Genomic DNA, 144,179 nt, shown 5'->3' with positions numbered 1-144,179 from the left:
AACTGCAAGGAGTTGTCATAAGTTACGCAATATTATATTTTGTAATAATTAGAAGCCTTTCCTATTCACCACGTGGTATATCTCTAATATAATGATCTACTCTAACAAAATACTGATCCCTCGCCTTCAGGGAGCTACTGTTAATTTAAATTTTCCATTCAGTTGGCAAAAGCGTTCTATCCATAAATAAATCATAATTCCTTGTGATTAAATCAAAAAGTTTTTAAATATTAACGATATAGGATAATGACAATTATAATGATAATAATAATTATTTTTACAAGATAATTCTAAAACTGCATTACAATTTTACATTGATGTTTCCGTATGCAATTTTGTCAGACACTCTTGTGACTTTCCTTATTGTGTTTTTCCGGTTTTGAAATCTTCAAACTGTCCTCAGACCTTAAGAAATTAATTCGATGATATAAATTAATCAATTCACCATTGCTAACGTTGAAAAAAAAACTTCTTAACCTTTGCCTTTATTATGACCATATGCAGTCAACTGCAACCTTAATTTTCGCGTCCTGTTTATTTCCGATGTTATGAATGACTCTGTAGTACAACATTCCTTTTTTTTTTCCCGTTCGTCATCATCAGGGTAGTTCTACTACTATCTGTTAATTTGTACTGATTCCAGTATCACCTGGATAATATCACTATAAGTAAGTAGATTACATAGTAGATCACTATCCTGATGTCATAGCAACGAGCTTCCGTACTTCGGTTGCCCTTTGATTGGAAAGAGATTCCCACCCCCACCCCGGAAATTCGCGTTTTTCATCTCGCAACTGGCAATCCGTCCAGAAGAATATGCAATTTACAGACATAATACCCTATCCAGTAGTTTAGTTGCTTCTTTTGTAATTTAAAAAACTCAATCCATAGTAATACCAACATTGGAATGAAAGTCATATTTAACGTTAGAAGCAACAGAAGACGAGATTGACAAAACAGACGTGGAAGGTTATCGGAAGAAATTTTAAATTTTCTTCTTTTTTAATCATTATTTGGGTTGTCATTTTTTTTTCTTTTGCTTAAATTTTGCTCCCCCATACGTATAATATCTTCGCCATATCCCTATCTTTCTATTTCATTTTTTTTTTAATTCTCCAAGAAGTTTCTCTTTTTTTATGTGAATTCACCGTGAGGTTGTAATTCGGTAGTAAATTAGTATCGTGGATGGGTTAAAGGTTTAGCAATTATATCTGTAGACCAAATATCATACTTTCCAGGCTTCTAATAAGCAACGTGGTAGTCTCACACCGGGCAATGAAAATCATGGACAACTTATGCACGCACTAATTTTCATTTCCAGTTTTGTTACGCCATTTCGTTATTATCATTATTATCATTTATTTATGAAAGACAAAAAAGAAAACACTATCCAGGAAAACTTCTTAGTTTTAATTTCCATAATTTTAATAAAGAAAAATAAACGACCCATCCTACCTATAAAAATAGGTTTTTGTTGGGAAGAAGAAGTGAGAACATGGATTTGGCAAATTCATTTTTTATAATCGCTCATTCTGTTTATCAAGTTCAAAATACCGATGCATTTTCTTAATTGGGAGATTAAGACTTTGAAACACGGTGACATCGAATTAATAAGCATAATAATGTAAATGTTTGAAACTATCTTATTAATGTTTTCTTAGCTTTTCAGTCTCCTGTCTCTGCATAAAACTTCATTACGGTATAATTAGTCATACGATTTAAAAACAGGTCACAAATGTAGATACTAGAATGAATTCAGGAAACTCGTATTTATGTGCACAACAAAAAATGTATAACCATTCATTTTCTGTTCATGTTATATTACATTAAATCACTGTTTATGCTACTGAAATATCATTCAAAAAGTGAAATTACCTTATCCGATTGTAACACAAAGTAAGTTCGTCCCCTTCAAAAAGTAAGCTCAATCAGGTCTAAAACCACAAGCAACCGGCAGGAGGACATAAAAATATTTGATGACTGGTTGGCCTTGTAAAAACCACATGCCAACCAATTCGGTGACCTCTAATAGGATAATTCGCGTATCATATATGCCCCTGGAAACAAAAAACACCTGCATACAGAGGCAAGTTGTCCAAATACCACTAAAAATATTGGATGAGTGACCTTCAGAAATTTTCATCTGCATGACGTATTCATCTTGTGTATCTAAAAACAGCAGCGATTGGAAAGGGTATAGTGGAAAAGTATTACCCACGTATGAAGAAACTTTTAAAACATCTGCAACAGCAAGAATTACTGTGGTCTAGAAGATGAATAATAGCTACCGTCGAAGTTTTGCTGCGATAGAAGTTATCAGCAATTGTAGAGATTTGCAGTCCACTTCAACTAAAACAATACGTTAAAATCAAAATCAGATACGTCACTGTTTGGAAATCTCAGCTTTGCTGATAACAACAGAAAGTGGATGCACTTGGTTCAGGAGCACTTATCTTGATCTGGACAACTAACCGAATAGCAAAAGGATGCACAGTTCGTCTAATTAAAATGCTAATTCATAAAATGCATAATGATCAATAGCGCTAAAGCTGACCACGAGTTCAGATTCAGCATTATCTTGGTCACATTGATCTTTTGATGAAAAGAACAACGTCACCAAGTTATCCGAGAACCTCGCAAATCACTGCGTACTAGGTTATATCAGAATCCTACCTATTCGAACATCTATGATGGCAACGTATCATCCCTCGGGCGTTCCAGGATGATAACTACTGTTCATCGGACTAAACATTCGTTTAATTCGATGAACAGTAATACGCACACATACCGGCCACTGAATTAGAAACCTTTATGCAGATATACGCAAACGTCACTTACGCAGCGTATATGCAAAATACTTGGTCACGTACTTCACCACGTGTTCTAGGCGATTATGTAATGGTCACATTATATACTCAGTAATGGTCACATTGAGAAAACAAAGGATCTTTCGGTGTTCGATAAAGGACTTATTGTGGGTGTCTCCAGTCTGTCTGACTGGAGCCACGAATTTGAACATAGCAGAACTGACGTATTTTTTTCAAAAAGGTGAGATATCTCGGGTGTTTAATCAGTGAAAAAATAACCCACATTCTTGTCTAAGAGGCGTAACTGTGGTCGTAAGATAGTCTGTCAGGAACGAGATCACCGTCGTCTGAGGAGGCCTATACGAATAAACAGTACTTGATGTATGCAGCAATTGACCGAAGCTCTTAATGAAGGCTGTTCCCCACCCATATTTCATCGAACTATGAAATATTATTCCTATCATTCTGAACAATATTCAGAATGACAGGAAATTTTCGATTCATAGGCATTACGAAATTTGCAAGTGATGTCATTAAAATTGTGAGGAATAGTTGGTTGTACGTAACGAATTTTTGCTGGAATACAATAATGAAAGGAAGTAGAGAGAGAACTGAATTTAGTGTTACGAGCAAAAGGCACGCAAAGACGTTACACAAATCTGTTATACTGTGCTTGGTTGTAAAGAATACAAGTTTCCATTAAGTCGGTTGTTCCAGCAACTTTTCGATTATGTCAAAAACTATTAGCCACAATTCATCACTGATCGATCTCAAAAAGCTGCTGTTTCTCACATCGCGAAGTGACCATTTTTTTCCTTTATAATTAAAAAGCATATATAATTACTGTATGTTATAATATGTATATATATTGTTTATTTGTTCTGCTGTACTGTATTCTTAATTTAGTAAATATCGCCCACGATCTGACTCGAGCAAACTCCATTTGTCTTTCAATTAATGGTGAAGTCATTTTCGTGTTATGAATTTTTCGCTTACCCAACCATTTTTAGCAACGTCTTCGTTTAGCTAAACGAGAAATTCCTATTTAATCTGCAGAAGTCGTTCGTAAATCGTACATTTCACATGTTATTCATTTGTTTAACTACGCCCTCTGTGCATTACATAAACAGTCAATAAAAATTGACGACGTAGGCAAACGTCAAACTAAAGTAGGAAAAGATATAAAACTGTCATGTTTAAAAATATTTGATATGCTAAGGAATTTAAGTAATGCAAAGTTTCCCCTACATTATTTTGTTAATAACCTTAAGTCTTAATGCAATAGCATTTCAGAATAACAAACATTATCTTACCATTACATATGCACTGCGCAAACCATTGCCAAACGATCTTTAGGTCTAGCAGCATTGGATTTTTTTTTTCTTTTAAAACAAAGTCAGTAAATTATCATAAAACCATACACTGTAAATAACGGAACCTTTCTTTAAAAAAATTAAAACTCAGCTTATAATGTAAAACATAAATTTCACTGAGTTATAGATCTCCTAACATTGAAAAACTGAATTTACATGGTTCCGCTAGAGGGAGCATCAGTGACATATATCTGAAATTTAATTTTTATTAGTTCGTGTAATTATAAATTGTTTAATTAAATAATTTCGTTTTAATCAGATAATTTATATTTTTTTTATTTGCATTTTAATAAAAATTAAACGAAAATATATGTTATGATTTATAGAAATGCAACCAGACGAAGTAAATTTGAGTACTTATAAATTGTAAATTTAAAATTATTTAAAATCTTTTATAAATAAACACAGTTATCTTTCTTAGTATAGTAAAGTCGTGATATATATTGTGCAATTTCAGATTGCGACATTACTCAGTTTATCGGGAACTTGATCGATACTTTTTTTTTTTTTAATTTTCAAGTGGTGGTGGTGGTTGTAGTTGGCACGTGAAACTCATTAAGAAAACTCTACCACCTGAGGGGTAGTCATATCAGAATTAGTGACAGGAATAACTAGAAACGTCAAACAAGGTCACTGGCTGATACTCGTTTAGGACACGACTTTGGAGTTTCTCAGAATTCTTGAAGATATTTTGCTTTCACGTAACATTGAAAACGGCGCATGCAGGTCAGAGAGCATAAAAAAAAAAAAACATGAAAGTCAGTGAATGAATATATATTCGGAGAACAAAATGGGGAAATGTCTTTTTTTTTCTATAGATCTAATATACAACTCAAATTGCAACGTTGAATGTATGCAGAACGCACACATCGGTAGTATGCCTACCGATTCCCAAACTTTTGGAAATCGGTAGGCAGCCGGTCTCCATCCTAAGCCATCACAAATAACTGAGTCCATGACTGTTGATGATTTTAGAGTAATCAGGGAGAGGATAGGACTAGCTGCCACCATCTCGCTATCCTAAATCCTCACGTCGTATTATTTGAAATAGTATGAATTTCAAGATCGATTTTACTCAGATACAGAGTTTAAAAACTCAAGTGCTCGAAGAAAAAAAAACACTAATTGTCTGTGCCAAATCTGTAATCCATATTTCCAAGAAAAAGCACTTTAGCGGAAGTCTGTAAAATTAAGCAATGTTATTTCATAAGCTCTAAGATGACGAACGAGGTTGAAAGTTTATATGACAATATAATGTCGAATAATATTAACCAGTCTCGTAAGGATAACAGATAACTTCTTGGATCATAGTTCTCCTCTCGGAAGCCCTTGTTTTTTTTTAATGTTTTGCAGGAAAATGACACTCATTTAATAGATTTAGGCAAAGATCATCGCACTGAATTCTTCATCATAAGTACATTTTTAACCTCAAGCTTAGCACTTCCAGTGTCAAAATTTAGCTTGCTGTGATCTCTTTTCATGAATACATAAAAACAGATCATCTAACACCTTTTCATTCCACAAAGGAGTTAGCCATTCTTTTTACCCTTTGAAAATTTGTAGACTTCTTGATCACCTCTCTGAAGCTTGCGTTCACGTTCTGGAATACTCGACGTGACTGCGGCAGGCGCTTTGTTGTTAATCCTAATCCTAGTGTTATCTGTGTGAGTACATATTTCACGAAGAATTTTTTCGAGGTACGAGATTAAAAACTTCATTTTCTTTCGAGTGAAAATAGTCCTGTTCATTTTTTTTCACCAAAGATCGACTAATTCAAGAAGGCTACAAAAAACGTTTCGGTAGTAAATGGCTTAAAATCGAACTTAAGTCTTTTTTAGTTGTCAAGACAATAATGTGGTTAAGCAGATATCGGCATTTTGTGAAATTTTATGAATTTTGTGTTATAAATTTCAGATCAAATTTTTAATGTATGACACTGTTTATTATACGACAATTTTTATTTATCATTACATTATTAATTCATTTTATTTAGTGGATTTAATATGCACTTATCTTTTCCATAGAAATTTTAATGCGCTAATATAATCAATGTGCTTAACAAACTTGTTCTGCATAGTTCTGATAGATATTAGATTGATAAGAATAAGTCAAGGAGGAATTATCATACGAGGAATCCCACCACACAACTGGCTTGCGTTAGTGGTTTCCGGTAATTCCTAAAAACAGAAATATATGTATTGGTAATTAATATCCAAAAACTGCTTCATTAAATTTAATAATATTAATAATTTAATATTATTAAAATTTAATAAAATTTAAAATTTTAGTTAAAACTAAAACTTAACTGAAATTTAATTTAACTAAGACTTAAATCAAAATTTATTTACGAGATGAATTTCATCTCACAATAATCAAGTCCGACAGGGAATGCACATGCGCGAAGAAGCAGTTCAATTTGTTTCCATAACAACCATGTTTATTCTCTTATTACACATATTGCATGCATGCTGTTTCAAAATGAAATTTACTGTGACATTTATTTCTATTTGTTGAATTATCCGGGTAATTAAAATATGTACTTCTGTTTATTTTAACATGACGTGTAGGTTAATTTCTGAGTACTGAAACCATGGGAAAGACATTCATAATTGCCAAATCAAATTTATTACCATGGAAACTTCGTTCTCACCATGTGTCAAATTTCCGGTTGATACCTTTTGAATTATTATCACAGATTACAAAACCGCATCTAAGAGAACACAATCTCTTCTACCTGGAGCCAATAGTTCCTCTTTCACCGCAATTAACGCTTTCGTATAAATTACCTGCGCCTTAAAAGAAACACTGCTCGCGTGGCTTCTCCCAACAGATTTATAAATCCCTTTCGGCAAGACAGGTCTGCATTTCCTAACATCACCGAGAGCTGATCAAATAAATGTGTCACGGACAAGAGGTCGTTGAAAACCATTAAACTGATTTTAATAAATGTTATTAAAAGTTTTAGTGTTTAAATATATCATCGGTGTCCTTCCCTTTTCATTAATAACAGGGATCTGCAGCGTTTGAAAAAGCTTTAGTGTTTAAAAAAGAGCATGGCCGTTTATATTTTCGTTAATCACAGATGTGGCTCGTATTAATTGCCTTTGTCAATTAATCAGTTAATATTTCGTGTATACTCATGGCTTCGAATTATCTCAAGGAATGGTTTCCTCTTTTGTTTTAAAATAAATTATTTATACATGATTTTTTCCATGCATTCTTATCTGCAGGAATTCATATTCTCCACACATACACCGCATGGGCGAGAAATTACAAACCTAGCACATCAGAGCTTTGTTTGGGCAAAGGACCTGGTTAAGCCAATTCTAAAAACAGGAATTTTTTTTTTTTTTCAAAACAATAGATGATCATAAGGAAGATTCTTGGATATAAAAGACATTCACTTCAATTGATTAAAGATGATAGGAACTACCCAGGCCTTTGCAATGGAGGTTGTGTCAAATTGTGTGTCAGATACAGATGAAAGGTTTCCTCCTATCCTAAAAATTAGTTTGCTTCCTTAGAGCTCGGCCACTAGAAGAAAAACTAGTATTGATTCAATTCTAGTTGCCGGCAAGAGATTCCCAAGCTAGTCAATCTTTGGGAATAGATAGGTGTATTATTTCCAGAAACTCAGATTTTTAACTCTACATCTCAAAACTCGACCTTAAAGCAGTGCTACGCACAGTAATACAAGATGGCGGCTATCAAGTACCATACTCTTTCTCTCTCTCTCTCTCTCTCTTTGTCAAAATCTAGCATGCTGTGATCTATTTTCATGAATACATAAAATCAGAGCCTTTCTTTTTTATCTGTAACCCTTTGAAAAATATGCAGAAGTCTTGATCACCTCTCTGCAGCTTGCGTTCGCATTCTGGAATACTCTCTCTCTCTCTCTCTCTCTCTCTCTCTCTCTCTCCAAAAAGCCTTGGTTCATTGATATCTTTTGCTCACTAACAGTAAAGTCTTGAAGGATGAAAACTAACTTCCTATCTTCAAAAATTTAGTTAGAGCTAAAGGAGATCTGTCTATTACGAGACTGACATAAGAGGCGCTAGACAAGTTAGGAGATATGCTTTTAGGAAAACTGGTATGAGAACTAAAGCAGTATCCACACGAAATAGTGGACGCTGTAGCTTTAACTGTCTCATGTTAATACAATGAATCACAATTCTCCCAAAATTAAAAGTTAAATATCTATTTCAACATCTCAGATCCATCACAAAAATGCGAAAGTGAGAGCAATGCAGAAATATATTAAGGAAAGGACTTCTGAATGGCAAGGGTATAAGAACGGTTTAAGTAGATTTAAAAAAATGAAGCAATGTTCATATAGCAGTAAGGTATAATGGACAATTCTAATTACTATGTAAATCTTACGGCATCGTTGTGCTGCCAGTAGCAAATCTGTCATATCCGTAGTTTAAAAAAAAACAACTAAATTTGGAATATAGCATGTGTGACTTCGACATTCGCAGAAGTGCGACAACCTTTAGAAGATGTTTACATTGCTTCATGCAATTTCATTAACGTGTTAGCGAAATCATTTACAGTTTCTTGTCCCTGAAAGTAATCAATCTTTCACCACACCAACTTTATGAAGCTAATTATATCTACAACATTTCTTATGACACTTTTATCAGTCTCGTATTATGATTTCAGGATTCTAACTCGGGATGCTAGAGTTCCTTATATCATTATGACGATTATGTTGGCGTTGCCGAATTGAACCACATGTGTTTCAAATCGTGTTTCGATCTGGATCATGCTGTTGTTTTCCTTCTAGAGATAGATGTACTTGGAGTGGGTAAAGCGAATGTTTAAAACTGCAGCAAGCATTGCGAATTTTGTTAGATTTCATTTTTTTAATTAATGGGTATTGAAAAAGGCTTTTATTTTAGGAAAACACATATTACGAAGTGTGGTTATACAGTAATGACACTGATGTTGAAAAAATCGGGAAAGTGTTCACATCCCGTTGTTCTCATAAATAAGGATGGTCGTTCTGTGTAAATTTTTTATACTTCATAAAGAATGGACATTGGATTTTTTTGTGAACTTTGTTAACACTAGAAATTTTAAAACAAATCAATGATGATCAAGTAAATAGTTTCTACTGTACAAATAATAATTAAATAAAAATATATATATAAAGGCCTGTGTAACTTAGTGGAAGTGGACTTTGCATCCACAGCACTATCCGCTCTAAGAAAGACCTAAGTTCAATTCTATTCTCTGAGGAACTTTCTCCCACCGGTTCCTGAGTTCGTCGATCTTCAGCACGAGCAGGTGTTTTTTTTTCCTTCGGAAACTCGTTTTTTCGTCCCAACCGACCATCGAACTCACACTATTTCAGACAATAACATATTGTAGTAGGCTGTTGTATGTGGTCTATTCACTGGATGCTGCTTAAAGTTACTCAGTCTCCAAAAGTTAGATAGCGCTAATTTCCTTATAAGGGAATAAAAGGCGGTAACAGACTTTTTTTTTAGAAAGCTGAAAAGATATCAATGGCGATAAGCAGATCCAACACTGAGTACGACTGCTGAAAATGTTATTATATTCAGAAAGGTGTTGAACTATGAACTCAGCTAGAGAAATTTAATAAAATTATTTTGGAGAGAATCTGTAATGTGAAAACTATTTCTGCAAAAACAGCACAAATACTCATCCACTTATTCCGCAAAATATCACGCACTTATTCTTAAAACAATTCCAAATGACGTCTCGCAGTTTTTAAACTTGGAGGTGTTCAAATAACTTAAGTTTACAGCTTTGAAGATCATTAGTTTGAACAGCACTTTTAATTCACAACGTTCTTGACAAATGCAACTTGTACTGGTTTCTTAAATATGCAGTTTGTCTTCTTTAATTATATGTGAACAGCATTAAAATACTTCAATAGTACTAACTAGAAATACTTATTACGCGATATCTCCAATGTAGACTTATTGCGTGAGGGCTAGTGCTTCGCTGCTATTGCTAAAAAATTCCTTCTAGAATAATATTATCAAAAAACTTAACTTTTTCTTAACTTAACTTTTTCTCCTGCTTCAAATGCCATCTAGTGGATAACTTCGCGGACTTGAAGAAACAACCAATATCGTTCGAGAGAGACTGAAGAGCAAGATGCTCCAAAGAACTAGTAATACTATGCAAACTGTGTTGTAGTACATTCTATTAGTCAAAGTGCTATGACATCATTTCTCTCTACTTCTATTTGACTATTTTAATGTGAATATCGAAAATATCACTTCTTTTCCAATAACTACATAGCGATGTCCATTTTCTTCTTTCCCGCACTCCAATTCCTAAGTGGTGTCAATTTAGTTTATGACTTGAGACGTGTATGGAGAGTCATTCATACTCATTTATGGGTCACAACCGCTAATATAGGATAACGGGTTCGATATTTCATCGCTTGAGCTTTTAGAGACAGCTCCTGGAATCAATAGTAAGGCGCGTGTGAGTTGTTAATATATGTGTGCTCTGTGAAACGACTTTCTGACATTTTGGAGAGGTTTAAATCTCATTTAGTGTAGCTATGACCTACCGTTCTCTCAGGCGAACAAAATGTTAATTAATTTCTCGTAAGGAGTAAGTTTATTGCAATTTAATAGTTGGGAAAGATCGAAGTTTAATGTTCTCCAAAGTACTATAAAAATTCGATTATAGATCCCAAGTGGATTATAGATAACTAGAGGTTTGTAAAGGATTTTTTCCCAGAAAGTTTCCATTGGATGGTTGTTATGAATAATACTCTTGTTTTGAAAAGATCTGGATTAGAATTAACACCATTTACGACGCAAGAATCATATAAGGGTTTTCATCCGAAATTAGCTAACCGACTCCTGCGGAGGTGGGGGGTTTTTCATCTGGAAACTTGAAGGAAAAATTCAGGCGGTTCAGATGTACCCACTAGTTTCACAGTTTTAGTCGCTTTGGTGGTAATAGTTGGCGAGTGATCCGAATCAGTTTTGTCGTTCGTTTAATGGGTTTCATCTGTAAAATCTACTTTTGTGTTTTCGTTTAATGTACAGTGACGTTTTGTTCATTCTTCGATTTTTCTTGAGGATATTTCCAATGAATATCTTATAAACAACCTAAAGAAATGTAATTTTCTCTATCCTATTAAAAATGGACGATGCTTCTGAAGTTAAAATAAGCTTTCCGGTGTCCAGTTTCGTTTCTTAATTATCTGCACTAAGATTCCTAATTTATTTTTTATATAATAAATAAAATAAGATTTTCTCCGTGATTTTTTTCTTGCTGGCTGTTTTAAACGAACATTGACGTTTAAAGAAACGTGTGTAATCATAAAAGCAGTAATAACAATAGGAAAAGACTCGTTTACGTTTTGTAGAATACTAAACATTATAAATTATCCCTTTCAGCTAACATGTATGAATTTCCATTCTTCAAGAGAAAATAATGGTGCATTTATTGCTGTTGAGCTTGACATTATCACTCTGCCAACCAAAGTGTCCGATTGTATGACATATCAAACCTCACTTTTCTTGTGACATTCACGACGACTACACTGGTGGTTTATATGATGATACCATGACTTAGAACACTATCCCGACCACTACGTGGATTCATTAAATGTCATTAATGAATCCACGTAATGGATTCGTTAATTGTCATTTTAGTATAATCAATTCCAGGCGTCAACTTTTTGTCCTGAATTTGGCTTCAGTTTTCTATAAAGTATTTTTGCATTTATTTAAATACTTCGAATTTAGCACAGTAAAAACAAGAAATAGTTTTTGAAGCAATTTTTCAATTAAAAGAACAAACTCCTTGTGACAAATTTTATTTATCTGACAAAGGAAACAATCCATATTTAAATGTCTTTCTAAAATTAGCCTTGAAAGGCCCATAATTACACATAAAAGCTTCTTGGTTCCATTTCAAAGTTGCAAGATTTATAACCATGTTGTAATAATCGCCGTCTGGGAAGGATATAATTCTTAATTAAGAGTCACAAGCGATACTTTATGAACATTTGCTTTCTTGTTTTTAACGTTGGCTAATGAGATAGAGCTACACGACTCAGAGATCATAAATCGTATGGTATGCATTGGATTTTCTCTTAAACACAAACATTACTAACACTTCAAGAATTCGAATATTATTTATTCTCCGAGTTAAATATAAATTTTTGGGGTTTAGATTTAAATTAATTGCTGAATTGAACGTATAGCTTCAACGATGGATATATAACGCTGTGATATATGATTTTAAATTTTATTTAAACACATAGTATCATTTTGCTGCGTCTTCTCTGTTATTTGATGCTCAGTCCATGTAGGAATATTTTAAGAATAGTGATAATGCCAAACTTGACATGTCCTATTTCATTGATAAGGTTTGAATGTTTATGAGTCGACGTCTGCTGAAGTTACATATTATTCAGTTGTTTCGTGACTTCTCTCTTCCTTTTCAGTTACTCAAGTTTCTCTTTCTGTTTCTCCGTTACTCTACCTTGGAAACGTTCATAATTTTTGCAATGTATGCTTTTGCTTGTCAAATATTAAGACCTTTCTGGAAGTCAGTGATATTACTCGTTCTTTCTTGATGTTGTTGTTAGTTTGCAGTGGTGCTTGTACAGCCAAAGTAAAACTAAGGCTATGAGGCCAATGTATCATGTCTTCTCGCCAGTTTGCTTGTTTTGTGGAAAGAAAAATATTACCAAAATCTCATCACCTCATATGAGATCAACTAGTTCACCTTTGGCTGAAAAGCTCATGAATGTTCTTCACTTCTTAAACGGGATTTGAACCCTCATATATTTTGACTTTATCCTCAAGAAAAACATGTTGCAATCTCAGGCGAGCCCCTACTTTGCATATTTTGCATCTAGAATACGAGATTGAACTGATAGAAATTGATGAAAAAGGGGATTTTGAGGACGATAGCAGACACGGAGTCGATGTTTAGAGGACATATTATAAATGGCAAAATAACAGAGAGGAACTCTTGGATGTTGAATTGAAAAATATATTGACATGTAGGTAAAAGGAAGTCAAGATACCTTTTTATATGATACGACATTAATACTTCCGCATTTGAATTACTGTCTCATATTTGGTCGCTTTGTTGGAGATATGGAATGGTGAAGAAGCTGCAGAGTTGATCTAGACAGAGTCAGGCATATGGTATGCTTCGCATGAGGATAGACTGAACATTTGTGGGTTATAAAATCGATTGATAGATGGAAAATAGATACTATGATAAGGATAACTCCTTTTTTAATCCCCTGCCAACACATAATAGGGAGAATGAACAAGAGGTCCAAATAAGTTCAGATATCTTTTTCAAAAATAAGCTTTAATTAACATATGATCCATATTTATACATTACTTGCGTTGTTTGTTTTTCTCGTATTAAACTACATCGCATTCATCGCGCAATATTTGCGAATAGATAAGTCTTACTAAGTCTTTTATAAATGAGGATAAGGAGTACCGCAGCACGTAGTGAGAAGAAATCATATACCGCAAATCTCTATGGCGCTACGATATCCCTTATCTTTCCTTCACATTTTCATATAAAAATTTCACATCAGGTATGCAGAACACGATACCTGGTTCATTACTTTATAAGTGGACTTCACCCAAGAAGGACTCCTAAGATGATAAAGCAGTTTTCTTATATTTGTTTAGATGCGTGTTTATGTAATCCCATGATTACTTTTTCTTGTTACTTAGTCTTGGGAACTTGTGATTATTCAAATTTTTTGGGATTTATAGTTACCTTTAAACAAAAGAAAAATACACGGATAGGAAGAAAGAAAATAACCACAGAACGAATATTAATCCCCTGGATCAATATTGTTGTATGCTGTACACTTTTTCCTTTATATTTTTTGCAATATCTATGTACAGTAATAATGAATAAAACTAATCACTTTGAGTAGATATTTCTGGAAACATGTGTATGTCAGCGATCGAATATCACTAACTAACTAATACGCAAAATTATAGCTGACCATACCAAAAGTTGTTTGGGTTGGTAAAGGTCGCAGATTTTCATTTCGGTGATTAAAACTGTAAAGAGTTTTTAAAGGTATCTTTTATTTAAAAATCAATAAATTCTCTCATACCTTTTATTGCCCAAAGGAGCAAGTGGGAGAACTGGTCTCTACTCCTAGCCGTCACTAATAATTGGCCCAAAACTATCAATAATTCAAAGGCAGCACGGAAAAATGGGAGTATGCAGACAACTGCTGCCATCTCGTGGTCCTATCATTGCATATTATTCTCCGAAATAGTGTGAGTTCAACTGTCGATTTTCTTGAGGTATGGAGTTAAAACATCCCTTTACCGGAAGACATCCTACTTGTCGTGCCAAAGATTACCTAACTTGGGAATTGGTTTAAAAAAAAATAGAAAACATTCCTACACAGGCATCATCATTTATTTAATTATGTGTGAATGCATAAATTAAATAATTCAACCAATTTTCAGTACTATTTGAGACAGTACTTTTGAAAGCTGTTATTTCACTTACGGAGTACACTTTATAACCTTGATTCATGCGTTCGTAAAAATTTCCTTTAATATAGTTTTTCATATTAAACCACATCAGGTGCATTCCATGAACGAAATCCGAACTCTCGTACGTGAGCACTCAGTGGTTCTGCTGGCATACCATCTGCCTGGCTGTAATACTCGAAATGCTTTTACCTGCAGAACTGTTTAACTTCTCAAGACACTTACACAAACCTTTTCGAATCACAAAAGCTTTTGTTGTTTTAGAAAAATACTGTTTTTGCCTTTCGCCAAAACATGGAAATGAGTTTCGTCTTCGTTTGAAACTCGTGGTCTGCAAGGATTGAATCAGTCTCACAGTTGCTTGATGGATTAGAATTCTTTCTTGTTACTAAATTAAAAAAAGAAGATAAATAAATAAATAATAAATTCAACTGTTCTATTTATTAACTGTGAGATTTTAATATTGCCTTTAAGCAATATTATTCTTAGCTAGAATATTGTCAATGGGGACTTGTTTTTGTTCGCGTTAATTTTCCAGTTATTTTTGCTAACCGAATATTTAAAAGAACAATGAAAATAGATTGGAATATTCTCTTCTTGAGGCATAATTAAAATAATCACGATGAGTTTTAAATCACGTAGTATTTAGCATTATCATTGTCTACGTGTATGGCGAGTGAGCATAATATCCATCATCATCATTAGAAAATTCGAACAATTATTAACACTCTAACACGTTTGGTCAGATAGGTTGAAATTTTACATTTCTTATTGGCTGTAGAATTAGATTAATTTAATATATTATCAATATATATTGCATATCTTAATCATGATTTGTTTCTGTTGGATTAACGACAGTTATATGGAAGTCCTGATAGATTAACAGTCTAATTTGGAGGAAAACTGGTGACAAGAAATTAGTAATAATGTAAACTCGTCAAGTGCCACCTGACTATCGGGTACACTACAATCCCTCGGGGTATATATTGGAATTAGATGAAGATTATTAGTGGCTATTGACCTCTTGGAATATCTTCATTTATATTACACTCTAACTTTCAAAAGCCATAATTGAAAATGGAATAATGTTTGTTTGGACTCCACAAGGTGTTCGAGAATTGCTTCTTTAACCAAGAAGCAATTCTCGACAAATTTCGCTAGTTACTAGCTTATTATATTTGCAGTCTATTATCCCTGATTTCATTTGCATTGACTTCTTTCATTAATTAGCAACTTATCATTTTTCTTAGCTTTTAGAATGCTTTCATTCGTTTTTTCCTCTGACGTTATTTTATCTTACGATTTACACTATTATTCATATTTTTAACTAACTTTGCTACCTTAGAAGTTAGAATAATCCTCCTGATCGATAGCATTTCTTCTATTTTCTGTTTAAATCCATTATCACCAAAAGTAACATCGTATACGAATTTCAGGGTCTTCAAAATAACTCTCATATTGACTAAATATTCTGTTCAGAATTCAAAACTGCCTACGAGCAGTTAAGTTAACCTTAATAAACTACAAAGCTTATTCATGGAATTGATTTGGTTTGAATTATAGCCGAGGCAGCTATAGCTACGAGATCAATGTATTATTATGTATGATAATTGCATGTGTTTTTCTGGCTGATAACCTGTTTCGTGAATGAAAAAACCTGAGTTTCCTGAAGCAAAACTCTTCCACCGCCATACGTGACTGGCTAACTCAACTTCGTGGACAAGCCCATATAAAGATTCTTCCATTCTAGAAGGGATTTCAACCAAGGCTTTTTCCCAACGAAAGGTTGGGTTGTTTGAAATTAATGTTAGAGTAACTAATACTTTGAAGCCAGTGTGTCTGTTAATTTTCTTATGTGAATTTAACTCACGAAAGACTGGTAGCCTATAGTACCTTAGTATTAGTACTGTGGGCCAATTTGCCTGTTTTTTGGGGAAGAAAAAACTTTTCGCTTAAATGTGAGATCGGCTAACCCACCTTCAGCTGAAAAGTCCTTATAAAGGTTTGCGCATCCAAGAGGGAATTGAGCCTGTTTTTTAACCGTCATTAATGAGTGAATATTCATAAGAGCTTGCAGATGTATATCCACACTGACAAACGAGTTATTTGGCAACGACCACCCTGTTTAAAATCGGACTGAATCCGAGGCATCGCTGATGATGCAAAAATGAAATTTTAGCTCCTTTATATACAAAACTGATTATGACAACAATAATAACACGTTTCCTGTCTTAAAATATCCCAGTGGAATGCTTCTAATCTTAATGCTATGTTACTCTACAAGCACTTAGCAACATAGAGTGAAAGTATTCTGGAGAGGAGGGATTAACATTTCAATCGAGCTCCTCGTTAGGATATTACCGTTGTTGTTTATCCTCGTAGTTATTGCCTATTGACAAAGAACGACAAATATATATATATATATATATATATATATATATATATATATATATATCATTTCCTCTTATAGCGTCGAAGGGCCATTTTTAATGATCAAGCAAGTCTGTGTCCTTGAATTGTGTCTGTGTCATTTGGATGTGTAGCTCGTGCCACTGAAGTCATACATCATGCCGAAGCATGAAATGAAGGACAGCTCATGCGATGCATAGTAATAACTCGAGATGTTAGTTAAGTGTCACGACAGGGTCATGTTGGTCATAAAACCATCAACCCAAGTTTTATAGGTGCAAACAAAGTATCGTTATGAATCAGTAAAGATGTTTAGTAAAGATTCACAGCTTTTTTCACATACTTTTGTAAAACACGGACGTCGTCTATACTCGGTGCATTTTACGCGTTCTTTGTCAACGAATCTAATAGCACGAACTCTTTGTGTTTTTCTATGTTCAAAAGTTTTTTTTCTTACTCCAGAATGGTCAGTTGAATCTATAATTTTTCAAAGAATTATGATTATATACTGGCCTGGTTAGCCAAGTGGATCAGTTCCACTTCCTGATCAATAGGTCACGAGTTCGGATCTAATTAAGAACATGGCTATTTGTGAATGTCTTTTAGGTGGGAGATGAATCTCATTGCCCGATGTAAGACCACCTTCCTTTGTATTAAGTCCTGAAGAGTTTAAAAAGTTTAATGTTTGATCTCCAGAGTTTAAAGAGTTCAATAACCACGGTAGGGTGGTTATTTATAGTTACATCTATGTAACTAAGGCTATGAAGAAATGTAAATGACTTGTAATTTCAGATCCATTAATATGCTTTGTTGGATGAAAAACCTTTTGTTTTCGTAGGAGGTTCTTGAGTGATTTTCAGTTAAATGCCCTGATAAAGAGTTCTGGTACGACGGTGGGAATCATATCCATACCTTTCCAGCCCAAGGGAATGATTACTATTGACTACCCTACAAAGGTGCTCAGAGAAGGATAAACAAATCAGCTACAATATGAAGTTCTCACTCTCTGTGTTACTCTGATCTGAATCGTGTTAATTTTCATGCAAGTTCCTTCACATCGTAATATTAATCATAATATTGTAGCATATAATACTTTTCATCTTTGGATTTAATAATGCAATCTGATTTAATTTCGACTATCATTAGTGATGAAATACACCCAAATAGCAACAATAATACACAAAACGATTTATTTTTCCTCTCTCTCTCTCTCTCTCTATATATATACAGGGTGTTCGGGATAAATTTGACATATTTATAATTAATTATATTTTTCCGTAAGTTACATGTATTAACACACACTTCTCTTCATTTAAAAGTTTGGACCCTTCTTCATTCATATACAAGATGTCAGAAAGGATGGATAGCTGGAACCCACCTGAATCATGGAAGAGAATAACTTGTATCATGATGATTCGTGCCCGCCATCAAAATAAGGATATTACGACTGCTGCCCAATGCTCCCTGAATACAGTAAAAACAATCAGGCATGAACTAGAGACTTGCAATGGTGACTACGAGGATGTAGCAAGAAGAAAGATCCCTAGCAGACGATCTGATTGCGTTCGTACAGCAGAATTCCTCGCAAATCTGCAGGAACAGGTGTTGAAGAACCCTGGCATTGGAATTCGGGCTTTGTTCGTGGAGTTGCTAACTGTTGTTGCTAACCTGGCATTGGAATTCGGGCTTTGTTCGTGGAGTTGCTAACTGTAGTCAAGCCCTGGATAACAAGGGTAGCCAATGGTAGGCCGTATGTATGGCAGCAGGATTCGGCCCCTTGCCACACCTCTGGGAAAAGTCAAAAATGGTTGTCTGAAAATTTCTACGACTTCACCAGTCCAAATGTTTGGCCTCCAAACTCCCCAGACCTTAACCCCATGGATTATTTTGTATGGGGCGCAGTTGAAAAAGACACCAATCGCACTTCCAGTAATACAAAAGGGCAGTTAATGGATAAAATTAAAACAGTTTTTGCGGCCCTTCCCAGGGAGACTGTAGCATCAGCTTGTTCGAGGTTCCGAAGCAGAATTGAAGCTGTGATCGATGCTAATGGTGGTTATTTTGAGTAAATCTTGTTGATAGTATTGTAATTAACTCTGCCTGTAATTTTTTTTGTCAATTCATTAAATTTAATAGATACAAAGAAGATTTTCTTTTTCCTTACGAAACTGTCAAATTTATCCCGAACACCCTGTATATATATATATATATATATATATACGTAGAAAGAAGAAACAGATACGTGATGCAAATATTATTAACATCCTTTCTTTTAGAGTTATACGGTGATCAGCATTCATTTTAAAAATTTATGGAATTTACAACCGTGTTAAAAAACTTTTTTTATTATCCCGAGGTTTCGATCTTGATCATCATCTGGAGCATACATCAATATACAAGACAAGCTGAGTTACATTATTAACTGTAAGCTAAAGAAACAATGCTTTGATCGCATGTTATTCTACTGGCATGACCTCTAGTGAAAAAAAAATTACATCAAGCTAAATTCTATTTACAATAATAGGAATAAACATTCTTTCAGAAACGATGATGTCCTATTTTTAGTATTAGAATTCTTATTTTTGCTTTTAAGATTATATGTTGAATATAATCTTTTTTGTTTTTCATTTATTTTTATTTCCGCGAAGTTTTTCCTCTTTGATGTGTAATTCTAAGCGATTAAGAAAAGAATTACACTAATGAGGGGAAAAAATAATAATAACCATGCACGTAAGCAATTAAAGGCTTCAGCCACTGAGCTTGGCTTTATTTTATTTATTTATTTTTTACTTTTAGTGCCAAATCTGTTTGTTTTGGGTCATACGGTACAAGTCGACACACTACTGTCTAATAAGATGTGTTAGTGTCCTAAGAAAGTGCACAGGAAGCTGTTTACTTTAAATAACATTCACGAGAATATATCAATTCCCTAATTTCAAAAAAAAACAAAAAACTTTTCATTACAAAAATTGCTTTTAAATGTAAGTTTGCTAGCTGTAGATCGTCAAATGCTTAAACTATATCTTCCGTTTTTCGGCGTCTAGGGAAAGGGAAGAAATACTTGAAATAGTTAAGTAAAGTGATATATTATCGAGTCACGGACCAAAATAGATTTTAGCACCGTGTTTTTCTTACTTTCACACTCTCAGGGGAAAAAGTAGCTGTAGACACTTTTTATTTAACGTACCAACAGGTTATGCGAAAACCCAAAGACCTGAACACGTTTCCATAGTTACCAGTTGAATACTTCCTTGGTTACGCTTTTAAGGCAATTGTGTGCTGCCAAACAGAGTTATTTGTCTACCTGCTAACACAAAGTTCATAAATTTCTTCGTTAAGTACAAGGAGAATAGAAATGAGCTATTCTGATACATTTGGTAGAATTGTAACTTACTGTTATCTTCTGTTTTTAGCTGATGTGTCCTAACTGTCTAAAAGCTTTTATTTTATTTTTCTCTTTTAATTGGGTTTCTATTACTGTACCTCTCTTGTATTTTACATTTCAAGATATCGTCTAAGCTATTTTAGTGTGACATGCAGTGTAAAGTACTTTTGTTTTTCCGCAAAGCTTTTAGTCAACTAAGATCTTTTATTAAAACAGTTTTTTTTTTTTTTGAATGTTGCATATATTTGTTTTCTTTGGGCATAAACCATGATTTATAATTTAAATGTAATCCACTTTGCAATAGAAGGGAAAATTTATTGTTTTCCAGCAACAAAACAAGCCATAACATCGAAGATTACATAAAATAAAACAATAAATAAAACATACAAAGTGGTGGAGATAAAGAAGGAATTAGGAAATGGAGCGATGAGTAGTGAACTATTTACCCAAAATATTACAAGAGGGGGTTGTAACAGAGCAAATGTTGTATAAATGCGTTCTGAGAAAAATAAATCTTCCTTTCAATCAATCTTGATAAAACTATAATAGCATTCAGAATTTCTCAAACATTTGTCAAAGATTTTCACTGTTTCCTTCACCAATCCATCATACTTGGCACGTATGAGGATCGGTATTCGTTCTGATTCGTGTACACATTGTATAGAGAAAGAATTAACGAAGTTGTGAATGACATGAATTCTAGCAGACTGAACTTTACCCGGAAGTGACAAATTCTATTATTTTAACTCAAGAGACCTCGATGTCTATGGTTACTTGATTTTAAGATGTTGCAAACAAATGGAAGTAAGACGTAGATAACTTTAAACTGTCTGGATTCATAGACAAACGAATATTTTGAACATGGATAAAGAACGTATCTTTTTATGGCCTGCCTATGTGATTTACCTTTTAATAGATTTAAATTTAACTGCGTTTATTGTCGTGATATACAACAGACAAGTTTTGCTATGTAATGTCTAGTAGCTTCTTCAGTTATGGTAGATAATAAAACTAATACAAATGTAAAGAAATCTGATGTACATCGCGAAGGTATAGGAGATTCGAAGATTCAATTTTCGTGTTAAGAAGGTTACCCCTAATTTTTTTCTGTGATTATTTAAACAGCGGTTCGTAATCCTTTGACTCTGTGAACTCTCAATGAAATAGAGCTCGCGGAGACCTAAACCATTTGTATAATTTAAACCTGAAAACACTACACACAAACGATTATATAAACTAGAAACATATTATATTAAATTGGAGGATGTTATTGATCCATTCGTATTTTATAGCCAAATATAGAAAGAAACTAAAGTTTCGAAAATTTACCAGAGAGCTTAAAAGAACGTAACCTTCAGTGTCGGAGTTGCTTTGGCTTGCATTACTTAAAAGACACGGGCTCGCCCCAGGAGTAAGTATGTTCGCCTTTCATTAGTTCACTGATTAGGTTTCACTGGCCTGTCAGCTGTTTCAAAATGTTAATTCTCATTACAGTCCAGGAGAAGCCTTAAGAAAGCTAGAATCCTCTGTTCAATACTATGGCCGCTAATTTCTTTGGTTGATGGACTGAGTCCTGGACTGTTTAACCATTTGTATGTGTTGGTGGTAGTGAGTGAGAGGTGGGCAGTAGGCCCACTATGAGCTTGTAGTATTTGGTGGCGTTGAATTTTCAAGGATGAATTGACCGCTTGGTGGAGGTTAGTTGCAGTCGCTGGTAGTTCGAAAAATTTTTCGGCAGAGTTTTAAGAAGGCAATACCACAGCAAATGACTGTTCTCGGTAGGTGGATTTCAATCCAGTGAATTTTAATTCCTTTATCGCTTGGGGATATCTTGTAGGTGTAGGGTTAGTGAGTGTCTGACTGTCGCCCTGTGTAGACTGTGGAATTGAGCGTGGACCGTCGAGCAGAGCTGCTTTAGGACTTAATTGGTCGTGCTCACTGTAGTTTGATGCCTCTTGGGTGAGCTGATTGGGGTGGGTGGACGCCTTTGTAAAATATTTGTGAGCGGTCTCTCGTAGGACTGCGGGGGTGTCTGGCGTGTCAGCGTCGCAGTGGAGTTGCGCATTCCTTACGAACCACGGTGCGTCAAATATCATGCGGGGGGTTCTGTATTGCTTGTAGCCTCTTGATGTTAGTGGAAGCAGTGTGGCTTCATGCTGGTGAACCGTTTGTTAGGATGAGTGTGTGATAACTACATTGTAAACATATACAGTAGTTTGTTTTTGGTGCTGACTCGGCTGTGTTGTTGATCAGTGGGTACAATATAGTTATAGCTTTGCTGGCTTTGTAGCAGGCGTATGTGATGTGGGGATCGAAGCTGAGTCGTCTATCCAGGTATATGTCTAGGTATTTAGTGCTAATTTGCTATGGGATGGCGACGTTGAACATTGTTATTGCACCTTGGTGGGATGCTTTCCTTCTCATGATGAGGATTGCAGAGCTTTTATCGGCGTTAACGTCGATTCTCCATTTTCGGAACCATTTTTCAAGATTTGTTGCTGCAGTTTGTAGCCATAGAGTTACTAGAGCTACCATATCATCGGTGTAGAATGATGTGATGGTTGAGATTGTGAGTGGAATGTCGGCAATAGATGTTGAATAGTAGCAGCTACGCACAAACTCAACCATCACAGCATTCTACAGTCCTCGTAGTTTGACGTGTAGTTTTTTGTGTTTCAGGTGGAATCTGATGAGCTTGGTGAGATATGTCGGGAAGTTAGCAGCTAGAAGTTTGTAGATGAGGCCGTTCAGACTTTGTCAAAGGCCTTGGTGATGTCGAAGAAAACGGTGCCTGTATGTTGTCTCTAATTGAATCCAACGGTGATGTATTCGGTTATCCTGTGGATTGGGTTGTGCAGTGATCGATGCGGATTCGAAGTGCTAATGATGATGTTGGATTTGTTTGTTGCATCTTGCAATCTGCTGAGGATTATTTTTTTTCCGGCTATTTTCCCTAGGTAGGGAAGGAGGCTGATGGGCCAGTAGCTCTGATGGAAACTGTAGGGCTTCTCCGGTTTGGGGGATGAAGATAATAGCTGCTGTCTTCCATTGTGAAGGGAAGTAGCTGAGTCTCAGTATTGCCTTGGTGATGGCGACGAAGTGCATTATAGCTTTGTGAGGATGTGCCTTTATAACTTTGTTGGTAATTCCGTCGGGTCCTGGGACTCTTTTGTTGTTGATTTTTCTGATGATTCTGTAGACTTCTTTTGGTGAGAGGAGATTTCTACATTGTGGCTGGGTTGGCGTAGTGCGCGTCGGACGTGCCTGTGAATTTTTTCGATGAATGGAAGGTTCGCATGCGTGTAGTTCGGACTGCACTGTAGTTCCAAGGCATCGGCGAAGGCTTCAATTTTTTCGTCGTATCGGATGACGATGTCTCTTTCTCAATGCATTGGTTGGGTGTTGGAGCGGTCCGTAAGGAGAGCTTTGAAGAGCTTCCATAGGGATTGGTCTTCTGATTTTAGGGATCTCAGTCTCTTTTCCTATTGTTGATCTCTGTAGTCTTTGAGGGTGTAGCGAATTAGGTTAGTTGCTTTGTTGAGCTGTTGTAGATCTTGTGGTGGTGGGGGGGGGATAGGGTTTTGTGATAGCGGCGTCTGATTTTGTTATTGGAGCAGATTAAGTTTAAAATTTCGTCTGGTAGTTGGTTGGCTTTCGCTGGAGCTGCGACGGTGGCAGCAATCCTCCGTGTATTTGATTTTTTAAGTTTGTCATTGCAGCGTTGATTTCCTCGGGTGTGGTAATAGCGGGTACGGATAGGTAAGTGGGTAGGTCGATGAAGCCTATGGAGGTGCGGATCTGCTTGGGGATGATCTCGCTGTCCACTCCTAGGTTTAGTAGTACCGGGTTGTGGGCGGAGCTAAGTTCTTTGACCGCCTGTAGCTGGAATCAGTGTGAGGTGTTTCTGAATATAACCATATCCAGTACGTCGGGTCTGCCTTGTGATCCGTGGTACGCTGGGCCTGCGATAGCTATGTTTCTCGTGGTGGCGAAGTTGTTAAGGGTTCTTCCTTTTTTTGGTTGGTGATTTTGCTGTTCCATGTTGGGTGTTTCGCATTCAGATCTCTCGCTACGATCACTGCTTCGTTGGTATCAAGGAGTTAGGAGAGGTTCTAGATGCTTGCTGGTAGGGTTGTATACTGAGTAAACTTCAAGCTACCTGCGTTGTTGGTATGGATTTCTATTCCTGTAGTTTCTCTAAGTTTGTGGTTGTTGTCCTCTTCATTTTGTTGAGTCGGATATTTTTTTATGATATTTTGAGATAGCTGTGCTCCTCCTCTGGCATTTGATATGTCGTTTCTGAAGAGGGTGTAGTACTTGAGTTTGGGGTTTATCACAGGTGGGATAGGTGGGTTTCGTTGATTAGCAGAATGTCAATTCTGAACTGGTCGACGAATTTTGAAGCTCATAAGTGTTGTTGTTGAGGCCATTAGCATTCCAGTATGCTATCTGTAGGTAGTTGATTGAGGAGTCGGTGTTATTCATCATTGAGCACCGAGAATATGATTTTTGTGTTCTTCAAAAATCTGTTTGCGTCGTTCGGGCTGGGGTTGGTTTTGCTAAATGTTGTTAGCATTTCTGCCAGGGCAGCTGTTAATGTGGCGGCGGCGTTTTGGATGTTGTGGGTGGGTTCAGGTGTCTTAGCTTTTGTGGTGGCTGCCGGGGCGTAGGATCTGGGCGCTGTTGCCTGTATCAGGTTGTTTGCTTCTGGGCACGTTGTTCGCTTCGGAGCTGATGGTGTTCACCGCCTCTTTTGTCTTCTTTAGGTTCGGGTAGTGTATGCAGCCTTGAAAATCCGCAGGATGCAGGCCTCGGCAGTTGTCGCATTTTGCAGAAGTGGTTTGGAGCATGTGAAGGTTGACTGCTTGTCCTCGCACTTGATGCATCTGTATTCTGCTTTGCAGAGTTTTTGTGTGTAGCCGTATTTTGGGCAGCGGTAGCAATTGGCCTGATGATGCTTTCCTTCTTAGGGGTTCAATTTTGATTACCAGGTCGCAGACGGTCGCTGTTCCTTGTTGATTTCAACGAGGACTAGCGGCATGAGACGTTTATCGGCTCTGTACTTACGGGAGACTTTTATAGGTTCTAGGCCTTGGTTCTTTAGGTCTGTTGCTATTGATTCGATAATTCCTCTGAATTCCTACTTTTTGGTTTTTCTCGCTTTTTAGCTCGGAGGTGCGGCGTGGGATTTCAAAGGCGTCCAGGTGTTTGCGATAGTCTGATGTCTTTTCTAGCTGAATGCGGTCTCCTTCATTCGTGTTTTTGACGGAAGTGAATTTGATCTCTGGGCTTTTCATGTTACTGTTGTTTTGTTCCTTCGCTCGGAGAACGATGGGAGAAACTCGCTTCTTGTACGGAATTGTTTTGTCTATTGGTACTTCAGGTTTGGTGACGGAGGGGGGGGGGGTTCCTTTCGTTTATTTTTTCCACTGACTACTTCGCTTTGTGTGGTGCCGGAAAGGGAGCCGGGGTGGTTGATTTTTTCTATTAGTACTGCTGGTATCTCGTGGAGTCGAATTTTGCTGGGTCATTCACGTTTATCGTCGTCCGGCTTTTCTGAATACTGTGAGAAGCTCGTCGAAGTCCAGATCCTCGAAAGGAATTTCTCCCATTATGAGTCGGGAGGGAAGGCTGATTTGTACAAGCAGAAGGCTTTAAAAAAGAGCACAAATAATACACATTTATTCAATATTTATTCACGATTACAATCCATTACGTGATGATCCAGATTGTTCATTGAAAGCTCGTACTTCTTTCTTCCATTGATCGCCTGATTATCGTGAAAACGGAATATGCTCCTATTTAAATATAAAGAAAAAACAATAATCATTGACTTGAGCATATAAGATCAGAATGTAGTAACCATCGATTTATTTATTTATTCATATGGAGTTTCCTCCCTTTTCTCCCCCCTCCCTATTGGGGCGAGTTGAGTCCCCTCATGGGGGATTAAGTATTGATGGCTGTAGATCCGTGTGTTCATGGGGCCGGTTTGCCTGCTTGCGGGATGAAAAACCCCAGATAAACTAGGGGAAAAACCCTGCTTTTTACCCCCAAGACCGGCTAACTTGGCTATGGCTGAGAAAGATCCTTAAGCTCCTCACGTCGACGACAGGAATCGAGCCCAGGACACTCCTTCCCCAGACATATGGTTGCGAAGCACATAGCCACTAGGCTAACCGCGCGGACACCATCGATTAATAGAATCTAATGACTATATCAATATCAATACCGCAGCAATCCTGTGTCAAAAAGTTAAATTCACCATAAGCGAACTTCTGGTAGGTGCATAAACATATATTAATGTATAGAACTAAAAATTCTTTATTTTGGAATATTAAGTTATTTTAGTCGAGAATATTTTATAGATCCATCTATAGAACCATAGAAACCATCTATAGAAAATAACCATCTATAGAAAATTTATAGATCCATCTATATTTTATATCTAATTACTGAAAAGCTAAAATGTCTTTAGCCAAATATATAAAAATTCTTTCTACATTTAACTATAGGAATATATTATTTAATTCAGAAGATGAAATGACAAATTTTTGTTTTAATGGGGGAGGTCGATGCTATAGCTCAGCAAGAAGTTCAGTATTTGATTTTGATTTCTGTGAGTTTAATTCCTAGGTCAGATTCTGCATTTTGTAAGTGGTTTCGATATTTATTTTTAAGCGTATAAGAAGCGAGAACCCTTTTTCACATAAATAGGTGATGGAAAATTCTTTGGCAAAAAAAATTTTTAATTTCCTTAACAGTTCCGAACTGCTAAGAAGGAATTGCGACTTCCCTCCCCCCCGTTCCGGGAGTCTGGGAACCATAGGTTAAGCAACGTTAGCATAGAATATTGAGGTCTGAAGTATTACACGATCTGACAATCGACTTCCATATGCCATGAACAATCAAGCCTTTATCTCGTAAGGTCCGTGTGAGCGAATAACGTATTAAAATTCCTTAAAGCGTGAGATGAAACTGTCTCCAAAAGATGCCAGAGCGACTTGCTCCAATCCATGGTGCTTTGATAGAATCATATGCTGTTATAAACTTATTTTTCTTTTCTAAACAACACATTATGATGGTCACCTTCCTTAATCTTATAATTCACCCAGATTGATCAATATAAGACTTTACATAAGAACGTAAATTATGTACACACGGATATTTTTTTTTAAAAAAAGATTATCTTCTTTAGGGGACTGCGTCGTTGCAAGATAGTTTATAATCAACTCTAATGTTTAAATTTTTAAATAAAGAAACAATCGAGTGGAAATTGTAGAGATATACAAATATTCCACGGTATGATGGCTTTTTAAGTGTAAATAACAGTTTGTCAACCGTTTTCGTAAGACAGCCACTAAATACGAATTGATCATCTAGAGGTCTAGCTCTTCATTTCATTGCTATCTCTTACGCAAAAGACGCTAGTATTTCAGTATTGATTATGCCAATTGTTTGCGAGGTAGTGTAGCGATTTAAGTTTCTTCCTGTTGCTTTTAGAGGGGGGTTACGAAGAGTAATTTTAGTGAAGGATTATGTGAATTATCTCTGCAAATGGAAGAGCTACGAGTTGACATTTCCAAATTTGTTTAAATCCTTATCTACGCTAAGGATTTTAACAGATTTGGAAATGCCAGTTTCAATGAACACACGTAAAGACTCCCCATAAATATTCAGAGATGTTCGATAAAACGTGTGGTCTAGCACCTTAACAAACTCTGCCTTTATAGGACCAAACAGACATTTTGAGTTGCTGGCAAATGGTAGTTTGTTGTACGATCACAAAACAATAGTTTGGATCCAGAATTAATTCGGTAGTTCAAGTTGGCAATCGATCTATCATGATCGGATCAGCACAAACAAAAAAGCAGAGTCATTTTGTTAGCTAGTCATTATCAAGCATAGTTGGATGATTTTGACCTGAAGATGACAGAATCTGAACTCACTAAATGACTACAGAGTTTCTTTATGACACACACACACATACACAAGGAATTATTATAAATATCTTATCAATATGCTGAATAGCAAGAAAGACCTGGGTTCGAATCCCACTTAAGATGCATGCCGAGAACTTTAATAGTTTTTTTTTCAACTGAAGGTGGGTTTAACTATCTCAGAGGGACACGGAAGGTTCCTCTCTGGAAACTCGTGTTTTACGTTAGTAAAATTAAGATAGACCTAAAGTAACCTACGCATAATTGACGAACATCGTATACTTTTCCAATGGTCTTAGTTGCCTCCGCCGTACTTTCAACCAATTCCAATTACTTAGAGACAATAATAATATCACTAATGTTACTTACACTTGAACGTTGAAGTACAGTTTTATTCCAACGTAATGTTTTAGATAATTTTATTCTATTTAACTTTTCTTATTCGCTATTTGTATAATATACTACTTGTGTAAATTATCTGTTTTCACATTTGTTTTATTTTATTTCAGAAAGCTTCAAATTATGTTCGCTCAATAAAGACAATCGAGATGTGAATCTTCCGACTCAAGGACTGATTTGTTTAGAATGTTTCGACATTCCCTTGTTCCACACGCAGTACAGTGAAATTCTGCAAGCAACCTTTGAGGGATTTACCTGAAACAATTAAAATGATCGAACTTCAATTTGCCTATTGTCATGGTCAGAAGAATGATTTACGATTCAAGAAAATACAAAAGCGAGACGAGTTATCAATTTCGAAGATTTTTTGCTAAATGTTTTCCAAGGGTCGTAATATTTGACGCTCTCTTCAACAATTCGCTTGTATCTATAACAAATGCATAATGGGAACCATTAAAAAGATGAATAACACATGATGTCAATCATTCATCTAGGAAACTGATTACTTTTTTTTTGAGTATAACATAAAAAGTAACTAAAATTCTTTCCAATGTGTCATTTCATTATGAAGATTTCAGGACATTTTATTTATATATCATATGATAAATTGAACAGCAAATGGCCATAGATTTAACTAAGAAAAAGGATGGAAGTGAACTTTACAAGGTGACCTTTATCTTCGGTCATATGGTGCTTTGTGAAACAATCCAATCTTTCTTCAATTATTGACCAATGCATTAGATCCTTGAATAAAACTACGAGAAACATGGCAGTGCTTTGGTCAGCTGTGATTATACGTCGATGGATGATTGTGTGCTTAATTATCTTGTTTCGTCCTTTACTCCATTCGTCCCTCGAACATCCATTTATTCCTTCCAACGATGTAACAGCTGAAGAGAACCTTCAAAAATTTTCCACTTTCATTAACGGTGAAGTTGAAGTTGATTCTGACAAACCAAATATCACCATCGGAGTTCTGAGCACCTTCAACACGGGCATTGGTAAAATGATTGCTGGTGCATTTTCCCTGGCTGTGAATGAAGTGAACTACAGAGAAGACCTTTTACCTCACCATACTCTTCGATTTACACCGAACGATATAGGAGAACCGAATACTGCCATGGCTATTAAGAAGATGACACAGATGAAAGAAGACGGTGTGGTTGCTTTCATTGGTCTTGAATTTAGCTGTGCTTCCGAAGCGTTGGTTGCAGCTGCTTGGAATCTTCCTATGATAACTTACGTGAGTATTACCAAAAGACTGCAAAAATAAATGAAAAAATATTTTTCTTTTTTCAGGTTACCGATGCTTATATATTGAGAGACACTTGATTTTCTAATGATATATTAAAAATGAGTCCGAAGGTTAGCTTAGTGCTGTGCGCTTCGCAACCATATGCCTGGGGAAGGTTTGATTCCTGTCGGAGTCGTGAGGAGCTTAAGGATCTTCCTCAGCCATAGCCAAGTTAGCCGGTCTTGGGCGTGGGCAGTATGGTTTTCCTCCGGTTTGGCTAGGGTTTTTTCATCCCCTAAGCAGGCAAACCGGCCCCGTGAGCACACGCGGACTACAATCATGAATACCTCCAATAGGGATACAAACACACACATATCCAACATTTATTTAACAAAATGAAATCATTTGATAATGTGATTTTTTATGATTACATGTACTTCCTGCTTTCATGACAGAAGCGCGCAGTAAAAGTACGATGGATAAAACAATCTGTCATGTATGCTATAAATTATTATTATTATATTATACTGACACTTCAGTGGAGCCAACACTCATCCTGGGAGTCCACTTGACACATCAACATAAACACTATAGCTGCACTTTATCTAAAATCATAGGAACAACCTTGCAGAGATAATCCATCACTCCCGCCCACACACAATGACGATTATACGCCGCCTTAAGCTCATTCATCGATGCTGCACACTTGCCACTCTCTCTCGCAACATATTCCATTCTCTCACCATAACCCATCAGAAAAATCTGCTCCTCACTTACTCTGTTGACCAAATTCTTCTTTAACTTCGTGAATGGCATTTTGTTTTATCTCCTTCGTACGATTACTGAAAAAATTTCTCCTGTTTTATCTCTCCTATAAAACTTCATCAACTTATAGTTTCTTCATACCTTCCACTTACTCCTATCACATATGCTTTAACTTCCGATGCTTAATCTGTTCTCATAGTTAATCTCATACAGTCGTGAAATCATCTTGGCTATTCGCTTTTGAACCCTTTCTAATATTTCATCATCCCACTTAAAGCCTGAAGATTAAATCTAATCATACTAATGTCCTTTTTTTGTCATTCCAATAATCCTGTGTGCAGTCTTCATTACCTTTACTATGTATCTCTTGAACTACAATCCTCTATCCACAATCATCCCAAATCCCTTTGTTCCTTCATCTCTTGCAGTGCATTTTCTAAGCTGCGTTCCATCTATTTGTTCGAAATGCAAACCCTTGCACTTGTCGTCATTGACAAGATATCCTGACTCTTCTGTCTGAAGCGCTAGCCTATCCATATCCTCCAGAAGTAGTTTAACGTCTGCGTTATTTTTCATTACTATCCCCAATCTTCTTTTAAACCAGATGCTATATCACTAATATATAAATTAAATAGCAGTGGCCCCAGCACAGTTCTCTCAGACATCTCACTTGTCTCTCTGGGACACGCTACAAATACATAATGCTTTGATCAATTACTTATCCGGTCTCCAATCCATATCACCACACCACTATCAGTCCCATCCCCCCCCTCCCCCAATTTAAAAACTAATTTATCGTTCGGTTGCCTTCGCACAATCAAGAAATATTTCGTATAATCTTCGTTCCTCTTCGGTATTGTCGTCATTGTATTGAAATGTAATCAAATTACTAAACATTACCTTCCCTTAACAAATTCATATTGACTATCTGAGAGCTGCTTTCTATCATCAATCCAGATTTGCATTCTAATCTAGATCAACTTGTCCAAGATCAACCACCCAAGACCTTCACTATAACACTAGCTTTCTCTTTTTCCATCCTCCGGAACATTTTAACTACAGTTAAAAAGGTTCACTTAACTCCTTAACATATTTCCTTAAAATGCAGGGTGATATCTTATCCAGTTATCGTCCTTTATTGATTTCAAGTTTGCTCAATAGTAAACACTTCACATTCTTTTACTTTCGGGGTATTATTTCTTCTTTGCTATTATCTTCTTTCGTGCTATTATTTCACCATTGCACTCAACCCCAACATATTTTCAGTCATCTGAAGGCTGCATGGAAATTTCATTTACCATCATATCGGGCGATGTTTCGCTGCACTAATTCTAACACATGGAATTCTTGTGTTTCCTTGATCACCTGAACGAAAATGATTACTCATTTTCATTTCTTTACTATGTTTTTTACACAACCTCGGCATCATACCATTTCCAATAATCACTCTTCTCTTTGATTCATCACTGCTACATACCTTGGTGACACATTGATGATCATTACACTCTCGCTCTTTTTAATTTCATTACTCACAACAAATCTTTCATATCTTATCTCACAACAAATCTTTTGCTACCTAAATCATTCGTCCCCACTACTTCAACAGCCTTCTTCACTTGATTCTTCTTCAACATCACAACCTCAGTCATATATCCCTAACCTTTGTATCAGTAAAGTATGTTTTAATATCTCTTGCTATCTTTCACATTCCTAATTATTGAATACTATAAATACCCTAAAATAAAATATTTATTTGTCCGATAAACGAACTTTAAATAGTCTCCCTGTTTGATCAAAGAAGGACTGTACACTGAGATTAAATGCATCATTACGATCATTTCCTTTTGTGAACACTAGATGGAGCAATTAATAATGATATATTACGAGTATAGAGAGTGAACAGTACAATTATTACGCATTTGAAATTGCAGTTAAGATTAGAAGTATTATCCAGAGGTTCAATTTATCCCTGGGGATGAACTTAACGTCGGCAATAGTGAAATGTTACCTTTCTTGACGCAATCATATTTGTATCCACTTTATATCCTAAAACATTTGGTATCATTTGTTGATTATTACATAACTGCTTACTAACATGTTGCTATCGCTATAAATTCGAAATGCAACTTTAAAATACTGTTCTCGTGCTTCGGATTGTGCACCAAAATTCTCATAAGGCCTGATGCTATTCAGAAGAGAGCAATTCTCTTTTATGGACTCACTCCAATCACTTTCTCGTAGACCTGATGTTTCTTCTGCAGATAGTTTAATGGCATTTCCGCTGAAATGGCCGTCATTATTCTTTCATTTTTTGTAGTACTGTAAGAAAACTAGCAGTGCTGCTCAACATCCATTTACTGTTCTACCTCAAACCTATCAAAGCAACTTCTTCCTTTCCTCCTCCTCTTTCATTCCATATATCCCTGATTTTTGAACAGCATTTCTCGCGTTGTTACTCCTCCATCTCGACCATTTCTAGTTAGTCGATAAGCATATCACTTTCTTCTTAACCTCTTTTCCACACACAAATCACTGATAATCTCTTGTGCGCGACTTTCATTTTTATGGTCTCTAACTTGCAAGTGAATTACTCTACACTATAGTGTAATTAATAACGGCAGTCTTTATGTTGATTTAAATATAAATTCTTCAGAAATTTATGCCATTTGAACGTATAAATTTCTCCAACCGACCTGGCTGGCGAGCGAATAACGTATCCCTCTCCAACCAACAGTCTGTGAGTTCAAATCTCACCATGGACATGGATGTTTGTATTGTCTTACTAATTCTGTATGGAATACGAAGCGCGACTCTGCCATTTCTCCTAGAAAATTTCACTCCCCAAACCCCATGAATTGTGGAAGTGACCATATGGTGTCTAAGAGGAAGTAATGTGTCAAAAAAAATTCTCCTAAGAGAAATGCTGTATCGCTGCTTTTCATCTCCGTTTGCTCTATGGATAAAGGTAAATGTTAGTTTTATTCTTTTTTATGATATTTACTTCAATGGACTCAGCAGTCTGAAGTATTGTGTGGTTGAAAATATAATAAATATAAAATATATTTGAATATTTTTAAAGATATTTTAAAGTAGAATGAAATCAAGAATATAATGTCTTGACATCTTGACGAAAATCAAGTGAGAAAAAAGATATTTTTGAAAATTGTCAGATTTGAAAACAACTTCTTAGGGGGACGGGACAACAATATATATATATATATATATATAAAACTATTAATCTTAATTATATTTTATGTGTTTATACTCTGCAGTACTTAAGTACTCATTCTTATAATAATAATCATTTGAACAAAATTTGATCTTTTTTTCCTTTTTTCTCTCATTCCCGATCATAAAAGATCATAATCTATAGTAAATTAGTACCGCAGGAGAGGACATGAGCCCTTTTCAAGCCATTTCATTAAATCTTCCAATAATGGTGGTACTTATTTCACACCGGGAGATAAAATTCATTTCCCGCCTTAAAACAATCACAAATATCCATGCTCCTGAAAGGGGATTCGAACTCCTTTCATGGAAGTAATGAATGAAGGCGGGTGTCTTCGTAATAAGCATCTACAGTTATAGCTACAACTATATCAAATTTTTACATGATTCCATTGTTTCTTACGTTGCTTAAAGTCTCTCGACAATTTCGTCACAGCTGGATCAAAATGGATAAAGAAGAAGAAGGATGCAGACACTACTACAGTTCGCTTCGTTTAACCCGATTTCGATCAACTGTTTATCTATTGTTTTTCTTTCTTCCGTCTAAATAACAAGTCATATTCCATAAAACATGTGTATAAAAGTGAGTCGAGCATGGAAGAATCAGGAGAGTGACTGGAATTTAGCAGCTACCTGATTGTATGTTTGTAAAATTTCAAAGAATGTAAATTCCTTCTCAGTACTTGGCTTACAGATCAGATAACTTAGACGATTACTAATACAGAATCTTAACAAAGTTACAGCTCTCTCTCTCTCTCAATTACATCTCAGTTTTTTGTAGACCGTCTTCCATTGAGGAGGATGGACAATGAGAAGAACTATTTCTTTGTTAAAGTTTTTATAATGAGAACTTTTTCATTATAACGGAATTTGTAAGATATTCTCATTTTGTTCTCGTTCAGAGACCTCTCTTTATTCTTGCGAACTTTTTAGCTGCATTCCACAGTAACTAGTTTCACAGCTCGTATAGTAAGCCCAAAATAATGACACTGTTTTTTTTTTGTCTTTATTGACGCCTGTCCGGAAATCAGAACACGTTATCCCTAAAAAAAGTCTATAGCTTTGTTATCTTACAGCAGGCCAGATAGTCTCATCATGTGTGTGTGTGTGGCAAAGCTGTAAGTTTTCTCCAAGTAATGGTGTTTTTCTTGGAGAGATAACGAGTTCTTTCTGGAATGCCATTAACGATATTGGACCAAATTTCTGACACTTATGTAAAAGTTTATCTTAATTTCTGTATGAGTGGAGACGGGGAAAATAAAAATAAACGGATACTTAAAGAAAAATTTAAAGGGATCAAACCATTTATCAGAAAGAATTTAAGATATAAAATTAAATACATTTTGGGCTTATCAAACACCTACTGCACTTTAGGAGTTCCACTTTACTTTTTTTGCCCCCCTTAATACGCGATACAAACTAAGTTTCTTTCTTCTCAAACTCACAAAAGTATTTTCAAGTTAAATCTCTTTTATTATTAGCCAAAGTAATTTACGCCATTTCTCTATATTTCTTTACTTTTATTCCAGTAAAAACCCTGCTTGATATCCATCTTTAGCAAGAAATAAGAACAATCAATAAACCACATCACACTTGCACCGAAATGTTTGAAAGAAAAATTACAACTCATTTTCTGCGCCGTTTGCGAGTTATTTGTTTGAAAATAAACTATTGGAACAGATCTCTCAAATGGAAGCAATGTCATTAATGTCATCTGATCTCGCAGAAGAAATAAAACCAACGTCTTCGCAATTTACTAAGGCTGAGATTGCAAATCGTTATATCGAAGACGGTAAAGCAGTTGTTGATAAAACATTCGCTGAAGTAAATAACGGCAAAATTTAGAATTCTGGAATTCATATTTATTAAAATAAAAACAAAACTGAAAAAAATTGTTTTGCATGAATTGCTCACTAGGCGTCACGCATAAAGCAGACGACAAACGGTACTATTGAATACGCAACATTCGTAGTAACGACAAAAATGTAGCTGCGTATTTAATTTGTAGAGTATTTATATTTAGTGCTGTACAGAACAGAGGCAGTGGCTTTTAAAGGTGAGTTATATTATTTCTTTTAAATTCATCATTAAATTTTTCAACTTTTTTGAAACTGTTATTCACATATATTTATTTTGCAATATTTTTTCGCGTTGCCTTCTAGTATGCTAAATCTCACAGGAAACCTATAAGATTTAATAGAAACGCATCTTGCGATAAAGGAAGCGCCACATGAGAGCTCGGAGCTGGTTGTGGATGGGGTGAATAATAGTAGGACCAATACTAACGTATCTTTTAGTGCTCAAAGATGTTTAAAGAAGCACCGAGGCAGATAAGTTGATATCGATCGTTTATGAGGACAAGGGTATCAAGCACGCGCATGTTTTTCACATGGAAAGTCCCAAGTGTTTTGCATATAAATGTCCAGCTGATCCTCACGCAAACTTTTTTTTTTGCCTTATGTCGTACTCACAAATACAACACTTCCGAGAAAACTTCAGCTAAAATGATGTCTTGAACCAGACAGTTACATAGAAATGCGTAGTTTATTCTACCAAGGATGATTTCCATGCAAGACGCTTATATATTAGTTTAGTCTCTCTCTCTCTCTCTCTCTCTCTTTAAGTTCTTTTAACTTGGCTGATGAAAAAAAAAACATGAAGGTAAGCGTTTTATTTATCCATAGCGTCCCGGAATCAGTAAGCTGCAGCATATAAGGGACGGGGGGAAATCTTCCCGTTTATCGTTTAGTACATTCAAAGTGCGTATATAGCATACTTAAATGAGTGAGCACCAGTAGTGCCCACTTCATATAATTTCTAGATCAAGTTAAAAGAAAGAGTTAAACTCATAACAATTTCGTTATGAGTTTAACATTGCGTCTTTGTTGGTTAATTGAAATTGCAATTATTCGATACTGTTTCTTGTTATCGAAGGAATATAAATAACAATTCTTGATTTCTTGATTTCGCCGAAATATGTTGCCACTGGAGAAATTATATTCTCTTTCTCCACCCCTTATTTTCTATTCAGGCTCCACTTTCTTTTTTCTCGCTTTCTCTCTTGCTTATTCTATTTTCTTTGTTCTTACTCTTTCTGACTGAATAGTAGGGTAGCCACTTCTGACAAGATCAAGATCAAGATAAGATGGGGAATCGTGAGGTGCTTGGTTGTTGAGATGACGTCATTGTGTGTGTGATGAGTTTGGAATGTTAGGAATTTTTCTGGGACCATCTGCGTGTGTGACGTCACGTTGTTTGTTTTGTTCGCATATGGAATTATGGGTGATGATTAGAGATAAGATTCGTGTCGTGATTGGTGGGACACTTTGAACAAGATCAAGATAAGATAAGGGTTCGTGTCGTGAATGTTTGTTATTATCAGATGTAGATAAGTGACGTCATTTGTTTGTTGTAAATAAGTGACGTTATTGTTTTGAATGGAAAAGGGAGATAAATTAGTGGATAAGGATTCGTATCGTGATTGGTGGGACACTTCTGACAAGATCAAGATAAGATAAGGAATCGTGTCATGTATGTGTGTTGGTTTCAGATGAAGATAAGTGACATAATTTGTTAGTTGTAAATAAGTGACGTTATTGTTTTGAATGGAAAAGGAAGATATTATTAATGGATAAGGATTCATGTCATGATTGGTAGGATACAATGAACAAAATAGGGATAGGGTGAATGGGGGAAGCAACGTCAGTGTCTTGGATGTGTATTGTTATGAGTTGTAGATAAGTAAATGGTTTGCGTATGGCATTATGGGTGATGGATAATGATAAGATAAATTTTGGAGTGCTTGGAATTTCGCTCCCCCCATTATTTCAGGGACATCACGTGGTGTGCTGTGTTGGGTTCATGTTTAACATTGTGGGTGATATTTAGAGATAAGAATCGTGATGTTATGTGTGTGGAAATTTCTGGGGAACATATGTCTCTCTGTGATATCACATGGTGTTGTGGATTGCCTATGGAATTGTGGGCGATGTTTTTGACATAAGATATCTTGGAATTTTCCCAGGGTGACACACATCTGTCATTGTCGTCATGTTTTGTCTTTGGTTGTCTATAGATGGCTGTACTAATTTTCCAATACATTTTCTGAATAATTTAATTATATGCTGGTATCCCTCAAACACACACCTTTTTTTTGCATAGCTCAGACATATTTTATTCTATATTCATACTTTATTCATAATTCATCCAAATATTTTGATTTGTCTAAAATTAAGATCTTAAAGTTCAATAAATAAATAAATAATTGATGTCACCTCCAAATGATACTGATAACTGCAGAGCAAAAAGGAGGAGAATTCCAAGATATCTTATCTCAAAAACATTTCCCACAATTCCATAGGCAAACCAAAACACCATGTGATATCACAGAGAGACATATGTTCCCCAGAAATTTCAAACACATAACGCCACGATTCTTATCTCTAAATAATACCCACAATGTTATATGTGAACCCAACACACCATTTGATGTCCCTGACAGAAGGGGGAACCCCTCAGCGAAATTCCAAACATTCAAAAATTTATCTTATCATTATCCATCACCCATAATGCCATACGCAAACCATTCACTTATCTACAACTCATAACAATACACATCCAAGACACTGATGTCGCTTCCCCTATTCACCCTACCCCTATTTTGTTCATAGTATCCCACCAATTACGACAAGAATCCTTACCCACTAATATCTCCCTTTTCCATTCAAAACAATAATGTCACTTATTTACAACTAACAAATTACGTCTTTTATCTTCATCTGAAAACAACACACATACACGACACGATTCCTTATCTTATCTTGATCTTGTCAGAAGTGTCCCACCAATCACGACACGAATCCTTATCCACTAATATATCTCCCTTTTCCATTCAAAACAATAACGTCACTTATTTACAACTAACAAATGACGTCACCTATCTACATCTGATAATAACAAACATTCACGACGCGATCCCTTATCTTATCTTGATCTTGTTCAGTGTCCCACCAATCACGACACGAATCTTATCTCTAATCATCACCCATAATTCCATACGCGAACAAAACAAACAATGTGACGTCACACACAGATGGTCCAAGAAAAATTCCTAACATTCCAAACTCATGACATCACATACACAATGACGTCATCATCTCAACAACCAGTCACGTCACGATTCCTTATCTTATCTTGATCTTGTCAGAAGTGGCTACCCTACTACTACTTGACTGCCCGCAGAGATGGTAGACGAATGGACTGTGTGTAGTTTTCTCTCTCTCTCTCTCTCTCTCTCTCTGTAATTCCCACTGAAGAGACCTCAATAAAGGTCGAAACCGTTCTGGGTAGTGGACCTTCCCATTATGCATTGCCATTATACACGCCTGAAAGGGGGTGTGCTTTGCATTATGGGATACATACTAAGGCAAGTGATATGAAGTCATCAGCCTCTATATACAAGTAGCTCAGACGTGAATATATTTCATGCACAAAACTTTGTTTTGCTTACTTGGGAAAAGGATTAAAATTAAGTATAAAATTTCTTGGTATCTTTAACGTATTTTACACCCAAGGTAAAAAAAATTCTATATATATATACATATACACACGCACACACACCAATTTTATTTTTTGGAAGGAAAACCTCTGCCAGTTGCTTGTGAGCCAGACTAAATCACTTTCAGTTGAAAAACCCCTTTAAAGGTTCTTCGCATCATAGAATTTGAACCCACATCTTTTCAACCAAAGAGCATCATCGATACTGACTTAACTGCGGAGGCCCTCTTTGGTTCGATAATTGATTTGACCTGCCCTTTTACGCGGAATGAAATTTAAATGTAATAGTTCTTATATTTAAAAATGTATCAACCTTTGGCAGACGCAAGTACAGTTTCTCCGAAAACTCGAGTTGCAACCCATCAACTCAAGAATCGTGGACTTCAGAATTCACACTGTTTCAGTTGTTTGCTCTCTCTCTCTCTCTCTCTCTCTCTCTCTCTCTCTCTCTCAGATTCCTTCAAAATCATCGGTAGACAGGATCTTAGCTGTCGGCGATTAGTGTCGAGGTAAGAGTGGATACCAGCTGTCCATCAAATTCTAAAAGTTAGGACTACAAGAGTTCAGCCTTCTCCTTTTGATAAAATAAAAGGAATTAGGCATTCAAAGATATGTTTCATCTTCAAATAGGGGATATAATACTTATTTTAGTTTCAACATTGTATTTTGACTTAGGATTAAAGACGTCCATAAAGTAGTATGCTAAATATAAATATAATACACACGGCCACTGAATTAAAAACGTCGGAGAAATCAGTGGTTTCTTTCCATGTAGGCATGCGACTGCCATTACGGATCTCTTCAATTCCCTGCGCATAGGTCAGTGAGATTGGCTCGGGAACAGTCTTTGTGAAATGTTTCGGTCAATTGCTGCACTCAGGAAGTTCTGTTTGTCCGTACAGGTCTTCTCAGACGACGACGATCTTGTTCCTGACAGACTGCCTTTGGTCCTAAGACTAGCAATGTGGGTTATTTTTCCACCGATTAATTTTAAATACCCGGGATATCTCACCTTTAGAGAAACCAGTCAGCTCTGCTATTTTCAAAATCGTGATGGCACCCAGAATAAGCCCTTTATCGAACTCCGAAAGATACTTTGATTTTCCTATTGTGATCAAGACGTTTGCTGACCAGCAGCATTCTTAAATAGTTGCCTATAACACGTTGTAACGCACGTGACCAAGTCTTTTTTATATACGCTGCGTAAGTGAGTTTTATGTATATCTGCATAAAGGGTTCTAATTCAGTGGCCAGTATCTGTAGCAAGAAAGTACTCCGATAGCAATAAAGACCATTCTTTGATGATAGCAAATATTCCATTTATTGTGTGCACGTTGTTATCTTTTATTCTCTCGTTCTCTAATTTCAAGTCTCTCTCTCTCTCTGTCACACACCCACACACACACACACACACACACACACACACACACACACACACACACACACACACACACACACACACACACACACACACACACACACACACACTTCTTCAGTTAATTTTTCTTTTGTGTAAAATAATTACTTAATTCAACCAATGGACAAAAAGCGATTTTCAAAGTCTTCGAAGCTTTAGTGATTACCGTATGAAGCGTCAAAGGGTAACATCTCAATACCTTGCATAGCTCTGGCAGTAGTTTAGTGATTCATTCTTTGTTTGTTTACATGTAGCCTCTTGGAGTGAAGTCGTCTTTCTTTCGAGTGCCTACTAAACCCTAACTGGACGATCTGCGTGTATTCGAAGCACGAATACTTATTCTCCCAGCTTTATCAATAGCAGTGTTCCCAAAAGTTAGAGAAGAAGATCATTGCCAACCAGGAAGTAGAGTTATCCTCGTGAACAGATGCGAGATGTCCATTAAAACCAACCTGCCACAAAGAATGATCTCATTTCTCACTCATCGCTAACCCTGGGAGAATAAAGGCGTTTTCACACACATTCCCGAAATAGCTATCGCCCTCGTAGACCGATAATTGCCGCTGGGAATGAATCGAGATTAACTGTATCAAGCTCGACTCATTCTTAGGTCTATTTTTTTTCCCTTGATAAGCCTCTTCACAGGCAGCTCCTTACAGTCACGTCGTTATTAGTTTCGTTTTTCTTCACCAGGAAACTGAGCCGATTATTATTTGATAATCGGCTCAGTGATAATCGAAAACTACGACTATTCAAAGTCCCTTAATGACTACTTGATACGTCACAGTTTGGAAAATGGCTAAGTTTATTTCATCCTAAGCCTAATTTAGTATCCATCCTTGAGTTTAACGGTAGCTAATAAGTATTTAATCATATAACAAACTCCTTTGTCTCAAACTTATTTTATAAGGCCATCGGAACCTAATTATTACTTTATTTGGAATCTGCTCATCCGTTTGTCATCGTTTCCTATATTTATTACTATTTTCGGTCAGAACAATAGAAATTAAAGTTCCATTTACAGTTAATTCCACGTGTTGCACGCACGGTAGCAAATGCCAAAGCCCTGATATTACCTAAATACTTACCCCCGTGTTTTGAGTGACGTAAGGGAAATTATAATAGTTTCAGAAGAGATAAGTATGGAGATAAGTAGGCGGATGTAGTACTTATTGATGCGCAGTGAATACGGTATAAATATTTATTTTATCACATAGTTTCTGAGACGTCATTGGAAGTAATAAAGCTTTGATGCTAGGAGAGTTTTAATAGAGGAAATGCCACTGGAGAATAAAAATGCCTGTTAGTGAATCAAATTATAATTCTTAGTCACTGTCAAAGTGCTTTTAAAAGGTTACTGATTTGATGCTTTTAATCACTCGTGTAAAACTTTAAATTGCTGATATTAAGAATAGCAGTCTAAAAATAAATTATACTTTACTTTTAGACAAAATACTCTAATTGCATTGTTATCTTAATAATATATTTGTTTACCCAATAGTGGACAAAGTCTGGATTCGATTTCTTCTCTTCGAGCAAGTTCCAGGATGCGTCCTAGGCATCCAGATAATTATAGATTATTCTCTCAACAAGTAATCAAAGACATTCCCTAGTATTTCGCAAGCATCCTCATACTGCATGCATACAAAAATAGTGTGTCATCCGTATAATATTCCTCTCATGAGGACGAGAAAAGACCATAGGCCTTTTCCAATCAAAAAGTGCGTGTCTCAGTTTTTCCAACTGTGCTACAGCAGCGCCACCATTATTATTCTAATTAACGATCACTACGCCAAAAATGCTTACGTTTAAACGTGAACATTTTGACTGTTTCACTCTGTGCCACAATAACTGAAACCATCACTGAGAAAAATGTTATAAATAAAGCTTTCTTCCCTGCAAAATAAGATAATACTTTAAAATGACAAATATAATCAAAACAAAGCATGAGTCACAAAAATGATTACGTGTTAATAAAACGATTAGTTAGTATATAAAAGTAATGCTATAATTATTTTCGCCTGGTTCTCACAGAATGTTACAAATTACAAGAAGTGCTTCCAATTTATGGAAATTATAGATTTAATTATAGATCTGAGAGTCCAGTTTGAAATCATATGAAGTTTGTATTGTCTGTGAATGAACCTCATACGGCGCCTGTGTTTAGCCCAATATCGTTTGCTTCCTGCGTTACCTTCCTGTGCAACGGAGTCACAATACATCGATCTGCAGAATGCAAACTGATACGGAAACACTTTCCGCTCACTAGAGGGCGTAACAAGGATCAATGACTTCACCGGTTTCCTTGAAATCGTAAAATCGCTAGAAATATCTAATATTAATTCACTAGTGAGAATTTGCTACCTTTGAGGAAATTTCTCTCCCTGAACTTCTCGTTTATCATAATAACGTGAAATCATATTAACGAAACGCATGCGCCGTTGTTGAAAATTCGTAATTACGAATGTCGCAAACTATTCCCTGCTTAATCTGCATGCAAGAAGAGAAGAAATCTTTCAGCTCACGTCGAGCTATCTGAAAGCAGCGTTGTTATTAAAGCAATTCCCATTCTAATCTTGTTCGTTCATGAGTTTTCTCACATAGCTTAAAGCACAAATTTGTTTTTCTGCTTTACCTATGTTTGCCGTTTTTTTCTGATTTTGTAATTTTCTCAATGATTTTTCTCCTTTTAAGCTAAGAAACTTACGGTTATTCTCCAGTAATTTTAATGCATCATCGGTAAATTTCTTTTAGTGGTCCATATTATTAAAACGTAGTCAGCAAATTCTTCAGTGGAACAGATGTGTTACTTCAGCCATATACACTGTTTAAAGCAATTGACGTGGTTGTCTTAAAGTGACTACACACTTTAAGACAACCACCCAACTCTCCTGGAAATATTTTGCATCTTAATATATATTATTTAGAATGGTTTATTTACTATAGGAAATAACCTTGTTCTGTGTTTGCTTTCTCTTTGTTTTATGATTTTAACATAGCGCAACGTATGTAACATTGTTTAAAAAAAAGGAAGATTTAATAAATTAAAGACTTAATTCTGTATGTTAGTCAAGTAAATAATTGTTTAATATCCGACATGTTTCACTGACTAATATCTGTCAGCATTTTCAGGGATACACTGGTAAGCAATAGAAAGTAACAAAAACTAGGAAACTAACCGACAATTCTAAAAATTAAATAAAGTTATCACTGTGCGTGATACAATACGCGTGTCGCAAGTACAACGTTTTATTTGTTGAGATATTTATTGTAATTTTCATGAAAGTTTATTTCTTTTTGGTTAAATGATCTGATTAGAGTTTTCCATATATATGGTAAGATTAGGCCTTGATTCTTATTTCAGTTACCTGTTGAAGGGGCAACTGTAGCAGCTTCTTTGAAAGTTCTGGAATGGTAGTTCTGTTCTATGTAGGGCATATGACTCATATCCCATTTAATATTATGGTTGGTAGAGGAGAAGTGGGAAGAAAGACCTAATCTACCTTGTCTGTTATTCCTTACATGGCCTATGTGTTCTTTCATTCTTGTTTCAAAACTTCTAGATGTCTGTCCAATGTAATTGATACCGCATGAACAGGGTATGCTGTAAACTCCAGAGTATTTGTAGAAAGGATGGCTATCTTGTTCAAACATTGCTTTAATTCGAATTATTTTACATGGCAAAAACCTACTACAAACAACTCACTGGATTAGCCATGGGTAGCCCTCTCTCTCTCTCTCCTTGTGCCGACCTATTCTTAGAAAATTTGGAAACTCAAATTTTATCCCAAATTACCCCTAAACCAACCACGATATTTTTTACGATATTTTCATCATTTGGAATCACAAAAAAGAAGAACTAATAGATTATTTAAACAAAATTAATTGCTTCCACAACACTATCAAGTTCACATTGAAGCTAGAAAAAGATAATAAGGACGTCTACGAATGGAAGTTTATTAAGAAACAAACTGAAAATAGCATCAACCTGTCGGTATATAGAAAACCTACTAACACTGGACGCTACCTCCATTTCAAATCGTCTCACCACATATCCCAGAAACTCAGCATTATCCACATGCTCAAAAAAGAGCTATACAGTGTACCACAGACCCTGGCGACTTACAAGAAGAATTAATGAAAATATCCAGAGATCTATCCCTAAATGGCTACCCTACAAGAATCATCAACAAGATTCTCTTTAATGACATACCGCAAAGGCAACGAGATGAAACCCAATACATCAGCTCTATAACAATTCCATTTGTTAGTGTCATATCCAGAAAATTAGCTCTTCTTCTACAACCATATAATATCAGAGTAACCTTTAAACCTATTGAGACCATTCAAAAGTTTATAAGATCCCCGAAAGATAGCCATCCTTTCTACAAATACTCTGGAGTTTACAGCGTACCCTGTTCATGCAGTATCAATTACATTGGACAGACATCTAGAAGTTTTGAAACAAGAATGAAACAGCACATAGGCCATGTAAGGAATAGCTGACAGGATATATCAGGCCTTTCTTCCCACTTCGCCTCTACCAACCATAACATTGAATGGGATATGAGTCATATGCCCTACATAGAAGAGAACTACCATTCCAGAACTTTCAAAGATGCTGCTACAGTCGCCCGTTCAACCGATAACTTAAATAAGAATCAAGGCCTAATCTTACCAGATATATGGAAAACTCTAATCAGATCATTTAACCAAAAAGAAATGAACTTTCATGGAAATTACAATAAATATCTCAACAAATAAAACGTTGTACTTGCGACACGCGTATTGTATCACGCACAGTGATAACTTTATTTAATTTTTAGAATTGTCGGTTAGTTTCCTAGTTTTTGTTACTTTCCATTGCTTACCAGTGTATCCTTGAAAATGCTGACAAATATTAGTCAGTGAAACGTCGGATATTAAACTATTATTTACTTGACTAACATACAGAATTAAGTCTTTAATTTATTAATACACTAGTATTAATAAATTCAAGAAAAAGGTCATAATAATAAAAGGAAGATTTATTTTTATTTGTGTAATATAACCACTGTTTTGAAAAATTTATTTATTTTTCATTGGACCCGCCAGTTTTCAACTACTGTATTAAGAGTAATATGATTTTACCGTTTGATTTATTAATGAATGGTATTTTAATTGTCATAATCAATTCTGTTGATTAATATAGCAATATGTATCAGAAAAGTAGAACAACTTTCTTTTTATCGTTCAAAACTAACATGTCTAATGACTTTTTAATTTTGAGAAGTCAGTTTTACCCATTTGTGTTCATTAATTTCCACAGAAAAATGTACAGCTGACAAAAGAAACGCGGTGGAGATAAAATTGACAAATTTTCTAGTTCAGTAATTAACATTATGAAAATTTTTGATGCACTTTTTGTTTAAGGTTTAGTGATGATTAACGAGACCAGTTTGAAAAGTTTATTCAACCGAATATCGCTATTTCCGTAATTAGTAACGGAACACAACAAAGATTTTCAGTTGTGTTGTGTTGAAATATAGCTAAAGTAACTAAAGTTTTGAAACGGTATACAGTCATTCCTCGACTTACGTCCGGGTTCCGTTCTGTCCGGCAGGACGTAAGTCGATACATTAAATCAACAGAGTAATAGGGATTAGGGACTTACCCGTAATAGGTATACTGTCATTTTTCTTTTTAAATATTATAAAACTGTACTGTTCATTACTGCCACTATAAAACAGTAGTAGCATTCAATATTTCTGTCCATGTCATCAGCCATTTTAAGAAATCGCTAACTTCAGAGAACATTTCTGCAAGATCCTTCACTGTGAATTGTTTAACTAACTCTTCTTGTTTCTCTTTTCCCTCTTCCTTTTCTCGTTCTTCCTCTTCTGCAACACATTATTCTTCCAGTTTGACCAGTTCTTCATTGATCAACTCTTTTCGGGCACTTTCTATGAGTTGAATTATGTTGCCATCATTCACTTCGAGATTCAGATTTTTTGCTAAGCCCACTATTTCTTCACTCAATTTACAAAGGTCTTCATTTTTTTTTCAAAACTTCCAAAATCGTGCACAAACCTTCTTATTGTGTTTTTTCCCATATGCCACTCATACATTGAGAGGTTACTTCCTCCCAAGTCACAGCAATATTTTAATAGCATGATAAATATTGAATGCGTTCCAGAATTGCATGAGAGTCTGATCTTGTGAAAAAGTTCTCCGTAGACAATAAGCCTTAAACACTGAAAGAACTCTCTGATCCATCGGTGGGATCGACGAAGTAGTGTTTGGAGGGACCTTGATCTTGGGGTGAAGACCACCGATGTAAGGTGGATGACCAGGAGCATTATCTAGAATTAATAAAATTTTAAATTCTACATTTCCTTTCACACAATAGCTTTTTATTTCACTCGCATTACAGTTGATTAAAGCATCCTCGAACAATTTTTGAGTCATTCAAAACTTCTTATTGCTCCGGTAATGAACTGGAAGAGTATTCTTCCTAATGATTTTGAAGGCTTGTTGATTCTCACTGTGCCATATCACAAATGGTTTCAGTTTATATCCAGTCATATTACCCCCTAACAGAATCGTAACACGGTCTTTAAGAGCTTTGAAACCAGGCATAGATTTTAGGTTTTGGCGGATGAATATTCGTTTGCAAATTTTTTTCCGAATCAGAGAGGTCTCATCCATATTAAATATTTGCTGTGGCAAATAATTTTCCCCTCCTAATAATTTTATCCGGGGTATGCGCTTTTGGTTCAAGTCCTCTGTCCATGAAGCAAGTGACTTTCCCATATCATCGATAGCACCTTGTCATTGCTTCGTTACTATCTCGATTTAATGGAAACAGATCCTTTCCCAGCGTCTACGATTTTATTTTTATTTTTCAAAATGGTCTTCACTGTAGAATGAGACCATCCGAAGTCGTGTGCGATCACACTGACGGGCTTACCAGCTTCCTGTCGCTTTATAACTTGTAGCTTCGTTTTCAAGATCAATTCCTCGCCTCTTTTTCTGTGATTCTTCACAAGTTTTTTTGAGTGGGCGTGTAGGGGGCCCATGTTGCACAAAATATTGCGAAATATTTAAAATAACCTATATAACTTATTTAAATATTTGTGTTATTTTAAATATAAAAATATTTAAAATAACACAAATATCCTATTGCTCAAACACAAAATCAAAACAGTAACTGCTGAAGACATGTGCCGATTGCCGACTGAAGTTGCCACTGAATGCCCTGTTGTCACCGTGCATGATACATTGTTGCTAAATAGAAACTTTTTAACGTTACGCTCGCTTGCGTATTGTTTGAAAGTATAGTCGAAAATGTTATTTATTCCATTATGGAATCGCAGACCTATCTTCGAACGGACGTAAGTCGAGGGATGACTATATTTTGTTATTTGCGCATTGAGGATAAAATCCTGCCATCTCCATGTGAGACGGGCTAACTCACTTTCACTTGAGAAACCCTAGAAAAGTTTTTTGCCATCTAGGTAGAATTTGAATCCCGGGTTTTTCCAACCAAAGGACATCATAATTGATTCCAAATGATATACGAAACTCCCAAATATTTAGTCTACAATGCATCTTACTAATAGTAAGTGAATTTTAGCAAGGCTGACGTGAAATACATTTTAACCATGCAATCATTGAAATAAGTTAATAATGCTCAAAGATGGAGCCGATATTTAAAGAATGCCTTCGAAAGCTTGGCGTATGCTTTGCCCTGTTATTACTCCTGTTTGACAAGGATATTGGATTTCATTACATTGTTTAACAGATTTTCGAAAAAATAAAAGATACGATACTCTGTTTCTCGGTTTCTCAAAACAGCGATATCAAGAAAAGATCAAGAAAACTTATTGTTGCTTAATAATCAAGCTAGAATAATCTTATTCAATAATGTCAGCAGCTGGTATAATTATATTATATGCTCAATAATAATAATAATCATAATAATAATACTCGGGCATTTCTACAAACTATATAGTTAAATTGGCAAGTAAAAGGAAGAATTTTGGAAGGATAGCTTTAGTGGGGCTGATAGTATCGAGGTGACTGAGTCAGATTTAATAGAAGAGTTACTGAGTGACCACTTTTCAAACGTCTATCACCCGAGTGAGAATATTTCTGTGACTTATGTAGCAATAACTGATATGAGAATTGAGGTTAATGAATCAGAAGTACTAAGGATATTGCAGAATTTAAATGCAAATAATGGTGTAGGTTTGGATGGGATATCAGCTCGGGTATTACGTGAAGGTGCAAAGGAATTGTCAATGCCTCTTACTTGGCTTTTTAACTTAAGTTTGATTTCTGGTATGATCCCTAGAAATTTGAAGGAAGGCAAAATAGTTCCTTTGCATAAAGGAGGCTCTAAGACTGTGGTAGAAAATTGCAGACTAATCACCATCTCGGGAGAGGTGGAAAAAGTATTGGAAAAGTTGGTTAAAGACAAAATTCAGGAAGAATAGGTGGATAAGAATATGATATTCTAGGCCAACATGGTTTTGTTAAAGGTCGGTTTTGCTTTAGTAATTTATTAAATTTTTAAAATAATAGAGTGACAGAATGGATATGAAGTGATATTGCTGGATTTTGCTAAGGCATTTGACAAGATACCCCATGGAACACTGTTACGCAAATTAGAACACATAGGGATGAATATTAAACTGGTGATGTGGATAAGAGAATGGCTGATGGACAGATACCAAAAAGTAGTGTATGTGTATGGAGGAACAGAATCCATGACGAAGCAGGTGACCAGTGGTGTGCCAGAAGGCTCTGTGCTTGAGCCATTATTGTTTAATTTGTACATAAATGATATAGGAAATGACTTGAAGAGAGACATTCAGGTGTTTGCTGATGATGCAAAGTTGGGTAGCACAATAATTAATCAAACTGATGTAGAGAGTTTGCAGGATGATTTAAATAAGCTGGCAATATGAACAAAAGACAATGAATGTCAGTTCAATGTGGAAAAGAGTCAAGTTATACATTTTGGGATTAAAATATTACCAGCTGTACTTGGGGGGGGGTGTTACTGGATAGGGAGTTGAAGTTTAGAGGGCACATTGCTAAGATATCCAAGATAGCTCATAGGATTACTTAGTTATTGAAGAACACACTAACATGCAGAGATAAAGAAGTTATATAAGGCGTTGATACGTCCACATCTGCATTACTGTGCTCAGGTCTGGTCGCCTGAATTCCTTGGCGATGAGGAAGTGGTAGAAAAGATTCAGAAATTAGTGACCAAGTTGGTGAGTGGTGTAAGGAATGCTCCCTACATTGATAGATTGAGCATTTGTGGATTACAGAGGTTGGATGATAGGCAGAGAAGAGAAGAATCAATATTATTATTATTATTAAGAGAGACTTCCAGGGAGTCAGAGACTCATCAAGGGAGGCCACATATACACACACACCAGCTATCATACTTATTCTTGAATTCATTCACACTGTTTGCACTCACAACATCCAATGGTAATGCATTCGCCACCCCTCTGAGAGAAAAATCTAGCCTCACCCTTTTGGCGGCCTTCATTCTCAGCTTCCAAGGATACCCTCTCATCCTTTCCCCACTTTCCATAAATTGAAAAATTCCATCAATTGAAATCCTATATGACCCTTTCAGAAGTTTGTAAGTCTCAATAATATCACCCTTCTTTCTCCTGTTTGCTAGTGTCTGCAGTCTACAAATTCTCAATCTGTCTTCATAATCCGAATTCCATAATCCTGATATCATTTTAACACTCTTCTTTGTGCTCTCTCTCTCTCTCTCTCTCCACTGTATCAGAATCATAACGGAAACCAAAAGACCAGACCTGCGCACAATAGTCCAAGTGAGGTCTTATCAAGGCCTTGTAAAGAGGCAAAATAACATCCTTATTTTTACATGTGAACGTTCGTTTCAGCATTGCAATTATCTTTTGAGTTGTATTTGCAATCTTTACGATTACAAATGGCCCCTGAACTTCAACTCCCTATCTATTAACACTCTAAGATCCCTAGCCTCATCAGTTTCTTCTAGTCTAATCATGCCGAAGTGAATGACTTTACATTTACTGATACCCATTTTCCCATGCCCACAGTTCAAGCCTATTCAAATCATTCTGCAAAGACTGCATATAAGCAGCATTCCTCATTACCCTACCTATCTTTGCATCATCAGCAAATAGCTCTATGTCATACAGCTATTTGTCATCAATATAATAGAAACATTTAAGTTACGAAAAGGTTTTTATAAGATTAATGCAGTAGAAATATTTTAGCAGTGGGATATTTGGTGGAAGAACAGGAGGTCATCCCTGGAAATTAAATAAGATTGTGTTTAACAAGGGCGTGAGGAATAGAGTTTTCACTTGGAGAGTGTCGAAGGAAGCGGAGTGAGTTGCTAGAGTCAGTCGTGAGTTTCGTCTGCCAATGGTTCAAGAAGAGGTATGATAGATATTGTGTGGAGAGTTTGGGTCTCTTGCGATGAATCCTCTTCCTCCAGGAAGATGTCCATATAATAATAATAATAATGAAATCGATTAGTTGGGTAGACTCTATGGTCAGCTTCCTCTTTTGCAAAGGTTTTTTTAAAGACCTGTACCGAAGCTTAGGGATAGAACAACGGTAATCAATCTTCATATTAATGATATCAAATACTATTATACCAAACAGGAAAGTTTGGTATATTAGTATGAGCGCCGTAGATGCTAATACTAATCTACCAAACCTTACGTGGGTGGGATTCATATTTATACAATATTCTATACACCTATGGAGAAATATTACTTATTTTGGTTTGTTGTTATATAAGTAATATTTCTCCATGGTTGTATAGAAGTGTAACCTATATTTATGTATTTTCCTTTGCTGTACATCTATAACATGTTCACCCGTTCGGACTTTCCCAACTTGCCTGTCTGACTACGTAACAAATTCTGCAAGTACAGTATATCTTGAAAACTCATCACCCCTTTGTCAGATAGATGAGGTGGCTTCGTTGATTGTAGTGCAGTGGAAACTTTGTTTATAGAGATTATGTAAACTTTCTTGTTATGATGTTTCAAGATCAGGATTATTTTGTCAATTCTGTCTACCTTACATAAATGAAAGGTTCTACCTTACATTTATGTAAGGTAGAACTTTTCCACATATGAGTTCTTGACTACTGGATGACTGTCTTAGGTTCAGTTCAGTATTATTGAAATTAATTTTAATTCCCTATGAATAGGGGATGTTAAAGATCCAACCTTATTTCAAAGAAGAATATATGAAAAAAAATTGCAAATTCCGAAATTTTGACCAGGGAGCTTATGAGAATACAACTCTCGGCATCGGAGTTGCCTTAGCTTGAACTACTTAAAAGACATGAGTGCTGCCTAGGCATCCGTGTATATTCGCCTTTTATTAGTGCATTTGATAAAGGCTTCCTGGCCTGATAGCTCTTTGGTTCTCTTCAGGAGACCAGACAGAAACCTTAAGAGAGCAAAAGCTCTTATTCAGTATCAAACGGTCCTATGTCAGGGAGTTGTATTTTTCATTTTTTTACTGTTAAATAATTTGGGGAGAAAATAGGAGGCATCACTTTCGTACTGCTCCTCGTAATCCGTAATAAAGATAGCCTATGCGTCGCAAACGGTTACATAGATATTGGCTACCATAAACTTCGGTTGCGCAGTGCAAACTCATGAAGGTCTCATCCTCATTTAAAATACAAAGATTTATTCGATCTTCACTAAATATACCGATACAATACTGATTTCGAATTGATTTTTTCTATTATTTTATTTTGATAAAAATACATATTTACAGAGCAAATGTATGCTATTATTGTACGCCCACAGATGCGAGACTCTTCGACACTTCTACGCATGTCAGAAGAAGGAGAATCCATTCCGATATTAGGTTAATCCAGTGTTTCTCAACATTTTTGGATCATGCCCCCACATCAACGTCTCAAAGATTTTGATGCTCCCCGTCTTGCATTAATAGTCAGCCAAATTCTGAAAAAGTATAATATAAATATGCACATGTACATTTTCTAATTGTCCCCCAAAATATTCCAATGGCCCCACATTGAGAAACGCTGGATTAATCAATGCATTTCGTGGGAGGAGTGTTTATTATTATACGTCGGAAAATTAGCTTTACTTTTATGAAAATTCTAGTTCTTAAAGTGATAACTATTTTGCTTGTACAACAGTTGGAAAATTTACGTATAAAGCACGTGATTTCGCGTGTTGGTGACCAATTAGTACATCCTTTATTTCTTTCTCCCCTTCAGCATGAATTGGCTATTCTTGGCACATTGCCAGACCCGGTTCTATGAAGTGTGGGTGTACAATATAGTTAATAATAAAACTGTAAAAGTTCAAAAATGGTCGGAGATAATCATAAAAGTGCATTTTGTAATATCATACTTGTATTGATACCATTCATTTTCACAACTGAGCCTAGAGAATTTTTGTCTTATAATTGATTTGTTTGCCGATATTAGCCACATGCAAACAATAAACACTTTTATTAATTCTTAACTCTACCAGGAGTCAAGTAACTTGTAGTACATTTTCTTCAGGAGAAGAATTAATGATGTTAAAAAACAGAAGTAAATACAACATTCAAACAACGGTACAAAAGTAACTTGATCATTTCAATGATTATATCAGGAGTGGTCAGTTATTATATTAAACTCTCAGTAATTATATTAAGTGTGGTAAAATCATACTAGTGAGGTCCGCGTGATTGATAAGAGAGGGTCAGGTTTGATCGAAGGCAATTAGACTAGTGTATTAGATCTGTTAATTATGTGCATCCTTCTGGTCGGTTTGCTTGTCCTGTGGGATTAAAAAAAACTTCGAGGATCTGGGAAGTAAAACTCGAACTGCAATTCAGTCATTGTACATTAATATATAAACTTGCACTTGAGCGAATATATTAAAGTGACTTTTATATTAATGGATATGTTCACTGTCATATTACAATATCCGCTGCGTGCAGTTTTATTATGGCTTTAAGATAATAAACGACAGCGTTTTTATCGCTGTGTATGTACAGAGAAGTCAAGTTGAAATTGACTGATACATTTCAGCAAGTTTTGAGTATTTTAATGAGAATTTTCATTCTAAAATTTTCCTACAATCTATCAACTGTCTTCAACATAAGAAACCAGACCTGTTCATAACATATAACACAAATGCAGAACTGAAAAAGATGGAAGAAAAGAAAATATGGAACACTAGATACGTTCTCCGTAAAACAGAGTTGTGATGTCGAAGGTCCTATGTAATCGCATGTAATACGATCTCGATTGTTTCACGTCTCTTAAGCAATCCTTTCCTCACAGATGACATCATTTAATGTCTGTCTGTCCGCTGCCACAGTATCTCTGGCCATTCATCATAAATCTTTATACCGAGTCAAGTTAACACGTTAGTCGGTGTACCCACCCACCCATTTCATTGACGATCTTTCTATTTCGGAGGCCATAAATTAGCTCTGCCAGATAGGAAGCTGTTAAGCTGAAGCTGTGTCGTGTTTGCGCTGCGCAGTGGAATGACATAACTTTTGGGAATATCGTTATGGAATCACTGGCTGGATGAATAATGAATAACCTGAGCATCACCGACGTTCACGACTCGTTGTGTTGGCCAAGTTTTATAACTGGTTCGATCGAAATTATGCCATAAAAGTTTGCTATTTTATTTTAACCAAGATACTTTGATTTTAGGTATCTTGGAAAAGTGATGGTTTTGTCTCTTTCTGTCATTTCGATTTTTTTCTAGCTATTTCTATCTTCCTTCTCCTCTGTTTTCTGTCTTTTTGTTTCTCCTTTTACACTTCTATCGGTTCTCTCTCTCTCTCTCTCTCTCTCTCTCTCTCTCTCTCTCTCTCTCTGTGTGTGTTTCATATTTTACTTTCTTTTTGTGTCTTTCCGCTTTCTCCTCTCTTCCTTTATAGGTTTCTCTTCTAACTCTCTCTCTCGTTTTCTGTTTCCTTTCTTGATGGAGCATATCTATTAATCTTTACATTTATACGTGAACTTTATGAAAAACATTTAATAGGCTGATTTATTATTGATATATTTTTTTCTACATTTTTTCATTACAGGCAAAGAGTTTTTAAACAAATTTTTGAGAACATTTTCTTTGCACTATAATTATTGTGATCGAACTGTGATCAGACATAATTTAAAGGAACCGAATAAAATTCTGTCACTGAATATTTGTTCCATTCACCTGAATTGTTTTCTTTATCAACAATTTGATATTTCCTAATGAAATACCGTGCTTTAACTTGATGTGGTGCCAAAATTCACTCGATACTCAGTGAGTTAAAATGCCAATTTGTTTTTGTCTAAACGAAAGTGGTTTCATTTCTGTTATTCTGATTGTGTTCTTATGTTTTGTTTATTCTAACCACATTAAAATAACGTAATCACTCTAACTACTACCAGAATGATCTATTTATGCCATACAAACGTTTTGTTCCCTTATTAACATAATTTTTCTCAAAGTTCCACCAAAAATTAGTATTCGGGTGTGTGACGTATCTGTCGCTTTTTTATAAGTTTTTACTGCGTTAACTTTTTTTATGATGATGATGAGCTGTGATTACAGCTTCCTTCTACATACCTATGCACTGTAAAGTTTGTGCGTACGTTAGTTCCTTGAAGATAATTAAAGTAGGAGAAGAAACTGCAAAATCACACCTGCATGTTGAATGTTCGATGTGAGTGAAAGCGAGTTGCACAAGACTGGAGAAAGCTAAACCAATTTTTTGTTGTAAAGCAGTGGGAGCCAGAGAACTTTCCCAGTTAATTTAGCTGTGATTAAGGAGGAACACCAAGTTCTGATTTAAGTTTTGCGATTATGTATTTTTATACTCAGCATGTATGCTCTCATCCTTCAATAAAATCAAACTTCGTTTGTTACATTTTTTTTTCTGCCTTCAAACTTGAAGCGTCCTAAAAGTACCACGATCAGTAGTCGATGCTTGAAAATGTGGGATTCAACAATATGCTTTCAACTTTTGTTAGGCATATATGGTATGTTGAACTGATGTTCCTTGTACTTAACAGTAAAACATTTGATTTTTTTCAGCTTTACAATTTATGATTGGCATACCGGTGTTTTTGAGTTTGGTATTGTCAAACTGCAGAAGAGGTGGTACGGCTCCATTATGTTATAATGAAGTGAGAGATATTGCATCATTGCAGTTGTTTTGTCCAAACCCTCTGTACCGCGTATCGCCTCGAAAATGGCAGAACATCATATAGTCCTTTTTATCCAATAGAGAGATCCCATATGTTTGTCATTTTCTTCTGAAACATAGATTAGTGGTGTGTAAAGTGTAGAGTTGAAATTTTATCAGGACACGAACTCTTAAAGCAACAGGTTGCTTCATGTTAATGTTTTACGGGTTTTAACTCAACTCCATCTTAAGATAAAATAATTTCATTTTTTAAAGAATAAAAGCCTTTATTTTTTAAAGAAGAAGAAAGAACACCGTGACCTCTCTCCTTTGTGAAGTTCCTTTGCTTTTTGCTTTCTGACCCTTTTGTAAAGCCACTTCCTCCAAATTAGTTATTTGAATTGAAAAAAAAAAATCTAGCTGTGGATCCACAACTAAGAATAGACATATCTTGGATAGCATTTGAATGAGACATCCTTACTGGTATATCTCGGCTCAATCCTTCGATCTGAATGATATTAAACTGGTGAGTCGTTGGGGACGACATTACAAATTGTATACATACACGATGTTAAAGGTTTATGCTCTCCAGCACTAGATGACACATCTGTTGCCTATGTGTTATCTCTAATAAATGGTTCTCCAGACAGTGTCGCGTGCAGATTATTAATTCCCTTTATTTTTATGTGATAAGATCATAACACTTGTGTTTTTTACTTTTTCAGCATTAACAGTCTCAGGTGGTATTCTGTATTGCACTTAAAGCAATTTCGTGGTAACTCACCTAACAAACTCGCGCAAGAAAATATCAGTAGTAAGTTTCTGTGTGATTATCGCGATCGATATTTCTCCAGTAATGGATCACCATTATGATGTGACCTTGCAAGTCGTGGTCAGAGTTCGCTAGTTATAAGGTCTTTCTAGTGCCTAACGAATGAAAAATACAAAGAAAGAGGTATAAATCCCATAAGAAGCTTCAAGAATGCGGAGAGATCAACAGAATGAAAAGGAATGAGTCAAAGAAAATCCCTCTTATTTCGAAACCCAAATCAACTACAAATAAACAAGTTTATTGGCAGATTCCTCGTATGATTTCGCTTCGTTTCAGATTATAGTTTTAGCCTTGACGGAGACGGACATGCAGTAAAAATGCAGCCTGCGCATATTATTCGCAGATTTATTTCTCCTGTCAGAGATAGGAAATAGAGACGCGAACGCTGCAAAAACTAATGAGCAAAGCAATCACTGGGCAATAAGCGAGAACTGGCTTCATTTGTCGAAGGTAACGATATTCACTTTTTCCTTAAGTTAATAACATAACCGTCAAACAGTATTCTCCATTTTACTATCCCGTATTCTCTCGCAAAACTCAAGCTCACTATAAATATACATATTCGCAAACGTCTTAATATCATTGTAAAATATTAATTATTAAGCCTTTTTAACTTAATTTTGGCTTCATGTTGACCTCAAATCTCTCTACTTTGTCGTTGCGTGAATTATCCTGCTAATTGAAATAATAATAGCTCATGATTAAATCATTAAGATCCACAAAAGCCTTGCAAGTACTAATGTCAGTTATTCATACTTTGCACCAGGGGCGAATGCTGGGCTTGAAATTCACGCTTGCTCTTGTTATCATTCAGGGAGCGAGAGGTGTGATTGAAGTCTGATTAGCGGAATAATGAACTACTGACCATTTAAAACTATGTACAGGTAACCCTCGTATAATGCGGATGTTAGGTTCCGCAGAAATGCCGCGTTATATAAATCGCGTTATTCGAGTCTCAGATCACATAGAAAAAGTAGGGTTATGTTCCGAAATCGTTTTTCTTTTTAATTATATAAACAACAATGACATATCCAACAAAAAATATATTTTATTTAATTCAGGTAATTCATGTAAGTTAAGAAAACATAAACTGTGAAACAAATACATAGTATAAAAATTACAAATTGTAATTAAGCTTCATTGCACGTAATGCATAAATGTTTTAGGCAAAATAAAATAAAGTGCATATTTTAATCTTTCATAGCACGAGGATTTGAAGATCGGTTAATAAACAAACACTGGTTTTGTCATGTAATCACCTGATGCATTACTACAAAACAGTAGAGTAATTCTATCTTTGGAAACTTTGAATCCAGGAGCTGATCTTTCATTTTTCGAAATATAGGTGCGTTTTTGCACTTTTTTCCAATATAACCCGGATTCATCCGCATTGAACACCTGGTCTGTACTATAAATGTTTATAAACTTTGAGAGTTTTTTGTTTAATAAGATTTCCATCCATAGGAATTTTCTTTTGAGGTGCAATCTTCTATCGAAATCATTAGAGATGTCTCCATTTTTCCATTAGAATATCGCGTACACGAGCAACGCGCTTTGCACTTATCGTTGACCCAGCAGCAAACACTTTCTCGGATTTTATGTTCATTTTGTTTGATTGTTCGAATTGTTGATTCATTTAAATTCAAGGTCCCTGCAGAAACTCCTGGTTTTTCTCCATTTTTCAACCGATCCAAGATTTTGAATATTTTTCTTCGAGAGAAATTAATTTTGTGTTCAATGTTGTTGTTTTTTTTCCCCTTTCGTTGCAGTTTGTGGCCATTACTATAGAAATAATTTTTTTACACCAAAAAGCAAGCATTACATATTGTATGTAACTCACCAGAAAATAAAGTGCTCAGCTTGAGATGAACACACTTATGATTTTTAATGCACTTTCCTGGCAGAAACGAGGACAATTTTCAACAATAAACGTTTTATACGGTAAACAACTGAGGTACATGCGTGCTAAAGGGTATTTCCCCTAATATAAATTCGCTACCTATAATTAGATGCGGGATACAGGCAGACACAAATTTAACGAAGATAAAATTTGATTTTTAAGTCGCGCGGTGAAAAACATATGAAAAGATAAAGGGTTACTACAATTTGTAGATTTTATCGGAACCGTGTTGTATAAGTACCGCGTTATACGAGGGTTACCTGTATTTAGAAATTTATGTACATTTAATCATACAAATACAACATTTATTTTAAAAATTATATTCTGTCTTTTTCAATTTAGCTACTTGAATACAAATTCTACCCTACAGTTCTTCTTTATGAACTGGTCAATAACATCGTCATAAAAAGTTGGTTGTAACTTAATTTTCCCAAGCAACACGCACTTGTAAAGGCTGCCTGAAGCTCACTAGCTAGAGCTACGTTGACTGCATATGGCCCGTTTAAGCAACAGGGTGAGATGACGTGGAGGGAGCGGAAATGGCTATGCGCGCGCATGAAATCACAGTGCTGAAGCGAGACCTGAATGCTCCCATAACCGAGCAAGCCAAGGTAGCTTGACTAGCGTTGGCCTTCGATACACAACGCAAAGCTTAATTATTGCCGCGCAAGCCTTAAAACGTCTCCTGTCTACAAAAATAAAAGCCTAAATGGAATGCTTATAAATGCATGCATTTATTAACAAATAAATATTACTTCTTTCTCAATGAATGAGCTTGTGCAGCAAGCATAGAGAATTCGCCACTGCTTTGCACATTCTAGGTATTAGCATTAATTATCAAAACTAAACAGATTTCAGTAAGATGATCGCAAATGACAAATATTTACATTACTGTAACAAAATGTGATGACTAGTTGCGCCATCTAGTAGTCATCTAACCAATTCTCCATATACCTGGAAGAAGCCTATCATTTAATGAGTTTTAAAACATTTAAATTCAAGATGTCAGGGAACTCATTATCTCTTTTACTAATGTGATATCTACTGAACTTTTCCGCGTATTTCTTATCTTAAACTGCTCATGTTAATACAAACTTCTCTAAGTTGAAATAAAAACTTAGACGACATTAAAAAAAAAATTAATTAAATCAATCCAAGGAAGTGAAATGCTAGTAAAAAACTCGCCTAAGTTTAATGTTAAGTAAAAAATAATATTTAATTCGCTATCTCATTTAAAACCATAAGAAGCTATGGTGACTTCCTGAAACGAAAAAAAAAAAAATGTTATCGGCTTTAGCTTGAAGGAATGTCAAAGAAAAGCAAATATTTACATATCTATAGAAAATTTTACAGAAAAAAAAATCGTTAAGTACAGAAAATTCTCAAGCTAATAAACCCATTTCCATGTAGTGGTATTAATTCAATTTTGGCATTCTTTCATTTCATTCTTTCCTCAGAAGCGACTGAAAAATCCACGTGAATGGCTTTTCATAGCTTTTCCCAAAGATATTCGCGGAGATTTTATTTGTTTCTTGAGGCGTAAATTAGATAAAACTGACATATTATAAGTAAATTTTTTTCTATTTTTCGATTTATTTCTTATATAATGGTATCCGAGATGGAAATAGAACTCCGTGTGGTATTATATCAGTCAAACTTTCTCATTATATCTACGTGTGTCATTCAACTCGACCACAGTATAAATCCTTATCTTTGCGGAGTAAGAAACGACTCGAAGTAAATGGTTTTTACAGCATCCTTTATCTTCTTCTGGATGTGACATTCGTGTTTATATCATACGTTCTTTTTTCCTGATTTAGACAAGCAAAGTGGAAAGACAAAATCTTTCGAATAACTTAACATTTGTTGGTAAATCCTTCACTATTTTCTACTTTCTAACAACACGTTATTTAGAAATGCAGTGAATATATTTAGTAATGATACATGCTCATATCAGCAGTATTATCAGCTGTTCTTTATCAAATTACTTCTGATTAATGAAATTATTTTTAGCGCAACAGCAAGCGACATTATAGGCAAAGAAGTTATGGTTACATGATTAAATATTTATAGGAAAACAAGAACTTCTTTTTTTCAATATTTATACTGAACTCAATTGACTAGACTAGAAAAAATTGAAAAGACTAGACCTCAATTTACCCAAATAGTCAACAGAGGCATTTCAATTGCTATTATTTCTCCTGCTAGCGTTTCCATGGTATTTAAATTCCAGTGTAATCGCAATGTCTACAGCGAGCTGCTCAGACGACAAGATAAGTAGCTTATTCCGGATCTGCTTGTAGGTGTTTTGAATGCAGATTGTTTGGAAAGAGTTTCTCGGTCTGTAAATCTTACATGTTTGTGGCCTACCTACTTTATCATGGGTATTTGGTCATTTTATCTCGAGAAACAGATACTCCTGTTATTAATGTTTGATTTCTTTTTTTTTTTTTTTTTTTCAATATTTTCAGTCCTCGACTACAGATTTCGCCTCACTGCAGTTTCCGCATTTAAACTTTATCTTCATTCATTTTTCATTTTTATGTGGATTTTCAAAAATGAAATGTCGCATACGAAAAGCCATTTTTATATGAATTTTCATTTTATGGAAGCGTAAGCGAAGTGAAGTTTATAACAGTCACAAATCGTGCGCTGCAGGTCAGGTCATGCGGAAGTGTAACGTTATTAAATCCCTTCCATTGTATATCATCGCAGTTTTATCGACTTCACAAAAACTTTCTTTGTTTCAGAAAAATAGGTAAAACGTGATGATAAAACTTGGATTAGATGGTAAAATAAGTAAAAGCATTTTTTAAATTTTTTTTGAAAAAAAAAATAGCAAATATGAATTTCTAGAGGTCTGCCAGCACACAGTTAGCTAGAATGGAGAATTTGGCTCTGAGGGTGGGGAGCCTCCGCAGTTCAGTCGGTATTAGTTAGCTGGTCTCATACGGTGGAATGGTTTCCCCTATCCTGGAAACCATTCCACATTTCCCCTTATTTTGACGTTCATTGGACAATGTTCGTGGTAGTAATGAAACATCTGGCTAATCTGTCGTAAAGTGCTGACAAACAAATAGAAATAAAAACTAAAACAATAAACTATGTTCACAACCGATTCTAGTTATTTTTCTTCTAATGTTATGAACGTTAACATAACAATCTGATGTAAAACGATGGCAAAAATACTGTGAATGAATCGGGAGTGGGGGGGGTGCTGTTAAATTTTTGTGAATCAAAAACTTTTTTCGACTTTATGCTAAATATAGCCATGTGTCATTTGGAATCACTTTCAATTATTTGCATCTGATAATGAATTTTTTTCATTAAAACTTTTCCCCCCCAACTTAAGAGCGATGAATTTATTTATTAATGCATATAGCCAAAATTCATAATTTAGTCGTCCATAACTGAAGTCAACTGATTCCGAAAGATTGTTATTGAATTTAACTCATTATTATTTTTTTTAAATCAAATCCTATAATGCCATTTATTCCAAAGGGTAGTCAGAGCTCCTTTGGCTCCAAGTAACTTTTTTTGAAGATCTTTAGGCAGCGTCTCCTTTGGCTGACACTGATAGCGAGCTCGAGGCAATCAACGAATCAAGACTTTCAGGGAAGAAATTACTATATACAAGTGCCTCTATCTCATATTCTTAAAATTTAATAGGTATGTACAGAATTCAGAACGTCACAAACACACACAAACACAGAATTCAGACAGAATGCGAGTTCTACGTTTAATTTTTGGGCTGCTGGGTTTAAAATCCAAGTTTATTAGAAGGGAAACTACTTTTTTGCTAAAGACTGACTAGTCGCCTAGAAAACTTTCTTTCAGTTAGCGATTAGAATCGAACCTTCCACATAATCTGTGGAAGCAACTACCATTTACACAGGAAACCTACCAAGTTCATTTTAGTACTAATATTCGATGTTAATGGAATTCAGCGTTTCGTCCAAGGCATGCCTGTCTAGTCAGCCAATAGTTAGCATACCACTCTGCATCACCGTTGGAAACGATGTTTAGGTAGACTGATGAATTCAACAGTCGATTCTCCACCAATATCAGAACCACGCGATATTTTAACTTCCTAGGTTCAAATCCGGTCTAGGACGCGAGGAATCTTTAAAAAGGCTTTTTTTTTCTGAAGACGACTTATCTTATCGAGTACAGAGGTAGAAGAATTTTTTATCTCTAAGAAACTCGAGGATTTCTTCCTTAGACAAAGGCTGGAGAATGCACAACCATACATAGTATACTCTTCTGAAGCCTGATTGTTTCGACTCTGCGTTAATGTATCCATTATACCAATAGTTACTTGTTAGTAATTAACAGCAGTCACAAGATCACTGTCACAAGATCCAGCTCGGATGAACTTCTTTTCAGACCATTGTATTGCGCTGCGCAATATACAATGGTCTGAAAAGGATAATCTGTGACTCCTTTATTAGATGGTACGATTCTTGTAATCCTTCGTGGGCCACACACATAAACAGACTCTCCGACCATAAAACTTCTATTGTTTTCTGATTGTTGGTCTGTTGTCTAGACCAGTGCTTCCCAAACGTTTGGATGTCAGGGCCCCTTTGAAAAAATTAAAATATTTCACGCCCCCCCCTCGAAAAAAATCGTAATATAGGCATATATTATTATAATATTTATTGTATTTATATTCAATACAAAACATACACAGCGAATATTGCAAAAATCAAATGCAAATATTATATTTTTAGCATCTTACATACACATTTGACCCGGCAGAATATCTCATATTTTTATATAGATAGATATATTGTTATTGTACATTTGCAGTACAAGCACATGAAACGTAAAACGATTAGTAATAAAGAAAGAATTAAAAACATAAAAGAATTTAATTACAATTCAATGTGATGAACGTGTTTCAATACTGCTGCACAAAAAGTCAGTATCAGGTGAAATATTTGAAACTGCAAATCTTAGATTTCTGCTTTGAAATGAAACTTATATGAATAAGCAGATATTTACTAATATTCATTAAACGCCATTCTGACCTCATAGTCTTAATGTGCTTCAGTTGTAATTTCAAACAATTACACAACGTTTTTACGCGGAGCTATATAATATTTAAAATATTATTTTAATAATATTTTAAATATAAGATTTAAAATATTATAGTATTTAAAAGTAAGCATGCTTAATCTTTATCTTAATTTAAGTAAGACAGCTGTCGTTCGTCTATCGCACTAGATGTCAATTTGAACGGATCAAACTCAAATTTACTCAACCTTCAGGGGAGATCATTAAGGAAATTAGTAGAGTCATGTGCTGAAAAACACTCTAAGAGAAACAAAATAATCGCACCATCAAATATTTTAGCGTAATCTCGAGTCCCAAATAAATAACGGTTTTGTTTCATACGTTTTTTTTATTTTTAATTCCTTTGTGAAAAATTTATCCAAGAAAGCAGAAACAGAAAATGGTAATCGAAGAAAATGTGTCAAACGTGTCCTTGATAAAAAAAAAAAAAAAAACGCTATCAGTTACAGTGTGAATCTGATAATCCGAAATTAATGAACTTAGAGAACTGGTTCGAGAAAAATGTGAAGTCGTAAATAAAAGTAATTATTACTTAAACGTTGTCGCCGATAAGTTGGGGGTGTGATTTTTAAAACCGTGAACATCATGGTATGATGTATTGTTCATGCAAAATATTTTAGCATAACTAGCGTTGGTTTGATAGCATGGCTTACGTTTAGTTCGATGGAACAATCGTGAGATATTAAGATCTATATGGAAACTCCAAGTTAAATCAATGGCACCACAAAAGTATAATTGTGGTATATACAGGGAAATAGAACTTTGTACTAATTGGTAGTTTTTTCTGTATCGTCACACCTTCAGTGTAACACCTTCAAATAAATCCTACATACCAAATCATAAACACGTCTTTATAAGATTGAATATGAAGCTTATTTCGGAAAACAATTCTCTGTTTCTCTAAGTTTTTTGATTCTCTTCAAACAAATAAACAAAAAAAGAACTTCATTTGCATATACTTCTTTTTTCCAAATGATTTGCCATTTGAAGAAATGTTTATATATTGATCCGATCGAAACCTCGAATCAAGTAAACCTCGAATTGAAATTTGTGGAGGGTAAAACAGAAGAAGGAGAAAGTGCAGAAAACTGACACCTCAAAAACATCTCCATGAAAAAAATTACAGTTAAGTGTATGAAATTAAAGCATTTCAATATTTGTCGATAGGAAATTAAGTTGCGGCTTGGTTGGCCGAGTGAATAGCCTATCCACTCTTTTACTAACAGGCTATCACTTCGAATATCACGGGCAGATGTTTGTGACTGTCTTTAAGTAGGAGATGGATTTCATCGAACTGTATCAAAACTACAGGAAGAAGAAAAATTATGCATTAGCCAGTCAAAGGTCGTGAAATTATTACTAATTATTCTTTCTAGTTTTTAATTAATTAATGCAAGACCTTTGCTCGTGATAAGTCCGACGACTCACGAAACTAGTCGGGTTTATTATTATTTTAATAAAACTAGTTCCTGTTACTTAACATGTGGTCTCTGTACTGAAATCCAATGAACGTTTTAATTTATATTTGGAAGAGACTTCAATTCATTGTTACTCTGATAATTCCAGGCTGTAGGAAAGCGACGAAGCTAGTGATATGGGGGGTGAAAGTGGTCATGGATTTGAAGTGTAAATGACATATTGCAAAACGTAGACAAATAACTCCAAGGATGGTGGATTCAAGAAACACAATGACAAGCAAGGATAAGGAAGTTATCATCCTCTTTATAAGGCTTTGATACGGCTACAACAGATTTTGTTACCGGTTTCTTGGATAGGATCCAGAGGCAGCAGATCAAAATAGTAAGTGTTCTGTGAAGAGTTTCCATGAGGACATTTTGAAGACTTGCCTTACAACATTTGGCTGATAGGAAAAACGAGGGGCTATGAGAGAAAAACATGCAGATTACTAATAAGGTTTTATTAAGTGGATGAAGAATATTCCATAAGGATGTGAAGGGTCAGGTTTTTTTCTTGGAGAGTGGCGAGTATAGAAATGTCAGTGAATTAGTTTTAAGGAAAGAAATGATGGGCCTTCCGCGATGAGTTGCTGGACCCCATGGAATCCAACGTCTTCGGATACTGTGTAATAATAACTATTATTACAAACGCATTTTATAATTCACATGTAAATAATATTCGTTGCATTTTTAATAGAAAGGGGAATGGTATATCCCTTTATGTTTTTACAGCCGGGTACGAAACTCCGATCGAAATCCATAGGGTTTCATGCCGATAAAAACTATCGGCAAGCCCAAGTGTAAATGATCGCTTGGATAGTACAACACCAGGGCAACTCCATGCAAAGGTGGAGCAAGCTCCGTCACTAACTTTAATATTCTCTCATAATGTAAATATGAGAGAATATTAAAGTTAGTGACGGAGCTTGCTCCACCTTTGCATGGAGTTGCCCTGGTGTTGTACTATCCAAGCGATCATTTACACTTGGGCTTGCCGATAGTTTTTATCGGCATGAAACTCCGCGGATTTCGATCGGAGTTTCGTACCCGGCTGTAAAAACATAAAGGGATTTACCATCCCCCTTTCTATTAACATATTCGCCGGTATAATAATTTTATACTAAATAATTAGACTTAGATTATATACTAAAAAAAGTGTTCAATCTTCAAGAGATCTTATTTCAAAATGGGATTGTTTACTAATATGCTTAACTTTAAGCTCAGCAAGGGACAGTTTGTAAAATTTAATTTAAAAGAAATCTTAATGAAACATAATAGCTTTTTGATATACAAAGTATAAAGGAGCCAATACATTTCCTGTTAACTTATTTGCTTTCTTTCATGGAATGCAAAGATGTTAACATACACATGCTACATTTGTACACTTGGTCACAAGTGTACAAACTCGCCAAATCCCCGTCCGCTTACCTTTTGGGCCCTTTGGCTACCTCACAATTTGTGCCGTGAGATTTACTGCCAAATTCACATCAGCACTTAAATTTTAGTTTGTGACTTGGTGTTCTTTTTATGGGTGTGTTTTTTTTAATTTTTTTAAATATGCGCAGATCTCAAGCGTACATGAAGACCTGGTTGAGATCTGGAAAGACAACGAAAAACTTTCTGCATCAATAAACTACAATAACATAATTTATTCATTTCATTTAATTATTCTTATTGTTGAAGATGAAAAAAAATTGATTCCACTTTTTTTCAGAGATGTTCTGATCAAAAAGTGTCCAATAAAGAAATCTATTCTACCTTTGCCAGAACATTACCTCCAAGCTCCAAAGTATGCAAATCTATTATTGCATTACTCAAACACTTCAGCTGGGATAAAATAATTTTGGTGGTATCGGAAAGTCCTGATGATAAGCAAGCGGAAGAAGCATTGAAAGAACTAGGAGAAGAACACTACATAGAGATTATAGACACGTACTATGTGGTTGGAGATTACCTCTCCAAGGATAACGACTCACTGAAGACATTGATTGAGGACACATACACAAGGACCAGGGGTAAGTGTCAGTTTCAGTTAATTATTTATCATTAAAAATATTTTTTGCAGAAGTGAATAGTAAGCATTGTATATTCAAGATACATTCATAAATTTTATATAAGGTGTTTTTCGGGTCTGATGATGCTTATTATTTCTAGCGAATGGCAAATAAAGGAGCGAAAAATTATAATTTAATACCGTATTGAATTTTATAGTTAGTTTGGTTATTTTGGATATATATATCTTTTATCTAAATGATAAGCTTTGAGTTCCCTCACTTATAAGATAAGAAATGATGGCTTATTACAGACATTTTTCGTCCTACATTTCGTGTACGTGTTATGTTTGTTGCTGAGTGCACTAGGATTCTCGGTAGTGTGTTTTATTTTTTAACACTTCACAATAACTGTTTACTACATTTTCGCTGTTTTGTTCAAGAATCCTAACCGATGCACGAAATAATTTCCTGCGCAGTTGCTACACTTTGTTACTATAACAACCTCACGTTCAACTTCAGTAGCCATTGCTGCCAATACATGGGCATTTGCAGCAATGGCAATTTGCAGGGTTTTCGTCATTGGGAACAATAAAAAAACACCTATGTTGGATAAGATATACTAGGTTTTTCCGACACACAAAAGGTAAGGTAATCATCGATTTGGGAAACTTAAGAAAATAAATAAACAAACAAACACACACAGCATGTTCTACACTATATGTCGGTAATATTTGCTACTTTAATTTAGTTGAAACCTGTAGAATATTTATCTAAATTAAACTTAAATTCTTATTCTTGTTTAATCATTTTTCCAAGTGTAAGCAAACGAAGTTAGGTATGAAGCATCTTCATGACTAGGCTGCTTGTATAGAGTTGATGAGCATTCATATTTATCTGTAGACCAACCAAAGATTATGTAAAACTAGAACTCTCTGCTAAGAATGAACATTCTCTCAAGTCACTTCAGATCCCAATAGATAGGATAATGGTATCACATCGGCTTCGAATTATCTACCTTCTAACGACAACCATCGATGCATTACTAAGATTCGGATGCATAGCAGAGGTTATAGTCACTCCGGCAATAAGCCATTATTGCATGCGCGTGAGAAACAGTCAACTTGAAAGTGTGCACCTTTTCTACTTTTTAATGCGAATCCCATTCATGAAAGGGTAAATTCACTAACGCAAAGCATCTACTGTGCGTTAGTGATGGATGAGCTAAATGTTAAATACTCCAGAAATACTCTAGAACCAAATATGGATGTTTTTTCATGCCACTTCAGGCCTCTTATAAGCAGGGTAGGTAGCACAACCGGAGATGAAATTTATTCCACTTAAAGACATTTACAGACGACAGGCTTTTGTCTCGGTCCACCACGTGATTCTTGTATTCCCACCACACATGGTGGAACGAACACATCTGCTACTTTATCATATATCTCGGTCCTTCTACCAGCATAATACAACTGAAATCTGATTTTTTTTTCTTATGAGACGATTCACCCCCCACCCCCGAATTCAAGCTCTTTCCCTTTGTCTTCTGTTTTGCTGGACTGTGATGTATTAGGCTGCTTTTACAGTGCACACGAATAAGAATAGAAAAACAGTGCTGATTCGTTACATTGTTTTCGATTTTCTCAACTGAATTCTCAATTTGGACTACTGCAGTGTCAGTTCAGTGGCATAATTTTCTCATTTTCCTTTGGCATTATTCACCAAGTAATGTTTTTCTGTCTAATTCATTTCACTGGCTATTTGTTTCGTTAATGCATTAGCATACAACCAAGACAGTCGTTGTATAAACTGTCAATTACTGTTCTGAAGCACATTCAATCACACCCAAGTAATGATTTTTAAGAGTTATTCTTTGGGAAATAACCTTTGATTGACGCTTGTGCTGTAGCCATTTTACATTTTCAGGTGATTCTCATATTCATAACGGCTGTGGATGTTCACAGTACCGTGAACATAGAGTGTTTCCATGTTAAATTTATCTCCCACGCAGCAATTTTTTCCATAGAGATGGAAAACAACAATGATTAAAATCATAAAGCATGTCAAGTTGAACTAATATTTAATTAAACTTGATACATGTTAAACTGCAAAATATCACTCATGGTCTCTCCATACACGTAATACTGAATTATTCGATAACATCACTTCATTAAAAATGTCAATAAAATAATTTATCAAATATCACGTGTATTTATAAATAATTTAGATCAATTTACTTAACAGCTTTTGGTTAATTCATCTATCCAAGTACTCTCCAAATGATATTATAATACATGGCATTAAGGAAATTTGCAAACGTACCTAAAATTGAGAATGACTGTATCGCATAACATGGTAAAATACACTGGACAGCCAGTTTATTGCACAGTGTTTTCGATAGCGCCAGAAACATGATACTCAAATATCCTTCTTGGAACAACACACAATGCACGGTTCTTTTTTTCTAGTCAAAATGCTATGGACAGACGGCGTCGCATGACTCAGAATGTTTGATGGATTTAGACACTGTCAATTCCTAATAATGTAGAAAACTTACAATTGTTGAACACAGTGCTGGATGATCGCGTATTTATATGAAAAGAGCTTTTATGAGTAGTCATTTGGACAAACAGTTGCATTCACAGCCAGGTTCATTAGCATCGTGGGCTAATGAACCTGGGCTAATAGGTAGGTAATAATAATGTTTTGGCTGATGAATGGACATAAACATCGTGCTTCAAAAACGTGTGCAGAAAAATAAATAAGAAAAAAATTGTAAGGAAATCATTGCCAATATAAGTGGCAAACACCTACAGTAGGTCCATACCACCCCTCCTTGGAATTTCAGAAATAACGTATGAAGCATTGCTGCATAAATTTAATTTCTATGGAAAATGAACTACACAATACTATATTTTCTATGAGTAATACAGTCACAAAATAATAAAATTAAAATACTCCAGTTTTATTAGGTAAGATGCTTAGTTTCTCGACTGTTTAACTACATTATTATTTTATTATCTTTTGAAAATAGATGTAAATAAATATACTTCCATTGTAAAAATGTATTAACGCTAGAAGAGCTCTCATTATTTCATCCTTTTGTAGAACAACTATCTCTGTTGTGCGCTAACAAAACAACTGCATTTTGTTCGCCAGAATGAAAGGAAGAGTGCTATCCCCACTGAGATCGTCCAAAGGAGAGCGAATCGGCTCATAGTTGGTCCCTTTCTTACAGATTCACTTCAACCTCTATCTCACAGACGGAGCATTTCAGCACTGTGTCTATTCTACAGGTACCTCAATGGTCATTGTTGTACTGAACTGGTAACCATCATTCCTCCACTTTCTATTTCACCTGTTAGTACAAGAGCATCCCTTTACTGTTGAACTGAAAACACACCGAACCCTTTTCTCCTCTTCGTATTTTATTCCGTCCATCTCTGTCTTCTGGAACAGCATTAAGTATTCCGAAATAACTATTAAAACATCAATACATTTCTACCTCAGTTCTCAACTGCATCCCATGCAGCATTGATGTGCTTATGGGTCCTTCAATCGCTCGTGTATGGGATCAATATAAAAACAAAATTAAGACTGCTTCAATTCCAAAGACAACCCTTAGCAATCCTAAAGCTTAACCAGTCCTTTAAATGGGAATAAAGTTCATGGAACGAGACAGCTCTCAACCGAATTTGATGGTCCCTAGTTATACACGATAGTTATTTTTAATGAAAGTTTAGATGAAACTGGATCCGGGTTATAATAAATTTAAGTGGACTTGATAAAACAAGACAGAAAACAGTGGTTCGCACTAATTTCGGTAATTTTCAGTTTTATGGCACTATTACTATGTCCTGGGAATATTAAGTGACCTTAAATAACGTATAACCTTCACGACTGGGATTAGTTATTGTACCACAGGAATTTTGAATTCGCTAGTAAACGCAACGTGCTTTAGGTTTCCGACTTCGATGTAAAGGTCGCTTTCCTTCTTTTGCTGAGCTTAATAACTCTGCTTCACCAGACTCGTTTGCGTTTGGAAAGATTGTTATCTCAAAAGAAATGTGACCGTCAACAATCTAATTAGCGTGATTATCTCACTACCTCTTCAGGTAATTTAATTTGTTGCAATGTGGCAAATTCATGCTTTAAGTAATCTACTAACTACCGCCATAATTCAGTTTCTTAACTCTTTCTAAAAGCAGTTTGCCGCGAGCATTTGCAATTCGCTACCGAACAACATCGACCAGTTGTACGGAGACAGTTCAACATGAGCGCACAGTATTCATGTGACACTCGGCCACTTAATTGGTTACAATACGGCAATGCGAATTTTAACCTTTCCCAAAGATATTTATCTTTTAAATAATACCATTAGGTAACACACCACAAACCTCCATTTATTTGCATTCTCTCCCATCTTATCTTTTATTAATGCGTTTATAGAGTTATTTTGCAACTTAGTGAAATTCCAAAAAGAAAAAGAAAAAAAAAGTACACTGTAAATGGAATAGGTGAGTTTTTTTTTTTTTTGGACGTTTTGATTCTTATGCTAGAGCAAATGGATTCAGAATTTTCAAAAATCTCTTTATAAAAGCTTAAATGGTACGTAAACAATCTTGCCATTCTGGTGGACCGAGTAGACGTCACGTCTCTGCTCTGGATAATTGTGCTAATGTTTTTAAGCGGGAAGTAGATTTTGTATCATCTGGTGTGAGACCACTCTCCTGCTTAATGTATAAGAAGTGGCTTGAAAAAGTTCCATGTTTGGTATCTGGCAACCAGATGCACAGGTGCCGGAAACAATTCTATACCAGGATACCACCACCGGGCCGACGGTAGTGGTATTTTCTGGATTATGCAACCATTGACCAACCTACAGTGTAATCTAAATATACTGTAGATTTACAACATTTCGTTGGCAACATTCTTATAATAGTCAAGTTCATTCATTCATTATAATAATAAATGTGTTAAGAAGAATTTTAAAAATATTTCAGCGCAATACAGGAGTTCCATATATGCTCCGTTTGTGTATGCAGACAACAAAGATAACTTTCTTCGCTAATTTTAGAATGAACAGCGTTTCGTTCTCTTCTTTAAATTTTCCATTGCTGTTGGCAATAACAGAACATATAGTTTCAAAAACAGAAGAAACTGAAGGAGGGGGATCAGGAAACCACGACAGCCAGGGAAGAATCCAATCCCTTAAGCTAATCCAGCGATCGGACAACTGCTTATATAAAAAAAATCCAGTTTCTCTTCTGATCCCCCTCCTTCAGTTTCTTCTGTTTTTGAAATTATATGTTCTGTTATTGCCAACAGCAATGGAAAATTTAAAGAAGAGAACGAAACGCTGTTCATTCTAAAATGGAAAGTATTGGTCAATTCTCCATCGAAATATAATTCCATTACTTATTATATAATTTTGCCTATGAAATATGAAAGGATCGGAAACTATCGTAGATTATAGTATAAGATATGATCGATTTGAGCTAGTTTTAGGTTATTTCCGCAATTCCTGGCGATTTTATCTTTCCCGTACTCAACCATTATGCCTGCTCGCTATCCTGCTGGGATGAGTTGTTTTTCACTAAGATGTATTGTGGACATATAGACTTTATAGTGTACCAAGACGGTTCCTTGTGCCATAGAATGAGGTCTCATAACAGTTTAACTTTATAGGAATGGAGGATAAGACGTTTTCTCAGAAAATTCCGTGCCATTGACTGTACAGATGCAACTAAGTGCTAACTCCACAAATTGATTTCCGAAGAACCGCGTAGTAAGGATCGATGGCAACGGTTTCGGTATGACTGCTCAGTCAGTGAGGGTGAGTTAGAGAGTCTCTTACGGGATTGGCACGGATTTTTATTCAGCAAAACAGACCGACCAGAAGAATACACGCATTAACAGAAATAATACACAGGCAACCTTAGTTGCGTTTCTTCCGGAATTCAAAACCAACAGAAAGGCTACCCAGCGCCAGCCTGAATTGGTCCTGTTGCCATTTAGCTGAGATCTTTTAAGCTCTCTGGAATTGAATTCACGCTTGGAGGATTTATTTTGAATACACGCTTTCTTGTGTGAGTCGCCAATTTACCATATCAACAGATGTGCCTCGTAGTGGCTATCTTTCAAGTTAAGCTTTTCTTCATACTATAAAAACTTGGAAGTTCTCTTAACGATGGGATAAATTTTGTTTCTGTTCGCTTTAGTTTCTCGTGTCATCACTGGATTCGAATTCAGGTCTACTCCGACTGCGCTGTAGAGGCGCTCTGCAAAGAACTGTAAAAACATTTTTAAGTTGAATAAAACACATGTGGCAGTACTGCATTCTTTTTTTTTTTTTTTTTTGGTAATTGCACTCCCCAAGCTTGACACATAAAAACGTCGTACAATTGGGAGATTATGGGAGAACATAATCGTCCAAACTGAATACAGCCATTATGAGATTCTTTGTCTATGAAAAGCATCGCGTGATTAATTTCAGTTAAAGAAAGTCTCTGTTCTCCGTGATGCTAATCACTGTGGAGAAGATCGAGATTCGTCTAGTGATAACATCACTAAATATGACCTGTGAATGTAACTACAATAAATCTCCGAGACAATAACTAAGTACAGTGAAACAGACGGAACTTTTTTAATTTTTTTAATAATAGAGAATGATTGGTATAATGGAACTATATAGAAAATATTCTATTATGCACAAAAAAAATGAATTCGCCCACGACCACCCCTATTATCAGATTTCATCGAAATCCCTTGAGTGGTTCAGAGAGATATTCAAACAAAAATGAAAATGCATACATGGCTTGCCATAAAATATTAAAACCTGCGAAATATCGCTCTGTCACCTGTTTATCTTAGTAATTTATCGTTTAAAACAGTAATTTATTGGTTAACCTCTACCTCTGAAGCAATATAGCTATGGATGTTACAAGAAAACAAATTTATCGTTTTGAAGGAAATGCTCACAACATCAGTGTCGCTAATGATATAACTTTTAATGCATCCTCATTCTTCTGAGTGTATATATGTGTGTGTGTATTATCATTGGCACAAATAACAGCTTAGCAGTCGTTTATTAGGGTCTTCTAGTTTTGTAGGATATGAATTTTGGTATAACGAAGTAAAGAAAAATAGATCGGAGCGACACAGCAGTTTGGGTGGTCCTGAAATCTGGAATATGTTTGACAGAAGGAATTAAAAATAGAGCGCTTCCTATGGTATGGTTATTTTTTTCACTTAGTCACTATAAAAACGGAGGTCAAATTGAGATATCTCATCTTTTATATTTCCGTAATAGTGTATATTAGTTAACCCTGGTGAGTCTTTTCCAGTTCAGATAATGGATAATTATCAATCTTGCTGTTTGGCTTATCTTAGTGTACTATACTTAAAGGGTGAAATAAAAAAATGCGACTGAAATGGTGATCTAAGTATTTACAAATAGTGAAGACATTTTTTGTAATAACGTTCTTTATATAAGGATACTGTGAATAATACGTGGGTAAAATGTGGATTTAATACATGCTAGAAATTGTAATTTTCTCAAAACGTTTGCAAGGACATGTATTGTAACTCATTACCATCCTCTCCGAAATTTTACTGAACTTTTTTTTTGGGGGGGGGGGGTTTAACAAGTAATATTTTCATCGTGGAAATCTTCATCATCCATGGACTAGTTTTAAACGTATCATCCGTTGGATACGAATTGCAAGTAACTTTTCTTGCTAGATTACATTACTATCAAGAGTCTGAGCACATTGCCCATTCTACTACTCCCCACCCTAAAAATACTTGAGGACAGTAAACTGCGGAGGCAGCACATCTATTTAGTCATTCTGAATATTAGAAATTTTGATTTTTCATCGGCAGTTTAAAATTTGTATTCCTTATACCAGAAGAAGGATATTTCTTATTAATTCGAAAGATAAGAGTGGGTTTCCGAATTTCTGTAGAATTTATATTCTTTGTCTTTCCATTAGAATTATTCTTCCTATTACAGGTTTTTACCTGTTTTGCAGCTTATGAACACCTCAGAGAGTCTACACGGAGAGTGATAAGGTCACATACCTGTTAGAGGTGACAGGATTCCTCTGTGGAATGAAAGTGGAATGTTTAATATCTCCAGATAAATCATCCTGAGATTACATTCACTAAACAGGCCATGATATGTTCCCGCTTCGATCTTCAGCATTATCCTAAACGACAACAGTTTTTACAGATACTCATGAGTTCAGCATGTCAAACGTCTTTGAAAGCCACTAATATCCCTTGCTCTTTGCATTCCTTTAGTAATACATCGACAGAATACATTGTTTCTATATTGGCAATCCATCAGTAGATGCACTCTTTATTTATAAATCTTTAGATCGATGCGCTGTGTGATATTCAAATTATCTAGTACATTGTGAGTGAATTGATGGATATGCATTCTCTGCTTATTATTATTTAAGGGTGACTGTACTTTAATGCAGATTTCGGATATCTTCATTTTGTGGAATGCAAGACAGAATCGCTGGGATGAATTGCGGTGAACTAAAGCGAAACTCTCAGCTGTAGTTGGCGCTACTTATCTGAGATAATCGAACTGAAAGTTGCAGAAACTATGTGACAGTTCCTATTCTTCGGAATTTAATACTTGAAGTGAGCTGCAAAATTAGATGTACGACACTCTTCAAGGGACTGATGAAAGATAACTTTTGGACTAGAATTCTGACAGCGAAAATTGTAGCCAATACAGCAGCATTTAATGATGTTGTATGATTATAATTTGGAATTCATTTGGACACTGGAACTAATGTGAAACACTGTTCCATTTACGTATTATTAAAACATAAAGGCTTTTGAATAAATAAAAAACACAGAATAACTAGGAGCAACGAATCAATAGATAGCATGTGGTCATATTTTCAATAAATGTTACCGTTCTCTTGATTCCATCTCTGTTAAGTTTTGTCCACTGCATTTTTATTATATATACTTACCTACACAAATGTTGCTGCAAATCTGATAAATAGATCAATAGGCTTCAGTTCAGTTCAAAAGAGTCGAATATTTGTTGAGAGCATCATAATAAATACCATTTACAATTTAAGTATTTTCCCATCATCCAAATTACCTTACATTTTGTAAATTCGTGTAATATGAAGACATTATACGTCGTTTTTTTTTTTTTTTTGAACAAACTGGATTAATTCTGGGGACGGACTCTAACTCAAAAGCTGGGAAAATGCTAATGACGTCACAAAGACATCATGCCGACTTAATCCTTTCCGATAGAAAACTTCCCAATATTTCATTAGCATTAAAATACCGTGTGTTGCCATCATACAACATTAGGATGCAGGAAAATTAAAGCTGCTTGCACTCTACACTGTCCCATTTCCTGGTAAATGATTTAGCTGGAAAAAAACTACTGTTTAAGAGAGTCATTTTAAACACCTGTAGCTCTTGCGGTGGTCTGTTTTAGCAAGAGATGGAAACGGCCGCAAACAAAGGAGGTCAAAGCTCCCTCTACTGCTGTCACGTGTCTTGTATCTATCCATTGTATCTTAATGGATTCTCTTATTTACAACAACGGTCCATCCCAGAAATAGCCAGCTGGATAATAAATTGCTTCCTTAGAGGCTGCCACTTTCGCATAGCAGAGTGCATGCTCCAAAAGACAAAGTGGCATGTTTCCTATGTGAATTAAACGGTGCATTTCTTTTCCGTGTTAGACCGAAAGGACAGTTGCCGTTGACACGTGTAGATAAATAATAAGCCAGTGTGCAGTAACGGCTAAAAAAATTAGACTTCTAGTCCGCTCGTAACGAATGATGACAATTTGTCTCATTACCAAAGTTTCTAGATATATTCATCAGCACTTTGACAAAAAGTTTGATTAATAGAAACAATACGGAAATAAATGCATGACCAGTGATATAATAGTTTGATCTGTTACAGGCGTCGCAGTAATTTCATTAGAAACAAGTCGCGTAAGAACCAAAATTTAGACGAAAATATGATATTGTTTAACTGCTAAAATTTAAGTGGTCAGAATACCCTGAAACAATTTTAGGGATCACTTTTTATGACTTTTTGAATTGTACCATCGCAGTCACCTTGACCTCTTCCTTGGATGGAAATCGCCATCTTTCTTTGTGAAATTTTATTTCCAAGAAAGGGTTTTGAAATCAAAGGATTAAATATATGGCGAATATGCACGTTAAAGCATTATCACAATTGATAGAGTCCTATGACTATTTCAGCCGGTCTTTATCTGATGGAATGTCAAAGACGTGCCCAGAATTTTTTGCTGCGGCCAGTCCACCACTGCTGTTCCTTCTTGCATTCGTGATACATATCCTATTAATCAAAAATAGAAGGCAAATGGATAACGCTAGTGTTTTCCTGATCAGTATTATGAGAGTTACGCATTTGCTTTCTTTCTAAAAAAAAAATAAAGAAACTTAGATATCATTAATACGAGGGTGTGCTGAAAAGTTGTGATAATCACCATGAAGGAATTGAGATAGAACCTCATTTGAGGGGTTTATCAGAACTTTTGGTAATATCAAATAATAATATCAATTCAGTGGCGTAAGAGCCATGTCAAGAAATCCCAAATGAGGATCCCATAAGAGTTTAATATGCCATAAAAGTGCTAAGGTGATCCAACAACAATAACAAAAACAGAAACTGTATAAAACGTTCTCAAGCTTGCAGAAAGCTGGTTACAATAAACTAATTCTTTCGCTGATCAAAATTGTCCATGAGCTGCGAACTGAGAAAATCTGAAAATTTCGGGAGTAACTTTAAAAATGGCTACAATGGTCGAAAATAATGGAATGAAGATAATAAAGTGTTTTTATTATCTAATGCCTCGAACCCAGAGCTAAAGACTGAATGGAACATTTCTACCTGGCAGTTATTTCTTTCAATACTCTGCAAGTTCATTAATCCTTTTTGAGCTTCCTTTATTAAAGACAATTATTGATATTTCTCTTAATATCCACTATGTATATTCATCAACGTATTCATCTTCTGGACTGCCTGATGTGTCAGTCAATACGAATCAAGATAGTATTTTGCTTAACTATAAGAATTCCTGTTTGTTACTGGATATCATAAATAACCATTTCATACAAAAATTTATTTTCCTCCAGGATCTGCTAACATGACTACAAATCCTCATATCTGCGCAAAGGAACAAGTTTTTTTTTACAACAATCTCTCCAAATTGAGAAACTCAAGGACTCACCATTGGAATGCAAGAAATAATGTAATATGGCTTTTGAGATTATTATTTCATAACTTCCATGTATAGCAATTACTCTAATATCAATATTCTGTGGTGTGCAGAACCTTCGATCATGATGATGATGATACATTACAATATATAAGGTATAACATTATTGATGTAAAACGGGGTAGTGCAATAATTAACAAAGATGATTACCAGTTGTGTGTCACATTGATGGAACTGGACTACAGAAAAATCATAAGACTAGAGTGCTGGTAGACTCTAAGTTAAAGTTCACAGGTCATATTGCAAAGTGGCTACAACAATTATAGGATTAACTGCTTATTTAAGAACACATTGATAAGCATATAACCCCTAAGTTTTGAAAGGCTTTGATACCATCTGGAGTATTTTGAACAAACCTGGTCAGCTTTGTTTCTTGGAATGAGAAAGAAATAGAGAGGATCCGAAGGCGGTAACAAAGATGCTCACCATCATAAAATTTCAATCTATCTTTAAAAGAGCATTCTTATAAAGATAGATTAAAAAAATTATTCCACTGCATAAGGGGGCTCCAAGACTGAGGTAGCAAATTATAGACCAATCAGTATATCAGGAGTGGTGATTAAGGTTTTGGAGAAATTGATAAAAATTAGAACTCAGGACTGGTGGACAGCAACATGATACTTTATAAGGGACAACATGGTTTTGTGAAGGGTTGATATTGCCTTAGTAATTTGCTCACTTTCTATAATGAAGTATGGAGTTGGATATAGGAAATCCTTATTTAGTGATCCTGCTGGAATTTGCAAAGGCATTTGGCAAGATTCCGCATAGGAGTCTGTTGCATAAATTGGAGCAAATGGTATGGATCCGAGGCTAGTGTTTGGATTAGAGGGTGGCTAGTGGATATATATCAAAGAGTGGTATATGGTGGAGCAGAGTCCAGTAGAAGGCATGTGACTAGTGGTGTGCTTCAGTGCTCAGTGCTTGGTCCTCTATTTTTAATTTGTACATCAATGATATTGGGAATATTATGAAAGGAAATATCCACTTGTTTTATGATGATGCAAAACTGGGAAGAGCGATAGTGCTTTGTTTCTTGTACATGGTTTTGTGAAGGTATCACAATCTGTGAAGTGTGTGTGAAGGAATCACATCCTTCAAGGTATCCATTCCATTCAAATGATATCTTGCAGGATGGCTTAAATAGGCTGACGGTTTGGGCTAAACTAAATGGCTGCCAGTTTAATGTGGCTAAGTGTAAGGCGATGCACTTCGGAAGGATGCGATCACATGCTGTTTACTATATTAATGGAATTGAACTGCAAGAAGTTGGTGGGAGTTATTGTGGACAGAGAACTTAATTTTCGAGGGCATATTGCAAGGTGGAAAAACTTCACATCACATCACATTACATGGTTGTTGAAGAACACACTGACCAGCAGGGATAAGGAAGGGATTGTTCCCACTTTATAAGGCATTAACACGCCCTCATTTGGACTATTGTGCACAGATCTGGTCACCTGGATTTCTTGGTGATGTGGAAATGGTGGAGAGGATTCAGAGGTGGGTTACGAAAATTGTCGCAGGCCTGTGGGATGTCTCCTACGAGGATAGATTGGTCTGGGGACTTCAAAAACTAGTTGACAGACGTAGGAGATGAGATATGATAGAGTTATAAATTATTAAAAGGGTTATAAATTATTAAAAGGGTTTTATAATATTGATACTGATAACCTTTTCAAGACCAGTGCAGGAAGGGAGAGAAAGAGGGGGTCATTGCTGGAGATTTTGTAAGAGTGTGATTAACAAGAGTGTTAGGACTAGAGTTTTTACTTAGAGGGTTGTGAATGGGTGGAATGCGTTGCCAGAGTTGTGTTATTCACACAATATGACAGGTATATTGTGTGAATAACGGTTAGTATGTCAATGTTGGGTCTCCCGTGATGAGTGTCTTTTGACTCCATGGAGACACCTTATATAATAATGATAATAGTAATAATAACAATAATAATAATAAAATATTTCTAGGTTGCAAAAGTTTTCTGATAGGCAGAAAAGGGGAGGGATATGATTTAGATATATACGAGGATTGATGTAGAGAAAAAAATTCAGTATGTAAGACTAGTTTGGAGAACAAGGGGTCATCCCTGAAATTGAGTAAGAGTGTAGTGTTTAGAAAGGCCGGCGTCATAACTGGGTGCGAGAGTTTTTCCTTGGACAGTGTGTAATCGACTGTAATAGAGTGTAATCGACTGCCAGAGCCAGTTATGAGTGTTTTGCCAGTGAATGAGCTCAAGGAGATGTATGGTGTGAATGATGGTTAGTACTTGGTGAAATGCAGTGGATCTCTCGCGATGAGTCTAAGGACTTCCCCGCGTGTAATAATAATAATAACTTTGAAATTTTTTGAAGTATTGTTTTGAAGTACTTTAATGATTACTCGAAATATGATTCTAAATTTATGAATTTTCAAGAATATTAAAGTACTTTTGCTTTCCTGTAGACAGTATACTGAAATTTTAGTGCAAGCATTCGAAATGAAACTTGAAATGAGGAAGAATTCAAATATATTTAAAAAACGAAGAATTAATTTAAAACTTTAGTTTTCTCTTTACATACGTCGGGTATTAAACTATTTTTAAAAAAATCTGAATCTGCTCACGTTCTGTATTTTATTTGTTTATTTAATTGAAACTCATAAAATAAACACTGCGACCTGATGGTATCATTCTTCATTCGCTTCCTGCTTTAATACCAGAGCATCATGCTTAATGTTTACGCCTCCTTATATTTAACTTCTGTTACGCTGACATAGCAAAGTTACTGCTTCAGTGTTGTCAAAACTCAGACTAGGTGCAGACAGTTTCTGATGGAACACCTGACATTGCCTTACGTGAGAACAAATAGATTGCCTAATGTCGAAGTCTTCTACTTACTACTTGCTTTGCTCTTCAACGGGACTTGATACTTGTGTTTATTGATTTCCCCCGATAATAGCTCTCTCTCTCGAAACTAATGAATCATATTACGTCACCCGTGATGCTGTAAAACAAAGAAATATTTTTCTTTCTTTTGTAAAAGCCTATCACAGATCTGCCATCATAGAGGCTTGAAAAGTTTCTGTATAGTGATTAGTTTAACGAACGACAATAAGAAGACAGTACTACATAACCTCTACCTCCACCTAATCATAGGCGTCAACAATAATTTTTTCAATTACCTGAATGGGAATGTGTAAGTCAGTTCATCTGGCTTTCATGCTGTTGCTTTTTTGGATGATATCTTCTTTTCTTATTATAGAGCGATTTGTTATTTCACCTTCAGAAGGTGAGTTTAACAAAACAGGTCATGTTTAAAAAGTATTAGGATGGATGTGAATTCCACTCGTGAAAGGCTGTACTATATAGTGCATTAGTTAAAGAGTGCACTGAAATGATTGATTGCATAAAGAATAAGAATTTAAAGAATTCAGAGTTTATCCACTTTCAAGAGAGAGAATAAGACCTTTGCAGTTTATCATCATATTCTCACTGACATAAGGGTAGTTTAAGAGAAATTCCAGAGAAATTACAGAGCGATTACAGGAGCAATATTGGATCCAATTTTATAACATCTCCATGAACAGTAAGTGTGCAACTCGTTGAATTTATCGGGTAGTGAATGCATTACTAAACCATTACTTAGTCTGACAGTCAAATAACTCACGAACTACTTTGTATTCTTTGGCATCCAATTTAAAATGCCATTATTTGTCCTTTCATGGCAGAAAGCTGATCTTTATAGCAAATATTCGAACATCTCCAAATCTAACGAAACTTTCCTGGTGCGATTTGTGCAACTACAAACCATGCGTTGTCATGGAGAAGTGTCATAAGGGACTATCCCTGTGGTACTGATCTGCTGACCTGAAAATAATTTCCTAACCATAATAGTAGCAAGTGAAGAATTAAGAATATCACTATCTATGAAGTGGAGCATGAAGTAGAAATATCCAAAACTTTCACCTGAACACGAATTCAATATCTAAATATCGTGTACGATATTTAGATATTGAATTCATCCGATTAGATATTCATCCGATGAGTTAAACACTGATTTTTCTTTCTCTACGAAAATTGGCTTTATGGAAAAACTGTTCGTTTGGAAACTCTTAAGAGGCAGATCAACATCAGATTTTTTTAAAAATATTATTACACCTTTTCGCCCTTCGCAACGAATTGTCTGAGAATATAAAAGTTTATATTTCTACTGTGGAATCACTAAGTGAATGCTAACAAATGATTAAGATCAGATTAGAAGATTAGAGTAGCAATGCTACTTTAGTAGGAAATAATAATAGAACAAGGTGGTTTCCTGTTGTATAATAAATAATTGTTGCCTGTAGATACTGTATGTGCATTCAGGAAAACAGTTTGCATGTTGGTGGGATGAGAAACTCGCGTTTCCAAGCGAAAAAATCCCTCCCATGTCCGTACGAGACAAGCGAACTCACTTTCAGTTATAAAGCTTGATAAAGGTCATCCTAGACGGGATTCGAACCCATGTCTTTAAGGGCCGTCTATATTGACAGAGCTACGGACGCTTTAACAAATGATAAAATTCAATATCTTAAGTATTTAAATAGTTGAAGGTAAAATCCGAATTATGACTTTCGTCTGCGCAAGATGTTCAACTGGTGTGTTTTTACTTTCTTTTTTTTAAAGGCCAAGAAAGAAATCCTGAATTGGAAAAATGTGAGTGTTGAATAGAAGTGTTTCAAACGTGGCTTTGTCAATGTAAACGAAAACTATTTTATATTGCAAAAATAAAATCTACGAAGTTTTTATAGATCTTTGTCGATCGTCATAATTCTTTTACACCACCTTTCCTTAGGACCTTCGCTCTCCCTGTATTTTATGTTAGTATGTCGCCTACAAAATCATTATCTCACACCTTCCATATTTAATACCTTTTTCGAATACCACAATACTGCGACACCTAGTGACAGACTAGCCCACCATCATCATCTTGTTGACTGGGAGAGTTATTTATAAGTCCTACTATTTGGCATTTCCGGTGAAATAAACATAATTTTAAAACGTTTTCCCCTTTTCTAAAGTTATATTAATATGAATCTCAGCTATCTTTTAACGTTAATTTTTTGTAACTTTAAGCCTTTACAATTTATGATTTTACTCAAATAACTACGCACTCACAGTAATCGAATATGGTGCAGAAATAACCGACGTGTGGGAAAATTTTTGAAGGCTCATAAATCAAAACTATAAAAAGATCACGTGGCTTTCTGAAATCTTTCATTGCTTCTAAAGACGTTTTTACTGACGTCACTTTGGTGTGGGGGGGGGGGGGGGGGTGCGGATTTGTCAACCTAGCCTATGACTGATTATCTCGAAGCAGTTAGACTGAGTTCATTTCAGTTCACTTTGCAGAGCTTTTCCATTCGCTCACAACCACTAAAGAGAGAGTAACTCTGGCCAAGAAATCTTTCATATTCTGAACGTAGGTGTCACTGCTGACAGCTCTGATGAACACGTCCGGTAGCTCTTTCACAGCTTATCCTGTGTTGCTGGGTTTAGCAAACTTTTCTTGGAATTTGCAAATTTAGCTAGCGAAAACAGAAACTATTGTATATACGATCTAACCAAAAGTAAAGAGATGACTTTTCTGTCTCTGCTGAAACCACAATTGTTCGCAGAAAAGTGTCCGGCTGACCTTGAATACAATAAACCATTTGCTTATAATCAGTTTTTTAACCTCCGGCCTATGACGTTAACTTAAGTTCCAGAACTGTTTAAGACTTTCTTTAAAATATTCTCATTAAAATTCGCTGACAGCGACTTGAATTCTACATCTTCATGAGGTCAGCGAAGACGTTTTTTCTTTTGTTTTTTATACGACCATTGGCTCCCTTGGAAAGTGGTCATTGAATTTTAATAATTTCAGACAACTTTCAGATAATCTTCACAATGTAACTTAGTAGCTAAGTGATGCTCCCAGTGAAAGTAGTTACTCTCGAATAATGAGATTTAATCGTGTCAGAGAACGTAATCTAGTATCCGTTTTATTGTCTTTTATTTGATGTTTAAATTGTTGACAGTTTAAATTAATATACTTTTAAAATTATATCTCATTACTACAGAAAAATCTTCAAATAATTTTAAATGCGCAATATAAAGTTAAATAAAATAAAGAGACAAACGGGCTTCATTCAAATCAAAAGCAAACAATAAATGACATCTAAGATTGTTTGTCTCGCAGAGAATTGTTTTTTTTTTTTTCCTTCTCTCTTTATTACTATCATAATGATAGTGGTAACATACTAGTAATTTTGTAATCGTCATAAAAGTAACGCGGTATTTACCAATTTTGAATTTTAAATATAATAACTGTTGAATGAACTCGGACTCCATGGAAGCACCTGATTAATAATATTTATGTTGTTTCAGTGTACGTGTGGTTGGCTGAACTCACTTCATTGGTGGATTTCGTAAGGTATATGCACGAACGTGGGCTTTTGGAATCTGGAGAATATGTGATCATCTGTGTGGAAAAAGAAGAGTACGATCCAAATAGGCCTGGTCAATATGTTATGAAAGGTGAGTGTACTGTTCAGTATATGTCTACAGCATACGTTTAATAACCATTAAAGCGTTGATTTGTTCTTTTAGCTCGAAATCTGTATAAAGCTGTTGAATATGATTTTTTTTTCAAAAGTTAAAAAGTTAAACCTCGAAGACGACATTTGATTTGATGGGTCTTCTGAAGAAATATTTTTAAAATATTGACCTGTGAGAAACTAAACTAGCTGCTGGCAGTTAGTTTTCTTACATGTGTTAATGTTGGTTTAAACTGCATAAAGTGTTAATTAAAATAAATACATTTAATTAACTTTCTTACAGATTATAAGTCCCAGTATGGGCTACATAATTCACATACTTGGCTTGTATTGCCCATCACAAGCTATTGCTCCAAGTCGTACAATCCAAATCTGTGCACTACTGATACAAATCTCTTAAGATCGTATTGTACAGAGCATTATTTTGTCATTAATAGCAAACATCTGTCTAGTCTACATATTAATAATAAATGACTGTGAAAGAAGTTTTCACATAACACAATGTCGAAATGAGTATTGGGGGATTCATTTTTTTACAATGACCAATAATATAAGTATATTCCTGTGGTCACACGTAGCCTATGTTGCTATGGTATAAGACAAACAGTCCACGTGTTGACTAGGATACTCCTAATGGCACTTCAAAAAGAGGACCTGCGGATTCCGATAGAAAGGTGTTGCCATATCTTGATACTCGTGAAGGAATGTATTACGCAAGATGAAGTGCGGATAATATTATGAGTTGATGAAAATGTGATGATACCATCTCAGGCAAGAAACGTCCAGGATGACACAGGAAGCTAACAAAGAGATCCAACTACCATTCCTGAAATATCGGTGGTCCATATGAAAACAATCACCGAGGCGTTAAAAGTCTACGGTGGTTTGGTTTAGTAGTAAGATATTATGTAAAACTCTGCCAGTATCGGGTTTTCCCTAAGGAATAGCAGCTACTCATAAGCCAAACATCAATGTTGATTGAACACGTTAGTCAATAGCGCAGGCCACACTAGGTAAAGAACATCATGAGCGCTCTGAAAAATATTGAAGTGCGATCAGAGACAATCACTATACGCTCTCTTTCAATCGGATGGATTAGTGTGATCATAACAAATGCTTGGAAACACCTTACGTCTGAGTACATCATCATTCGATCATGATTACCTGAACTGTGAACCTTCTAGGTGGAAAGAAATATAATGATATGAAGCCTTTTTTTCCTGGTTTGGAATCGGACTTTTATTTGTAGTGTTTGAAAGGATGAATGCCAGTGAGTATATTCCAGATATGTAGCACTTCTGGATAATGCAATGCTTTTTGCATTGTAGCTGTTTTTAGAAACAATTCCATGTTTCTTTCAACTCAACAGTACAACAATGAACCATATTATGTTGCAGGTTCTATTGCAGTATGGTGTGAGGAACATGTGGAAAACCAGACCTGCATAAAATCCCAATATCTACCCAATACGATAATGTTAAAGGAAGAGTGGCTCAAAACATTAAAAGGGTACAAAGTGTGACTAGAAAAAGCCTCTCGATGCTGACAGGTGTATGCATTTTAGAAATCTTTAAGTCCAAATACTTATTTTACATAGGATATATCGGCCTTGTGGGTTAAATGAGTAATAAATGCTGAAAAACGTGGTAAAAATGTGTATTCAAATATGTTTGTACTCCATTTACGAAGAACAAACAGCACTGTTATTCGGCATTCTCTTGTGCTTACTTTTCTGGACAAGCAAAATAAAACATTGATGTGTGTGTGTGTGTGTGTGTGTGTGTGTGTGTGTGTGTGTGTGTGTGTGTGTGTGTGTGTGTGTGTGTGTGTGTGTGTGTGTGTGTGTGTGTGTGTGTGTGTGTGTGTGTGTGTGTGTGTGTGTGTGTGTGTGTGTGTGTGTGTGTGTGTGTGTGTGTGTGTGTAAGAAAATGGAAAAGTCTCTTAAGTATTCAAATAACCTTCTCAATTTGTATTTCAGAATACGTAAGTGAAATTCAAGACAATTCTCTTCTGTTCTGATCGATATTTCGGTAACGCAGTGCATGCTAATATGACTGCAGATGTCCTGTTTATTTAGTTTGTGTGCACAGAGAACTGTGTGGGTGTTTATTAATATTGGTGGCCGAAGACATTATAGTGAAAAACACGAAATAAGAATGGAATCCAGGGCATCGTTTTCGATATACAGATGAGGGGTAGTTTCTGTAATAAGATGACTCTAAACTTTACTTAGGAATATAACGCATACATATTTCAGGTCTGAGTCGTAAAGAACAAATATTGCAATTCTCATCGTTTTCAAAGCATTCATAAAGAAGTTTAAGCTATCCGACAGTCTTAAGATTATAATAAATATCGATCCAGCTGGTTAATTATTTATCGTTAATTTCTTCTTTCATTTAACATCAGACTTGATAAGCATTGACCTTAAAATCATTCTAAATTTCTTCTGTATGTTGGAATAGCATCTCGTTATAGAATATTGGGATTCGCGTTTATCAAAGTGAAAATAGTTTTCCTTGTCAGTTCATATACTCGCGTGCTCCTTGAATTTTCTCGTAATATATATTAAGATAAGTAATTATAGATCCGAAGTGAGAAGCTGTAGGAAAAAAAATCAATTTCAACATACACTCGTTAAATGAATTTTAACTGTCGTTATTCACGAAAATAACGCAGCAGAAAGGGTTAAATAAAGTAAAAAGCCAATGTACGAATACTGCCTATAACGAGAAGTACAATTTTATTATTATTACTATTTTCGTTTAACTCAGTTAACGTAATGCTAAACAAAGAAATATTTTTAGTTGTAACAGTTTATCATTCGAATTTCGTGTGAATTACGATGTTAGATGGTATTATTGTATCGTTTGGGAACCCTTAATGAATTGCAACGCGTATTAATTAATTTCCGATGTTCATTCAAATTTAATTTTTGCATTTTTTCGTCTCGGACTACCGAATCAATCGTCGATAGTCTTGCTTGGAGATGGATCAGTTATTTCCTTTCTCTACTTCTAGGAAAGGTAAAATTTCCCAATGAGTATTTGTCAATAATCAACTATTGAAATCTAGTTATAATGGACTTCTCATGTAGATAAATGTCTTGAAATTTTAGGACCAATGTAGATATATACAAGACATGAAAAAGTTGGAGGCATTTGAACTTTGGTGCTGGAGAAAGATGATGAAAATTAGTTGGACAGAAAGGAAAAGTAATGAAGAAGTTCTGAATATAGTTCATGAAGAGCGGTCATTAATGAAACACATCAATAAGAGAAGAAAAAGCCTAATTTGACACCATTTGAGGCATGGGGGACTGATTACAGAAATAATGGAGGGGACTGTAGAAGGAAAGAGGCCACGAGATAGACCAAAAATTTCATATATAAATAACATAATGATGCTAACTGGCACTAAGAGTTATGAGGAGATAAAAAGAAGGTCACAAAGGATGTCGTGATGTGCTGCTATATTTACCAATCTTCGGATTGATGCACCAAAGAAGAAGAAGAGATATACATGCATTGAATCGAAAAATGAAAATGCTAGAGCACATTATACTTAAATGATTCACGCGAGAAATATACAATTTATTTTTCCCCAATGGATGTTTCTTGCCCTCCATACCAATCTGCTTACACCAATAACTTTATTGATATTACCGTACTATTTCCATTTTTCTGTTTACATATTGCATTGGTTCTATTTATCTAATAGGTAATTTCTTTATTATACTTTTTGAAGTTTAATAATGGCTATTACCTACGACCGGCATGCATCAAATCGAATCATTATTAAAAGGAGGATAAAAAAACAAGGAGAAGAGCGTGCGATTGGGTGTTCATGGTGCTGGTTGACGAAAGGAGGGGTTGCATAAGAGGTGGACTGTACATTATTTTGCATAACCCAGTTCCTTCTTTCTTTTTATCTCCTCTCTTCTTTAATAATGGTTTAATTTTGTGACTGGACTTCGCAATCTAAGATGATTATCACAAATAATGTATTCTAGTACTTGCATACATAAGTGACTCAAATCCGACATTTATCATACTTTATTCTTATACGAATATCTGTTTCCAGAATCTGAAGTTCATCGGGAAGAATATCATGATCCGACTCCATTCCATTCTGTGCTCATACTGGCTCCTAGTCCCATTCCCAATCCTGAGTATGCTGCATTCCAAGAAATCGTCACCAACTATTCAAGCAAAGATCCGTTTAATGTTCCTTTCCATTACATCATCAAAGTTCATGTAAGTGTGCATTTGTATGTTATCAACCTAGTCCGATTCATTTGATTAATATAAATTAAAAAATCCTCTTTAAGCATTTGTATGTATCTAATTTGTTCTGTGGTGTACTAAGAAAACAAAACGTGCGATATTAATAATTCTCGGAATTCACAACAAAAGACCTTTTCATAATTGCATTGAAGAGTTTTCACTTAGAGGTGGCTTATGAAATCAACTAATATTCCGACTGTGATCAGAAATTAATGTCCCAGATGAGACTTCGAGGTCTTCCCTAAGCATCAAATCATAAATCGTTGTGCTAGTATAAAAACTGTGTTTATTATGCGCATGTCTTTATCAGGCTTCCATTCGCATGCAAACATTAGTCGTTTCCTATGAAACTGTTCTTCCCTGTGACCACAAACAAAGCGCAGATGCCGTCTAAACATTTAGCAGGTATTCAGTTGTGGCATGTTTGTTTTTGCCACGAGAAGTGTACCTGGAACATTAATGATAATGTTCCAGGTACACTTGTACATTTATATGCTAAGAAAAGGAAGGGTATATGGTTTGTATTTTTAAGCAGATATGACTGAAATTATGATTTCAGTCATATCTGAAATAATATTCAAAAAGAAGTAAAATTTTTAAATTTTACTTCTTTTTATATAATATCAGTCCTAATAATATTTCAACTATTACATTCTAGTATTAATATTGTGTTTTAACTTGTTCTCAATTAAAACCAACAGCGAAGTGTTTAAATTAGACTAAACTCTAATCCATCAACAAGTAGAATGGTTTTAATTAGGGATCGCAACTAGTGATGCTAGTCTATCCTTATCCAATTCAGTATTAATTGGATAAATTAATTTTACCCAATGCATCTAACTCAAAATTATTTTTCAAAAGAACAGACTTTTTACTTTACTACTTTTGAATGCAGTCTTCCTCTTAACACGGTGCATATCTTGTTGAAAGAGATATGGTCAGTTCCGTAGAAACGCCACGAAGTAGGAAGCATTAATTTGTCCAGAATGTTCAGATAATTCTCGGAGTTCGATGTTCATGCCACTGCAAACAGAGATCCGAGGCAGTATCAGAAAAAACAGGACCATATCAGCACACAGTCACCTCCGAATTTCATACTTGGAGTTTGGTAACAGACATTCACCGAGCATCCGCCACACACACACACACACACACACACACACACACACGTCCATCTGCTGGGTATAGACAGGCCTTGGAACCAGAAAAACAGCATCCTATCACAATGCCTCTTTTAAACTCCGTCAGTTTGAAAGAGGCAGCCAACGTTTGTTTACATTTCTCTCGACTGTGAATGGCGCCATGTCTGTAAGTGTGTTTGTGTGCGTAAGTTTTGATACATTTTAACTTTTTACAATGGATTTATGCATATTTTATGGTAGTATGTGATAAAATAGACTAGTATCTGCATATATTTTCCCGTGGATTTCGGTATCGTCATAGCGTTTTTAAGATCTTCTTTGCGTTTCACTTTACTATGTGTCTAGAGATGGTTATCATATATATATATATATATATATATATATATATATATATATATATATATATATATATATATATATATATATATATATATATATATATATATATATATATATATATATTGTTGAAATTAGGATTTACTCGGGATGTATACATTTATAAAAATAAATTTAACTGACTACTAGAACCCGAGAAAGTATAACAAAAACCTTTAATACATCACAACTAGTTTCATCGGTGCTCCGACTTCTTCAGGTGAGAAATAAAAACATAAGATATAAAATAACACGGTAAAAAATGAACTTTACAGCTTAATAAAAAGCAAAATAATAACAGTCATATTTGAATAGGTGACCGCGTGCTACCGTTGGCATGAGTAGAATGTGTGCGACAGCTAATTTTTGAGCGCCAGTACTGGATTACTGCGCTATGGGAATCAGGTAGATTGTAGCTAAGATTATTGTTTAAATGTGAAGGGTCCAGAACTATTTCTTTTGATTCGATGATTCTTCTTTCTAATTCATCCTTGCAAATATATAAATTAGTAGTGCGTTCCCAATCAACTTGATGTGGCTGTTCTTCAAGGTTAGAGTTTGCCGAGAAAAGGACATGACTGGAAAGGGCGCTCGCTCGTGCTCTACTGTAGGAGATGTCAGGTCTATGTTCCTCAAGACGAAGTGAAACAGATTTGTCTGTCTGGCCAAAATAAGGTCGACCACAGTTGCACAAAACTTTATAAACACCAGGAAAATGCAGATGGTTGTGTTTTGGTTTTGGTCGACTCAGAAAAGAACGAAGTTTTGGCAGCGTAGTATAGTCGGTCTTTATGTTGAATTTTTTCAGAATCTTAGCTAGTTTTGGGGTAAGAGTGCTGATAAAAGGTAACTGTATATGAGTGATAGGGTTGGAGTCATCTTCTTGTCGAGGATGTTGGCGTGGTCTCAAACGTTTAGTGATGTTACGAGACGAATATCCATTATTTAAGAAGGTGTTTTTCAGGAAGTTAAGCTCTGTTTGAAGGTCTTCTTCTGTGGAAATGAGACATCTATATATATATATATAGATGTCTCATTTCCATTTCCATTTTCATATATATATATATATATATATATATATGATCTTGATGAAAACTTTGTAGGCCATGAGATATGTATAGGAGCTTTACATGACTAATTAAGTCAAGTGTAGTTACTCTACAGTCAAGCTTAATTGTATGGTAAACTATGCATGCTTGCTTCTCTAAAAATACTTTATTTTTGTACTTTTCGTCGTAATTATTCATATAAAACGAACGTGGGCGCGCATGGCCACACTCGCCTTTCTTCGTTTTTACATTGGTTCAGTATGATGGTTCATTTTGATAACTTTTCTTCCTTCACAAACAGTAACTAGTGGTTCCATTAAGAGAAAGTTTATGAATATATATATATATATATATATATATATATATATATATATATATATATATATATATATATATATATATATATATATATATACATCCACAATAGATCATCTTTCCACGTACAATGTCCTGTTTGCGCTATCTACCTATTCCAGAGAGAGAGAGATTCATTGGCAAAAACGTCAGCCACAGACTGGTGTCAAGGGAGCGGAGGCAATGTGCAAAAGTGTCTCAGTTCTGTTTGTTTGGAAATCATTTGTCAAGTTCCGTCGCAGCTTCAGGCATTTGTCACACATCACACGGTGGGTGATGTATGACACCCACTGTAAGTAAGTGATTGTCACTTACTCACTGTAAGTAAGTGGGTAAGTGATTATGAAGAAAGAATATGTTGACCGTTACTCATCTGTCATCGGCGAATACTGTCAAGGACGTTGAAGAACGTTTATAAGGGATTTCAGCTGAAGGTGAGCTAGAAGGTCCCATATGGAGGTAGAAGGTTTCCCTCCCGAAACTCGATTTTTTTATAACAAATTGGTTTCATAATCTTAGTCACTCCGGCTGTAATTCAGAACAATCCAATGCAATGGTCGCAGAACCATGAATATTGTCTCCTTCAGTGCAATGAAAGTATGCGCCACTTTCTCAGTAGCACCTTTTAAGGTTTCTGAATGTGTTTCAGACCGCTGAATAGCCACTCTGTCTTCCTTTATTGTATCTGTGGCAGTCTCTGGGGAATAATGCTGATGAAGAACTTCCCTCTGTCGTCATCAACACGACTCATTGCACCGTCACAGATTGTTATTTGCTCAACCCTCGTATATTTAAATATTTTAATTTCAAAAACTTTGTGTCGTAGTTTAAATATTTGTGATTGAGCTTTTTGGAGCCATTTTAAGTGCGACATTAAAATTGTCACTTAATAAACTGATTGATGAAATAAATTGCAATAAACTGCACATAAATCAGAATATTTAATTTTAGAAACAGTTATACAGAAGAGTGAGAGAACGAGGCTAGATACAATTTTATTATATATATAAAATAACCATTTATTTCGAAGCACTGATATCATTTTATATATTTGTTTTTCAGATTCCGTTATACGCAGGATTCGCTTACGATGCCGTTATGATATATGCTCGGGCCTTGACAGAGGTGTTGGCCGAAAATGGTTCTGCTATTGATGGAATAGCGATCTTCAACCACATCAGGTCAAGAACGTACGAGAGTAAATGTCAACCCTGAATTTCTTTAGCGCATTTCTTATATTTCTATTTATATCTTTATAAATATATTTCAACTGGAATGCATTTCATCATGAACGGATAGCAAGTCAAAAAAAGAAACGTAATACATTACAAAATAATAAAATAGTAATATTGCAAAAGTTGGTAAAATAACACAACGAATTGTTCCAATGTTGAAAAAACGCACTAAAAAGCTAAGATGAGGAAGTTATTATCCCTCCTTATAAGGCTGATTCGGCAACATCTTGACAACTGTGCACGCATTTGGTCACCTGGGTTTCTTGGGGACCAGGAGGTGGACGAAAGGATTCAGAGACGAGTGACCAAGATGGTGACATGTCTGTGTAATATTCCTACGAGGATAGGTTGAAGGTTTGCGGGTTACAAAGTTTAGTTGAGAGGCAGAAAAGAGGGAATGACAAGATTTTTTTGCGTGGAGAGTGAGTGGAATGGAATGAATTGCCAGAATTGGTTGTGAGTTCCCTGACGGGGAATGGATTCAAGGAAAGGTAGAATGGGATTTGTGTGTGTAATGGTTAGTTTAGGTGTCCCGCGATGAGTCTCTCTTCGGACTCCACGGAGATACCGTAAATAATAATAATAATAACAACAAAATTGGATTTGAACAACGGATTTAGTTCGGAATGAAGACGAAGAAGAATTAGTTCAAAGTGTTTGGAGTTAGTGTGTGAAGCTTGGTTTGTCATAAGATCTAACGAGATCATATCTTATTTTGCCATATCTTATCTTACGAGATATGTAACAAAAAGTACCAACAGTAAATCAGTAGAAGCCCAAATGTTGTACTTGGTCTCATGTTATTCTTACCAAAATATTATTTTCTTCCTACCTTTCCAATGCCATATTTTGTATTACTGAAATACTTCCTGTTCACTTTTTTTTGTGTTAGTGTTCTCGTATCTTTTGCTTTTCAATATGCTTGAACTTAAAAGCAAAAACATGAAACCAAATGTAATTCGGTATATTCTGTTGCATTGATGATGCTCCCATTCTTCGGGCGCTTCAGAGTTTCCAAATAGAAATATGATTGAGTTTCCTTCTGGAATATACTCATAATACTCAACGCTTTCGGAAAGAATAAAGAATTCGTTTAAAGAATTCGCATGTGGATGTTTGTGATTGTCTTTAAGTGGGAGGTGAATTTCATCGCACGGTGTGAGACCACTGTTCTGCTTATTGAAGATGTGAAGCAGCTCGAAAAAGTTCCATATTTGGTCTGTAGAACAGGGCTTTTTAGGACTTTATAAAAATCAATAAAAATACACAAACTATGAAATATATAAAACTATTTAGCCCACCCTCAGTACGAATGTGCTATAGACTTACAGCCTTTCACAATCATTAACAGTTTATACATCTGCTGCATGATTGAAATCACCAAATGCTGTTTGCATCAATTCCAATTCGACTGAACTTTATTGGTTTGTATGAAAAATATAATTCATATCTTAATTTGTTTTCTTCTTGAAAGTAACTTATCGAGAAATCTATTTGCACATCGTGCTAGACCTGTAAATTAAATTTAGGTGGCTGGCGGTAGAGTTCATTTTAAGTTTTTGTGTGGAATATTTGCCAACTTAGGAGAATCGTAATTTACTCTCATCAGCAAAATTCTTTCTATATATAGAAAGAAAATAATACACCAGTCAAACCACATCAAGGAATGATAAATAGTGGAAAGGATTCAAGAGTTTAGAACATTAGAAGAATTGCTCCATTATTGTCACGAATATTTTTGAATTTAGAATTAGTTCAAGTTGAATTCCTGCCGCCATTTTGAAAAATTAAATGATCCCCCAAAACGGGTTTTCAGAAATAACTTTTTCTAGTACCTTCTATGGTAAAAAGAAAATATTAATTTTTTTGTGTCGTTGAAGTGGTACTATAGCCAGAAAACTGAAGTGAGGCCACTTCCTGGTACTTGCTGTCTCTAATCTATTTTTATATTAAAATCATCCTGCACTAAGATCTATTTTAATCTAAATCTTAATCTCAACCTAGATCTGAATCTAACCTTCCCATCCCCCAGAAAATCTAAAAAGATTGCGGAACTTCTTAATCAACTGCTTCGCCTCAGTTTTTTTTTTTACTTTGGTAATTTGATGATTATTCATTAAATTTTTATCGTCTGTGTAGTTGAACGCCATCCGAGTGGTCTACATTCGTTGATAGTTTTTTTTTAGCAATGGACAACATGTTAGCGAAGAGAGAACCAATGACTACTGTTTTTTAACTGATTTGCTGAAGTCAGCGATATATAATAATGGTTGCGTTTCAGATTCATCTGTGCCTTCTAAAATGCGATATTTGGCTTAAAAATGATTTTGTTTTCATCTATAACTGTCATCTCTTTAATAGCTAAGGAAAAGAGTTCCCAAAAAGCATTCTGAAAAAACTGCAGAATGTCTTCCCCATCTCATAAAAAATAGCTGTAAAAACTCTGGCGAACAAATCAGTACAAAATATTATTAGTCAAATAAAATCATTGAATTCTGAGAATAAAGGTCGCGAGTTTAGGATGCCGACAAAAATTTTAAGATATCCGTATTGTTCAATATTTGCGATTAAGAGTTATTCATACTACTATCGCAATTTCTGCTCCTCGTGAATCTGTCAACGCTGCTACACAGGAATCGACCTACCAGTTCTAATGACAGCTTTAACTCCGTCTCATATTGATATATTCTTCTGAAAACCAAATAAGAAGGCACATAAAGAGAAATATACTTTTTTTATTCATGTATAGTCTGGCGATGTTATCAGCAGAAAGAATTTATTTACTGCATGTAAGCAATAAATATTTTGCTGAACGAAATACGACTTCTTTTATTGAAAAATGTAAACTTCAATATTCCTGGTAAAAGATCTGACTTCCATGAAACTGTTAAAGATGCCAAGTTATTTTAAACCTGGTTTTACTCCATTTCCCAAGAAAGCAAGCAGACAAATAAGTCAAGTTTGCGCTTGCACGTAGTGCAAGTCAATTTGACCCGTAAAGTACTACAAGTCTAGGCAACTCGTGGTAAAGGTGGAATAAGATCTGATCACTATTCTTAATATTTACCCTTAATGCAAAGCCCATCTCCTTTAGGAGATGTATGATGCTATGCATTAAAGGCAAGGGGGCCACTACCCAGACCGGTTTTGACCTTTATTGAGGTCTCATCAGTGGGAGCCAAGCTTAGAAATACTAAGGTTAAGTAATATAGAGCTTATAAGCTTATAAGACTTTTTTGTCTGTTTGCTTACTTGGGAAATGGAGTAAAACCAGGTTTAAAATAGCTTGGCATCCTTAACATAATATATACCCAAGGTAAAAAACTTCCTACGTCCATAAAACTCTCTACATATTTTATAATCTGAACTCCTCAAGAGAACGATTTTTATTTATATCTGAGTAAGAAATTTCCTTGAATGAATATTGATTTTACTGCTTAAGCAGATCTTCAAACCAGAAGTAAAGTGCAATGATCAGAACTTTCTTCTATAGAAGTAACATTGCGTGCATACTATCAAATATACAGATATTAAAATAGTCCTATCGATTGAAATCTATCTTAGAGAAAACACTGTTCAAAGAAATGTGGATGTCGAAAACTTTGTTTAAAATTGTTTGTAATTTAAAACAAATCAAACAGCATACTACAGGTACTTGAGCTGTGATGATGACTTTGATACGAACGTTTTATAAAATATGCAGTGAAATGTCACCTGAAAGTAAACGCTCACCACTTGGAAGAGTTCTCTGTTTCTTGAAGTCGAGATAAAGTGCTTCTCATGCGACATCAACAAAAAGAACATTTATTTTTCTCCTTTGATTTTGACGATAATGTCAAAATGGATACAATTTAAAAAGTTACAACATCTGTAGATTTACGTGGACGATTATACATGTAGCAAGTGTTGGAAATTCGATTGACTATACAAAGGTTATTTCAAAAGTTCTTTATGCTTTACTCTTGTCGTTAAAGCTTAAAAAAAATTTACTTAAAAATTAACTTACAGTCCTGCGATATAGCGAGGGTTGAATAATGTTGCCATTACTATTTTTTATGAAACAAATCCTACGAGGTACAGTGAAGTAACCTGTATTCATTCATTACTTTCCCACTATTTAGCGTGCCTGTCTTGAGACAGCTTAGAATTCTAGCCGTTAAAATGGCATATGTGAAGGGACGATGTCAGTTGCAGATGAAACGGAGTGCAAGGGACTTTGTTGTTGTTGTTGTTGTTGCTCTCGTCATAAAACTTTCAGTGAAAATTATTTGTGAGAATAAGCGTCTAAAAATACCAGTGTGTTCGATGTTTGTTGACCAGTACCAAAAACAGAGCTGAAATCTCTGCGCCATCTGCTGGAAAAGCTTTGCTAATTTGCTTTATGGAATGTAAATAGAGTATTCATTCAGAATTCATACCTGTGGGGATTACTATTAACTTTGAGCGCCAAGATGAAACATTGTGAAAAGTGAAAGGCATGGATGAAAAGTTCATCCTGAAATGCGACAACTTTGCCTCCAACGTGACACGTGGCTTGCACTAATGATGAAAATTCACCGCCTTAGTTGTTCACTGTTTTGGATCATTTCCTATGTCAAAACACAACACTGTCTGTCTGTCGGAAAACTTGGTCTGTACTTAACCGAATCCGCACCAACCATGGCAGATGTGCAGATCGCCTTTACAAATGGGGCATGATTGCCTCACCCAGATGCGACTGTCGATCACTCCGCGAGACTATTAATCATATTACAGCAGAATATGTCGAACGTGACATACAGTGGAAACATGTCAGACTTCATCCATGCTACACCAAGTGCGGTTGACTGGATAATCAACCTAGACATTCAGTTGCAGCCTATTCTTGAGTGTCTGTTTTATGACTGTATTATGTCTTATTAGTGTAAATAATGTCCATATGTATTAAGGATTAATGTAATGTAACTTTTCATGTGTGAGCCATACGCTAAATAAATAAATAAACACTGTCTAGTTCCCATTTCTTCTCGGAGCTAGAGAAACTTTTGAAAAGACATCGCTTCCTGACTTCACATAACGAAGTCAGGAAGCAGTGAAGACACGTTTTTTCATTGTTCTCCTGCTTCTTGAACTGTATCTCGCGTATTCTGCAATTTCTGCTTATAATGATACGCATTAACTATAATTTCTTGATTTCCGAAGTGTATTCAGATATTTCTGATTGCGGTCAAAAACTAGAAATATAATTCAAGGTTAAGTAGCAGATCTTATACCACGGAGAGACTGTGAGACTGTGGCAGAGTTTTCTTTCCAAAAACTGATTTTCTTACGAAAAAAATAAGCAGCGGAGAACATACGAAGTTAAAAGATCATATATATATATATACTAACCTCATAACCTGGTTTTATGCGTAACTATAACCATCTTTCATAAGCATTACATACCACGAATGAAGGAAATGTGAAGATCCTTTTTCAAGAGAATCTTGAGGGTTCTTTTTCATAATAAATGTTTTAACTTAGAGGAAATGAAACTGGAACAAAAATTCTGCTTTGCAAATAATTAAACTTTTAAGCATATATTCATTGTCAACACATATTGGTACAAACCTATCCGGAAGATGTCTTGTGAGAAAGTTAGAAAATCCAGTAAAGAGAAAAATTACTCGTTTCTGATATATGAACTGAACTGTTCAGTTAATCTAGAAAGTTTACTTGTTTATTGCCTTTCCATATTTCTTCATGTAAACTGGATATCTTCGCGAATGATAGCAATTTATTTTCGTAGGCGACTTATTAATGAATCGTCTAGTAAAAGACGTTAGCGGAAGAAGGCAAAGAAGAAATGTTAGCCCTACTAGTGAAAAGGTTCTGGGGAAGATTGATTGGACTATGACAACAGGAGGAAGAAGTAATGTTCTCTCCACTTTCACAGATTTTTTTCTTCACTTCCGCATTTCCTGGTCAGAGTATGCGCTCAATTTACAGCTGCTACATAATCTGTCGCCACGTCTTCCACATTAATTGATAATTTAGTGCTTTGACTCCCGATAGTTAGAAGTGACACCATAAGTTAGCTCTTTCTTGATCCTTTGAGGAAATTCAAAACGTTATTCCGTGCATAGTGTTCGGGTAAGGAGAAGAATATTTTTCTAGTTTTTTTTTTCTGTGTTCAGTCTTGAAATACTATCTATTAAAAATTTGTAAGTATCATTTTTATCATCGTAAAAATTTTATCATTTGATAAAAATTAATTTAATACCCATAATTCCTGTCTATTAAATGAATACTTCCTGTTAAACATATTGCATCTTCTAATTTAGAGTGTGATGTTTTTTTTTGCAATTTAAAGTATTCATGATGTTGCGTATTTGACAAATTCCTTTCAGTTAATCATGAAAAAATAACAATAATTCAAACTTGGACTCTTCTGAAAGCAGCGAAAATTTTTTTGAGTTAAAATGTTTGATGTTTGATTCAGCTAAACAAAACAAAAAAAAATTGAAAACAAACAGAAATATTAAAATTCTCTGCTCATAGATGATCACTTCAGTTGCTCATCAGAAAATGAACCTTATCCATGCAATATTTTATTATTTCACGGACATTTGTTAGGATTTTCCTGGAAATATCACGATTTTAACACCATCATCTAGCGCTGAGTGATTGCTTACTGAACCTCTGATAATATCTCGACTACAAAGTGGATTATCTATTCCAGAGCCCACTTGTGATGCCAGTTCATATTTTACTTGAGAAGGTTATAAAAACAGAGAAATGTCACTGTCCTAGAATATTACGAACGATCTTGTCAAGTAACGTGAAACACTAAATGGTCTTGACTTAAAATTATTCCCATTTCTCCTTTTTTCCACTTAAGGTATTCTGGGTTTCAGCGTCATGATCGATGATAACGGTGACGCAGAAGGAAATTACACGCTTCTCGCACTCTGCGATGACGGTCCAGAAGAGAATGGCTCGAAGAGTAAGAGCATGCAACCAGTTGGAAGATTCACGCACAACTCTCTAGGCCTCCCGGTAAGTAATAATTATAATTGCCTTGACAGTTAAGTGTTATAATAACTTTCCTCGAACATTATTTACTCTTCCCTCTATTAGTTTATTTTTCTCTACTTTGTTGTTAAAAATAGAAATTTTCCTGACTTCAACCCAATAAATATAATGAGATTCCGAGGAGTGCTGTATTGCCTCTTCCCAACCAATTGTCTTAAAATTATCGTCTAGAAGAGTACGATGAATTACATCATTCGCCTTCCTTCAGAGCTTCCACCTGTTATCTGAAACCGAATAAAAATTTAATTAATTTCAAGAAAGGAAATTAGAGAGCTTCTGTAAGCAATTATCTTTCTAAATCAGGCACTCCTCGCCAGCCACCTGTTTCTATTCAGGACTGGTAATGACGTCCACTTATAACATATGTAAATGTGTTTACAGGCTGCCTGTTTAATGAGGATAGAATGGAGGAGATAATCATTTTCCTCACAGGATAATAATCGTGGACAAACAGCACAGACAAACGCCTGCATCAATTTGATTTATCTATCTATCATTCATCTATCTGTATAAGTTGATTAATGGCATAAATATGCAATCGTTGACTATACATTGTCATTATTCCTCGTGAATGTTCCTTACATATTTCGTCCATTTAAGCGCTAATTACTCGTCCTAATGCTTTCTCTGTTGTCACATAAAGATCAGAGATGTAACCATCAGCAAGCAAGTCTGTACGCTGCATTATATAGTTAGAAAACTTTAGGGGAAACCACCCAAACTGTTTGATCCGACTTTTAAGAAAGCAAAAATGTAAACTTTTTCTCTTATTTATAACTTTTGCTGCCCTTTTGGCGATGATCGTTTTTAGTCATTTTGGCATACTCTTAGAAGAAAGAAACAAGAAAATAAATATTTTCATTTTTTTTAAAATTAGTATTGCAAACTCGGAATTAAACTCTTTAACCTCGCCTTCAAAGAACTGAGAATAAACATAAATTTAATACAAATATTAATAAACTATTTCCGCTAATGTAAATGCTAAATCGTGATTGAGTTATTAATTTTTTTCTTTAAAATTTTAACTTTAAAATTTTAAAGAAAGATAACAATTTAAGAATTTGAAGTTTTGAGCTTGATTACAACAAGGCATTCAAGTCCGTCATACTTTTCACTTGCGTGTATCGTCAATTTGTTTTGTAGGAGGAGAAAAAATAAAACTTTGATATGAGACTGTTAACTAAAAATTCCACTTGAAAAACCTTATAGGGCGGAATTTCGCCCTATAAGGTTTTTTAAACCTGCTTTAAAACTGGAGGCTTTACCAGTTTTAAAGCAGGTTTGAAATGTTCTTAAAGGAAATTTTATTAATTCATTATTTAATATTTTAATATATCTTAGAACTTCCTTCCTTCGATGGAAATTTTAACCTAATAACAGGGAAAGGAGGAACCCTACTTTTCTGACTTTATTTATTCTTTCTCTATCTTATCTCCATCTGTTTATCTTCACCTTGTTCAACGAGAAGCTGGTTATAGGAAATCGAACACAATATCCATACATTTGTTGGCCTTTCTAACGAAACAACATAACCAGTATTGCGCTGGGCAGCATTTGTTCGCGAAATTTGACTTCGGTGATTTCTTCTTTATAAAAATGTTCACTGGATGTATTTTTCATCCTCGCATTCGTAGAAAAACGGATGAGAATTCTCATGGCATGGCGATGTATTTAGAAAACTTAATTTTCTTAGGAAGCAAGCATATCGATTTTAGTGTTTATTCGAGTGACTCGAACAGCGATGGATTGCAATCAAATATACCGGTGGACATGAAAAAGAAAAGAATCACAAGCACGTCAAAAAATAATTTTCTAGCATTTATTATGGACAAAAAAAATTAAAATATGTAAATATGACTTCATATTAAATGGTTGGTTAGGATGATTATTTACAACTTTTTTTTTCCACAGGACATTCTTAATTGAATTGATCTGTTCATTACTAACTTCTGTAAATTTCCCTTCAGGTTCGCTTTTTTTTTTCAAATGTACGATTAAGATAACCAAACAAAATTATAATTTATAACGTATTATTATTGGAAATCGAAGACAAATTTGTGAGAAATTAAAAATAAAGAATATTTAATTAACCAGCGATAAATTCAAAGCTACTTGTTCAATTAAACTAATGTAAATGTAAAAATAAATTATGGAAAAGGAAAAATGTAGTTTAAATATGTTCCGTGTGGAATATTTGAAGTATTAGTAAATAAGTAAAAATAATTAGACAAAAAGAAATTGACACGAAGGCAACATGCAAATAACAATTCTTACAGAAATAAACAGAAACCTAAATGAACCTAATAAATAATTCGCTATAGTAGACTAAATACATAACTGTGAACCAAGTTGGATTAATGATTTGGATTCGTAAATTAATTAAAATAAAAATAATCCGAAAATGATCTTTTCACTGAAATTCAAGGGGATATTCAATTGTTTGCGGATGACGTGAAACTGGGAAAGGTTATTGGTGTAGTGACTCTTCAGGAAGACCTGAATAAGTTGGAAATATGGGCAGATGAATGGGGATAACAGTTTAATGTAGATTAATATAAGCTTTAAATTTTTGGAAACTACAGGTGGGATACTGCGTATTCTATATGTGTGAGTATGCTGGAGGATATTAAGGAAGCACGGGATCCTGGAGACGATACCAACTGAGTAATAGAGGCTCACATCTGGACTGTTGTGCTCAAATCTCCTCGCCGGGTTTGGGAGAGGATGCAGAGACAGTTGATAAAAATTATTTCAGGACTGCGGAATGTTAGCTATGAAGATATATCAAAGCCATATATATATAACCTCAGGTCGGTAGGTTAAAGCTGTGGAGAGGTATTTACCTAATGGATACAAGGGAGAGCTTTTAGATAGCAGAAAATAAGGAAGGAGCAAGATCTAGAGGCCATCCTTTAAAACTGCGTGAGGACGTAATGAATAAGAGGATGACAGGCATTTTTAGAGGGAGAGTGGTGGGTGAGTGGAATGCATTACCTGAATATGTTGTGAATGCTAAGAATGTTAATGAATTTAAGCTTCAGTATGATAGATATGTTACAGGCTGGAGAGATTTTCCCTACGTCTGCGGACTTACTTATTTCACCTACCTACACTTATTATATAAAATGTATATATTTCTTATATACATTTTATGTAATTGTTAATGGTATGACTCCAAGAGAGTTAATGTAATAATAATCTGTAGAATGAAAGATGCGGAGGAAGCTTTTGCTCCATGATGCTCTGTAAATAATATACATATATGTTTTTTTTTAATTTTCTTTTCTTTTTTTTTTAAATTTAAGAGGAAGAAGAAGAAAAAAGAAAAATAATTCAATATTATAACATAATAGCCGAGACCTTAGTACATAACTAGGAGGATATAAAAATAATTATGATAATATAGAAAATTTTAATCAGCAATAAACAAAAAATGGTAACGACTTATATACAGTGGTGAGCTATGGAAATTTTAACAAACGGCTCGCATCGTCGAGAGAAAAAAAAAAGGCTAACTTAGCCCTTATAATACTTATATTGCGACTTTGTAGAGCTTCTGACAGATATGATAACTCCTGTAGGATATCAATCATTAATGCTAGATCTTGTAAAAATTCCAAATTGAGAAGTCGGTTTAAAAAGCCCTTATATTTATCGTTCGATGCAAAATGCTTGCATAAAGCTGGGTAATTTTTCCACAAAGCAAGAGCCATTGCAAACTGCAAGCTGCCCGTCATGGTCCAAACACACGGCCGATCTTTAAAATTTCGATACCAAGGTCTTTTGCAATCGTATTTAATTCTCTTTGATTTTTTGGTGATTGATGATAAAAAGCATATATTTTTTCCATAAATATTTCAAAATGATTTGTTTTTTTATCGAATCGTCTAATGCTAATTGTAAACGATGAGTATGTTGTGAATTGAGAACACAATGCCAAATCACAACGTTGGGAAATTTTTGTAGAAGTTTGATTGCAACACCTGATTTGTTTTCAAACATTACACTAGCTCCATCAGAACAAAATGCAATGAAATGATTTTTTATATAGTTATCAGAAAATCCATATGAATTTAAAATAGCAATTATAGTATCATGTATACATTCCGCGGTAGTATTTTCTAGTTCTACAAGATTATTGTAACAAGGGGCTCGCAAATTTGAGAAAAATTTAACAAAGGGCTCGCGCGAGCCCCTTATAGCTCACCACTGCTTATATGTCATACTCTATATAACTTAAAAATAATGAACATATTTTATGAACACAAAAATGTACCTAATATCCGTAGGGTGCAAAATGACTAAAATCAATGAAGTAGTGTTCTATTATAAATGAGAAAACAAATTATCCTTTTGGATATTTACATCAGAAAAGGATTAGAAATAAGTACAGAGTACAAGAGAAATAAGTAAAGAGTAAATAAGTACAATTAAAGTGCTATTTAAAAACAGAAAAAAATGAGATAATTAAACCCCACATTAAATTTTATTAAATGTGGGGTTTAATTAAATGACAAAATAAGTATCAGAAGAACAAAGGCCTAATAATAATTATTTACAATAGCTTTGAAGAAAATATAATATAAAAAAAGAATGAAATAATATGAAAGAAAATTAGAGACAGAAGACTTACGTGTGTAAATATTTAATTAATAGGGAAAAATTGCTTTAGTATCGAAGGCATCTTCAATGTGATGGAGTAAGAGAACACAATTAAAATATAAAGAACAGAAGCGCCATCTCTAATTTTTGTAACTATGTCAATTTACGCAAGTCAAAGATGAAATAAATCATCATATTTGCTGCGAGCGGAAAGTTATAAAGATATATTTAATTTAATCTTTATTATATTTGATGATAGTTTTATATGGGAAAACGAAATAAAAACATTAAGGGAAGATAAAGATGGCTAAGCACTAAAATATTGGAAGACGAAATAAAATCTAGAATAGGACGATGGATAACAAAATGAAGAAGAAAAAATTGAGTCCACCTAAAATGTTATTAAATTATTAATACTTTATTAATTATTAAAAATTATTAATTGAGATTAGATGAGATAACAGAATATTTTCTACTATCTCCCCTTCTTCCATTCAGAGCGCAATCTTTAGACAATTGCTAATCGTTGTAACTGTTCCATTTCGAAAATTTAAAAAAATGTTTTTTTTTAATGTTCGTAAATTGAAACTTTGTCGATATCTGTTGTTTCTTCATGCCATAAATAAATGTTATTGCAGCAGATCTTGCAATAATGATTTATTGGCTAACTTGAGCCAGGAGGCTTCTGGAAAACTGTGAAAACCAATAAGTTATCCCAATGAGGGAAGCAGCTTGGTACTGCTTTCCGTATCAGATTGTTTCTTAAGTTCTGTGGATTCTTTCAGAAATCTCTCGTCAACCGTATCATTTATCATAGAGAGTCATCGCTAGAATGATTGCTGTTTGAAAGTTACTAAAGTTTTGCCATTATTCAACATCCACGTTTTCAATTTTTTTTTCTGAAGGCTTCTAGAATTCGAATATTCAACAAAGCCTTTTCGATTTGAACTCGGATTTTTTTTTTCTGACGGATTTTTTTTTAATGTTTAATTCATGAAACTTTGACCCCTAAAAAGTGATTGCAGTAACTTATAATTTCTTTCAATGAATTCAAAATCAAGAGATAATAACGAATCAAATAATGCTGTGTATAAAATGAGTGCTAAAGTTATAATTAATGATTTCTGAACAAACTAACGGATATATATGTCTTTCTTATGATTGCCTCTTAAGTATCTTAATATGGAAAGAGAAATACAATGGATCGGGGAAGGTCCACCTAAAAGCGAACCGCTCTGTGGCTTCAATGGTGAACTGTGTGTATATCAACCAGGTAAGATGTGATTTACGGTACTTAAAAATAGATTTTTAATGCATTCAAGTGCATAGATTGAAAGCTAAAGCATTTCTTAATGAGAGTAAAATTAGATATTTCTATTATTTCCTTTAAACATTATTTATAGCTATTAGAGTGCCTTTGATGGCAGAAGTTATTAAATGTTATGGTTTTATTAGTTCGCGGTAAATACTTTTTCTAGACTTTGACTTTATTGTTTTATATATTTGAAACATGTCTTGGTATATTGCTGTGTTTGGATTTTTACGAGAGTCTTTCGAAATGACCCTCGTCAAAACTCGAACCCAAAGAATATCTTAAGAATCATCCAGAGTACAAAATACTAACACCCTATAGCGCACTCATGAGAGCAATTTTTCTTACGCAAAGCAGCGACCGTCGTTTGTGTGCACGTGTGTACTCGCATTCAGAGTTTTGGGAACCCTCCTTCTCTCTTAAGTGTGCGTTGGCTGCCAATAGTTCATGAGACAAAGTACTTTTTTAAGTAATAGTCATACTCATTTTATCAGTATTAATAAGCTCTGTCACCAATAAATCCGAATACATATTCTCCTTTCTATTCTGAAAAAGAATTCATTAAAAATAAATAAATACCATTTTGAATGAGAAAACGTTGAAATTTTAAGTCAATGTTTCGAACACATACGCGCGCAAGAGAGCTTTCTTGTTTGGCAAATATGTCGTTTATTGATTATAAGTCTGGCCTCGTGAATAAATGTATAGTACATCTGGTCCCAGATTCATAGGGTCAGATATGCATTTAGTATGTGTTGCATAAATAATTTTCTATTGTTTCCTCTAGAGGGGAAACAGTAGCCTGAGGGGAAACTTTCTTTATCCGGTAACATTAAATAACACATCATTTTAAAGAGATTTTTTTAAATGAGATTTCAAAAATGTCTTGCGGCTATGTTGTCCCGACAGACAGCTATTTCTCAGCGATCAATGCATATAGAATGAAATAAAAGGTTTTTTTTTATTTTTTACAATTATATTATAACATTAGTATTTGAAGGTCACTCCTACTTGACGATCGCCTTTCAAAGTGCCAAGTGCAATGATTATCTACATAACAGGTTTCAGGGGAAATTGTACGACTAAGTACAAACAGCATTTTGTTATCATGTTTTTGTGTTCAGAATCATCGTGAGTACAATTTAGATAGTTCATATTGAGCTCCTGTAAGTACTGCGTACACTTTACCTAGATTTCATAGAGTTGCGTTTCGAAAAGGATGTCGTTAATACTTTTCTGTTAATTTAAAATAATAAAAAAAAGCTTCTGTCCGCTCAAAATTTCATTTGAGCAGACAGAATTTGGTAGCAACTTTTAGGCGGACAATAAGAATAATTGCAGCGCAGCCAAATGTAATCAGAATCGAATTACAGGAGGTTGAGGGCTTTAGCGACTTCGATTGATACATTTCTCTTTTTAAGTCAGCACATTACTTTTTGATTCTATTTGCTTTAAATTCCGTACCTGTCAGTCATTTTCACTGGGGTAATGTCAGATTATTCACTCTAGTAGTGATTAAAAATATTAGCTATTTTAACAGTTTAGTTTTAACAACTTTATTAACTTTATACAGTAGTTCTTTTTTGATGAAGAGCTAATTTATAGAACAGCTGAAAGAAAGAGGAGGGAATTTAGAATATTCTTCTATTATTGTTTAGTATCAAGTGGAATACGAATTTTGAGAGTTAAAACATTTGTCAAATCTTGTCAATTTTACTTTTTCTAGCTTTATTTAATTGCAGTTCTATACTAAATTCTCCCATTTTACTTTCAGACTGGAGATTGATTGGAATCTGCTCTGTTTGTGCATTTGTCGTGTTGGTTGCCGGATTCTTTGCCTTCAGGTGAGAGTTGGATTTTTCTTATATCCTCTGAGAACATTTTCTTCGTTATATTGGTTGATGGAACGTCAGTATGAATTTTTTTAAACGAAATTGAACAATATTTGCTGTTAGCTCTGAGGGCAAATCTCTGCAATCATTCCAACCATCCTTTCCATTTATAACGGGAACAAATATATCGGCTATATGCCATTGGGAGTGAATAATCGATAGATAGGCTAGAATTTATGGCGAGAATCATCAGAGAAACATCGATTGAGTCACAATAGACTGTGACCTTACACGCACTTCCCTAGTAGTGGCAATCGATTTTACTCAAATACCATTGTACCCAACGGGATTATCTATCTGACTAAAGTACAAGACACCTCATGCGGGGGAATACACAGTGCGACCTATTTAAATGTAAAAAATAAAATAGATAAATAATAAAAATAAACCTATTAACTTCATGGTTATAGAAGAAATGTAATTGAAAATATAATCCTGACTGGAACATAAATATTAGCAAAAGTACTATGGCCGGTGGGATATTTCAATTTTTTTAAAAAAAGTTCTTTTACATAACTTTTGAGAATTTCTAAAAATACATTTCATATACACTCATTATTACCATCATTATCACCGGGATTCAGAATAATAAGTCGCATACGACAGTTATATAAAGTCACTATACATTCCTTGGTTAATATCCCAACCAATAAAAGCAACGTTCTTATCATAGCCCCTACAATGATTTTTTATCCGTCATGTCAAAAGTAAATCAGATTTTTTTAAATTTTATCTTAAAAGGAAGTGGTGATAGTCGAATGATTAGGCAAGTGGTTGTGTGGGATTTAAATTAACTCATCATCTTTTGGAAGTCTAGAAAAAAATTCATTCGATCGATGTATTATAGCCTTACTTCATAAAACTACATCCTTGAATGGCGAGAGCAGTCACGTCATTCCAGGGACTTGATAATATAAACAGAATATATACAGGTTTAACCTTAACTTCTCAGTTAAGTCATTACAATAATAGGTTTAAAATTAACTTAATTGTTTTCTATTTAACCACAAACTGGCTTAGCATGGATTCATCATTATGGAGGTAATCGATCAGGACTATTTCATTGCATTTGACGAGCGATTTGGCCCTCTATAATATGATTATGAAGTACTCAACTGTGCAAAATCTGTTAATAAATGTGGATTAACGATAAACAATGTTAGGTGCTGTTGTAAAGCAGCAAGAGAATAACATACTTTTATTGGTACATTCTAACTGATGTCCTCCTCATCACCAAGAGAAGTTGTGAACTTTGAGGAAGCAGACGGATGTTAATATTTCCGTGACAATAAGAGGTTTCGTTTTATAAATACAATTCTAAATAAATACAATTCTTGCATTTCGGAATCCCCATGAGGGGGGACAGGCCCTGATGTGCTGAAGTATCATCTACAGCTCTTAGACGATTGTTCTGGAGCTGACAGAATAACAAATCGTTCAGAGTGGAGAATCCATACGCTCATGCATTCCTCTGAACATACATATCAGAATGCATAGAATTCTGATCAACTGTTGGACTTTCTGGAATGAATTCTGAATAGCACGTGCCTCAATCTAAAACAAACAAATCAAAGGAACTGGCATTCGCGGTCTTTCTTTGCTTATTTAAGGAGGTCTGCAGTGCTCTGCCTCGGAGTCACACAAGCTTTTTCAATTACATTTTCTTTTCTGCTTCTAGTGCATAGTGGTATTGCCATGTTTCATCCCCTGTTATAAAATAGTTATTTTGTTCGGACTTGTATTGGAAATTCTTAACAAATACCACCTTTTTTGCTCCGTTAATCAAAAAAGGTGGTATCTCCCTCAGTGAGTTTGAGATAATTAGCCTTAATATTTAAATGTCAGGCCACTCATTAAGTAATGCTAATAGTTTAACTCTATTTAAATAACTTTTAGAATGTGCACGAAGTACTCTAAGTAAGAAACTAGATAATGTTATGCTTTCAAGTTTACAAATATATTAATATCCTTCGCTGCCAAAATCGGAATTGCCCGTTTTTAATTAGCACCACAGTGTAGCTCTTTACTGCTTTTGTTCATCCCGCAAAACCCGTGGAATTATAACCTTTGTATGAAATTTCCTCGATAGTTTTCCCATACGACTTACTATTTTTCATCTAAATTTAATTCGTTGGTATTACTGTGTAGTTAAGCCTTTTTCCTAAACAAACCGAATTTCGTATCCTTTAGTCCATCTGTGGATTGTTGAATTTCATATGCCGGTCGAAAACTCTTTCTTGTGACATAATTCGATCCTCATATACGGCTCTCAGAATTTCAAGTGTGTGTCCCTCGGACTTCCCCGTATTCATACAAAAGTTAATATTAGTTTGTGCTAATTTTCACTATATAATTTAAGGAAATTACAACGTACTAGGATATACATTAAAATAAATTTTAATATATTTCAATATTTCGGCAAAATCTTGCTGACCATGCGCTGGATACCTGCCATAGAATACGGTGGAAGAAAGCCAGGATAATACACTGTAGCAAATACAGATATGAAAGGCTTTTCATGGAATCAGCTTCAGCCCAAAGAAACGATCCAAAACTCAACAAATTTGGCTGCATGAGACTGCCTCAAATTTGGGAAACCTACATCAGAAGACCTTCGGCCCAATCGCCCAAGAATACCAACATTGCCCGCTAGAGGGCACCATCAGGACTTTAGGAGAAATAATAGCTTCCTACTTCTTCCTCACTTACTGTTTTGTAGTGCCTGCGTGCACGTGTCTTGTTCTTAAGTTCTTGAAAATGGCAACGTGACGTTGCCGAAATATTGAAATATATTAAAATTTATTTTAATGTATATCCTAGTACGTTGTAATTTCCTTAAATTATATAGTGAAAATGCATAACCAACGTCTAAGCCTTTCCACGAGAATTAGTTTTGCTAAATAAACTCCTCTTCTTTACATGAACAAATAGAACATTCATTTCTTGTCACTATAGACATTAGAAATATGATGATCTGATTAAATGAACTTCTCACTATTTCTAGTTGAAATCGAAATGTGCCAAAATATGCATTCGATACTTATTCCTGGATAGTGCCCGTCTAGTTCTGTAGAAATGGTGACTACAAACGACTTTTATAGGTTTAATTCTAGTCGCGAGTCCGAAAAAAACTTCTTTCTAGACCTTTAGTTTATCTTTGGTAGACAAGCACGGTTTTTGCTCCATGAAACTAAAATAATAATAATAATAATAATAATAATAATAATAATAATAATAATAAACTGACCGTAGAACTCACACCATTGCAGACAAGAATACTGTCCGACCACAGATCCGAAAGCCTAGTCTGGCAACTTGCCAAGAAGAGTCAATTCACTAAAGGAGACAAAGAAATAAGGCGATATACGAATTTGTCATCAACATGCAAAATCACGTGATTTATACGTAAAATTCTCCAACTGCTGATCATAAAAGAGAAGTTAATTTTCCGACGTGTAGTAATAAACAACCCATCCCACAAGACGGATTGATGACCCTATAATAGAAATGGATTCTCCTTCTTTTCACATGCGCAGAAGTGTCGAAGGGTCTCGAATCTGTGGGCGTACTATACTCTATTATCAGAATGCATTCTCCTTCTTCTGGCATGCGCAGAAGTGTCGAAGGGTCTCGAATCTGTGGGCGTACTATACTCTATTATCAGAATGCATTCTCCTTCCTCTGGCATGCGCAGAAGTGTCGAAAGGTCTCGTATCTGTGGGAGTACAGTATATATCGCTCATCTGCGAGAAGAACGACATAACGCAAGAAAACGAAATTTTTTTACGAAACGAGTTTTGAAAGCTTTGAATCAATTTTATTACTCAATACTCAGAACACGGCTACACAGCTGCTCTCTCGCGGCAATTCTCAGAAACTCACTTATGTCGTTCATCCAGTAAATCTAACTCAAGGTTTCCATTCAATTTCTGCAGCTAACACTCAAATAGGATTTTTTTTTTGGTTATGTCATTCTTCTCACAAATGAGAGATATACCGGTTAGAGTTTAGGACCACGAGATGGCAGAGTTGTTTGTACTTTCTTCGCTGACACCCATTAAAATCACAAATAACAACGACTCAACTCTTAGAAACCCGCTACCTACAGATCTTCCAAAAGCTGTTAAGGGTTAAGAGCACAGTCTACTCCCCTTGTGAATAAGAGACATTACAGGATTTGTTTTATTTATTTATTTTTGAATTCACTCTTTAATCCTAACGATCTAGTTCAGTTTGAGAGTTTATACTGAATTGAATTTGTCGAAAAGTCATGCAGAACCATTAATTTATATGGAAAGAACTAACGAGGAAATTCGACGATGCTACATCCTTGAAACAAATAAGTAAAATATTTTAACTAAGTTGGAAATCACGTAAATAAAAGGACCCAAGTAATATAATAAAAAAACAAAACAAAAACCAAGACTTTTGTAGATTTTCTCAACTTGGGAAAATCAAGAAATAAACAACAGCACTGAATCAGAAAATTACATCCCATTCTTCCGTTTACCATAATTTAAAATGGTTGGTGCTTACTACAGTAAGTGAGTATTTTGAATCAAATTTCCAATTATATAAGAAGTTGACGAGATTCTGCGAACAAGCACTGCTGTATTTGTTGGATGCGTAAACAAATTACACATCCTTTCATCGAGTTAATTACGTAGTTTTTAAAACTATTAATCACTTACTGTCTAAAGAACTCAAAGTTAATGACACCAATTAACCTTAATGACACCCTGCTAATATTTTCTTTCCAGGCATTATCACTATGAGCACAAACTTACTCGTCTTCTGTGGAAAGCTGATATGAAAGACGTGATTCTACTAAGAACCAATTCTGACTACACTCTTCAGAATTTCAAGAACAATACCAACGTAAGAATTCATTTTTTTGATCTTTTAAAACCATTTTCTCTCTCTCTCTCTCTCTCTCTCGCCATCTCTCGCTCTCTCTCGTGCCATACGATGCAATCTCAAACATCTGAAATGTTTTAAGTCTTCGCACCCTTTTTTTCCCTTTTAATTGCATGCACATGTAGGAGGAAGTGGGAGAAATATCAGTAGTATATTCCCTTGTTTTTAATTCGGGGTCAGTTGGTAGTACCTTCTAAATCGGTTACAAAGTAGTGAATTCTTTTTCGCTCTTACAACAAAAAGAAACTGCTTCGTGTTCCTAACTAATTAAAGTTAATTAAATTTCCCTTTTCCGATGACATTTGATCATTTCTTTTTACCTTTTTTTTGTTTTGTATTTGTTTAACGACTGAGGTTAGATAGAATAAAACTGTTCTGTTCTAATACATTAGAACTTTGATTAAAATGCGTGGCATTAAATCCTACTGCTGTACAGAATTCACGCTTTGAATTTTGTGGTTTTGAACTTTAACGTTTGCAAAAAATCTCCTTTCCGTTTTTTTTTTCTCTTCTGTAGATTCAAGGATTCGAAGCCAGTCGATTCAGTGCCCTCTCTGATCCTAGTGCAGAAGATCCCATAACCGGTCGAACCCTGTCCAAAATCGGATTTTATAAGGGCAACGTAGTCTACATCACCCACGTGTATAAGAAAAGTATTGATTTAACCAGAAGTATCCGCAAAGAGATGATACAGGTACTGTAAAAAACAGAATCCTTCTTAGAAGGTCAGTGTACTAAGTAATCAAAATATCAAGGATTAAAAAGTTTAATAGAGAAGCAAAATTTCTTAAGAGTTTGAAGACCACCTTCACCTAATAAGACTTTTAAAATCCCTGCGAAGAATCACTATTTTAGCTTGGGTTAGTTGTTATGCAACGGACTTGTTCAACCCCAGCAATTGCAGTAATTGGATCTTGGAGTGAAGAAATCGCGTTGTTTTCATAATTACCTTCGCTTGTGTCTTTCCAAGAAAGCTTAAATATTTAATCACCGAAATCCCATTGTTATAAACAAACGGTTTTGTTTGGTTCTTTAGTCTTCTACGCGCTTGTTTTCTTTAAGTTACTCCATCTTCTTCGTGCTGACTTCATTAATTTTACAGTTGGACCTCCATTCGTGATTAACAGTTCGTTATTCTCCTTCAGTCTTACTTTCTTGCATGTCTTATCTTTCCTAGCACGTTTTCACAAACGTGTGTGACGGATTACAAAGCCTTGTAACCCTTCATTTACAGATTACTTCAAGTACGTTCTTCAGAATTCCTTAAGCCTCTCATAACGACTTCTCTTTCTTCTTCCATCTGGTAAACACTATTCAAATTGGTTTCTGTATCTTGAGCCGCGTGATTCTCAGGTCAAAACGGTATGGTTCCCATAACATACATAAGTACAGAGAGATTGTTGAGGTCAAAAAACTGCCGTTAGGTGTATATATATCTTTCACATATCGTGGTCAGTGAAAATTAGACTCGGTGAATAACAATTTACTTGGCTACGTGGGGAATCAACCGAAATAATTTAAGCCGGGAATTACCATTGCGTTATAGAGTATTTTGTGGTTTGTAGATTATTTCCATATGTGAAGAAGAGATCAGAATTTTTCCTGTTTTTTTTTTTTTTATTTCGCCCTCTGAAATTGGCCATCTTAGCTAAGACTGGAGAGGTAGCCTGAAACTCCTCGTGTCCTCGACTGAATTCTAATATAGAACTTTTTAACCGTATACTAAAGATCACACTAACAACTTAAAAACTATAATAGCACTTCTGATAATATCGTTTTGAACTGACATTGTATTTACTGGAGAACGTTTCGTTATGAATGTGGATTGGATGAAGGTCCATTCGGTTACTTTTACACTCATTGATATTCGTTTTAACTTTCTAATTCTTCCTGGAGATAAAATTAATAGCTTTCGCAATCACAGCAGATTATAAGAACATTTTGGGTTGTTCCATTCGTTGACCATTTATAACTCGTTATAGCTGTTAGTTTCGCGTTTTCTGCTGAGGCCTGTCTAGATTACGGATCTAGAACTAAGACTCAATTGATATTATGAATCCTTGTGAGGAAACTGAAAAGCAATTAATTTTGGTATACGATGCCCCCCTGATCATTTCCACACTTGTTAATGTTTATTTCTGTTAGTCTAACCGTTCATTTAAGAAGTAGAATCTGAAAAAAAATCCATAAATGATTCATGAGGAGAAGAAAATAAGCTCTCGTTTTGTTCAGCACTATATTTCAAGGTTTCATTGCTGACGTTGAAAGCATTCATTGAAAGGGTAAAAAGGTGACTCTAAACTTAGTAGCAGAGAACATGAATAGAGCTTCACAACAATTCGCGTTTTAGAAATAATGCAATATTTTAGAGCGAGCAAACTTTTAATATTCGGATATTGCTTTTTCACTGGAATAAAGAAAAATGCATAGTCACGGTGACTCTTCCAATATTTTTATTTTATTTTATTTTATTTTCAATCAAGCGCTGTATATGATAATTTGAAATTTTCTTTCAGATTCGGGAAATGAGACACGAAAACATTACTCCATTCATTGGTGCCTGCGTAGATCCTCCCAACATCTGCATCATGACTTTGTACTGTGCCAGAGGAAGCCTCGAGGTACGATTGTAAATGTTTCAATGTTTGTTTGTGATTTGTTTTTATAACATTACGCATATGTGAAAACAAACTTTTCAACTTTATAAACGTTCAATTCTCCGCAAACTTTTGTATTTGGCTGGGCAAAAGGACAGGAGGGGAAAGATGTCTTAAAAGGAAACTGTTCGGTTTGCCAGGTCGGAACCTCCCCTGAAATATTGTTCATTTTTAAAGGGTCAAATTAAAAATGATTGTACCAAGTTATCATTAAACTATGCAATTTTTATACCTTAACCAGAATTTATGCTTATAAAATCCCATTATATCCGGAGTATAGTAAAGGTGAAAGTATCAATAGCATAACAAAACTACTTTCTCTTCGCATCAGATAAATCTCATTAACAGCTTGCTTTACGGAAATCTTGACAGCTTTGAAATCTCGATTTCGTTTGCTATTCCGGGAAATACGCCGATGTGCAACCTGAAGTTTTTTCCAAACTTCACCTCATTTCTCGACTTGGCAAAACTAAGTTTTCCAGATGACAGAATGTAAAAGCAAGCCGTCAATCAGAGGTTTCTGGTGAAAGAAAAAAGCGTTTGGACGAGTTATTGGTGTTTCACGATTCTATGACATTTACGGTGCGTGCTTTGCACATAATGGATTTTTATAAGCACTGTGACCCCAGATTTCTACACACATACACGTTCAACACATGTCAAGTACACGACACTTCTCTACTTATGCGTCATATGTGGAATAACTTTTTGCATCGTGTGTAACGCTTATTAACGATATAATTTGTTGAGCAACAGTCAGCAGAAATCATCCTATTTTCGCTGGGGGGGGGGGGGAATTGCTTTCTGCTGTAGGTCGACAGCTAGATTTCTTCCTTATATTAGCGCGCCACCATACTCTCGAAGCCACTGTCTAAACGCATGGAGCGAAGTCAGTTTCAGCCGAAACATTGGAAACATAGAATCTTTTTTCAAGTATGGTTCTTTTTACGGATTCCATTCACGACAGGCTGTTAGCTAATAGCTTGGTGAGTTTGGAGTTCGATAATCCGATTCTCTTCTCTTGACACCAAATATGAAACGTTTCAAGCATTCAGGCCTCCACGAAGCAGGATTGCAGTCTCACGCAGAGCGATAAATTTGTCTCCTACTTAAAGACATTCACAAATACCCATAGACTAGGATTCGAATGCATATCTTGTTGTTTGGAAAGCGTGGACGCTTAGCCAACCACGCTGACCGAGCTGATAAACATGTGAACAGTGGAATGCCATCATTTCTAGTTGAATCCTTAAACGAGGAAAAATTTAAGTGAAGTTGCATTTGAAAAACCGAATCATCTTCTAGAGACTTAAATTTTTGCTCTTCTTTTTGGCAGGAAACTATCACCACTACGGAGGTGAAAGATTGTATTAAATAATAACAATAGAAGGAAAAGTTAGCTTGGCGAGTGAGTTTGAACGAGTTCTTAAGAGGTTTAAAAAAAAGTTAAAAGATTACTTGGCGATTTTCAGTGACCATAATGCGGCACCTTCTGGTGTGAACTTTTGAAAACTCAAAGTAGGTGTCGCCATATAACAAACGATAGAAGGGGCAATAAAACGTCCAATTCATCAGCAAAAAGCATTTTTTTCTAGGATTACAAGGGAATGTGTTAGCAGACAGGTTGACTCTTACGACGACAGCTCAGTAGACTGAATCGGCTCCATAGTTACATCGGCAGAAGAGTGACCTTTGTGTCCTTAGCTTGGAAAAGACCTGAATTTGATTCCTGTTGGTGCGAAGAGGAATGTTTATCTGAAATAAAAGAGCTTTTTTCCAAGTGAAGATCAGTTTACACGAAACCAAAGTATAATCTAAACGAACACAACAAATCTGGGAATAAGAAACACGTCGTTCTAAATAGCAGCTGTACACGGCGCCCCCTATTTACAGCGCTGCTTCACAATAGAAGAACCTGGACGACTTGGCTTTGTAGAGCTGACCTATAAGTACAGCAGTGATTTATTTCATGCTTTGACCACCCGAAATTAAGGTAGCTACTATGTGACGTCTAGCAGCTTTCAGGCACGTTTCCGACCAAAAGTGAAGCCGTACTGAAGCATAATTCTCTTAAGGGACCCGAGGATGTTGTGCTGTTAGTTCTATAACTCTTTCCTTAACAAAGAAACTTGATTGCAGTTCAGGTGGACAGCATACTTGTTAGTCTTGAAGGACACGCTTTCCAGAAACAACGTTATTGCAACAAGGTCATTGCAGTACGTCATAGCTGGCGAGATTGGAATCCAACAATAAAAATTCTTCCTTGCTGTCTTATCTGCAAAAACAAGATATTTAATCACCCATGTTTCTCTATCTTTCTATTCTCGTAGCAGCCATAAAAAAAAAGAGATTTTTTTTTTGTTTTTGGTGTCATGTTGACTATTGCGTTACAATGCCATTCGCACCTTTTTTCACTTGGTGAATGCACTTTCTTGCATCAGCTTATTAATTACGTTGGACTTACTTAAATTCGTAAGTCCAATTTTTTTTTATTTTACAAATAAATCAAGTACCTATTAGTCGCTTTGTTCTTTTTCCCTCACGCGTAAAACAATCTGCAACGGCACTAATGAGATTTTTGATGAAATTAGGTATTGGGGGATCAGGAGTGAAACTGTCATTTCGATTTTACTTTAAATCAGACACATTTTAGTAATTACTTTAAACGATAACTAATTACCGTATTTATATCAATTTTATAAATCGTTCAATGAATGTGTTTCCATAATTCGAAAGACCTGGGTTCGAAGAACGTTTATAAGGACGTTTCAGCTAAAGGTGATTTTGTTGATCTCAGACAGATAGAATCAGGCATGTAGTCACTCATTAATATCGGGGTGAATAATTTGCAGCCACCAAGTCGCCTGAATTCAGGAATTGTGAAAGGTTTGCAGGATAGGAAAGAAGCTCTTCTGTGGAATTTGCCTTGAAATTAGGAGCTAAAAAGCATCCGAAACATGAGGGGATGGGAAAGGGTCTATCTGGATAAAAAATATCGTAATAATGGAAGCCTGAAAGAGAGAGAGAGAGAGAGAGAGAGAGAGAGAGAGAGAGAGAGAGAGAGAGAGAGAGTGTGTGTCCATGTCTGAGAACCAATCAGGACTACCTAGGGATTACCACTCCCGAAGAACAATATCCAAGATGGTCGAAGGCCATGCAGCAGTTATTTTTTAGGACTATGAATTCTGATGAAAAGAGAAAAAAAATCTCTATTCCTGTATAAGGAATCCGATTTGACAAACACTAATATTGAAACAACTTTTAAGAAATATGGCACAACAGGTGTGACATCAGTTTTCAAAGACTATTAGAGACAATGATTGTAGCTAGTTTACAGTTTCAAGTTTATTAGCACAGGCATTTTGCATACTCTTGTTGATTGATGAACTTGAATTTTATAGTCTTTTAGAATAAAACAACTACAGCAATTACTTGCATAGAGCGGTTTTGAACAGTGTGAGTTTTACTATAGCACAGTTTATAATTTTTAACAATCGCAGTAACGCCTGTATCGATGCACCCTTTAGTATTATTTCAATTTTGGTGCAACAAAGTCGTGGTCGCGTTACAAAATTTTTGTTTATTTTTATTACAAATGAGTAACCTTTTATACGCAATTATGAGAGAAGGGAAGAATGCAACGAAGCTTTTGAACCTAACAAACGTAAATAGTTAACACTAGAACAAAAACTGAACAAAATGTGAAGAGGAAGATAAATTAGATGAAACTGTCTGAAGCGTTTACCAAAGAATTTTCATTAAGTGAGCTTTTATTTTCTTCTGACTGCTTCTGATTTTCTTATAGACGCTGATCCGGTCATTGAACGCAGCATTAAAGTTCGGCAAGCATTGCGGAAATGCTATTCGACGTTACAAATATAAGCATGCTGGAAAGCATTACGCTATAGCACAAAAACAATGTTTTAAATAGGGTGGTTTGCATAGTAAGGGACTTTGTTGGCACCAATTCACTGCGCTATGTAAGGCATTATTGTTTTGATTTGAAAAATTATTTACTTTATTTTTTTAAATAAATAAATAAAACCAAATCTCTTGTCAGTCTTAGAAGGGAGTTGGATTTATTTATTGATTGATTTTATTGATCGGTGCTATGAATGTGTGTGTTTCGGTGGGATGGGGATTTGAAAATTATAATATGAAGTTTTATTTTTCTTCGTTGCATGCCAATATACTGACTCCACTGGCAAGTGGTATATCAAAAGGTCTACCGCTGCAGTAGAGTCACATTTTAGAACCTTTAAAGCATCAGACTCTGATGCTTTAAAAAAGGTAGTGAGTCGGAAACCCGAGTAAAAGCTATCCAAGACGAAACTAGGCAGGGAGTTTTTCAAGCCCTTTATGTTAGATCTGGTAGACTTCTTTCGACATTTAGATAACTGTTTGCTTTATTTTCTTCAAAGTATACTAAAATGCCGTTTTTCCATATCCTCCCCAAACTCTTTAAACAGTTACTGAATCGAAAACTTTGTGCTTTTAGGAAGTCTTGAAAAACGAAGATTTAGACTTGGATAATATGTTTGTCGCTTCCTTGGTGGCAGACCTCATTAAGGTAATATTTTTCTTCTTCTTCTTTTTATTAATTCCTAGATGTTTAAGTAAAAAATTTATTAAAATAGCCAAGAAAATTAATTATTTTTCTGACTATTTTTTTTTCCAAATCGTAAACGTATTTAACTAAACGCCAAGTTGACAAAGCTGAAACACTGAAACACTTTTAAGTTACGAAAATTTAATAAAATTTAAATGTCTGATTGCAATTTCATAAAATGTAAGTAATATTCGCCGTTTACTAACACATAAAATGATTATTTCGAATACACGAATTCGTGTGCCTCGAAGTTATACTGACTGTCTTTGATCGTAACTGATAGAGAAAAAAAAATAAAAATAGCCTCCTCTGTACACTAATGAGTTAAAACATTATAACCACCTATCTAGTAGCGTGTTGAACCTCCTGTGGTCGAGATAACCTTTTGCATCAGTCTTGACATTGACTCATCTATACCATGGAAGGCAGTGGCGCACTCAGGATTTAATCTTGGGGGGGGGGGGGGGCGAGTTGAGTAGACGATTTACGAATACACACTACGCATTGCATACGACCTATGATTAAGCATCTGCAGTGATCGCTATTACAAGTAGTATAGAAATAGAAGACACAACATAAATAAAAAATGAATTTTAATTAGGAAAAGCTTTCTGGAAAATTTTCTAGTGTTTATTTCCTTTTTCTTTTTTAGGGGAACAGGGCCCCTAGGCCACCTCCCTGGGTGCGCCACTGATGGAAGGTATCCTTAAGTATTCTGGAACAACGTCTCAGAGGTCAGCGAGGCAATAGCATCGATTGGCGGATGCTGTGTTTCGCATGATCCCATTATACGTTTGATGGGATTCAAATAAAGGGAATTGGGCGGCCAAGGGAGCACACGGGATGCTTGGATATACTCTGCGAACCGTGTCTGCACAATGAGAATCTTTTGTGACACGGGATGTCATCACGCTGGAAGAGTTCAGAACCATTATGCCAATTTGTCACCATGTGGGGCAATGGCGAAACAACCCCGAGGGAAGAATTAGCAGTCAAATTGTGTTCAATGTCCACGAGAACAATCCCCATACCAAGATATCACCAGTACCAGTCTGTTTCCCGTCAAACGTCCGTCTAGTTGTAGCTGTTTACAGGATCGGTCAATAATGCTTTAGCTCATGAGTGTGCGATGATCGATTAATAAAAACAGTCTATTACAGTCTTTCTGTTATTACATTACTAAATATATTTTATTCATTATTAAATTAATTAATCGTAATAAACTGTTAATTACTAATTTAATCAGTTTAATTAATTTACTTTATATTTCGTGCTATATATATATATATATACTAAGCGTGATTAAAAAAAAAAGATCTGGATGCCCATCAGGTGAAAATACTGCTGTTAGAACAAAATTCCTCTGTTGGATGATGGTAGAATTTGCTGATTCATTGCTAATAAGGTGTGTGTGTGTGTGTGTGTGTGTGTGTGTGTGTGTGTGTGTGTGTGTGTGTGTGTGTGTGTGTGTGTGTGTGTGTGTGTGTGTGTGTTGTGTGTGTGTGTGTGTTGACAACCAGGGAACTATCATTACAAATATAGTTTCCTAAGGGATCAAACCATCATTTCTATCCCCGAGTCTGTCGCTCTGCGACTTCTTCCATAATTCAAGTGAGCATTAAAGGGAAGATACCATCAAAATTTTAAAAAAATCGGACTGTACTTATCGAGTTCAAAAAAAGTAGGTTTTTATAAAGGTAAAAGTATAAGTAATAGGTTAAAAGTAAAATAAATTTTTCATCGTCCCGCATATTTATTATATCGCTTCAATAATTATTGTCACTTCAATTGCTTGAATTAAAATTTTCCCGTTACATTGACTGACCGGAATCACTTGAATGTTAAAAATGCATTTGAATTTATTATTCATCAATCAGAAATGTCTTTCCCTTTTATTGCATTAACCTATATGCTAAACATTTAAGATAAAGTCAGTCATTCAAAAATATTTCTTTAACTTTCCTAGGGAATGATTTACCTTCATGACAGCGAAATCGTATCTCACGGTAATCTGAAGTCATCCAACTGTCTAGTGGACAATCGGTGGGTTTTGCAGATAACTGATTTTGGATTGCACGAATTCAAAGCAGGTCAAGAATTTCCTTCTGGATATGAACACAAGAAACAAAGAGGTATTGTATACTGCGTCGTGTTGCGAAATGAGATCATAATAGAGGGTTTATTCATTGATATTTCCTTTCTCATTCATCATACATTCATTCTCTTGTAGGACTATTATGGAAGGCGCCAGAGTTATTAAGGATGATTAACCCCCCATCTAGAGGAACCCAGAAAGGTGATATCTATTCATTCGGAATTATTCTGTACGAGATTATCGGACGAGCAGGACCCTGGGGAATGGATGCTCCTCCAAGTAAATGTAAGTTGGAATGGAATGCGGTATTCAAATGAAGGATAATTTAAATTAATGCTAATTTCAATCAGGAATTAATACTAAGATGATGCCTTTTGGAGCTTTGTTTCCTCCTGGTTTGTTAGGATGTACATTTTGTGCTAGCGAACTCAGCGAAAACTACGAATGTATTCCAAGTGCGCAGAATGATTGACGAGGGTGCACTTAAGTTAATTGCCCCCAGTTGAGCACGAAATAAAGTGTTATGGTAGACATCTAGGAGCAAGCATAGAGATGTGTGTATGTGCTTTGTTTTGACAAGAGTAATTTGGGAAATAAAGACGCCTTCTCATTTCTTCCAAGATAGCGTCGGAAAACTCCTGATGCGTGCATTAATAAACGGTGTGTGGTCTTACTCACGCGACGCAAAAGATTGAGATAAATCGCGAATTGCATGTAAAAGCAATCAGTGAGGATTTGCATTCTGTTGCTGTTAATAAAGATTTGAATTCAAAGGATTGGCAATGCTAAAAGTATTTCTTTTAATTCACGTATCATTTTCAAGTTTTTAAAAAGTAGAAGAAAGAAATCACAGCAGTAAACGTGCAACAGATAAGATAAAGTCACTTTTGACATTTTCTCTTGTTTTCAACCTCTTCATTAGTGTTTTTCTGCATGTTTAATTACCCTTATAGTTGTCGTGTGACATTTACAAAAATACGGAACGGTTGATGCTAGAAAGAACAGTATTTTGACTGCAGTATGTGATTATTTTTCTGAAGAGAGAAAGATTGTAAGTGGTTGATCAGCACAAGTGTCTTAACCTAAGTCTAAATATATCTAGGAGGGTTAGGAGAATTATCCTTGTCATTTCTGATTAACAGTGGCCACGAAAATATGTAGAATATGTACTATACAACAAAACTGAAATAAGCTGGAGTACTTTCTTCTGTACGGAATCAAGGATTTTTTTGGGAGATGCACCACCCCGACGATGAGGATAGTGTTCAACGATTGCAAAGATGGCTAGAATAATAGTCGTTGAAAGATAAAGTAACGCTTAAAACAAACAAAAAAAGAAACGAACGACCATGTAATACGTTAATAGCAAGAAAGACAGCCTTTCTCTGGCACATTTGGATGTCGTCTGATTGGAAAAGACCTCAATTCGATACTAAGAAGAGAGAGGTGGAACATTTCGATTACGTTTTCAGTTGAAAAAAAATGAACTTTTTTGTCAACTGAAAGAGTTGTGAAGTCTTATATTGAAGTAGCAATGGCTTTAATCCCCCAAAAGATAAATCAATTTTAAAGGGCCATAAGTAAAATAAGATCAAAAAAGAAATCGGAAATTTAAATTAAGTACACTCATAGCAAGGTGAAAATATGATAACATAATTCTGTTTCAAGATTATTTGGTTTCTCTCAACATTAGAACTGACGCCGTTTTAATTTCTGCAGCAGGTGGAGATTAAAGACGATGGTGAAACGGCATTCTTTGTTTTTAAAGCTTCTCTAGACTGTCGATTTTAAGAATTACTGCTGCTGTGCGGAATAGCGAATGTTGTGTACGAACTGCACAAAAACAAAATGTTTCTCATCCTTTATCGAATGCATTGCCCATGAATGTACTGGATATTGTGATAGTAATACATGATTGAGTTTACATTATTACAAGATCTTTACATTTTAATCTATGAACTGCATCAGTCCACCTAGATCTTGGTCTTCCTCTAATAGTAGGTCCAATACCTACTTTGCTAACATTTCCTCACCCATTATATTTGAGTAGCCATACGACCTTAGATTACCTCTACTCACTTATTCTTAATTGCCAACAATCAAGTTCCTTTCAGATATTTTTATTTTTTAACATGGTTCTGCTTATGATGCGATCGATTCAGTCCCCTATTTTTTTCTCGGAACTCTCACATCTATGGTATCTACGTTAAAACTGATTTGAGCACTGCCTTTTACATTGCTAATTTAGTATTTTGACTAATCTCTCTCTCTCTCTCTCTCTCTCTCTCTCTCTCTCTCTCTCTCTCTCTCTCTCTCTCTCTCTCTCTCTCTCTCTCTCTCTCTCTCTCTCTCTCTCTATCGATCTATCTATCTATCTATTTCCATATTTAATTTGCTATCTTTACTAAAATCTAGCGAAATATTTTAATCGTTCTGTAGGTTTACACTTTAGTTAATTTTTTCCACATTTCTGTTTTCATAATATATTTTTCATCTTTTTGTTTCTGATTCTTGCACAAAATTTGCTGCAGCAATTACTCAACGTAATTAAAAATTCTTGGTGACTTTTTTGATTTATTTATGAGCATGATAAAAAAAACATTTTGCCAAAATTTTACTCGCTGAGAACTTGAGACAATACTTCAATGTCAGTACTTTGTTCCAGTGAGTGCTTATTGAGACCTATAATGTGAACATTATCAAAACATAAATAACCCTCGGAATTTTTTGTTGTTGTTGTTGTTGTTCGACGACGTTTAGCAGATGGGATAGCGTCTTCACTTTCGACTATGTAGGTTGTGAGTTCAAGACTCTGTAACTTGGATGCTTATAAATGTCTTCAGATAGCAGATGAATCTCGTCCTCGAAGTGTGAGACCAAGTACTTGGTGAAGGCCTGAAGTGATTGAAATAAAAAGAAAGCTCCATACTTGATTTCTTGAGCAGGATTCATTCCAGATTATCTGATCCCTAACCTATCCACGGTAGTGATGTGCTATATGTTTACAACCTTTTGTGGATAGGATTATCATAAAAAAAATGAAAATTTGCCAGACAACAACCTCCGCAGAGAATAGATATGCGCTGCTAGAAAAAAAACGTTTTGTGATCAGGCAAACGCCTGGTTAACAATCGCGTCGATTTTTTGCATATCTCTGATTTAAAAAAAAAAACTATATCATTTATGCTCACAGTATTATTCGAAAAACACTATTTGGGATGTTTATTCAATTATAAATATATCTTAGATCAAGTTTGAGAAAGTGCATTGATTTAATTTATTTGAGAGAGATGCTAGCAATGAAAACCATCTCGGCGTGCTATAATCACTTCAGATGCTCATCTAGTATACATTAAGGATCGCCGATGCAACCGATATTTTATTCATATCTATCTAGGCGAACTTTTTCCTCATACACTCAAGGGGATTAGTCGTGGCTTTATTTTCACAGGCTTCCTCAATTATTCTTTGTTCGGGTTTTATTCCGGAAACGGAAACGTTCTCCCCAGTTAGCAGTCATAGACGGAGTCGCAGTGCAAAACTTGATATACGAGTAGATACGATGGTTGCCATTAAAGGAATAAAAAATTAAAACTGTTGAAAACTCGGCAGTACTTTGAAAGTAAAGCGTAGATAAAAATATAATAATAATAAAATAAAAAACCATCTTCATACAATAGCGTAGTTAAAGCTGAAAGTAGCATTCGTGAAGCCTTTCATATCGTATTTTTCCTTCCCGGAAGTAATAATCATAAATTCTGATTTCCAGATGGCATTTCCATCAATCTGAAGTTCTTGATTTCTGCTTTTCATTACAAACAGCATTAAATATATCCCAGTGGCTGAATAACCATTCCGAAATAATACTGAATCGATTTGCTGAAGTCTTACAATATTTTCCATAATTCCATCAATGCCAATTTATTTTGTTCTTTAAAAAACATTATGAATATTAAATAATTCAGTTATTTTGCATTTTAAATTTATATGTCATGTGTTTCTTGTTTTTTTACGTACGTCTCTTGTTGGTCCTTTTTTATCTTTAATTCTAAACTGCAAGACATCCAATAAACTTGAATAAAATGTTCACTGCATATAAATGTTCACTCCTATTCCCTGCATCCAAAAATTAAAAAATTAATAAAAAAATGTTGAACGTTACATCAAATTATCTTAATTTTTAAGAGATATGGTACATTCTTCTACGGGCAGTTTCTCAAGATCATACCGGTGATCTACACTTTTTTTTTCCAGCTGCTAATGTTTCTTCTTATTGTATACTAAACTAGTTATAACCCCCCAAAAATTTGGTTATTAAAAATAGTTTTCGTTAAAAAAGTGCATTGATTTTTTTTCTTACCCTGTGATATAGTTAATACATTAAACCAATGGACAATGTTATTCTATAGTCATTTCTTATAATGTTGGTGATATACACTGGTGGGTGCATCATGCATTCATAATTTTGCAATAATTAATAGTAAAAAAAGTTTTGAGTAGTCTACACTTTAGAACGTAATCAGTATAACTGACGGCTAATGAAATAATTATAATAATGGTGGCTTATGTATGTTACGTTACAAAAAAGTTAGAAAATGGAAACTCTTGGTTGTAGCTGCTGGTGGATAACAGCACTTAGGTGGCGACTGGGGGGGGGGGGTGGGGGGGGGGGGGGGTGGGGGGGGGGGGGGGTGGGGGGGGGGGGGGGTGGGGGGGGGGGGGGGTGGGGGGGGGGGGGGGTGGGGGGGGGGGGGGGTGGGGGGGGGGGGGGGTGGGGGGGGGGGGGGGTGGGGGGGGGGGGGGGTGGGGGGGGGGGGGGGTGGGGGGGGGGGGGGGTGGGGGGGGGGGGGGGTGGGGGGGGGGGGGGGTGGGGGGGGGGGGGGGTGGGGGGGGGGGGGGGTGGGGGGGGGGGGGGGTGGGGGGGGGGGGGGGTGGGGGGGGGGGGGGGTGGGGGGGGGGGGGGGTGGGGGGGGGGGGGGGTGGGGGGGGGGGGGGGTGGGGGGGGGGGGGGGTGGGGGGGGGGGGGGGTGGGGGGGGGGGGGGGTGGGGGGGGGGGGGGGTGGGGGGGGGGGGGGGTGGGGGGGGGGGGGGGTGGGGGGGGGGGGGGGTGGGGGGGGGGGGGGGTGGGGGGGGGGGGGGGTGGGGGGGTTGTATACTTAAGTGGATTGGATATACGTCTAACGTTTTCTCTTAAGATATTTCCGAACTGGTGTTAGCTAGAACTCCTATCGCTAATCTTGAGTTCTGTAAATATACGACTTTCTATATCTGAAGAATCCCAATGTTGTGCGTGTTTTATTAGGGCAAAGGAGGGTTTTTTGTGAGAGTCGGTATCAGCTTTGTAAGGTCTTCAGTCGTCTTTTTCTTCGTCTTGGTTAGAGAAGTCAAGCGTACCTACCAGGTATCCTTGGCTTCTCTAACCATAATTCTACGATACGAGAGGAGGAAAAGAAACCTTTCTTCCCTTTATGAAAGCTGCTAATTCAACTGAAAAGTCTGTATAAAAATTATTCACGTTCCAGATAGAATTCGAACCCAAATCGTTCCAAAGGACTTCGTCGAAACCGGATGAGCTACGGAAGTTTTCCTACCGAAGGAAAATAGATAGATACACAGGTAAAGTAGCCTTATCCAGGATTCGCAGTATGAATATATAAACCATATGGGATATCACGTGTTCTCTGCAGGGTTTTGGTCCAGTGAAACCAAACACAGCAGCCTGATAACATACCTCATATTGCAAAATCCCATATTATGGACAAACAGGAAAATCCACACAACAGCACGTTAAAGAATCGCATTCTTGAGATCCAATGCCTCCACACTATCCAGTCATGTACTAAATTCTTCAAATTCAAAAGACAACCACTCTGAACACATAGTAAAGTGGAAAACGCATCAGAGATCTTCATAGATATTATCATGAGAATGAAAGAAAGACACTGAAACTCACAGAAATAATACTGCTCCCTAGCCAGCTTAATATAAACCTCACTTACGCCTCACTTATTCAACTACACTTCGGCTATGGCGAAAATGAGAGCAAACAATGACAGTTATTCCTGTATTTCTAATGTTTGTTTTGATTTGTGTTTTTATGATTATTTTCTTCATATATTTGCACCAGAGGAGATTCTAGAGAATAAGAAGAAACTGGTTTTGCGTTTTTAAAATAATATTTATAGTTTACTCTAGTTTTGTGTTTCTTTCATCTTAATAAATCATGCTAACTATTACACATGTCTCATAGCCGAGAAAGTTTTGGTCTTTCACAATCTGACGCCGTAAAATGTTAGCTCTTAAGCTTCTGAATCAAACTTTTTCTTCGAGTTATTTTTTATCTTAATATATTATATTAATACATAAACAACATAATATTTGTGTATTCTTTTATTTATATTATATAAATAAGTGTTTAAATTGATTAATTAAATTACATTAATATAAATAAATGGTTATTTATATTTTACCTTATACATATCGAATGACCGTGATCTTATTATCACGGTCATTCGAGTCAAGAATCACTATACCATCGGTTGAAAGGATAACTGTTTTGGAATTATTCTGTATACGCTGATGAGGTGACCTTTTAGATGGTGTCAGATTGCATAGAAGCTTTAAATGCATTTAATATGAGAGAGGATTCAAAATATGCCTTTGTAGCTTTCTAAGCAGCTAGCCCGAGATAGTCGCTCATCCTCATTCTATTATGAGGAGAGTGGTTTACGTGTTTTTCTGTGACAAACATCAAAGTTTAGACTTTTACAAAGACCGTTCTTTGTGCTGACCATCATATGAAGATTACTACTTTTTTTTTCTATGGATGAGTGTTTTGTGGATGGTTTGGTCATTCGTATCTTTCCTTCTTTTAAAGCATTGAATTTACTCCTTTATTAGTTGAACTTTGTTTAAATTATAGCTCTGGTCAGCTTAGAAACCGTATTCAGCCTGTTTAAGAGTGTGACCAAAGCACTGTCTTTTTTTAAACTTTCATTTGTCTGTGACTATTCCGTATTTGTTCATTCAACGAATTATATTATTTCAGCTTTGTTATAAATTCTGTCTGCTCTAGGAAGACAGAAATTGATTCCGTTGGATGTATCTTTTGTTGATCACAGATGCGTTCTGTCCCTTGCGAAGAAGTTGAACCATTACTCTGTAGCGGTCAGAGAGATTAAAGATTTGACTGACTAACAGTAGCAATGTGGAAAGCTGCAGAAGCATTCTAGAGAACTTGGTATCTTTCAGCTAGGTCATCATTCGTATTGGCGTCAGTCGGGTGGTACATTTGTTATCCCCGTTTTATAAGAAATTATTAGTAAGGAACCAAAGTTCTTTGATTAAGCTTACAAGCATAGGTTGCAATAGTTGAAATGATATGTATGAACCGGCATGAAGGTATCTATTTGTGTCAATTGGTGTGTGAATTTGTGTGAACTGAAAAAAAAAAAAGAGAAAAAGGGGGGTAATATTTTCTCTAGTCTACTTCGGAGGTAAATTGTATGTTCCAGTATTAATTGTTGAGTTCGCATAACAAATCTTAAAGGGTTGTGGACCACTGCTCTATTTTAAGACGTCATAAATACATCTTTTCCATAATTTGTGCTTAAACTGATATGTTTCTAACCCTTTCCTCTTCGAATGCTTCCTTATGAATGTTAGCTATAACTAAAATGGCTTCTCATAGCTTATTTGCCGGAACAACTGAAGAGCTTATAAAACTTCCACTGGAGATATTATTAAATCATGACCTACTAAAACATTACAAAATATCGTATCTTTTTCTGTATGGAATTATTTATATCTGAAGTAAGTGGATGAAATGCAATGTTTTAGTAGGGCAATGAATTTTATTAAGAGGGTGCAACTTCATAAGACTTCAGAGGAACATAAATAAGTTGACTTCGTCAAAGCTTCTCATAATGTCTTATTCCTTGATATGAATGTTTCTAAGAAATATATGCTTTGTTCAGAGTTTCTTAAATGATAATTTTTCCCCTTTCAGTTCTTGTAATAAATTGGCTAAATATTCTGTTCCGGGGGGAGGGGACTCCACTTCTTCGAAAGAGATTCCCATTTCGAATAAAGAAGAAATTGAAAAAATATTCCTAGGTTTCTATTTCTTCGAAATAGAAATCATCTCCACGTGAATTTTAGAAAGTCTACAAAAAATGAACGCTCATCTGTGTTTGTAGTGAATTCATATGTTGTCTAAAAGTGCGCGTTTGTAATTGTTTTGTGGAATCATTAATTAATACTGAGAGCATGTCGTTGTAGAGTACTAATAGGATCTTAGTATCATAGTCATACGAGTCAAGAATCAATGCAGCATTCCCTTTATCGGCTAGAAAAATAATTATCTTGAAATTATGTACGTTCTAAATTAGCCCACGTATTAATTGCACTTCTCCAGCCTGTGTAGCTCAGTGGATGTGGCGTTTACACACCACGGCTCTTGACCGCACGAAGGAAGACTTCTTGGTTTCGAATCTAGTCGGCGACTAGAAGAAATTTTTCTAAGCCTTTTTTCTGCCGGTTCCCGAGTTAGTCGATCTCTGGCACGGGCTAGCGGTTTTTTTCTCCCGGAAAATCGGGTTTTTCGTCCCGTAAACTCAAGAAAATCGACCGTCGAACCCACACTATTTTCAGACATTAAAAATATTGTGTTAGGGTTAGGGACCACGAGATGGCGACACTAGCTTGCCGCCTTCTTCACTGTGTACCGATGAATCAGTGATAGCCTGGGGAAAGCTATCTCTCTGATTGGCTGCCAGTGGAGATTGAACTGTCCACTCAGTCTCCAAACGTTAGATAGGGTAAACGGCCTCGCCTACTCCCTATATGGGAACAAATAGGCGTTAGCTGATTTTTTTTTTAATTTGACACAATCTGAGGGATCAGCTATTTACGTTTACAGAGGAATCCCAGAATAGTTATCTTTCCAACCAATAAAGGAAATGCTACAGTGATTGTCGACACCGATAAGATTATGATAATAAGATCCAACAGTTATTACTCCTCACAGACATGTACACAGTATTAATAACGTCCTTAAAACCTATGAATTCACTAAAAACGCAATTCTAAGATTACTTCTAAGATCTCTTCATCGTATCCACCATCTTTAATGGACTTCCAGATTTCACAAGGATAATGCTTTCTTAATTTATTGAAGGAATAAATTTACCAACTTGTAAACTTTCTAAACATTTAGTAAGGCTATTAAAATATCTTGGCAAGCTTTGGCATAGTTGATCTACCAATGTACCGACTGAAGTTCTTATAACGCTTCCACAGGAGATATTCTTAAATTCATCACCTACTAAAATATTTACATGACGTCAGAATACTTGATACATAAAGTGATCTTTATTTAAATATCGTATCTTTTTTCTGAATATTGTATTCCATATATAGTCATATTTTTATAACTTCAAATATAAAGATTAGAACTCGGATCTTGCAATGAGAAACCCTCTTATTTCAAGTTCTGGCTAACATCTAGATTAAATTATTTAACGAAATGCACTTCATTAGAAGCACATATTTTCTTATTTTATGTAGTGCAACGTATTATGGGCATTGTGGTATCCATTAGCGTTCTTAAAAATATACTCCATGATGCAATATGAACTGGCTTAGACATGGGGAAAGAAACTGATCCAAGACGCCATTTGGCACCACACGCTGAATGTATGCATTCTCAAATTAAGTATATAAATGTTTTTACTGGTTTAAAAGTGTAAGACAGTGATGTTGATGAAAACTTTAATGAAAGCTTGGTTTGAATCATGTTAATGAATGATGAAGTCACATGACTGTCACAAACGGACTGGTGGATCCAGGGAGTAAGGTCATCTCCCCTCCCCACATGAAATGAGAGCGAGAAAATAATAGTGTAAATTTTAGTTGGACAAACAAAAAGGAAAATTATCTATATATTTTTTGGAATTATAACAAATAAAAATTTGTAAATAAGTATTATTCGTTAAAACATTGCATTTTTTAATTGTGATAATAAGACAACAACCCTAATAAATTCTTGTCAATCCTTTTCATATTTGTTATCTATCCTCCTAAAAATGGATCTAATCCAACTGTGTAATACTTTTTTTCCATTTAAACATTCCTTTAAATGCACTTTTTCTTTAATAAAATATAATTAGTCACTAAATTAATTATAAATAATTTAACGGTGTTTTATTTAGGAGGGGGAGTCCTAAAACCGTAAGTATAATACATAAAATCCAGTTTTCCATTTTTTTCGTAGGTATTGTAGAACGTGTTATTAATCCTCAGCAATATGGAACCAAGGCATATAGACCCCCAACGCATGATCTGAATTGTGCCGATTACATCGTTTGTTGTATACAAGAATGCTGGGATGAAGACCCGGATGCAAGACCAGATTTCCGGTTCATTAATGTTAAACTGCGGGAGATGCAAGCAGGATTGTAAGTATTTTATAAGAACCGTAACTTTGATCTTAGGTGTATATTACTGGTTACATTATTTGAGGCCAGAGTATCTGCTTAAATCATAATCAATTTCGGATAAATATGCAAGTTTAGGCAAATCACCTCCTACCAGAAAGAGAGCACCACATGCCTCCTGTGGGTTTTTGGCATAAACACATAAGAAAAATATTAAATAACTTGGATATTAAAAAGTATTATGGTCACGAGGGTATCTCTTCAATTGTAACCAAAGTTGTGCTCCGGAACTGGACATTTGATCGTATCTGGTATCGTGACCTGCTCAGTTTAGAGCCAATCTTCGGCCTACCTGTTAATCTCTGTAAATTGGGTAGCCAGTTTTCTTTCTGGTCGTCCTCTGCATGTCACGGAGGATGGCTTCCTCTCTTTGAATTTCTTCACCAATCAACAGTTTTAAGTTACTTTTCCGAGTGCTTCTCCCATTGTTTGGTGACTTCCATTGATACCTTCCAATTTTAACACGTTTATTCGAACTCAATTTAACATCTGCCCATTAGTACAACACCGCTACCCTTTGTACAAAGAAATAAGTAATGAAATGGCTCTTGATGATCAGGTGAAGTTCCTCAAAATGCAGGGGAATATTCATCTAGTCTGGAAAATGCGAATTATTAGCCTAGAGTTTAAGGGAGTTAAAACTTTGTACTTTAAAAATAAGTACAAAGATCTTGAATAAACTTCAATGAATAGCGATTAACCGGGATCCTTTTCTCTGCAGAAAACCAGATATTTTCGACAACATGATCGTTATCATGGAAAAATACGCTTACAATCTCGAGAGTCTTGTTCAAGAAAGGACCAATCAACTGATGGAAGAAAAGAAGAAAACAGAAAACTTGTTACTGAGGATGTTACCGAAGTAAGCATCATTCCACTCTTTGTCGTTGCTTTGTTTCAAATTGCACTGGATTACAATGAAGAAGTGTAGTTGCACGAGGACTCACGTGTTGCGTTTTGTTCCTGTAGGACCGTGGCTGAGCAGTTGAAGAAAGGACAGCAAGTGGAAGCCGAAAGTTTCGAGTCTGTCACCATTTATTTTAGCGACATCGTTGGTTTCACCGCGCTGTCGGCTGTCAGCACCCCCTTTCAGGTAATTAAAAAGTAAATCGTTGTCATGTTGATTCCCCCCCCCGTTAGATACGTGTGTGTGTGTTGTATGTGTGTGTGTGTGAGAGAGAGAGAGAGAGAGGTCCAGCATTGTAATCTAACTGATACTTTTGAATATCAGTGTACATTGCTACTATAGGACTGATAAGTCAGTGTAGGAGAGCAAGTTTGTATGACTAGTTGTCTCCACCTAAGTTGCGTTTCTTTTATCGTGCAGGTTGTGGACCTGCTGAATGATCTATACACCTGTTTTGATTCCATCATCGGTAATTACGATGTGTACAAAGTGGAAACTATCGGAGACGCATACATGGTCGTCAGTGGGCTGCCACTTCGAAACGGCAAGAAACACGCAGGTGAGATCGCTTCGCTGGCCTTGCATTTGCTCGAAGCACTCCAGAGTTTCGAAATTCGACACCAGCCGGGGGAGCGCCTCAAACTGAGAATTGGAATCCATTCTGGTAAGTGTTTTTTTTTCTTTTTCTTTCTTCTTTTCTTTTCCCATGCGTCGTGTACCTTAGATTCCACTTGTTCTTTTTGACTGGAAAAAACGGCAAAGTATTTTTCTTCCTTTATCAGCTATTTCATCTCTATCGAGTTGTTATTTATTTTTATAAAAGTATTTCTGCCTTGTTTGAAAAGAATTTAAAAGTGAGTTTGCGAACAGACGAAAGATTGTTCTACTGCTATAAATTGAAGCTCAAATGCCAGAGTGAAATAATAAAGAGGCTAAATATTTGTTTCGTTTGGATAATGTATACTACTTTTAAAATGTATTTAATATAATGATTTAAATAGTTTTAAATAACGTTAAAATAATTTTTTATTTATTTATTTATTTATTTATTTATTTTTTTGTAAATGAAAAGAAAAAAGAAGAATTGAAAAACAAATTCGGTCCTTTATAACTATTTTTTATATTATTAAACTATTTTTATTTCACCGATTTTAATATGGTGGAGTGTTTTAAAAGTGAATATGGATTGACTACAGTTATCAGTCAGCTAGCAGTAATACGAAAATTATTTTATTCTTCTACGAGAAGCTTAGCGGCACTAAAAGCCGCTTAATATCTCCATTTCAAACAGGTCCTTGTGTAGCTGGAGTCGTGGGCTTGAAGATGCCGAGATATTGCCTGTTTGGAGACACGGTGAATACTGCATCCAGAATGGAGTCCACTGGAGAAGGTAATTATTTTAATCAGACGTTTCCACGAAGATCGGTTAACTGCAGTTCTCATTTAATAATTCCATTTACGACTGCTTTAATTATTAACTGCTGAACTGGCTTTTGTTATTTTGTTTCAAGCCTTGAAAATCCACACCAGTGAAGCCTGTAAAAGTATACTGGATCAACTCGGGGGATACAAACTCCAAGAAAGAGGGCTCACACCAATAAAAGTAAGCATTTAAGTCGATATCCAAAATATTATGTAAGGTAATAGAGGTAACAAAAATTCTCTAATTATATTTACTGATAAACTTAATTATAAATTAGTTAATTTTAATAATAATGATGGATTATAAATATAGTAAAATTCTATGGCATCAAATGTATTAAAAAAAAGAGGACCACAATGTTACGTTTGTGTGTGTGTGTGTGTGTGTGTGTGTGTGTGTGTGTGTGTGTGTGTGTGTGTGTGTGTGTGTGTGTGTGTGTGTGTGTGTGTGTGTGTGTGTGTGTGTGTGTGTGTGTGTGTGTGTGTGTGTGTGTGTGAAGAAGGCCAAGGAACTACACAAGGCTGTAGAGCCGATGACGGTGGTGGCGGTTAGAAAATTCCTGCTTCTGGATTTCTTCACACTGCAGACATGAAGGTCGATCACTTCAAATCAGAGAACGCAAGAGAACCCGTAATGCTACATATGATTTGATAAAATAAAAAGATTTAATAAAGATGTTAATTTATCTCTTTATTTTGGAAAGTGAATGCATATAATACTTATAAAGTTGATAGAATTGGGTTTAATTCTCTCTCTCTCTCTCTCTCTCTCTGATAGGGAAAAGGTGAAATGAGAACCTATTGGCTGGTTGGAAAAAATTCTTCCTCTTCTTTGGTCGCTGATGGAGTCATCCCAAACTGTTCCTACCTGAAACCGGATTCCGGATTTAAAAATAGCATTCAAGAACTTCTAGGGTATCCTTCTCCTGTATTATATCCCATTGGTTCTCCACCCCATGTGGGCGTCGACTTGTTCCTAAGCGAAGATAACGAGTCCAAAAACAGCAAACAAGATTCCCAAATCTTCAACCCAAATTACAACAGTTGCCTCAGCCTCTTCCAGGAGTGCAAGAAAAATGTCATCCGGGAATTGCACAAAGAGGGACGGTCTGCTGATAACGGGTATCGCTCAGCTCCAATCATAACTTTTCGTGAACATAGCACACGTGACTATTTTCTGTGATAATTTTCTGCTCATCAACATCGTCTGTTCTTATTATTGAACCACCTAACGAGGTCCTTCAAAAGGAGAAGCATACGGGTCAGACATGGTGGAATTTTTACCTGCAAGGGGAACAAACAACACCGACTTTTACCCACCTATGATCACCATTCATTGAATTTTATTTATATCTCAGCGCCATCTGTTGCCAAGAGTGTACGTTTATATTTTCTCGAAGATAATCCAGTTACAGTGAAAACTTTACCTGGTACAAAAGTTGAACTAAGAGAAACAGTGCTCTGCAAAGATGTGTGTATAATTACAAGTACACAGGGTTGTTATATCTAGTCATTATTTTACTTATCGTCTTTTAATATTAACGATATTCAGTATTTTCATCGGGAGTATTATTCCACAGCTCTTTGTTTTAAAAAGATGTTAATGATACAAAGAAAATAAAATAACGTATCGATCTGTTTATATACTTTGACTTCTTTGTGTTCTTCGGTTTTTACTTTTTATGTATTTATTTTCTTCTTTATGAGTGAAAAACATGATTTTATTTTTTTGTAATAAACTTTAAAAGAAATTCCAGTCAAACCGAACAATCACTCGCAGCAACGTTAAAGCAGTCTACTGATCGTTTGGCGCCAGATAACCATTAAATCGTCCGTAAACAATGACGTCACGCCTAGTAGATTAAAATAATGGTAAGTTGCCTTCGAAAACAGTAGAGCTGAGAAGCTTTATTTTATTTATTTATTTATTTTTATGTCAGGACATTTAATTCGTTTAAAAATGTCTGGACATTGTGTAATTATTTCAAGAAAACGCCTAATCATGCAGCAGATTTGTCTTAGAATAAATTTTAACACACATTTTTGAACTTTCAGAAGTTCAAAAGAGGGCGCTAGCGATATTGTCAAATCGATTAACAGCGGTTAGGTACGTGGTAAGTATAAAGCTAAATTTCCGATCTTTTGTTGCGAATGGGAAATGATAAATGTCACTTACTTTTAAGTAATGCTTAGTAGCGTGTTAGACATTTCCTAAACTTGTTCTCATAATCAAGAAAGCAGCAAAATAGGTCAACAGGCGCCTCACAGAGGTCCAAACTTGCAAACTTCTGCTACGTGTTGTCTGTAAAGGCAACGCGCTTAACGTGAAACACGCAAGCTAAGGTGATTATCTTAAGTGGACGCTCATCAATCTTCTTCAACAGGGGATTTTATGTTTATTGTCTATATCAGGAAGAAGTTGTCCACCTTGTCAAGAGATTCTGCTCGCAGTGCAAACAGCAAAATGCGCACCGGAACAAAACAGGAGACATTAAAGCTTACCACATCCTGTACCAGTCTTGTTTTAATGTGTCGCCATCTCTTGACAGAAAGCCGAATTGTTTTAAGTATTAGAAAACGGCAAGCAATTTTTCTTGACAAATAATAACATTACGTAAATATTATATTCTATTTTTATGTAGATATATTATATTGCATATAAAAATGTAATTTATTATATTTTAAGTAAATATTTTATTATAATATTATAATAGTTATTTATAATAAGTATATTATTATTATTATTATTATTATTATTATTATTATTATTATTATTATCAACGAGTTATAATAAAGAATTATTATATATATATATTATAAAGAATTCTAATCTAATCAATTCTAATCAACGGCACCAAAACACAGATGTTGATAATACACAACCCAAGAATCATACGCCCCGCATCACTATCGATACACTGTCACACATACCGCTGCATTAACAACGGAAATATCTGCCAATGTTCCGAAATTAAACATGTAACACATGCAAAATACCTCAGTCTCTATGTAGATTCCCACCTTAAATGGACAAAACATATAGAATACCTACACACCAACTCCGGATCATCGCAGTAAAACTCTTCCAAGTTAAAGACATTATTGCTTCCAACATAAAAAAAAAAACTCCTGTATCACGGCATCTGCGAATCCCTACTCAGATACGGAATAACAGTCTATGCAAACACATCAAACAGCCACCTAACAAAATTAGAAACATTACACAGGAAAATCGTGTCAACAGTGAATTGAACACCTTACACCCAACGACTAATATCCGACAAGCACATGGCGATACACAGAATTCTGAGCATTAAAAACCTGAAACACTACATGACATTAACAAGGAATTACTTCAACATCACCTATCGAAACAATAGAGACACATCGTATAACACGACCCACAACAACTCTCTACATTCCTATACCCTTCAACAATTCATACGGTTCTTTTGTGAGATCACATCAGATATATAGATTATGAAATAATCTATATATCTAATGTGATCTCACAATCTAATGTGATCATCAGATATATAGATTATTTCATAATCTATATATACACTAATATACACATCACAAATCAGCAGCATCCAATGCCAACATCCCATACCTAAACAGTAGCAACAACATAAATAGTTGAAGCCTAAATCCCACTCTCTTCACTAAAGCTAACCCAAGCTTCGAAGTAGGTGGGCTTAACCACACGTAATCCTTATAACCAAAGAAGCAGATTATGTAATAAAACAGTTAGTAAAGTATACAATAAAGAAGATACTGAGATACTGATTATTATGTGATAATATCTGATTATTATGTCATTACTATAATACTCTTATGTAACATGAAAAAATAATATAATAAATTATTCTTATAATCAAAAAATTATATAAACAAAAAAAAATTATTATACAAAAAAATTCTGAATAATCTTCATTGTTAACATTGGAAGAACATGTGTTGTAAATACATAATATAGAGGCAAAAAAAAATACTATTAAAAATTTTAGTTGAAATCAATGTATAAAATGCAGCACTTGAGCTGAATTCTGTAAAGTTGCAATGTCTATTGTATGTGTAAATATTTTAGCAATCAATAAATTATTATTACTATTACTATTATTCAAAAAAAATTTATTATTATTATTATTACTTTATTCACATAATTGATACCCAGTCAAAACAAGATATCATTCAAACAACAGTTTGACTGGTGATACAGAACAATTCAGATTCTACTCAAGAATCTAAGAATAGTCTGTCAGGAACCTTCGTAAAATATGGACAGGTCCAAGTAATGCTGTTTTTTTTTTTTTTGTAGATCATATGTGGTCACTTCGTCGATGTTTAATTCTTGTAAATTGTTGGATATTTTTTTTTTTTTTAAATTGCACCAAGTGCACCGATAACTATTGGGATGACTTTGGTGTGTTTAAGCCACAGTCCGCCAACTTCGATTGCCAGATCTCGATATTTAGTCATTTTTTTCCAGTTCTTTGTTGTTGATGTTGTTATCACTGGGTACTGCAATATCGATAATCCAAACCTCTCGATGTTCGATAATTGTGATGTCAGGTCTATTGTGTTCCAAATGCCGATCAGTTTGTATTCTAAAGTCCTAGAGAATTTTTGCTTTTTCGTTTTCCAATACAGTCTCTATTTTATGCTGTCACCAGCTATCAGAAATAGGAGAGGCATATTTTTTGCATACATGCCAGTGAATTATTTTGGCCACTTGATTGTGGCGTATTTATAGTCAATAGAGATTGCTACATGCACTGATTAGATGTTCTGCAGTCTCATCTTTCTGAATCGCATAATCTGCATTTCCTGTTATTAATTGCTTTGATTGCATTAGTTTGTAATGACTGTTCTTGCGCGGCTAGAACAAATCTTTCTGTTTCTTTTTTAATGTATCTGTATTGTATCCATTGCCACGTCTTGTTCACATCAATTTTTTTCTCAGTATCTCGAAGAAATTGTCCATGCGAGGGTTTATTTTTCCAGCGCACATATCGGTTATTTTCCTATTCCTTTCTGTAATCGGATTTGTTACCCATTGCTTTTAGAAGGCCTTCCTGTGAAATGAATTGAAGCATTTTCTCAGAGCTATAGTCGATGTAATTTTTAAAGTAATTTCCTCTTCTTCCACAGTCTGTCTCGCTCGCAGCAGATCCCCTCCACCTATTCTTCTTGATAAGTATAGCCCGTCAACATCACTTCGTGGATATAATGCATGATGCATAGTCATTAATTTTTTAGTTTTGCGATCCAACTTGTCCAGGTCTTCTTTTGTTCAATCTGTTATGCCAGCTGTGCATCGGATCACTTGGGACAGCCCAAGAGTTCATTGCTCTAATTTTGTTTAATCCATTAAGTTTACAGAATCTCCGAATCGTTCATTATTCACTATTAATATTGTTTTCCATGATTTCATAGCAGTAGCCAGAAACGAACATATGATTTTGCTAATTCCAAATATTTTTAGTGATTTAGGATCCAGAAGTGTGGGAGCGAATCTAATGCTTTCTTATAGTCTATCTATGCCATGCTCAAGTTAGTTTTTCGTTTTGAATTTCTGAGGATCATTTTATCTATAAGGATCTCGTCTTTTGTTCCTCTAGATCTTTGAAAATTGCCTTTTTGTTCAATCGGATAAATCTGATTATCTGATAAGAAGTGGTATATGGAATTTGCTATGATTGCAGTGAACAGCTTAAGCATAGTTGGTAGGCATGTTATTGGATGATAGTTACTTGGGTCCGCATCCTTATCCTTATCTTTCATGAAGAGAAAAGTACACCCAGATATCATCCAGTCTTCCACTGAGCCTGACTGCAACAAATAATGAAATTGTTCTGCCATTCGAAGTTGCAGACTGGTAATTCCTTAATTCATAAGGCAGCTTTATTGTGTTCAATAGGATTATCCCAGATTGACTTCTAAAATTTGAGTGTTTCTTTTTTTTCTTGTGAATGATTGTTTGCAGTTGTATTTCTGTGGAGAGACTGAAAGAATTGACGTTGGTTCTGTTTAAATTGCACATTTTGTACATATTGGTTTATTCTTGCTTCATATCTTTTAATTTTCTGTGCAGTCGCTGTAATTCTTTGTTTTAGCTCTTCGGTAACTTCAGCAATTGTTTTGTTCGCCAAATTATATATGTTAATAAGTATGTTTTTGATGTTATTATTTTTCAGCCGTCCTTCTTTAAGTTGCTGACATCAGCTCGAAGTTTGTTGACTTTTCGTTTCAACCGGATTTTCGATGGCGCAGATTGCTTCATCCCCGGCTTTTGCTATTTCCGTTTGTAACCAAGACTCACTGTAATGATATAAACCGTGCTGTATAGGAGCTGATTTGTTTTCTTTATACTTTTGGTTATGATGGTTTTTATCACAGTATTTGCATCTAAGAGGAGCTGTTTTAGCTGAGATTTATGTAAAGCTTTTAATGGTGGTAGTAGTCTTATACGGTCATTTATGTTCCAATATCCCTGACTTCATTTTTCACTGTACTTCTGTCAAAACATTCTGGCATTTCGTCAGCTTGATGCTTACTGAGTTGAATTCCAAAGTTAGATATAGCAACCTCCTGATAATTTGCTGTTACTAGAGTTGTTGGTTTATTACGTAACTCTTGCAGCTCAAGTCCAATAAATACTTTGTTACGGAAAATGAAATTTTTTTGGTCCATAAGTCTTTGTTCTGTTATTGCAGATCCTATACATTTTTGTTTCCAAATCATTTGCATACCATGTGCTTTCCAAAAGCCCGTTTTTCTGGTGTTGATCTGTAAAAACGTTTCGTAACTCTGTTTTCTTCTACAGTTTATTTATTTATTTTTTTACGTTTGGTTTCTTCCAGTCACTTTTTAGCTTCCTGCCCAGATTGCTCAACAAGGAGAGCTGGGTCCTATATCCCACTTGTCGCTCAGGATCCCCAATATCTAACGCAATCCTTGATGACCCGGGCGTCGACTGATCCGGTATGGATTTCTTCTTACTTTTCACCATTAAGATGGAGGATGGAAACCTGTTAGTCTGGCTTCTCAGTTGAGACCTGTCTGACGAGGGTGGTCCTGCTGGTAGCTATGTTACTGCATAACTACCAGCTCTCAATATTATTGAAGCACGCACGCCTCACCGCCACGACAAGGCCGTGTTCCTTGCGTTGCTTATTATTATTATTGTTATTAAGCTTTAAATAAACGTTTTTAAGCTTTTAATCATTTTTATGAATTTAGGAAATATGTATTATTTAATTCACGAGTAAGTAATAGCTCGCCTCAACATTTTGTGGTTTAATATGCATTTAAACAACATTTCAAACGAAAATAGTGATGTTATGAGACAACTTTAGTTCAGTTGCATGACAGTGAATGCAGGAGCTGGAAGGGGGATCGAACTTACCACTGGTTATATATTTCTGTCATAACAAAATAAATGAATAAATAAAATTTTCAGTTAAATAACAAGAAACACAGTGTATATATTAATCAAAAAGCTTAAACAAATTTTATGAGTAAAAAAAATACATTTCTGACTTCTTTTTAATATTTATCAATCCTCCACCCCTCTCGGCTCTAAAAAAAAAAAAAAAAAAAAACGAATCTACCATCGCTTCTATCACGCGAGTTTAAAACCATCAAAAACACTGCAGTAAATCTATTCTCAAACTGAGAACTTCTAAATGGTTTGCTAAAATTTGATTTGTTTTCTGTTTGCAGGTGGCTGATGATAAACAGAATTTTAGTGCTTCCACACATTCCGCAAGTCCCATTTGCAGCTGTCTATAATAATTCAATTTTACCGACGTGCTAAATCAGATAATATTTATCTGCAAATATCCAAGAAAAATCAAGTGATCAGCATTAATATTACGAATACATCTACACCTGTGTTTCCTCGAGTCATAGAAATCGCGTACCACTTTTGGGACACGATGTCATCTGTCCGTCGTCATGACTCTCCTAGGAGGAGATAATATGGAAAATCAGGTCTATAGAAGAACTTAATGGAATTAATATAGTTTCTTGAAGGTAAAAAAACAACTTTTTTTCAAGGAAAAAAAAGTTAATTTGAATACAAATCAGATAATACAAGGAATAGATCTTCTTGTGATCCAATGTTAGGGCAGGGATATCAGGTTCAATATTTGCAAGTTTAATACGATATGGTAGTACATCAGTAAGGCGTTTTGGCGTTTTCGTTTTAATAATAAGTATGGAGAATACAAACTCGTACGTGTCTTCTGCACATGTTCATAATGGTAGAAGACCTTTTTCCACTTTATCCGACAGGGCTTGAGAATTGAGGCTCGACTAGAATGATGTCAGTTTGTTCGTACGCTATTTTTCAGGAATCCATCTGAAGTTCCAAGTTTTTCTTGCTCTGAATTTGACAGATTATTTAGCAATGTTTGAAGACTGACAGCGAAAAGATTTCGTATCTATCTATTCA

General features: G+C 35.4%; 1 protein-coding gene across 1 annotated transcript; it reads left to right on the top strand.

The window, feature by feature from the left end:
• Positions 1 to 29,578: 29,578 nt before the first annotated feature.
• On the top strand, positions 29,579 to 136,901 carry Gyc32E (Guanylyl cyclase at 32E). The gene is made up of 21 exons (XM_090407652.1): positions 29,579 to 30,055; positions 67,181 to 67,481; positions 85,146 to 85,295; positions 89,399 to 89,571; positions 93,584 to 93,719; positions 100,616 to 100,773; positions 106,585 to 106,684; positions 108,498 to 108,567; positions 113,376 to 113,493; positions 114,050 to 114,226; positions 116,049 to 116,153; positions 120,688 to 120,759; positions 122,765 to 122,930; positions 123,029 to 123,178; positions 133,167 to 133,350; positions 134,111 to 134,251; positions 134,359 to 134,482; positions 134,717 to 134,960; positions 135,588 to 135,686; positions 135,808 to 135,899; positions 136,497 to 136,901. Exons 1-21 carry the CDS (start codon positions 29,579 to 29,581, stop codon positions 136,899 to 136,901), a joined length of 3,642 nt encoding a protein of 1,213 aa, XP_090263778.1.
• Positions 136,902 to 144,179: the final 7,278 nt, after the last annotated feature.

Source organism: Typopeltis vanoorti, chromosome 17 (genome assembly GCF_054136105.1).
Source record: "Typopeltis vanoorti isolate ZY-2024b chromosome 17, IOZ_Tvanoo_1.0, whole genome shotgun sequence".
Lineage (NCBI taxonomy): Eukaryota > Metazoa > Arthropoda > Arachnida > Uropygi > Thelyphonidae > Typopeltis > Typopeltis vanoorti.
This window is presented reverse-complemented; position numbering and strand designations above follow the sequence as displayed.

What these genes read in the sequence shown, in the direction of transcription:
- Gyc32E (XM_090407652.1), top strand. Translation starts at nt 29,579, where the DNA reads ATGGCAGTGCTTTGGTCAGCTGTGATTATACGTCGATGGATGATTGTG. An exon ending in TGGTGGCAGACCTCATTAAG is followed by an intron (nt 120,760 to 122,764) that starts GTAATATTTTTC and finishes TAACTTTCCTAG; the next exon opens with GGAATGATTTACCTTCATGA. An exon ending in GGATGCTCCTCCAAGTAAAT is followed by an intron (nt 123,179 to 133,166) that starts GTAAGTTGGAAT and finishes TTTTTTTCGTAG; the next exon opens with GTATTGTAGAACGTGTTATT.